Raw genomic sequence first — 115482 nt, forward strand, 5'->3', positions numbered from 1 at the left:
TTAATCGCGATTAATCACGATTAATTTAAAAAAATTGTACGATTAATCAGTTAATTTTTTTTAATCGATTGACAGCACTAAAATATATATTAATCTAATTATATATATATATATATATATATATATATATATATATATATATATATATAATCTAGCTTTATGCAAGATTTTACATTTGTTTAGTAGAATTATCCTAGAATGAAGGAGAACAAGGAAAAAAAAAATTCTATTTTGTGCATTGAAGTGCATTGTTGTCCACGTTTTTCATTTTTGAAAACTGAAGATAAAACTTACTTTCTCTGTGTTCCAAAAACTGTCAACCAAGCTTAGTTTTTATTTAACTGGTGTGTTGTGTGTGTGAATTTGTTAGGCTGCAATCATTAAGTTGCCATCTAGGAATATATTCAATAGAAAACATAGGAATAAATTTAGTCTGTAGCTTTGTATAAAACAATAGAAGTCTATGACAAGTCCCCATTTGGATAGCCAAGTGATGTACCCGAATATAAATCAATGTTCCATGGAAGGGTAAAGAAGGAACTAAAAATAGTGACTTTTTAATTACATTTATGCACGATTAACAGAGTAAAGAAACGTGATATATTTTTAGGTCTGTTAAACCATTTTAATTTTAAAATTGTACAATATAACACACAGATCAATTATATTGAAGTAGAATCCAGTGTGTAAAGGGAGGAAAACGCAGAGCCTGAGTACCTGAAGTAATACACACCTTTAACAGGTGCTGTGAAGACTCCTGCAAAAGAGAAAATCAAGGATCTCAATTAAATCATGAAAAATTACGATTATTATTTTTATTTTTTGATATATAAAGAATAGGACTTTATCAAAGATGAGCTTGGTCTCTGTACTAAAAGGCCCTCGGTTTGTGCTCTCTATAGCTGACATGGATGCAGTAAATGCCACTTTAGGACTCTCTGCAAAAAATAAAAAAAATAAATAAATAAATAAATTTAATTTTATATCTTTAATCTGTTTCTGCAACTCCTGAATCAAACTTTTCTGCTCTGCAAGTTCATTGTTAGCGGTATTCAGATCTGTTGTCAGTTTATTAATTGAAGCTTTAAGCTCCATCAACTCAGAGGAGATGTTTACCACAGGAGTCATAATATCCTCATCCTGTGCCATGCAGGAACTTAATATTAAGACAAGCTGAAATAAAGCCATGACGACTGTATGGTGCTAAAGAGAAGAACAAATGATCTTCGGTCTCTGTGCATCTTATTTGTACAGAGTTGCTTTTGGTTAATGATTAAGTGTGTGGTGTTTTCTGGAATTGCACACCGATTCAGTCATTATGTTGTTGGCTAGGGTGACCAAACGTGCCACTTTCCCAGGACAAGTCCAGACCAGGATTTCTATATTGGCTAAAATATCAAAGTTTTGACTTTGTTTGTGCTGCACTGACCAATTGTTGTATGACAAAGTACAGTGAAAGCTCTAGAGAGCAGACGGCTTGTTGTGCTTTTGAATTGCTCTCACGGTACTCTGATGTGATACCCCGATTGGTATGCCCCGTGCTACTTCAAGTCCAACACTAATGTGTACACATATGTGCATCGCTTTGACCATACTCTCTAGATCCCACCTTCTCAAGCACCACAATTGGTCAAGGTCTGCATGTTATTGGTCAAACTATTATTACCTTCAGTAAGAAAACAGATATTTTAGGCAATGTAGAAATACTGGCCGATATGTGTCCTGGGGAAATGGCATGTTTGGTGACCTCTTTGTTGGTTAACTGCTCAAGTCATATTACACGTTCAATGATCAAGTCCTATAAAAGCAGATTCATTGTTTTCTCTTTATTTTGATGTTAAATGTGTATGTGCTCTAAGTGGTAATATTCTGTGATAAAAGATTCAATGAAATCTTTAGACATGTTTAGACATGACAAGAAGAAAACCATCGTTCTTAGAACCAAACCATGTATTTTGGAAATATATTTAACTGGATGAATCTTAAACCAACATTTTTATTTCATCAGAATAGACTGCTACGTTTGAGAATCAATCAATGGAGAAACATTATTTTTGTCCACATTATAGGTTAGTTCAAGTCTTTACCCAGTTAAATGTGGAAACCTACCAGCCAACAAACCCAGACTAAAGCCTGGCCACCCCACTTGCAAATGTTATTTCATTTTCTTACATTTTAATATTTCCAACTCTTTGGTTTAATCCCATGATTCACACGATAGAGGGACATCATTGGATATACATGACTTGCTACAAACTAAACTTGCTTCCAACAAATTAAATTATATTCTAATTCATATTCTTATGTATATGAACATTAAACTACAGTATAAGCAACACATTTTGAACCTACAATGCTCAAACAAATTCAAAACATTACATACTAAAATACAAGTGTCATTGTAGATTTTTACTTTTGAGACAAAGTTACATTGTGGATACTTTTGAAACCTAATACATAGACAACATGCAAACTAAAACCAACATGCTTAAATCAACAAAGCCATATCATGCTATTGATTTATAAATACACATAATCATTAACAAAAGTAAACAATGTTATAATACTGGCAGGGCCATCAAGTAAAACAGTGCACACTTATTTTGTAAGGAAATGCTGTAGGCCTCTTAAAAACACTCAAATCGTATTCAATCTTGGTGACTTTGAATGCAAAATTTTTACATATTGGGTTACAAATCACCAGTAAAACTTTTTACTTGGCACAAAAATAGACAAATATATCAAGTGTTGTGGATGTACCATGGTACAGTCAGGAGGTAATACACTACTACGATCATGATTGCAAAATATCAAAGTATTCATAATACATATATGTAAGGGAACATTTGATACGTTTACCTGTGTTCGTGTACTGTTAGTGTTTTGATACTGTTGGAAAATCTCTACCTGCACTCCAGAGTTGTTTACAAGCATCAGATGAAGCTGAAAGTGATGTGACATGTGGCCAAGTACGGTAACAAATACTTGAAATTTGTGCTTTGCATTTATCCCATTCATGTGCACACAAGCAGTAAAAAAAGAAAGAATGGATGACACACCTTCTTCTTCTTCTGGATTTATGGCAGGTTGTGAACTAAATTCATAGGTGCATAACGCCACCTACTGTGATGGAGTGTGAAGAGAATGATATGGTTCTCAAATAATCCTCTATTCTGTCCATTAATCATGATGCATCTTCACATTCTTGCTTTGTAGAAAAGTGAAGCTACCAGTGTCTCAATATGTCACTGACATCTTTCACTGTTTCGGGAATAGAGTCTGCACAGTAGTAAGCAAAGAGGAGTCACAGTATCAAGGCTCCGTCCACACTCGAACACAACCACACACCCCTGAACCACCTTTCAAGTAGCTGTAATGCTCCAATCTTGGCTTCACTTTTCAGGATTCGCATGCCAGACTTGACATAACTAGAGGTTCCTGCCAGTTCTGAAATTCAAACACACCTGATTCAACTCATCAGCTCATAAGTGAAGACTCCAAGGCCTCAAATGTGTGTGTCAGATAAGAGAGACACCAAAAACGTGCAGTGTTGGGGGTTCTCCTGGACTAGGATTGGGAAACACTGCTCTAATTATTAGGCCACAACTGATAGATTGTGACTGTGTAGACTGTGTTGATCAACAGCAAAGATGTGTTCTTCATCAGTGACATTTAATTGATAAATTTAATGGATAACGGGTATGAGTATTGAGGGTATGAATTTAATGGATTGTAAGTACATACAAACTTCATCTGTTTACGTTATCTGTGTTCGGTATCGTGTAACAACCCATCCAAACAATACTGTGTTTGAATTGCCATTATCATACCAGATAGTCAACAAAAGAAATGTCACTTATAAATATATTTACAAACCAAAATGTAGCAATCAAATAGTTATTATTAAAAATGGACTATCAAAGAGTGTTAAGACACTAAGACATGCTGCATGTACATTCCAAAACGCAAAACAATCACTTCTGAGTTAACGTTTCAGATACTCAGCTCCTATGCAGAAAGCAAGGCATCTCACTAGATTTTCAAGATACACACATAAAGCTAACAAACATTTGCTCATCTTATTCTCATTTTCTGATGTGATCAGGCAGAGAGAGGAGGCATGCACGTACATCTGTGACGGCACCAGGCATCTTTCCCATGCCCTCCCATCTCTGCATCACTGGATCATAGCGATGGGTGAGTCTGGCTTCGCTATAGTCCTCCTGGCAATAACCACCTAGAATATACAGCCTCTCCTCCAGGATGGCAGAGGCAGCGCCGACGTGGGGATTTGGGAGAGGAGTTAACATTGTCCAGGTGTCACTTACAGGACTGTACATCTCACAGACCAGTTGGTCGGTGTAGTACTTTCGGAGGTTGCACACCCCGCCAGCTACATAGAAACGGTTATTCAGACTCTCCATGCAGTGCTGGGCCCGGTCGTGGGTCATCTCAGCGAGGTACGTGGTTCCTCTCTCTGGGTGGTAGAGGAACATGGACACCAGGCATTCGTACTTGCAGTTGAAGCCTCCTGAGATGAAGATCTCGCCTCCCCAGACAGTGGCAGCATGACCGCTCAAGGCTTGGTCCAAAGGATGGCAGAAGCTGATCCATAGGACAGAAAAGTCAATATTTAATAGCTCTATTTAATGACTTATTTGTGTCAGAAAGAGACCAAACTGATTATGCTCCTAAGAGCATCATTCATTTAAAGGCATGTTGTCATGCTCCTAGGAGCCACTAGGTGTCAGTCGGTTCATTCAGTCTCTGCATTGCTTTTACATTTTCATAATAAACGGGCAGAATAAAGTTAACGATTATAAAGGTATCTTTTAGAAATGTACTTGTCATTATATCTTATTGTACGTTTTCCTCTTACCTCCATGTATCTGTTTCTGGTGAGTATTTTTCCACACTGTCAAGATTTGTGTTGATGTCTTTGTCTCCTCCAATAGCATACAGACTGTCTCCACTCACCACCAGCATAAAGTTACTCCTAAGTTCATGAAGGTCTGCCAGTCTTTTCCAGTGGTCTTGCTCAGGGTCGTACCTGTTTATGCAGATGTGTTGTTAGAGAAAGAGAAACACTGAGAACAGGTGAATAGAAAATGTTACAATTACAGACTGGCACTCAGAAAATATATTTATGTTTTTTAGCTAAATGAATAGAACATGACTTAAATACCCCATTAAATAATTTATTGGACTTAAATAGACATTAATTTACCTGTAAACAGATTTCATGGTGTCAGACTTTGCATAGAAATGGCAGCCTCCAGCTACATATAGTTGACCGTCAAGAACCCCAACACCGTGCCTGAATCTGGCCTGATCTGGCATTTCACCCAGCAGTCTCCACTCAATCTCCTTCACGAGGCCTGTTCCGCTTCTCAGAGAGTTAGCAAACCAGAGCTGCTTGCTGGGAAGCCGTTTACCCATGTCTGGATTCAGCTCATCACCTCCGACCAAAACCAGGGCGTCTTTGGGGTGACGTACACGTTGGTGTGCCACACGATCAGAGATGCCAAATCCAAACTCTTTTAGTGCTGACTTGTAGAGTTCAACCTCGACTTCTCCACTGCATTCCATGCTCAGGTTCACAGCACGAACCTCTCGAAATTCCCGGAAGGTCATGAATGGAAAACGCACTGCTCGCATGAGCTCTTCGGCCTGTGGGAGACGTTCGTTGGGATCCGCATCCACCCAAGTGACGACTGCTCGGAAAACAGCCAGTTCCGATGGAGCAGACAGCGCGTCGCATCGGAGGAACTGCAGAAGCTTCTCAGCTGGGAGGTCCTTAAACTTTGGGGTGGCAGATATCTCTTGGAAGTGTCTAAGGACAAAATCCTCAGCCAACTCTAGCAAGTCAGCCATCCCGTAGGCCTCTGCAAAGGACACCACGTCCAGACAGTTATGGATGTCCATCTCTTGCTCCAGGAACTTGAGGCAGAGTGAGATGGCGGGCTGAAATTGGAACTGGAGTGATGTACAGGCAAGTTCGAACACACAGCCCCATCCGAGCACCAGAGCGCCGCTGTAGGCACAGCGCAGGAGGGTCTCGAGCTCAGCGGCTCCGACTAACATTAGAGGCACAGACTCCTGCTGACTCTCCTTCATACCGCTGGTGAACATGCCTCTGAAGAAGTCGCTGCTGGCTGCCAGGAGCACCCTGTGAGCTTCATGGGCCAAAGAATTGATTTAGCACTGTTTAAGGACAATACTGAAATGTATTTATTTAAACTATCATTGTCAAGTTTTGGTGTCTTTTTTTCTAGAGCTCCATAAACCCGACAAAATGGAGGGAAACATTTAAAATGTTCAGAACATATATTCAAATGTAAATAATGGATGGAATGGAAATAAAAGATATGTGTCACTGACGTAACATTGTTCTCTACCTCTGTTTCCACTCTTAAACTTTTTTTTTTTCTACAGCTTGGTAAAAGTCAAGCACAGACGCTAAAAAATGAAAGAAATAAGTGTAATTTTCTCTTCCCGTTTAAATTACAACTTTCAAAAGCCACTGACACAACTGTATTTTTTGTTCTCTACCTGTTGTTCAATTTTAAACTGATGTCTTTTTCTACAGCTTTATCCAAGTTAAATAAATAAAAGCATGCCATTTCCTTATAGAAATTCAGATTTAAAAAAATTCCAATTTGAATAATGGATGGAATGAAATCAAGAGCAACCAATCAGAAATATTTTTCATGGGAAAATATCACACTTTCTTGTGCAAATTGAACATTTTATGTAGGTTCGTTACAGTGTCTTGTGATTACCACAGAAAACAGATCCTTCTGCAACCAGTTCTACATCACATCCCACTCTTCTCTCCCATAAGTCCTTCATGGACTGCAGGTTGACCTTCATTTGCTCTTCTGCTGAGACCTTTTCCTGTTTTACTTCCTTGTTACCTCCATCTTCCTCCAATTCGACGAGCTTCAGGACTCTCTGAGCTCCCAGACTAACAGCTGCAGTCTGGATCTGTGTCATGTTGTCTTTGTTTAGACTGGTGATGGCTCCAGTGTAAGCGAGCTCCACCACTGCAGCCAAACCAAAACCATTAACCTCAGGACCCAATCTCAGTGAGATCTCCTTCTCATCTCCATCCCTCTCCAGGAGCTTTTGCTGGATGACGGAGCTCACCGCAGCCATGACAAGCGAGTGAACGTGGAGGCTGAGCCCATCCTCAGTGCTCATGATCAGGTCCGTGAGGACATTCTCCTTCTTCATCTCCTCCAGAGTCTGGAAGATCTCACTTGGGTAACTTTTTCTATGGTACCTTTGCATTGGTGCATCTTCCTCCATATTACCATCCTCCGTTTCTTTCACCGCCCCTTCTTTCATTCCTATCCTCCTGTCATTGTAGGACATGATCCATTTTAGCTTCCTGCTCTCCTCCTCAAACTTCTCTCCACCTTCTTCTATTATCTTTTTCCTGCTCTCTTTCTCTTTTCTCCAGCGTTCCTCCCATTCCATGGGGAGATATTTTCTTGTAAATTCCATGAAAACCAGCTGTCAAGTGCTCTGCTGTTCTCGTCTGGGTTTTATTCTTGTTTTAGAAATACTTCTTCTTCTTGTCGTTCTCTGTTTACAGCTCTAACTCTTGTCGGCGCTCCTGCTCTCTGTATTTCCCTGAAGTCAACAACATGCTAATTATAGGTTCTGGGCCAGTAGATCTCATTTCGATAGACCTGGAGTCTTTACAGAGAGGTCACAGTCTGCTGCTCAAGGTTCAGATCAGTAGTCACAACTATTCCAAAGCTACTGTTCATTTTTAGATCAGATTAGATTAGATTCACAATTATTACAAAGCCAATGAAACGAGGCTTGCAAAAATGAGATATATTTAGTGAGTATGACAGATGTATTTGTTTAGGGAGTTTATTTTGCCACGCGAGATGTACATTTATTTAGTTTTTAGGCTTAGTGTATCAATGAGTGACACGATAAGCAAATTAATGTAAAGCAAGATTAAAATTAACCATTTTGCTTGGGTTTAAGAATAAAAGTTGGCTGAAATGTTGTAATTTTGTTAAAATAGTATGTTTGTATAGGAGTTTAAAAAAATATGTTTTTTTTTTTCTTTGTCTTTTTGAATTTTTGGATCCATATGGGATTTTCCTGCATATGATTTATTGCATTATATTTAATTGTGTGAATTCAATTTATTTTGCTGATTCATTAATCACTCGTTTTTTATTGTTGTAAGGTATTTAAAAGGTAAATGGCCTGGAATTAAAATTGTTGTGACCTATTATTTTATTTATTTATGTGTGTGTGTGTGTGTGTGTTGAATATGAAGTATTGTGTTGACATGTGTAATATGATTGGAATTGAGCTTTAATATAAATATTTTTAAATCAGCTCTTGTTGTTCCTTATCCTATGTGTTTCCTATAATAGAACTGAAGTGTTATTCGTGTCTTCAGTGATGAATTTGTTCATAATTGTTGTGGTTTTTACTCCTGGCACCCAAACCCAACATTTTAAGCCTAAATGCTATCACAATTATTTGGCAAGTCAAATAACATCAAATAATATGTGATTATTACTGTTTTTTTTATTTATTTATTGTTTCATATTTAGGATTGATTTAAAGTTTTTTTTTTTTAGTTTTTCCATGTAATCATATATATTGTTTTAGAAATTATGTTTTTAATTACATGCAATGATTATGAAACATGCTTTCATCAGGGATTTCTTTTCCAGAAGCTTCAATGCTACATGATACCAGTAACCCAGCAGGCTGATTACATCTGATAACATTTTTCCTCTGTTTCTCACAAAGTAGACATGCACATTTTCAGAATGGTTCAGATGATTCAGTCCAGTCACGCTGTTTCTGAACTCAATGTATTTATTCATGAAACATTAAAATTAATCATAAATTAAGGAAAATCATCATGTATCCACCTGATAGTTATAATCTATTTGCACTATTTAGATGGGAAAGAAGATAAGCATTAACTGTGTGTTTACACAGCCGTCTGAATGCTTGTTAATATTAGCCAACAAATGAGCCATTAAACACCAGCATTTTATAAAGAACTTTTTTCCTCCTCCATTTTTTAAGTTTAAGACTCATTTATGAAAATGTTCTGTACATGCAGCACATCATTTCTTGTTTTGTACTTTTCTTTGCATTTGAACATGCTTTGAAAACCAAGGTCAATTACACAAGAGTCCTGAGTACATAACGTGGACAAGCCCACCCAAATGGGTTATGTGTTCCAATAAATGACAAAAAGTTTACTGTTCATAAAAATAACCTTTTATGAACTTTTTATGGCGCACGGTTCCTCGAAACTTGTATAAACTGTGGAAAAGATTTATTGTGTTCTTTCGGCCCGTTGTGATTGTTGACTCAAGTGCTCTTTGAAATCTAAATTCTAGGAATGGAACTGATTGGCCGATATCCACACTATAAATTACATATCCTTTGGCCATCTCATGAAAAGCATGATGGTTCCATTAAACACCACCTGCATGCCAAGATCTGATTGGTTGGATGAGGATGTGGGTGTGTTTACTAAACACGGCTGTATAGATAGTTGGAAAGATCGTGATGAAGCAGGTTCACGTTCACAAAAAAACCCACGTCAACAAAGCATTTCATGTCACTACTTACAACAAAAAGATGGGAGCACTAAACAAAAGTAGCAGATTTCAGATGATGCACAAATGCTGGTACTGCCAGGTCAAATCATCACCTTTCACTTCAAAACAACAAGGTTTGTTTACAGTAATTCCATATGAGAAAAATCAAATCATCATGGAAATGTTCTCAAGTACATTTTCATGACATTCATTATCTTGCTATGAAGTTTTATGTGCTGTCATAACGAACCCTTTTATCACTGATACAGAGGTCAGTTCAGTTAAATTGTTTTATATAGTGTTTTTATAGGGGGAAGTATTAGTAAGCATGGTAAAAACGCCCATCAGTGTTTTAGGAGGAAGAAACCTTGGAAAGATCCAGACTCAGTTTACAACACATTTAATACTGGGCCAAATTAAAATAAACAGATTGTTATTGAATCATCAATTGTAAGGATTGGTGTCCATCTGAAGCAATTTGGAAACATTAATTGTTTCTCCTTAGACAGCAGCAAATGCCAAATTGAGACATATTACAAGTTTTCAGATTTTTCTTCTTTAAAAGACCCCGGAAATCACAGGTGTCTCCTCTAGAGGTTCAGAAGAAAACTCAATGTCTCTGATTGTAATCAGGTTTGCCCAGAAAAGTCATCAAGGGTCTCAATATGAGCTGAAATATTTCTCATCAAATTACCATATGTTTGCTCCCAAACATTAGAAGAAACTTGACCTCCTCTGTCAGGTATGAGATGTGCACTAATGGCAGTTTGGGAGGCTGGTGGCAAAGGGAAGTCTTTATAGCTATGTGGTGTTTATTCAAATCACAATCGAGAAATACATTTTGATTTTCCTTCTTTGATAAATTCTACCCCATCTGATATCACACTCTCAGTTTGTTGCTCGAACGTTTTGAGGACAGAAAACTTGACAGTGGAGGCAGCAGCATCAGATCTATTTGATTCTTTTACTTTCTCAATTTTACCCACTTGATCCTTGAATCTTAACAGTAGAGCTTTAGAATGACACAAAGCAATACTTATTAATTTTGGAATAAATATCTGTAGCCTACTTTAAATGTTTAGTTTTGCTCCACGTTTTGGTTAGATTTCTTTTTTGGTGTTTGGAAATGGATGCAAACAAAGATCCTCAAAAGAGAAAAAGAAGCCCTGTAAGAGCAAAAAAATAAATAATAATAATAATAAAAAAATTATAAAAATAAATTCAGTCTTTTCCCCAAAATTACAAACACAAATCTTTTCCTTCATCTTGTTTTTTTCAAACCTCCAAACCCTCCTCTCAACACAAAGTCCTGCTATACAGTCACACTATTTTGTTTCACCTTTGAAGCATTTCTTTCACTGGAGTTTTTGGCTTGCAGTAACCAATCTGACCTGTCTTCACTAATTAACACAAACCCTCATCAATCAGCTCATTGGTAGGTTTTGAATACTACAGAACAAAACATTATTTTGGTCAACATAAATTGTACTGAATTAATGAATTCATAAAACTTACAAGATACACGAGACTTGCCATGATTTGACATTCATGAACACAACTCTTGTCCTGAGAATACAGTTCAGCCCTGTTGTTAATGTACTGTGTGTATTTATGGTAAACTGTTCAAATTGTTTCTAAAGTTTCCTGCTTCTCAGATGAAAGCAATAATCTCATATGTGCTTCCTCTTTCAGTAGAGACGTCAACAATGTCTCAGGTTTGCCGAGAGACCAAAGTCTGTCATCAAAGGTCAACTGAACTGAACTTAAACATTTTATTTGAGACGAAAATCTCATTTGTGTCTCTGGTTTTCCTGCATGTTTTGAGGTGTGTGAGCGGGTTTGAGATGTTGGATGCTGCTCTGACAGCAGCTGGACAAACTTTAATCTTTAAAGCATGAATAACCCCAGCTATATGACAAGTTTCCAGGCCTATATCCAACACTATGTATTCATGAAAAACACTCAGACCAGTAAACTCACCATCCGTCAGCTCATCAGTATAATCTGTAATCATTTAATTTATGATGGTGACTTTGGGTGAAGGATATCTGATCTTCGGAGGGCCAAATTACATGCTTGAAATGTTGACTAGTTTTATATTAATCAGTTTTTTTCTACATGACTGAGTATAAGAGTTTTGCTTTTGGCAGACAAAGTCTCTGTTTGACAGATTTATGTGAAGCCAGTTTAATATTTCCAAACAAGATTTCAAAGATAGCATGAGAACACAATACAAATAACCTTCAGTCATGGCTCAGCAGCAATATCTATGTATGATAATGTATTTGTGGGTGTATGTGAGAAGGCTCAGTCAAGGTATAAAAGAAAACGCAACTCATTTCCTGACAGCCGAGGAAGGTCAGGCCATGTCCACACGACTGGCTGGAGCACGCTGTGGTTGCCTGATGTGATTTCTCTGGATCTGAGGAATCATTCTGTGATCTCCACAAGGATTGAAGCAGGAAGGGAAGGAAATTCACAGGCAAAGCTCCCACCGAATCAACCATGACCCGATATATTGCTCGAATCGGAAAATTCAATTCAGGAGACAGCAACATCCCGCCTCAAGGTGTTAGCGTGGATATGGGGGAGGTTGATTACGAGAAAGAGAAGGACAAGGGCAAAATGTCATTCTACAATCCGATGGACCCCGTGCCAAAATTTGAATTTTATGCCAAAGACACATGGTCGGGACGTATAAAAAGCACCAGACCGTCACTGGATCTTCTGCGCAAACCAGTAAGTAAAACCTCAGAAGTGGTCATCTCAATAGACGCACTAATTAAGTTCATAAGCACATACAAGTGAGTCTAAATGAATACTGTACACTAAAATACTGCTTATATGGCAACACTTTTGATTTTGATGTTGATTCTCTGTATATTTCTGTCAACAGCCGGACACAGATGATCTTCCTCCACCACCAGAGGACGACGGACGGCCCAAAGTCAAGCTTGTTCGCTTTGGATGGGTTCTGGGAGTCATGGTGAGAAAGAAGCATTGAAATGTTGTTATTTAGCATTATCTATAAGCAATTTACTTGACAATACTTCAGAATTAAAAATTTAATAATAGAATAAAATGTATACAGGTGATGGATTCTTTAATCAAAGTCAGTTTTGTGTTTTCACCTCAGATCCGCTGTATGTTGAACATCTGGGGAGTCATCATGTATCTGCGGCTGCCGTGGATCACGTCTCAAGCTGGAATCAGTGAGTCCATCCTCCATCTGCTTTATTTAAGACAGTTATTGTCCTAAATTCAGTTAAAGTCACTTGTAAGACTTTTAAACTGTCAATTGAAGCCTACCTCACTTAATTATTTTAGGCTGTGTTTAGAGACATAGTACATATTCATAATTTTTGCTTACAGTTCTGACCTGCGTCATTATCCTCATGTCTGTCACCATCACAACGATTACAGCAACCTCAGTGTCTGCCATCTCCACTAACGGGAAGGTCTACTCCGGTGAGAGAAATCAACTGTTCACCACAAGAGCAGCCATGGGTTTTATTAGATTTCATGTTGGTTTTAATCAGAATCATGTCTTGTTTTGCATGTAAAAAATGATAAACGTATTCAAAATGTGTTTACCTGAGAAGTAAAACTGTGGAAGAAATGCATTGCTTTTATTTGTTTTAAACAGTTGTAGTCTGTGCTGTATTTGTTTTTTAAAGTGATCTTTCCTCCAGGTGGCACATACTTCATGATCTCTCGGAGTCTGGGTCCGGAGCTCGGAGCGCCCATCGGTTTGCTCTTTGCATTTGCTAATGCTCTCGCCTGTTCTCTCAACACAGTGGGGTTCGCCGAGACCGTCAGAGATGTGCTTAAAGTGAGACACACTCACAAATAAATGTATTAATTGTCAGGTTGTGGGAATTTCAGAGAGCGGCTTGAAAAATGTATTCCACACAAGCACTTTCAATATGTGACTTGACTCTGTTTTAAATATCTCACTCACAATCGTTTTCTCTCTTTTCAGGACAATAACGCTCAGATGGTGGACGATGTCAATGACGTGAGGATCATTGGGACGATTACTGTCGTCCTCCTGCTCTGCATCACATTTGGTGGCATGGCTTGGGAGGCAAAGGTAAGGGCCCTGCTTTGGTTTTTGCTAATTTCCCAGTACTGTATCGTTTGACATGCATACTTGCTATTATTATTCTTGGTTTTCGCCCCACAACAGGCTCAGATCCTGTTCTTCATCGCACTCTTGCTCTCCTTAGTTAATTATTTTGTAGGGACGTTCATTCCCCCTGGCATAGAGAAGCAGGCTATGGGAGTTTTTGGCTACCGTGGTGAGTACACGAGATCCGGATCTAATACAGCATCAAGCACCCGATAAACTTGAGAAATCATTATTAGGACATGAATAGTGAATATTATGACATTAAATCAGAATTCTGAAATAAAAATGCATAATTATTTCATAAAAAATGTTAATGTAAATATGTCATGATTCAGACTTTTTCCTCACAATCATGACATTTTTGTAAATTTTTACTTCTCGTAATTGACTTTTCATATATGACTTAGTGTCACAATGTTTAACTTAACTCATAATTAACTTAGTATATGTTCATTTTTTACTTTTTTTCCACATAATTATAATTTTGCCATAATTGTGAATTATGGTGACTTTTAACATCCCAATTATCCCTTAAATTATCTTTACCTCAATTTTGACTATGTTGTAATTTATCTCTTAACTGTGACTTTTTATCCCATAATTATGACTTCATCAAGTGATGGTGGTCCACCAGCCAGAGCACTTGGTGAAGCAACATCCAAACCTAACCAGCTGTTTTTCCTCAAAGCTGAGATTTTCGTGGAGAATCTGCTGCCTTCCTTCCGAGGCAAAGATGGATCTTTCTTCAGGATGTTTTCCATCTTCTTCCCTTCTGCCACAGGAATTCTGTCTGGAGTCAACATCTGTGGAGATCTCAAGGTTATCTTGGTGTTTTGTGCTTAAGTTGATGTGCCTTTCAAATGCTACATAAATTATGTTTATGTCTGTGTTATTCCAGGATCCATCGGGTGGGATTCCTAAAGGGACCCTTCTGGCCATATTCTGGACCACCTTGAGCTATTTATTGATCTTAATCACTGTTGGTGAGATCAGACATTAGATGTCAACCATCAATGATTGATCGATTTTAATTAATTAATTAATTAATTAATTAATTAATGTATTTATTTATTTTTTAATGGCCAATGCTGATATCTTAGAGTGCGACTGATATGCTATCACACTATTAAAATAAATAAATAAATAAATAAATACATAAATAAAGTGAAAAATTTAATTGGAGCTTAATAAAAATGAATTGTTTTAGAAATTTTGGCACCTAGAACATTTTGGGTTCAATATTAGTTATATTTTATTTTTTATTTTAAAGAAAGAATGTTTCTGCAAAAAAAAAAAAAAGCTGAACTCAAAGATCTAAGCCTTTTTCTATGTACACAAAAGGCCCATTTCTCTCAAATATTGTTCACAGATCTGTCTAAATCTGTGTTAGTGAGCACTTCTCCTTTGCCGAGATAATACATCCACCTCACAGGTGTGGCATATCAAGATGATGATTAGACAGCATGATTATTGCACAAGTGTGCCTTAGGCTGACCACAATAAAAGGCCACTCTAAAATCTGCAGTTTTATCATGCAGCACACTGCCACAGATGTCGCAAGTTTTGAGGGAGCGTGCAGTTGGCATGCTGACTGCAGGAATGTCCACCTGAGCTGTTGCCAGTGAATTGAATGTTAATTTCGGTTACACTTTATTTATAACTTTGTAACTACGTCAACTACATATCAACTAAATCTCAGAAATTTTAAACTACATGTCTACTAACTCTCAGAGTAGACTGTTAAGGTAGGTTTAGGGTTAGTGTTAGGGGTAGGTTTAGGCTTAGTATAAGCTGACAATAAGTTGACAATGAAAGTGTTAGAAGATATTAAGCAGACAGTTTACTTATACTCTACTAACTGCTAGTTGAGATGTAGTTGCAAAGTTACTTACTGCTAGTAGAATGTCTAAAGTGGACTATCAAAATAAAGTTTTACCATCACCACACCAGCCCAGGACCTCCACATCCAGCATCTTCACCTCCTGAGACCAGCCACCCGGACAGCTGCTGCAACAATCGGTTTGCATAAGCAAATAATTTTTTCACAAACTGTCAGAAACCATCTGAGGGAAGATCATCTGCATGCTCATCATCCTCATCGATGTCTCGACCTGACTGCAGTTCGTCATCGTAACTGACTTCAGTTGGCAAATGCTCACATTCGATGGCATCTGGCACTTTAGAGAGGTGTTCTCTTTGCGTACGAATCCCGGTATTGTGTGGATGAGCAGTTTGCTGATGTCAATGTTATGGATCGAGTGGCCCATGGTGGCAGTGGGGTTATGGTATGGGCAGGCGTATGTTATGGACAGTGAACACACAGGTGCATTTAACTGATGACATTTTGAATACACAGAGATACTGTGATGAGATCCTGAGGCCCATTGTTGTGCCATTCATCCATGACCATCACCTCATGTTACAGAATGACAATGAATTGCCCCATGTTGCAAGAAGATGTGTTGCACTGCATGAGGCAACTTGTGGTCACACCAGATATTGACTGCTTTTAGACAGAATTGTGAACAGTATTTGAGAGACATAGACCTTTTGTGTACATAGAAAAAGACTTAGATCACCAAGGTCAGCTCATGAAAAATGGAGGCAAAAACAAAAGTGTTGGGTTTATAATTTTGTTCAGTGTATATAAGAATGGGAATGTTATATTGGAATGTTAGCTTCCAATTATTGGCAACTTTTCCGAAACCATCAGCTATAAAATGTAATGTAGAGGCCATTGCCAATTATTAAAATATACAAAACAACTACTATTATTAGGCATATGTCTTGCATTGCTAACCCTAACCCTAACTCTAACCCTAACCCTCTAACCTAACCCTAACCCTAACCCTCTGATGACATGAAATGTGTGTCTTATTAATAAAATGCTCGTTAAGGCACTTTCCTCTCTTCTCCCTCAGCTGCAACTGTTGTTAGAGATGCTTCTGGAAGTTTGAACGATAGCTTAGCGCTCAATTCTTCGATCCACTGCAGTGGTTTGGGCTGTAAATTTGGCTGGAATTTTGACGAGTGTGAGCAGAACCACACATGTAACTTTGGACTGGCAAACCATTTCCAGGTAAGAACATCGGCCTTGTAAAAAAAAAACAGTTTTCACATTTTGTGAATTCTGACAGCTGGAGTAGATTTAACTTTCATATAATTCCATCAGACCCATCAAACCCATGACCATGGCATTGCTAACAATGTACTTTTCTAACTTAGTACTTAAAGCTACACAAATGTGGCTCAAAATAGTATATTTTAGCTTTGGGATACTATTTTTCTCCAGATTCTTGCCACAGTTTCAGGTTCTGGCCATTTGATCACCATCGGGATCTTTGCCGCCACCTTGTCATCAGCGCTGGGTTTCTTGGTTTCTGCTCCTAAAATTTTCCAGGTAGATGGTGTGGCTGTTCTGAGGGTAATGCTATTTATTCAACACACATTTCATTCTAATGTTTTGTGTGTTATTGTCACAGTGTTTGTGTAATGATAACATCTACCCCTACATCGGCTTCTTTGGGAAAGGCTATGGTAAAAACAACGAGCCTCTGCGAGGCTACATGCTCATGTTCATCATCGCATTAGCTTTCATCCTCATCGGTGAGTCCTGGATCTCCTCCAGCACAGTTTCTCTCTCTAGACACGTCAACATTTGGTGTCATTGTGATCTTTTCAGGTGACCTGAACACTATCGCTCCTCTGATCTCCAACTTCTTCCTCTGCTCTTATGGACTCATCAACTTCAGCTGCTTCCACGCAACGGTCACCAAATCACCTGGTGAGAACGAGATTATCATTCTGTAATTCAGTCCATCATCTTTGTTTAACAGTCCTGTTTATTGTCTCTCACAGGTTGGCGGCCGCAGTATCGTTACTTCAATCCATGGACATCTCTGTTTGCTGCGTTCTTGTCTTTCGTCCTCATGTTTTTGTTCACGTGGTGGGCCGCTCTTGTCACTTTCGCTATTGTTCTCTGTCTCTTAGGCTACGTCACCTATAAAAAACCTCGTGAGTAAATGGTGCAGATTATAACCAAATTAAAAAATGTAATGTATGGACTGTTGTCTTATCTGATCATGTGTCCAGATGTGAACTGGGGAACGTCTTATCAGGCGAGTTTCTACAACATGGCTTTGTCCTTCTCAATGTCTCTCTCTGGTGTTGAAGACCATGTCAAAAACTTCAGGTAAGACTTTTTACCAAAACTGACTGCTTCAGTTTACAATACACTAGCCACTTATGTATAAACTCTCTGTTAGGCCTCAGTGTCTCGTTCTGACTGGCCCTCCGAACTTTCGCCCCGCTCTGGTGGACTTTGTGGGAACTTTCACCAAAAACATCAGCCTGATGATCTGCGGGAATATTATCATGGTACGAGATGTTCATATTATTTAGATAAACTGGCAACTAAATGCTTTCTTGCTAAATGACATAACTTGTTTCTTTAGAAACCTGTGATATGAAAGCAGTTATTGCTCTCTTATGCTTTCAGGAGGATGAGAAGTCCAGTTTTCCACAGCACAGCACTGATTTGCTGGTGGACTGGCTGAATCAGAGGAAAGTTCGCTCTTTCTATACATCCTTCACAGCTGAAAGTCTGAAAGAGGGCGCACATCATCTCATGCAGGTACGACCCTCAATAGCTTTACATCCGTTTCTTCTCATTTCATACGTTTCACATTGATGATTGACACTCTTCTCGTCAATCATCCTTCTAGGCTTCAGGTCTAGGTAAGCTGAAACCCAACACTCTGGTTTTGGGATACAAGATGAACTGGCAGGAAAGTAAACCAGAGAGCTTACAGGACTATGTTGACACCATCAGGTGGGCTGCTGTTTTTGTTCACAAATGTCAGTGAATCGGTTGCTTAAAACGTTGTTTAATGTTTCCTGTTCAGCGACGCATTCGACTCTAGCTACGGCATCGCGATTCTGAGAATGATGGACGGACTGGATGTAATGGATGATTTGCACAGTGCAGGTGTGTGTTTTATACCATATGACGATTTCAAAATGGGTCAACACTGCAGTTGGAGACATAAAATTAAGTCCGATGTGTGATTGTTGTGTCTGAAGGCAGATCATCTGCAATTGATAACCCGGCATTTGACGCAGACGAAGTCCCACAGTCTGAAAAGGATGAGACTGATAGGAATTCAGGTGAGACACGCATCCAAATGTATTTTTTGTGCTCATTAATGCAATTTGACAAACACTGTGAAATCGTACAATTATAATCAACAATTTATGTTCTGATCCCACTCAGTAGACCAGTGGGAATGCTGCCATTATAATAACAGAGCTGTTCAGGTTCAATTAAGCTTCATTTGATGTGACCATCTGACCATATAAAGTTACTTTTTTGTCTCCCCATCCAGATGCTTCTGACGATGGCTCAAATGAGCAGGTCAGATCGGTGTTTCAGATGAAACAGGGCAGGAAGAGCATCGACATCTACTGGATCTCTGATGATGGAGGTAAGACACAGCTGCCTTGAAACCAATCTCCATATTTGTTTTCTCACTGTGAAATGCCATTGTTCCCTCTCAGGTCTGACTCTTCTAGTTCCATATTTGTTGACAAGAAGAAACCGTTGGAAAAAGAGCAAACTCAGAGTGTTCATCTTAGGAGGCCGAGAAACCATGGAGGACGACCGTAAAGAGTCAGCTGAACATCATTTTTGTTACCAAATTTCTAGTTTTGAAGTGCAAGAATGTTGGTTCTTTAAACATGTTTGTCTTTGCAGCATGAAGATGCTGCTAAAGAGGTTCCGACTGGAGATCGAGGACATCATTGTGATAACAGACGTGGATAAACCTCCTCTAGCTAAAAAGTAAGAAACACAATCATAAACATGCATTTAAAACATGCAGAGTCATAGTAACTTGCATGGTTTTCTTCCTCTCTGTTCCTGTAGTTTGCAGCGGTACGAGGAATACATCGCCCCCTTCAGGCTGAGTGAAGAACAGTCTGGAGGAGATGTACAGGAGCTCAAGAGACTGAGTCCATGGAAAGTGTCCGACAAAGACCTGGAGGCCATAAAACCAAAGGTATGTGTGTGCGCTAGTGTGTGGCATTTTGAACCTGAGTAAAGCTGCTCAGTAAAGCAATGATGCATTATAGACAACAGTTAGTTTCTGTGAAGCTGCTTTGAAATAATGTGTAATCATCAGTCTTTTATTTTCAGGTACAGAGGACAGTGAGACTAAATGAGATAATCAAGAAGAACTCAATTAATGCTGCTCTGGTTGTAATGTGAGTATAGAATAATGCTATTAATTTTAACTAGATCCATAATAAAACCATGACTTAATAAACATTATTTAAGTTAGTTGAAGTAATAAAATGGCAAAGAAAAAAATAAATATTCAGCCAATACACAAATGAAAATGAATGATATCACACACAATTTGTCATAATTTTGGCATAGCAGCTCTCTTAATATGCATACTTTAGTCAAAATTGACAAAACCTAAAGAAATAAAACTTTAAAGATAAGATCAAATTAAATTGTTTTGTAATGAAATTCACATTTCAGCACAATTTACAGTTACACTTAGAATACTGTTCTGTCATTAAAATGAATAACTACACAGGATAAATACCTAATGCACTAATAACATTTTAGTAACTATTATTAACTAACAATAAACTCTGATTAACGACTAAGTATGTAGCACTTATTTGAAAGTGGTAGTTGACTATTAGCTAATCAGTAACTACTTTTATTTATTTATTTATTTACAAATAACTACTCTGAGCTACTCTTGGGTTCATAATTAATGTGAATTATGTATATATATAATTTATTCTAAAATGGAGATCACGGTAACCCACCAGTAATGATTCAGGTATTACCAGATCCTTCTAAAGGAACTACTAATTATCTGGATCCGTATTCTAAAGAGACAAGCATGATAACTCCCTGATAATGACTGACATCATTGTAAGCTTTTGAGATGCAGATATATGCAAGGTCTTTGATAGTAATGACTCACGTGTTACAACATCCTTCAAAAATAATTAATTATTTGCATCACTATTCTAAAGTGTAGATTTCAGTAACTCACTAATAATGAATCAAATAATACAAATAAGGAATTACTATCCAGAATCTTACAAAAACCTCAATCTCTAGTAATTACTAGAGAGTTATTGTGTTATTCACTTAAGAATACGTATCCAAATAATAGTAATTCTTTTTGAAGAATTTGGTAATACTTGACTCACTAGAGGGCATGACCTTCACTTTAGAACTAATTATACTCTATGCATCATTCTTATTAATTATTAATTTGTATGTGGTTCTTGGGGAGGTTTGGGAAAATATTAGTTCCTGATTAACTAAAATTGAACTAACACATTAAATTAAGCACTGTTGTTTTACTATTTCATTAATCAGTTTCTTGTTGGTTACCAGAGAGCTAATATTGTCTTACACAAGTGTTCTTCTGTAAATATTTATTAATGATGGAGCAGTATTCTAAAGTGTTGCACAATTTATATTTGTCTTTAAAGCTGATTTCAACCATTTAAGTGAATATGTAACTGGTAGTGTGTGTATATAATCTGTGCGTGTGTGTCAGTTCCCTCCCAGTCCCTGATGTCACCTGTCCCAGCTCTCTCTATATGTCCTGGCTGGACGTGCTCAGCTACGGCATCCACTGTCCCGTCCTGCTCATACGAGGGAACCAGGAGAACGTCATGACCTTCTACTGCCAGTGAATGTGACTGTTCATCATTAAACACTTCTCTTACTGCATGTAAATCTGCTGTCAGTTTCAGTGATGTCAAGATGCAGAACTGAAATCAGCCGCATAATCCTATTTTACAATGACTGTGGAATATATTGCACATTATTGATGATACATGTTAATGATTTGACTAGAAAGAATAGAAGAGAAATGGGGAAGCACTCTGTCTCTGATCTCTGGATCTTTGATTAATGCTTGAGGTTTCATGAAATTTAAACAAGACACAATTATAATATGATAAAATAAGTTTATTCGTTCTTGCTTTGTAAAATTACATTTAAACATTATAATGAATAATATAGAAGGTTACATTTTGACTGCAAATAAACAGTAGATTACCGTATTATGAATTACAAGTGTTCTGATCTGCTTTTCAATGTGAAAAATACAATTAAGCACAGTGACGAACATCTCAACCATCATTGATTTTCTCATTACACCAAGTATAAAAACACCATAAAACCTATTCAATCACATGAAAAGAAAGAATTAAACATCACATTGTATGACAGCAGAAATAAACAGATTTCATGGAGCGTCTGTATGTTTCTGTATACAGCTGCCCCTTCTCAAGGCTCGAAATAATGATAGTAAAATTAAGGGGAAAAGAATTTAATAATTAACATGATACACTAATTTAAAAGTTTGTTTTTCCCTATTATAAAATTATTTTCAGCAACTTCCCTTTCACCATACAAGACCATAACACAAACATGAATTCACAACAAAAATAAAAATGAGAAACAACACAGGGTGAGCTAAACGTGCCAAAAGAATAAGACAAAACATTCAACTGAAGAAGTAATATATTATGCAGCTAAATTTACAGTGGCCTCAAATATAGTTAAAATGTCTGAAACAAGTGTGTCAGGTGTCCAGTTATGGTTTGGGGTACTGTACTTTATTTTAGATATTTTTAATGCAAAACAAACAAAATCCATCAGCTGCAAATATACGTTTTCTTCATCTTAAGTAATGATGAGGGGGTTAAGCTTGGAGGGGGATTTTGGATTTCTCTTTCTATCACTCTGTAATGAAAATACCACTCATAAAACTGACAATTTCAACATGTTTTTAAAGATTAAAATGTTGTGTATATTGAATGATATCTTAACAAATGCCCCCATAAAAACCTTCAGAACATAAACAAGAATAAAACTGTAAAATATGATGTGCTGAAGAGGAGATAGGAGAATATAGCCTTTAAAGATATGCACTGCAATTACAGACACAAACAGTTAAAGTGCAATAATAAAATCCTTTAAAATATAGACAGGCATAAACATGTGTTATTGAATCTAAGTGCTGCTAAAATGTAGATAGATACTGATTAGGAGAAAATGGCCTTTAAATATATGGACTGCAAATCAAATCTACAGGCATGGCATAAACTGCAATAATGTGATATGAACAAATCTTCAGAACGAAGTGCTGACATAGAAACTCATTTTGAGAAACAGGCCTTTAAAGACATGGGTTGAAACCGAAACCTACAGACACAAATAAAGAAAGTGCAAATAAGCACTGAAGTGTATTTTGAATGCTTTCCGTTCACTATTCTGAAACATGAAGCAATAGTTTTCCTTTAGTGTCTTGCCTTAAAGAGCCAAATAAGTGAGTAACCCGCGTGGCTGTTTCACTGGCAGTAGAAGGTCATGACGTTCTGCTGGTTTCCTCGTATGAGAAGGACGGGACAGTGCAGACCGCAGCTCAGCGTGTCCAGCCAGGACATATAGAGAGAACGGGGACAGTCTGCCTGTGGCACGGGGAGACACCTAACACACACACACACACACACACACGTTTATTAATAATTAACAGGTGTGTTTGCCCTCAAATTATGATTCTTACATTTAAAACGTAAATGATTCATGAGGCTTCGAATATTATCAGATTGTGCTTTGTGTATGAATTACATATTGACCAGCAGCCAGTAATGGTTTATGGTATTACAGTCAATACTCACACTAGAACCAGCGCGGCGTACTTCGAATTCCTCCGTATGATTTCATTCAGCCGCACTTTCTTCTCCGTCTGTCAAAGGAAGAAAGAAGCATTGAGCTGGCGAGTATTGGAGCTGGACGTTGAGGACAAACAGACTTTACACACACACCTTAAGTCTCAGTGCGTCCATCTCTTTGTCCGTGACTTTCCACGGAAACTGTGACCTCTGCTGCTGTGCCGTCCTCTCGTCCAGCTGTCCATCATTCAGCCTGAAGGGGGCGAGCGTTTCCTCAAAGCGCCTCATGCTGACGACAAAGACGGTGTGTTACTGTATTTAGATCTTATTCCTAGAGCGCATCAGTTTCTTTGCTTCAGATTAATTGCACATTAATTATCCATTTGGGCTAAACCTACTTCTTGGCAAGTGGTGGCCTTTCGCTGTCCGTCATCACAATGACATCGTGAACATCCAGTCGGAAACGCTGGAGCAAAGTCATCATTCTGAAGAAGATTTTATTAATAAAATAATAAATATATATTCAAGAACAGTGCAGTAACTAACAGCTTTTATGTGAATTTTCAAAATACAAGCAGACTTAAACAGAGCCCCAAACATGGCATGCAGGAAAAACTAGTAGGCTAAATCACATGCACTATTTATTATTTTGCTCCCTCGATTAATAAATTATGCGCACAATTTACTATTTCAGTTCGTCGATTTGCTAAATTATGTGCACAATTTACTATTTCAGTCCATCGATTTGCTAAATTATCCGCACAATTTACTATTTCAGCCCGTCGATTTGCTAAATTATGTGCACAATTTACTATTTCAGTCCATCGATTTGCTAAATTATCCGCACAATTTACTATTTCAGCCCGTCGATTTGCTAAATTATGTGCACAATTTACTATTTCAGTCCATCGATTTGCTAAATTATCCGCACAATTTACTATTTCAGCCCGTCGATTTGCTAAATTATGTGCACAATTTACTATTTCAGTCCATCGATTTGCTAAATTATCCGCACAATTTACTATTTCAGCCCGTCGATTTGCTAAATTATGTGCACAATTTACTATTTCAGTCCGTCGATTTGCTAAATTATCCGCACAATTTACTATTTCAGACCGTTGATTTGCTAAATTATGTGCACAATTTACTATTTCAGCCCGTCGATTTGCTAAATTATGTGCACAATTTACTATTTCAGTCCATCGATTTGCTAAATTATCCGCACAATTTACTATTTCAGCCCGTCGATTTGCTAAATTATGTGCACAATTTACTATTTCAGTCCATCGATTTGCTAAATTATCCGCACAATTTACTATTTCAGCCCGTCGATTTGCTAAATTATCTGCACAATTTACTATTTCAGCCCGTCGATTTGCTAAATTATGTGCACAATTTACTATTTCAGCCCGTCGATTTGCTAAATTATGTGCACAATTTACTATTTCAGTCCATCGATTTGCTAAATTATCTGCACAATTTACTATTTCAGCCCGTCGATTTGCTAAATTATCTGCACAATTTACTATTTCAGCCCGTCGATTTGCTAAATTGTGCGCACAATTTATAAATCGAGAGAACGAATTTGAGGGGCTCTGTAGACTTGCGATACAAAATGCTCATCGCTTTTTAAAATTATGCTTTGAATTTTAAAGGAACTTGAATTTATGGGATAGTTGACTGATTCTAATTCTCTTGATGATTCAGATAATTCCCTTTTGATTCAGACGATTAGAATGATTCTTTTGATGATTCTGTTGATTCTAATTATTCGGATAACTCTTTCTAATAACTGATGTTTGAAGATTCAAATGAGTCTCAATTTTGATGACTCTATTCAATTGAATAGTTACGATTTTCGGTCAAATATATCATTAATGATTCGAATGATCCTCCTGATTTGAAATAATTAGATCTAACGTTCTTGAATCTGATTATTCCAATTATTAAACAGCAAAAGATAATTAGAAATTTGGGGAATTTGACAGAAATGCTTTATAGAGTTCATATAGAGAACTGATTTTATCTAGGCAAATCCAAGCTCATTTTGAGACATTTTTATCGAAGGACAAACATCAGAACATTTCTCAGCTTGTAATGATTCATGAGTCTCACTCCTTGCGGTCGTTCTCCATGGTTTGCTGTTCTCCAATGATGAACACTCTGACTTTGCTCCGTCTCCAGCGTTTTCTTCTGGTCAACAAGTATGGCACTAACAGAGTCAAACCTGAGACAAAGAGAGGGAGACTTTAAGAGCTTTACCCACATTACTCAACTGTTCGGTGTTAACTGAAGGGTTATCAGACACAAATTATGACGATTGAAGCCTTGTAATGATTACAGTCCATATCTGACCTCCATCGTCAGAGATCCAGTACACGTCAATGGTCTTCTTCCCTTGTTTGCTCTGGAACACAGTTTTGATCTGATCTTTCGCCATGTTCTTTGTGTTGTCAACATCTAAAAGGACAAACTTAGATGAAAGGAGAAGCGAGATAAGGTTGAAGAACAAAGAGAAGACGCATCGATCGGTTTATTCACCTGAGTCAGCGTCTGAAATCTGATCGTCAGACTCTATGGCCTCATCCACCTCAAAAGCCTGGTTGACTGTCAAACACACAGGAAAGCATTACTGAAATTGTTCAAAGATTGTACGAGACACACACACACAGACGAACACAACATACCCTCCGTCTCTAACTCGTCTCGGATGTCCAGTCCATCCATCAAGCGGAGAACACACACACCGTGGTTGGAGTCAAAAGCATCACTGAGACCAAACAAATATACTTTATTTTAGTCTCAAGTCGAGTGAATCTCACAAACATGTCTAGGTCACATTTCAAGGCCAATTTCAGGTCACACTAATTATGCATGCTTTCCCTCCAAATCTTTACATTTTCCCTCCAAAATTGTAGTATTTTCCATTAAAATGTAAAATTTTCCCTCCGAATTCAAAATTCTGAATCTCAGTGGAGATTTTCTTTAGAAAAATGTTACTTTACCATGTTGTTTTATAAAATTTGAATAAATGTTAACTAATGCTTGTTTCTGCATTACTCTCAATTGAATGAGATTACGCTTCCCTCTCTTTCTCTACACATCTCAGGGTTAACAGGCTCTTTTCACTCACTATATAGTGTTGATATAGTCCTCTATGCCTTTACTGCTGCTTTCCTGCCAGTTCATTTTGAATCCCATCACCAGAATATTCGGCTTCAACTTCCCCAAACCAGAAGCCTTGAGAGGGGGAAAAACGTCATATTTTGTACTTTAAACAAAGTAAACCAATAAACATATAGAGATTAAAAATCACTAAAGCTTTCATTCTGTGCAGTGTACAATACTATTTCAAAGTACAGTAATTGTCCTATTGAGTTAAATGTAATAATTCATGCAAAAAGTGATTTGCACAGTGATCTGTTCTACTCATGTTTCATCACTGAAGAATTGTGGTGTCGTTAACCTGCAGAAGATGCCGGGCTCCTTCTCTCAGATCGGGTGCCTTGAAAGACGTGTAGAAGGAACGAACCTTCCTCTGATTGAGCCACTTTATCATCTCATTAGAACTGCGCTGAGACACAGACTTCTCCTCGTCCTAAAAACAAACAGAACCATTTTTATTTTCTTTTGTAGCCAATTATTATTATTATATATATTTTTTTTTCTTCTTTTTAAATGGCAGACATCGAGCTGGGTCTTACCATGAGAATGTCGCCACAAATCATCAAACTGACATTTTTAGTGAAAGAGCCCACAAAGTCCACCAGCGCTGGACGCAGAGTCGGTGGACCCGTCAGAACCAGACACTGAGGCCTGATGAGACGAAACCAGTGAGTGAATATATGGACCTATATCATGGTTTTAATTAAAGTGAATAAAAATGAGGCTTTCCGATGGGTTGAACTGCTGTTGACTATTTAACAGATAAAACAGGACAGTTTGTATAAATACAAATCAAGTTTGTATAATTATCATCATCAGATGGTGAAAAGCCCATTTCCACCACATTGAAAACACATCATGCTTTGGTAAATCATAATTATGAGATAATTATGAAAAAATCACACATTTTCATTTTCAACTCATAATTTTGTCTTTTACTTTTCAATTTTGACTTCACAACTATGACCTACTCGAAGTCATCCTTTTGAAATTAATCTCATAGTTATGGCTATAGAAAGCATTGTGCATAAAATGCACTGATGAACCATTCACAACAAACCCAGGAACATGAATTAAAGACGGATTGTGCTTTATAAACAGATCTGACCTGTAGTTCTTGACGTGATCTTCGATTCCTGCTAGAGACACGGAGTAGGACAAAGCCATGTTGTAGGTACTGGCCTGGATAGACGAGCCCCAATTCACCTCTTGAACGACACAAGAACATTCAGATATCCTGGTCTTGTTATGTGAAAGCATACCATTAAGAGCAGTCATTATTTTGAGAATCATTATATTATCAGAATCTCACCGGGTTTCTTATAGATGACGTAGCCGAATAAGAAGATGATTAAACCGAAAGCAATGAGCGCAGCCCACCAGGTGAGCAGGAACATCAGGACCACAGAAATAACGGCACCAAACAAACCCGTCCAGGGGCTGAAATACCGAAACGATGGCCTCCATCCTGAAAACGAGCAGAAGAAATGTTCAGGAAACAGAAAAGAGTGTGTTAATATAGATCTGGACTCAACTGGCTTTCAAAAAGCAGCTCAAATGTAAGCATTACTTGTTATTTGTTTTTTTTTTGTTTTTTTATAACAGTTTTCAACAGCAAATTTTATCAAACACTTTTTTTTAATTGCATGTGTTTATAACATATTCATTCCTCAAAATATGCATAAAACAGGTCATCAGATGCATTTATATTTACTCACCAGGTGAATTAGTGATAGAAGCGTGAAAACAACTGAAGTTGATGAGAGCGTAAGAACAGAGGAAGAAGTTGGAGATCAGAGGAGCGATTACATTCAGCTCAGCTGTGGAGATATGGAAAATGATTTGTACAATAAACATACAGAAAGCACACAGTATAAAATGTTAGCTGACAACATCATGATTACATGGTAGGAAATGGCATACTGATACTAGTCACCTTTTTTGCAGTTAACCACTTTTTTTTTTGGCTTGACTAGTTTATTTGAAAATTTTCTACAAATATTTAATCTCTGAATTACAATGAGTTTATAAAAGTTGCATGTTAAAGAAGTGGCAAAATTATGCTTAAAATGGTTTTAGATGGAGTTTTTTTTTATTCCAGTTACCCATAAACACATGTGCATGTAATATATCAGTGTACATCATCTTTGAATAATACAAGTTGTGTTAAATATTACGTCACTTTTTGACTCACCAATCAGAATGAAGCACATGGCAATGATGTAACACAGCAGATACGCTCGCAGTGGCTCGTTGTTTTTCCCATAACCCTTTGCAAAGAAGCCGATGTACGGGTAGATGTTGTCTTTGCAGAGACACTGTCCCAAGAGGAGGTGGGGAAAAAGTGTTTTTGTTTGAATTTTACAGTCTAGGTTCACTTTGATGAACTTATAACGTTGCACATTATCTGGTTTAGAGTATGCCATTTTACCTGGAAGACTTTGGGTGCGGAGACGAGGAACGCAAGGGCAGATGACAGGGTGGCCGCAAATATGCCTGCATAGATCAACGGACCAAAGCCAGAGACCTGGATCAGGACCTGGGGATTTGAGCGGGAAACCACATTAATGAAAAAATGATTTCATCTGTCAAACCAGTGGAGCGTCTGAAAGAGCGATACAGAAGAGTAGAGGACAGTCTGACTATAAGTGACCGACAGTTATATATTCATGGACAGGACAGCTTCAACTGAAGCGCCTCACCTGGAAGTTATTCGAGAGACCGAAGGTGCAGGTGCCGCTCTGCTGACACTCGGTGAAGTTCCAGCCCAGACCGCAGCTCAGACCCTCACACGCCTCGGTGAAGTTCAGCGGCAGACTGTCGTTCATGTTCCCCGAGGCGTCGCGCAGCACACACGCTCCTGCGGGACAGACACAGGCCTTTAAACCTCTGCTCTATGACCAACTCATTACAAAATATATAAAATGGCGTATAAATTTGGTAATAAACTACTGACCTACAGTTGAGGAAATGGCTAAATAGCTAACAGTGGTCCAGAATATGGCCATCAGTGTCCCTCTTGGGATGGCAATCTCAGGCTCCTGAAACATTCCCAAACACAGCATCTGATCAACACCTTAGAGCCGTAATCACACGTCTCCAATCCAAATCACTGTCACAGCAACTTAATGAACTGTGAAATACTCTAAAGAGCTCTAAAGGTTAGTAGCGTTTGTTTTTGGCGTGTTTGCAGATGCCCAGTACCTTCAGATCTCCTGAGATGTTTGCTCCAGCAAGGATCCCAATGGCAGATGGGAAGAAGATGGCAAACATTCGGAAGAAGTCGCCCTCCGGCCCTCTCCAGTCTGGGAAGAGGTTATCCAAGAAGATCTCGCCTGGAAAAACAATGTTGAAATACTTTAGTTATTTTGCAAGACCATTTCTCATAGTAAATATGTCTATCAAACTACAAAAAGGCAAAAAAGACACCCCAAAATAAGTTTGAAAAGACCAAAACTAAAGTCATAAAGCAAAAGAATCTGTGATTGTTTTGTATATCATTCCAAACCCATAAACTATGTGAGTAAATAATGAATGTTGAAACAAATGTTGCCTAAATATTTACAGTTATTTTTATGGTACTAAGTAATCTTGTCTGGTTTTATAGAAGTTAAATATTTCTAAACTAATGAAACTTCTAGGAACTGACTAAAAGCTATTTGGTTCTTGACCGACAGTTTGTTACGAAAGATTTCTGGGATGCGGCACGTTTCACACTCACTGCGGTAACCGAAGACCCCTATGGACTGTTTCTGGGGGGTCGCTGGAATCAAAGTGCCAACAAAATAGTTGGTGAAAGAAATCATAAGGACCAAGAAGAACAGGATCTGGGTCTATGAGAGAACAAAAAGAAAAGGAAAACACTACATTATAAGACACAAACACATGCATGCATTCATTCAGTTACTCAAAAGCAGAATGAAGATATTTCCCAATACATTAACAAACATATCCACCAGTGACTACTGTAAAATGCATGTTTATTTCCAGGACTGTACCTTCGATTCCCACTCCATCCCAGCCATTGAGATGAGAAGCAGCACAGTGACTGTGATGGATCCTATGATCCGTACGTCATTGATTGAGTCCACAATTTGTGAGTCATACTCCTGTTGCATCATAAACATATATCATATTATAATTGGCATAACATGCACATGTAATGAAGTCATGCAACAAAAGTGCTGTGTTCATCCGAGTCGCTCTTACAATGAGAAGATCTCTGACAGTCTCTGAAAATCCCACCGTGTTGAGCGCACAAGCGAGAGCATTGGCGAAAGAAAACACCACGCCAATGGGACCCCCCAACTCAGGACCCAGAGTACGGGAGATCATGAAGTACGCACCCCCTGGTGGAAGAGGAGGAGATATCAAAGAGAAATGAGAAGAAATATGATGCTGCTGGTTGCCAAAAGAGGCTACTGTGACATTTTGGGCCCAGTTTTTCAAAAGTAATTTGGATTTCAGTGATCAGATAGGATCAGATCTTAAAAATGGGTTGGTTTATTGACCAAACCTAACAAATCCAGACAGTTCTGATCCACATTAAACATTGTCAATCAATATCTATTGGAGTTTTTGCTTAAACATGCACCAGCACACTTCTCTCCAGTAAGTCATCATTATATGTCCATAGCACAAACAGTGGAGGACAAGTTACGCAGCAAAGCATCACTGATGATCACAATCTGATCAGCTTGACGAGTGACTCACCAGAAGAGACTCTTCCATTGGTGGAAATGGCAGATACAGACAGAGCCGTTATGGAGGTCACAAGGACGGACATCAGTATGATTAACCATGTAAGAACTAAAGCAGAGGAAATAAAAAGGAAAAGGACAAAATGTCTGAACAGAGCTCAGAGTAGACAAAACAGATCAGAGATAAGTGGCCATCTGAGATTACACACAGTTCTGGTGAGTCTCAGACATGGACATTTCTTGAGCAATATCATCTTTACCAAAGCAAATAGCCTGTGGTTTTTATTGTAAGTCAAGTGGAATGGCCAGGTGAAAAAGTAACCACTTTACGGGACTGTTTAATATATTAATAGAAACGCAGGCTTACGGATTCCTGCTTGAGATGTGATCCAGGACAATCGCAGGAACAGAATGACTCCCCAGATATTCAGCATACAGCGGATCTGAAGCACAGAAGCAGATCATGTATACACATGTGTGGATTGACCTTCTGTACGCATGCATATTTAGGTTTGACGGATTCTCACCATAACCCCGGTGACCCATCCGAAGCGCACCGGCTGGGCCGTCTTTGCCTCGGGCCCGTTTTCCTCGGACTCATTTCCAGTCTCCTGTAGCACCGAAACGCTCCCCCTGCCAGAGTCCCCCGTGTTACTGCCAGATTCTGCATCCTAGATCAATACATGCACATTTCCAATTTAAATCATACACAGTCACATTACAAAAGAGTGGCATGACTCTGAGGTACTGGAGACTGTAGTTTCAAGATCGCAATTTGGATATTAGTTTTTTTTTATTATTATTATATTTTTTTATAATATATATTATTTTATAGCAATTATTTTACATTTGAATCGATTAGAATAATTTAAAACTGACTTGATATATTCTCCTAACCAGTCCCTAACGCTAACTGTTATCCCTCTGGATTTGCTTTATTAGGCTATATTAGTATTTTGGTAAGAAATTATTTTTTCCTGGAAGAAACACCCCGTTTATCAACGCAGAGGTAGGCCTAAATTGTATTCTGTTCAGATATATAAATAACTAAACATAACATAAACGATAAACCATTAACACGGTGAATGGTTTGCGCCAAACTAATGCGTTTATGAATGCAATAATCTAAAGCAATGTTTAAAAAAAAATAACCTTCAAGTTTGCATTAAGAAGCATAATTAACGTATTTTGCACAACTAAAAAATCTGGAAGAATATAATAGTTTTTTTTTTAAGTTTTTTTTTATTTTTATAGTTAATATAATTATTATTATTTTAACAAAATTATAAGTTACAAATGTAATCGCTTTCCGCACGTGTGTCTTGTATTTGCGTCTGTTAGCTTTAGTTAGAGTCAGGCCTCCTCAGATGGAGGGTGAATTGGATGGCGCTGTCACAGGGGTCTTAATGCGGTCCTGAATCTGCGGCCTCCGGTACATCAGGGCTACTGTATTTTTACAGCACGTGACCCACATCAGCAGCCTTGCGCAGCGTCTCCAGCGACGGCCTGCTGCGGCGGATGCGGCCCGTGGCGGTGGCGTTGGCGTAAAACTCGAGATGCGGCATGGCGTCCATGGTGCTGTAGATGGAAGGTCGTCTATTGTCCTGCCTGGAGTTCACAACTTCTGACGACCTCCGTGTCGGAGTCTCCATGCTGACAGCCGTGTCACTGCCGGTTCTGTAAGAGGAGTAATGCGGGGGAGCCTCTTCACTGACCGAGAAGCGACCCGGAGACAAGCCCTCCGTCCCCTCCAGCCTGCGCCTGGAGAAGCGCTGCCCCATCTCAACACAGAGAGTTCAAAATATCAGCTTCTCCTGGAAACAAATGATAATGCAATTAAACAATATAGCTTGTCTAGAACTAATTTTATTTTTGTTTTAGTTCATTTTTAAGTATGGTTAACTATTAACATTTTTAATAAATTAACACTCATACAATTAATATATATTTTTTATGTTTATAAAATAGTTTATTTAAATAGTATACTAAATAATTATAATTATTTTATACATTTTATTTTCCAAAGTTAAATAAATAGTATTTTATACCAAATTGTAGACTACTTCTAATCTAATACTTTAATCAAAGTTGTGTTGAAATATGATCTCCTTCTACAGACAGGTTTGGCTTTGGTCAAAATAGTAGATTCAGGAAGAAACTGCACCAAAATAGTTAATATCTTACTGTAATTATGTTCCTCTGTTGGTTGACAGCTGTCTCTTCTTCCTTTGAACCTGAATGTATGAAGAAAACGCAAACAAATACAGCAGAAAACCAATTGAATCAGGTGTTCATCTCCTTTTCCTTTTCTGAAAATTGTCTTCTGTTATTATCTTGGCTTTCTAAATTTATAGCAAAAGTTAGACCTCCTCTCATCCCACGTGAACGCGCACTAGCTCCGAGACGCATTTCTGCGTAATTGATGACATAAAAGATGCCAAGCGCGCGCCGTTTCCTCCTCGGATCATCCTGATAACGGTATCTGTGTCAACTGGTTCCCGTCAATCATTAACCCAAATAATTACATCTAATATGAGGCTGATATTCCATTACACAGAATGCACCAGTAAAAGAAAAGGGTGGTAAAAAGAGCGCAAAAATGTACTTATGATTTCATGATATGATTGAACTGAGTAATCGAAGGAAGAAAAGCGTTTAGTTGCACTGGAAGTATACACAAAAGACACAAAAGTAATGTGCTTTGTCACTGATTTTATGATCTTTTGGAGAAACTCCTTTTACAAACTTTTTAGACTTTTTATGGCCTCGAGGTCTCAAGTTCACTTGTGTAAAGAAACAAGTGATCTTAATAGGAAACTTTTAACATTGTGTTCAGTGCCTTACACAACCTTGAAATATGCCATAATCTGTCTATGCGCGCGCACACACACTCACATGTTTGTATAAAAACCTTATCTTGAACAATTTGTTGGCTCATTACTGACTGACTGAGGTAATCATGGCTTTAGTTGGGAGAACTTTCTATTAAAAAGAGGGAGCAGGACTCATATAGGCCTGTAAACGGGTGCCAGAACGGTTCAGATCATTCCTGGAATTAAACACAGCACTGAATATACGGCCCAGGATTAATATTTTGCAGACATTTCATGAGAACTTAATCTTATCGAGACATATTAAGAGCTTTATTAAGAACATTTTATTAAAACTGATATGTTGCCATTCATTCGCAAAACCGTAAGAAACAAATTACTATATATTACACTTTCAAATGAATTCTAAATATAATAAAACTTACATTTACATATAACCGACCAAGTATTGAATCATTGGACAATATGAAACACAAGAATCATCCGAAATGAGAATGAAATGAAACAAACTAAAGAGTAAAACATCCGAAGACTTACACTAATGCCTGTGATCCAAAAATACAGGGAAACATGGCTGGTTGTAACATTTTTGACATTTCTTTCTGTATTTTGTAGTTATTTTAAGCCAGTGTGTTCAAAATGTGATTGACACAAATGAAGTGTCTGCTATTAAATGGCGTGGCTGTCATCTTTATAACAGAAATGGAAAATGCATGATTTAGTATCAAACTCAAGGAGTGAAATGTTGCAATTCACCCCAAAGTCCGGGTTAGTTGTAATTTAGGCATACCCCGATATAACAACATGAAATGAGGATTATGACCAAAAATCAACACTGACTTGTCAACACTGGTATGTGTTTGTGTGCATGATAATAAAACTGAATAACATGCATGTGTGTGTGTGTGTGTGTTGTTTGTGTGTGTGTGTTTAAGTATGTTTGTTAATGTCAGATATAACTGGCCGGTATATGATTAACTTGAACATTTGAGACACCCCTCAGTTTTTTTTCTCTTCCACAATGTGAAAATTCAACATTAAAAACAAAACAAAAATAAAAAATAAATTAAACAAATGTTATCTTACTCTATTTAATTGTTGTTACAATTAAAGCAGAGTATTGGAGCTATGGACTAGCTAAAAACCTTAACACTTACAACTTTCATGAAAAATACACAGACACACAATAAACATAATTTCAATTTGATGAGTTTAACTACAAGGCATGGATTACTATCACAAAAAAACAACAAAAAAAAAACAAAAAAAAAACAAAAAAAAACAAATGAAGAATAAAATATGACTTTATATACACTTTTCCAAATCAAAATGAGTTTTCACATTAGCCGAGTGAATCAGGTGATTTTTAACTTGTTCCTTATATGAGAAATCGGATCTAGCCCATCTTACAACCATCTTCCCTACAATTACTTTATTAAAATTTTAGTAGGCTATTAATTTTTTCTTTCCTCCTGAGTTTAAGATGAAAATGACTCACACATGACGTCTTTTCATGTGATTAAACATGTGTTATCTTATATCGTTCTTCTCTTTATTTCTCTCAGGTCACATGCAAAGCGATATCTATTATTAGTCCATCAGTCACAAACACATCTGGGCACAAATAAAAACATACAGGCGGTCATCTAACGTGACTGTATCTCGGGTCAAGAGAGGAACCACAAACACACTTAAAACATCATTTTTGTACAATAACATGTGAATTTTCTTTTCTTTCCACAGGCGCTGCTTCCAGGACAAGCGCGTAAAGCTTGGATATTTACGACAGGAGTAACGGTGAGCTGGAGCAGGTTAAACTGCAGTCAGGGGAGCATTGCACAGTCATTATTGCTGTTCAAGAGCAGTGCAAACATGCCCGTGTCTCCAGAGACTGTGTTTCAGAGAGGTCACCTCCGATATAATGAGCACGATAAAGACTGACTGCTCACAGAACAATGACAGTGAATAAAACCTCCTCGTTTATTCTTTTCTTTTACAAATTACTGCCAATGGAAATTACTTATTAACTCTGTAAAAGATAAAGTATGTTGGACCACGTGTGTGCTACTGTAAATATATAAAGTGACTTTCAGAAAAAGACATTATAAGTCCCTTGACAAATTTATTTGACTCAACTAATAAATTACACTGACATTTGTTTGCATTTCAAAGCATGGAAACAAAAATAATTATAAGAAATTATTGTAACACACATAATGCAATATATGTTATATAATAGGAAAAATAATGCAGCAAAAAATGCAATGGGTGGCAATTTTTTATTTATTTAATTTTGTCTGTTTTTTCATCTTCAGAGCCAAAGTCTCTTTGCTACAGTACTTCTTTACCAGAAATACTGGGGTCAGTAATGAAATTGGTTTGAAATTGTTTCATTTGTGTGTTGTTCTATTTATTTGTTTTTGCTATTTACACAATGTTGACTTTTTTTTCCATGTTTCTACGTGTCCAGTTACAGAAACCGATATAACGGCATAGTCTTTAATGTAAAATTAAATATAGTCAAGCTAAAATGTATTCAGACACCTTTTCTCACATTATCACAGTTTATTTGCTGTAGTTTAGGAAATGGTAATAAAATATGACAAGAACTCACAAGGTAAACTGTGTATGAACAAATTAATCTTGATAATGTCATATACCTTTAATTGTTGAATAATTGTTGTTTTGACTGAGGATTAATTCTTGTCAAACTACAAAGTAATTCATTCAAGAGCAGTGAGTGATTTTCTTTCTTTCATTTTCTTGGATTAACATTAAGGACACCGACAGCAGCTAGCAAATTAGCGCAGTCACTTTTGGAGACATTGCATCCAGTGTTCAAGTGCTTTGAGACACATCTTTCTGCATACACCCTATGTGCACACAACACCGCGTGTGGGTGCTGAATTGGGCTCTTTCACATCTTTTTCTTTGTGCATGTTTAAAATCCAGTTTGTATTTGTTCATTGAGGTGCTGGAGATGCGATGGAGAGCTCAGTTCGGTGTTGCTGTCTGTGAGATGCAGCTCTCTGCATGTGCACCGGACACAGCGTTGAAGTACTCAGTTGAGTTTTTCTGTATCATGTTTGAATGCCTTAAACTCTTTTGAATGTTTAAATTGGTAAGGCTTAAAAACACGTGCACATGATAAGCTTTCATGACGATGTGCAGCAGTGCCCCGTCAACTGTCCTAAGTGTCTTTTTAGGCTGTCCTCAGCCAGTTGGTTGAGATCCCCGGGGGCCGGCCCTCAGCCGTGGGCCCCTATAATCTTCACCACCTTTCACCCCACTAGCGACGGCCCTGGTTCAGATAACTGTTTATTTACAGAATTATTTCACACTTTTAATAGGTTTCTAATGTCTTAGTACAAAACCAGAGGGAAATAAAAATAAATAAATACAAAAAGCCAGCTGATACGTTTCATACATTTTTCATTTAGCAGAAATGTCTGTTCATCTCCAGTCTTCTCATCAAGCCTAAAGAGAGATGTTTGAGAAAACTCTAACTCCTCCCACATCAACCAATTCCCCTCCCACTTTCAGAAAACCTCCTCCTATAGAACCTCTCTTTGACCTGGAGCTCCGCCCCTTTGTGCTTTCCTCAGACTGTGACGCCCTCTTTACCTCACTGAGATGACTCAGGGAGGAGGGGCTTCTGGAATGCAGTTTAAAACTCCTAGGCAACTCCCACAAGGCTCACCGACTGGTGCTCACCGCTGTCAGTCAAAAGGCAGAGGCAAGGATGTTATCCGGAGAGGCGGGGCTTAAGGAAATGGAGCTGGATGGAGGACGGGTGACTCCTGCAGGACTGAAGGCTGCAGTGGAGAGGTGGATAGAGGAGAAACAGATGAGGTGCTGGAAGCCTGTAGCAGGAGTGAAGAGAGGGAAAGAAGCCAGAGGGACATACGGACACTGTGGGAGAGAAACTTTGGCTTGTCATCATACAGACAGAAAGTGGAGATCCTTCCTCTGCTAACTATGAGATCTAAAAAATTTAAATAGATTGTAAAATTAAAATTTTACAGTATTTTTACATTTTCAAACTTATAATAATAATAATAATAATAATAATAATAATAATAATAATTATTATTATTATTATTATTATTATTTTGTCTTGATGGAATAGTTCACTTTCAGAATAAAAATTATGTAATCATTTACTCACCCTGTGTTGCTCCAAAACTGTAAGAGTTTTTTCACTCTGTTGAACACAAAATAAGATATTCTGAAAAACGTTAGTATCCGAACTGTTGATGGGCATCATTGACTTCCATAGTATTTTTTATTTATTTTTTCCACTGTGGAAGTCAATGATATCCATCAACTGTAACTTGCTACAGAACGTGGAGAGTTACCTCCATCATCATGTCAGAGATTGATTAGTCTGACACCAAAAGCTCATAAGAACACTACCCTTATAGACAATAGAGACCTACTACATTACTCAATAATGATGTTAAAGTGTTTGCCATTAATTTTTGCAGAAAGATAAAAATAATGCTTAGAACTAATTATAGATGATTGCCAATTATGAAGGGCAGACATATTAGTAATAATATTCATTTGGTTCTAGATTTAATTGATTATAATGAATATATTGATGGTGAAAGTTTTATAATTTCTGTGGATTTTTATAAAGCATTTGACATTGTTAACCACAAATTTATGTTTGAGACTTTGGATTTGTGTGGCTTTGGTGATTTCTTTAAAAGGGCCATTTATACTTCTTATAAGTGGTGTAATAGTTCGGTAAGACTTGTAAATGGCACTAAAGTATACCCCCAGATTTCTCTTAGAATGAGGCAAAAGGCAGGGATGCCCAATATCTCCTTTTTTTTAAATCTCATTTGTAACCCAGACAATGACTCTTTACATGAACAAATATTGTTTAAATATAACATATATTTTTTTTTTATTTGTTTGTTTTTTACCCCAAAATTGGAAGACAATAGTATTTTATTGGTTAAACAGTTTTTTAATGAACATGAGCACATGTATATCACATAGAATTTTTTCAAAGGTACAATATTCCAGTAATCTCTAAAGAATATTGTATAGTGTTTAATGCTTTACCATCCAGATTAAAATGTCTAATTAAAGCGAATGTGAATGAGGAGACATGAAGTTGCAAATTATTTAGTTATTATTAATGATAGAAAATTGAATAATTACTTTATTAGGAAGTTACTAACAGAATACATCCTACTATCATCTAAATCATTCTGAATTTGAGTGCATTAACTGGAAATCTTCATGGTTGCTGCCTAAAAAGATGCATGACATGACAAATAAAGTTTTTATTTTAATAGACAAACATTGACACCAAATGTGGCCTTTATTGTTCAACTTAAAAATGTTAAAATGTTAAAAATGTTTGGAGTCAGTGGAGTGTTACACACCTGAGGAAAACACCTGGAGGTCCAGCCTGTAAATCATGGATTTGCTCATATAAATTATTATTATTATTATTATTATTATTATTATTATTATTATTATTATTATTATTATTATTATTATTAAATAATAGAATATCTCCTTTCTACTTTAGAAGAGGACCAAAGCAAGTTTTGACCAAGATAATGGACTGTTTTATTTAAAGGAAATAAATAAACAGAGACAAATCTGAAGACTAGACAACTAAAATGCATTGTAAATTAACGCATTTGATCTATTTGCAAATAATATTTTGAATATAATCCTAATTAGGCTATATTTTAAAATAGCCTAAACACTCTCTCTTTAATCATACAGAATCTGTTGAAAACGACCAGCATTTATTCTCTCACACATTCAATTAAAAATCACGCCTATAGGCCTATTTTTCATAAAAAAAATAGTGTAATTCAACAGCATTATATTGAATATTTACAGATCACACCGGGGCTGTGTTGAACAGACAGATGTTTGTGTCAGGCGGCTGAGACTCTCACCTGAGCTGTTGTCTGAGTCTGTGTGGCTCTACGACTCGCTGCACGACTGCTCAAAACACGCTGAGGGCGGGACGGGCAGGTCACGTGATGCTGGTTTCATGACAGCGATTGGTGGTGTCTGGGGATTGCAGCCAATGTGGACAGGATTTGGAGACCAGCTGGAGTGTGAGTCGTACGATCCCGTTCTGCCCCGACCGCAGCTCTCACCCTTGACAGACAGCTAGCTGTGTGTTTTGAGAGGCTCTTCGGCTGATTCAGCCCGTGATACGCCATGGGTGCACCGTTCACCGTTACGATCCACAGAAAAAGTGCTGGGACAAATTGGGAGAAATGCTGCGACCTTACACTGCCGGTCAGACTAAAGAGCAAAAGAGTGCAAACTAAGACAAAAGAAATGTTATTTTTTCTTAACATTTATTAGTTTATTCAAATATGACTTTCTGGGACTGTTCTCTCACTTACACAAACATTTGTCAGAGGGAACAATATAATACCAGAATGTGCTAACTTACCAACAACTGCCTGCTGAATGAACCTCATTTAAGTCAAGTCAATTCACCTTTATTTATATAGCACTTTAAACAAAATACATTGTGTGAAAGCAACTGAACAACATTCATTAGGAAAACAGTGTGTCAATAATGCAAAATGATAGTTAAAGGCAATTCATCATTGAATTCAGTGATGTCATCTCTATTCAGTTAAATAGTGTCTGTGCATTTATTTGCAATCAAGTCAATGATATCACTGTAGATGAAGTGACCCCAGCTAAGCAAGCCAGAGGCGACAGCGGCAAGGAACCGAAACTCCATCGGTGACAGAATGGAGAAAAAAAACCTTGAGAGAAACCAGGCTCAGTTGGGGGTCAGTTCTCCTCTGACTAGACGAAACCAGTAGTTCAATTCCAGGCTGCAGCAAAGTCAGATTGTGCAGAAGAATCATCTGTTTCCTGTGGTCTTGTCTTGGTGCTCCTCTGAGACAAGGTCTTTACAGGGGATTTGTATCTGGGGCTCTAGTTGTCCTGGTCTCCGTTGTCTTTCAGGGATGTAGAGGTCCTTTCTAGGTGCTGATCCACCATCTGGTCTGTATACGTACTGGATCCGGGTGACTGCAGTGACCCTCTGATCTGGACACAGACTGGATCTGGTGGCTACGGTGACCTCGGAACAAGAGAGAAACAGACTAATATTAGCGTAGATGCAATTCTTTGTAATGATGTAGCAAGTACATAGAGTGTTATGGGAAGTGTTTCCGGTTCCGGTTTACCTAATTAATGCAGCCTAAAAATCCTTACGGATTTGGATATTAAAAGCATATTAGTATGTTATGTGTAAGCCAGGTTAAAGATATGGGTCTTTAATCTAGATTTCAACTGCAAGAATGTATCTGCCTCCCGAACAATGTTAGGTAGGTTATTCCAGAGTTTAGGCGCCAAATAGGAAAAGGATTTGCCGCCCGCAGTTGATTTTGATATTCTAGGTATTATCAAATTGCCTGAGTTTTGAGAACGTAGCGTACGTAGAGGATTATAATGTAAAAGGAGCTAATTCAAATACTGAGGTGCAAAACCATTCAGGGCTTTATAAGTAATAAGCAATATTTTAAAATCTATACGATGTTTGATAGGGAGCCAGTGCAGTACTTCCTGGTTCTAGTAAGAACTCTTGCTGCTGCATTTTGGACTAGCTGTAGTTTGTTCACTAAGCGTGCAGAACAACCACCCAATAAAGCATTACAATAATCTAACATTTAGGTCATAAATGCATGGATTAACATTTCTGCATTTGACATTGAGAGCATAGGCCGAAATTTAGAGATATTTTTTTTATGGAAAAATGCAGTTTTACAAATGCTAGAAACGTGGCTTTCTAAGGAAATATTGCGATCAAATAGCACACCTAGGTTCCTAACTGATGACAAAGAATTGACAGAGCAACCATCAAGTCTTAGACAGTGTTCTAGGTTCTTACAAGCAGAGTTTTTAGGTCCTATAATTAACACCTCAGTTTTTTCTGAATTTAGCAGTAAGAAATTACTCGTCATCCAATTTTTTATATCGACTGTGCATTCCATTAGTTTTTCAAATTGGTGTGTTTCACTGGGCCGCGAAGAAATATAGAGCTGAGTATCATCAGCATAACAGTGAAAGCTAACACCATGATTCCTGATGATATCTCCCAAGGGTAACATATAAAGCGTGAAGAGTAGCGGCCCTAGTACTGAGCCTTGAGGTACTCCATACTGTACTTGTGATCGATATGATACATCTTCATTCAATGCTACGAACTGATGGCGGTCATACGTATAAGTACGATTTAAACCATGTAAATGCACTTCCATTGATGCCAACAAAGTGTTCAAGTCTATGCAAAAGAATGTTGTGGTCATTCTTAAGAGCAGATCATTTGTAACTCTAAGGAGAGCAGTCTCAGTACTATGATACGTTCTAAATCCTGACTGGAAATCCTCACATATACCATTTTTCTCTAAGAAGGAATATAATTGTGAGGATTCCACATTTTCTAGTATCTTGGACAGAAAAGGGAGATTTGAGATTGGTCTATAATTAACTAGTTCTTCAGGGTCAAGTTGTGGTTTTTTGATGAGAGGCTTGAAGGTTTTGGGGACATATCCTAATGACAATGAGGAATTAATAATAGTCAGAAGAGGATCTGTGACTTCTGTAAGCAACCTTTTAAGAGCTTAGATGGTATAGGGTCTAACATACATGTTGTTGGTTTAGATTATTTAACAAGTTTATACAATTCGTCCTCTCCTATAGTAGAGAATGAGTGGAACTGTTCCTCAGGGGGTCTATAGTGCACTGTCTGATGTGATACTGTAGCTGACGGCTGAATGGTTGCAATTTTATCTCTAATAGTATCAATTTTAGAAGTAAAGTAGTTCAGAAAGTCATTACTGCTGTGGTGTTGGGAAATGTCAACACTTGTTGAGGCTTTATCTTTCATTAATTTAGCCACTGTATTGAATAAATCCTTTGGGTTATGTTTGTTTTCTTCTAAAAGAGAATAAAAATAATCAGTTCTAGCAGTTTTTAATGCTTTTCTGTAGGATACGTTACTTTCCTGCCAAGCAATACGAAATACCTCTAGTTTTGTTTTCCTCCAGCTGCGCCCCATATTTCGGGCTGCTCTTTTTAGTGTGCGAGTATACTTATTATACCAGGGTGTCAAACTGTTTTCCTTAACCTTCCTTAAGCGTAAAGGAATAACTTTAACTTTAAGTGCTAGAAGAGAGAGAGTCCATAGTTTCTGTTACATCATCAAGTTGTTCTGAAGTTTTGGATATGCTAAGGAATTTGGATACATCAGGAAGATAACTTAAAAAGCAGTCTTTTGTGGTAGAAGTGATGGTTCTTCCATACTTGTTACAAGAAGTACAATTTACAATTTTGGCTATATGAAGTTTGCACAGAACTAAATAATGATCTGAGACTTGGCTGAATAATTTCAACACTATCAACATCAATTCCATGTGACAGTATTAAATCTAGAGTATGATTTCGACAATGAGTAGGTCCTGAAACGTGTTGTCTAACACCAATAGTTCAGAATGTCTATAAACGCTGATCCCAATGCATCTTTTTCATTATCGACATGGATTTTAAAATCACCAACTATTAAAACTTTATCTGCAGCTAGAACTAACTCGGATGTAAAATCACCAAACTCTTTAATAAAGTCTGTATGGTGCCCTGGTGGCCTGTATACAGTAGCCAGTACAAACATAACAGGGGATTTATCATTAACATTTGTTTCTCTGGATAATGTTATATGAAGCACCATTACTTCAAATGAGTTATACTTGAAGCCTGCCCTCTGAGAAAACCTGAAAACGTTGTTATAAATTGAAGCAAGTCCTCCCCCTTTGCCTTTTAGACGCGGCTCGTGTTTATAACAGTAACCTTCGGGGGTGGACTCATTTAAAAGAATTTAATCATCAGGTTTTAGCCAGGTTTCTGTCAAACAGAGCACATCTATATTATGATCAGTTATCATATTATTTACAAAAAGTGTTTTCGTAGAAAGGGATCTGATATTCAATAAGCCAAGCTTTATCATTTGTTTATCCATATTGCATCTGTTTTTTATTTGTTGAACCTCAATTAAATTGTTAATCTTAACTTGGTTTGGACATTTTTTTGTATTTTCTAGTTTGGGGAACAGACACAGTCTCTATTTAGGCTTACTATTAAAGGTTCTGTTCTTCATGATCCCATGTTTTAAACTTTAGTTAGTGTGTAATGTTGTTGTTAGAGTATAAATAATATCTTTAAATTGTAAAGCTCAAAGTTCAATGGCAAGTGAGATATTTTATTGTAAAGAATTCGCCTACATCGAACGACCCGTTTGGACTACATCCCTCTAGTTCCTGCAGTAATGACGTCACTAAAACAGTTTTTTGACTAACCTACGCCCACATGAATACACAAACAGGGGGCGTGGTCTTGTTGCGCTCGCACAGAGAAGAGGAAGAGCTGCGTTTGTGTTTGTCGCCATGCCATCGAAACACTGTTATTTTCATCCAAGAGTCCAATCATCTTTGTTTGGCCTTCCCAGGGATGTTGTACTTGAAGATTAATGGTTATAATTTATGTTTAACTCGGTTCCCGAAAATTATAATCCACATGTAAAACTATTTACAGCACATTTTGCTGAGGACAGCGAGCTTCTTCAATCTCAATCAGTTTAAATCCAGATTTGCACAAAGATTATTCTTGAAAGATGCAGCAGTTCCCTCTTTGTCTGGAGAATGTGTTGTTTATGGATCACAACCGGTAAGTGTATTTTATTATTTAAGTTGGTGTGTTACATTCCAGTTACATTCCACATTTACAGTTTCTGTAACTTATTACACAAAGGGCAACGGTGTTTAGCTTTGTTAACTAGATGTTAACAAATAAGCTGGTGTCGAATCACAACACAGGAACCGCTGGCACAATCACAGCTCGTTACGTATTTCTGAAGGAGGGACTTCATAGAACAAGGAAGTCATCAGGCCATTTTTATGACAGTGAAAACAGAGGTATAAAGATAGGTGAATTGTGTGAAAAAGTGTGTGTTTTTTTACACGCGAAACATGAACACATGTTATATTTCACACTTTAAACACAATCAAAGCTTCAAAAAACACGAAAAACGTGACCTTTAATATTCATGAGGCAAGTAGAGCTGGACAAGACACTGAATAGAGCTGCAGGAAAATGGCATCATGTCAACACTGATTGACTGATGAAAATACAACTGCATCAGAATACAATGTTTCATACATTTTCAATTTTTAGTTTAGTTTCCTGCTCTTGTACCTCGTATGTAAATACATTTACGCTGTATGCAGATTTTTTGTGCTATATTATGTAGCTTCTGCTGCTGTTCCAGAGTAAAAATGGTGAATGTGAACATGAACTTTAGAATTAAAAAATGAACCTTTTCGCCTCATGTCTAGTAATATGCATGTAGATCAGTGAAAAAAAAAAAAAGATATATATATATATATATGAGAAAAACATTAAAGAGAATAAGGTAAATGCGAGAAAGAGGTTAAAGTAGCATTTAAATCAAATGCAAGCATGATATGTAACTCCACTGAATGAAATTTACTGTTATATAAGTTGACATTATATGAAGAGAGCAACAGTGCGTAATGAAATTATGTGGATGTTCTCTGAGGCTATGATCTCCATAATTAAAGAGTTGAGTGTGTTGTTGCTGTTGTCTTATTTGCATGTTTTCATTTCTCTGTGTGATAGTGTTCATGAAACAACAGATACAGAACATGTTCACATTTTGTGAAAGTATTGTTTAGTTTGGGAAGCAGAAACATGTTGTTGTCTCTGACATTATCAAAACTGAAAGAAAATGGAAAACAGAAATGTAAATGTTGAGGTTGTTCCTGTGAAGCTGCTGGAAATACACTTCATTCCAGAACACACAGATTCTCCGTCTCCACCACATTCAAATGAACACACTTCCACAGAATTACAGTAACAAAGTCCAACACAAACATCAACAGTGACAGAAGGAAATACATGTGAATGAGGAAGAATAATGAAAAGGGCTTTTGTTTTAGAGTAATAAACACATGAAGCAGATATAATCATCAAAGAGTGTGAAGCTGCAGACAGAAACATCAGACTCAGAACAGATACACACGACCTCTAAAGTAAGAACAACTCACATCTTCATTCTTTACATCAGACTTTGAGATGTTAATATTGTCTTAACGATTGTGTATGATGCATTTATGTTCCTGTTATGATGGATTTTTAATTATAACTGAAATAATGATTAAAACTAAAAGGAATTAGTGAGTTGTTCATTTATCTGTATTTCTTCGCCCTCAGAAATGGAGCAAACTCTATATTTCATTCTTCTTCTCGTTGGTGAGTGTTTGTGGTTTTATTTATGGTTTCTAGTTTCATCAGGTTTGATGCTGTTCTGAAAAGCATTAAAGCAGCGTCTCTCTTTCACAGCTCTCTGCTCCGTATCTGAATGTGTTCAGCGTCAGTATCACTTTATAAATGAGAAGAAGACCTGGACTGAAGCTCAGAGATACTGCAGAGAGAATTACACAGATCTGGCCACCGCTGACAACATGAACGACATGAACGAGCTGATGAAGAGTGTGATTGATGTACGTTTCTGGATTGGACTGGAGAGAAAATGGCATTGGTCTTCAGGTGAACCTGCGCTCTATCTGAACTGGGGATATAAACAACCTGATGGCAGAGATGAGTGCGCTGTGATGAGAAATGGACAATGGAATGATTTGGGATGTAGTAATAACTACCAATTCATCTGCAGCAACAGTGAGTGCAGCTATTTAAAATTAATTTATGGCAATTCAACAACCATTTTTTTATAGATGTGCAAATATCACATTTTTATGCAATACTAACCACTATTTTAATTTGATTATGAATATAGAGGTGACTGTATATTATTCACTTTCATTGTTAAAACAATTTCTGTACAGACACAATATTTTCCAGAAATGAAAAGATTTCACACTATGGGGTAATTTGTCACAATGATAACCTGCAGTTAAAGAGATTAGAGCTAAATAAATCTGAGAAAGAGATAATGATATGGGTCTAATTATTAATAATCATAACAATAATCGGTAACACTTTAGAATAAGGTTCCATTAGTTTATGTTAATGTATTAATAAACATGAACAAATTAAAAATAAAAAAACCTACATTTTTTACTGTATTTATTCATCTTTGTTATGAAAATACAGTTATTTATTGTTAGTTCATGTTAATTCACAGTGCATTAACTCATGTTAACAAACACAACTTTTGATTTGAATAATGCATTAGTAAATGTTGAAATTAATATTAACTAAGATTAATAAATTCTGTAGAAGGATTGTTCTTGCTTAGTTCATGTTAACTAAAGTAGTTAACTAACATTAACTAATGGAAACTTATTCTAAAGTGTCACCCAATAATCTTCTGACAATAATCATAATGTTTATAAGAAATATATACAGCAGTGACTAGAGTTGATAAAGTTTGTTATTTCAGTCTTCAGTTTCTCAGTACAAACCTGTAACATCTTTATTTTACTTGTACATGAACTCAAGTCCAGTTCATGACACTTCATTAAAACAATTAATTTATTAGCTATTAATCTATAAATTACTAATCTACAGTCCAAATGAATGTTAACGAGCATATTTAGCTGCAGTGTAACATCTTCCTCTGTTTGATGTTTCTCTCATCGGCTCTTTGTGTCTGAGTCAAGTGTTCATAATGGATCAGTAGAGAGAGATTTAAAATCATCACAATGTTCCTCAGTGTTACTTCATGTTAGATCTTTAATATAATCCTGAAAATATAGTTCATATTCAGTAAATCACCAGCTGAAGAAGCAGCTCAAGTCTTTGAGTGACGTGTTTCTGATGTTTCCACTGATGCTCCTGTTCACATCCAAACCAGAAAGCAGCGAAAGAATAATGAACAAACTGATTCATGAATCTTTTTCCATTTGTCTTTATTAAAGAGAACACAGGACTCATCTTTGTCAATCAGAAGATGAATTGGAGAAACGCTCAGAGTTACTGCAGACAGAATCACACTGATCTGGTCAGTGTGAGAAACCAGGATGAGAATGAGAAGATTAAGAAGATCATTAGTGATAATAACTCATCTGGATCAGATGTCTGGATCGGTCTGTTCAGAGACTCATGGCAGTGGTCAGATCAGAGTAACTACTCTTTCAGTTACTGGAACACTGGTGAACCTAATAATGCTGGAGGTGATGAAAACTGTACACATGTTGAAAAGAGCGCTCAGGGACGATGGAATGATGAGTATTGTAACAATCGATATCCTTTTGTGTGTCATGAAGGTGAGTAGATCCTCACAAAACACACTCAACCCATCATCTCCTCCAGATCTCTTAAAGTTCCCGCTACATGTCTGACATGACAAATTCATCCACAGTGTTTGTTCTGATGTTGTTTTTGATCAGTCTCTCTCTAGTTTCTGCTTGTGCTCTGTTTGGTTTCCAGATAAACTGATTGTGATCAGAGAGAATCTGACGTGGTCTGAAGCTCTGAGATACTGCAGACAGAATCATGTGGATCTGGTCTCGGTTCATTCACAAGAGATTCAGCGTCGTGTGATGAACGTGGTACACCTGGCGTCTACTGCGGAGCTGTGGTTGGGTTTACACAACTACTGCATCATGAACATCTGGTACTGGGTGAGCGGAGAGACCGTGTGCTATCAGAACTGGGCTCCAGGGAACGGAACCGAACCAGAAAACTGTAAACTTGAGAAGAGAAAAGGAGCAGTTCAGTCTGGAGGAGATCAGCGCTGGATCAGCCGTCCTGAAACTGACAAACTCAACTTCATCTGCAGCAGATATTAAGAGTGAAAGGATACACAGACCTTCATGTGAGGAAACAAGTGCTTGTGTGTTCACTTCCTTTAACTTCATTTTCAGTCATCACTTTATAAAGTAATCATTTTACATGTATTAATTTCAGTTCCGCAGACAGTCACACTTGAGGGTTAAAAAGGCAGAAATGTTTCCTTCAGATGTTTATGTAGTTCATATATAATCTTCAATAAACTGTTAATGTATGTTATACATTTCCAAATGTTTCAGCATCTTTGTGTTTGTTACCATATTTTGGGGAAAATAAAAATGTATACCCAAAAATTAGCTAGACTTGACAAAATCCAAAACCCTCCCTTTGTAAAACTGGTACTGTGACTATACGGGTCCTTCTAAAATAATTAGCATATTGTGATAAAGTTCATTATTTTCCATAATGTAATGATAAAAATTTAAATTTCATATTTTAGATTCATTGCACACCAACTGAAATATTTCAGGTCTTTTATTGTTTTAATACTGATGATTTTGGCATACAGCTCATGAAAACCCAAAATTCTAAAAAAAATAGCATATTTCATCCAAACAAGAAAAGAAAAGTGTTTTTAGTGTGTTCAAATAATTATGTTCAGTTATGAACTCAATACTTGGTCGGGAATCCTTTTGCAGAAATGACTGCTTCAGTGCGGCGTGGCATGGAGGCAATCAGCCTGTGGCACTACTGAGGTGTTATGGAGGCCCAGGATGCTTCGATAGCGGCCTTAAGCTCATCCAGAGTGTTGGGTCTTGCGTCTCTCAACTTTCTCTTTACAATATCCCACAGATTCTCCATGGGGTTCAGGTCAGGAGAGTTGGCAGGCCAATTGAGCACAGTAATACCATGGTCAGTAAACCATTTACCAGTGGTTTTGGCACTGTGAGCAGGTGCCAGGTCATGCTGAAAAACGAAATCTTCATCTCCATAAAGCTTTTCAGCAGATGGAAGCATGAAGTGCTCCAAAATCTCCTGATAGCTAGCTGCATTGACCCTGCCCTTGATAAAACACAGTGGACCAACACCAGCAGCTGACATGGCACCCCAGACCATCACTGACTGTGGGTACTTGACACTGGACTTCAGGCATTTTGGTATTTCCTTCTCCCCAGTCTTCCTCCAGACTCTGGCACCTTGATTTCCGTATGACATGCAAAATTTGCTTTCATCCGAAAAAAGTACTTTGGACCACTGAGCAACAGTCCAGTGCTGCTTCTCTGTAGCCCTTTTCTTGCACACGCCTGTGTACGGTGGCTCTGGATGTTTCTACTCCAGACTCAGTCCACTGCTTCCGCAGTTCCCCCAAGATCTGGAATAGGTCCTTCTCCACAATCTTCCTCACGGTCCGGTCACCTCTTCTCGTTGTGCAGCGTTTTTTTGCCACACTTTTTCCTTCCCACAGACTTCCCACTGAGGTGCCTTGATACAGCACTCTGGGAACAGCCTATTCGTTCAGAAATTTCTTTCTGTGTCTTACCCTCTCGCTTGAGGGTGTCAGTGATGGCCTTCTGGACAGCAGTCAGGGCGGCAGTCTTACCCATGATTGCGGTTTTAAGTAATGAACCAGGCTGGGAGTTTTTAAAAGCCTCAGTAATCTTCTGCAGGTGTTTAGAGTTAATTAGTTGATTCAGATGATTAGGTTAATAGCTCGTTTAGAGAACCTTTTCATTATATGCTAATTTTTTTTGATTTATAGTCCTATCATACAATTTATCTCCAATCTTGATGATTCATGGCTTGATTTATGTACGTACAGTCAGCGTTGACTGACAGGTAGTCCTATGTCAAAAGTGTAAATGGTCAGTTTGGATTGATTTATGACTATATGGCCTGTCTGTCAAAGCGGTTGCCATGTCATTGGGTGCTGTCCCACTTGACTGACATGGCAGAGGTGTGTGTAAATCAAAAGATCAAACATGTCTCAGATTTGACTTGTGTTGTGTTTATTACTGGATATATGATGGTTGTATCTGTTACCAGAGCTGTGGGGGTTTCTTTGGAGTTCCTTTCTGGCCTGTACCTTCCAGTCAGGAGGTGTTTGGGTTCTTCCTGGAAAAAAAAATGGCTGAGTAAAAGTGACTGTATTGACACCTTGACATGATCAATGTTTGTTTGATCTACATGGTATATGTTGAGACCTAGACACCAACAGTTATTTAACTCCGCATCTAACCAAGCCAATGAAGAGATAAATAATTTAATGTTATCTGAAACTAATAAAATCAAACAGGCATTCATTAATGTTAAGAATTAAGAGTTACTATCCATAATATGTGATGTGTAAAAGGAGTTGAAATCTCACGTTAATTTTAAAACCAACTTTAAACACACACACACATTGGTTTTCCATGTTCTATGGGACATCCCGTAGACGTAATGGTTTTTTTATACTGTACAAATTGTATTTTGCATCACCATACACTTAAATCTACCCCTTACAGAAAATTTCATTCATTTTAAGATTTTCAAAAACACTTCATTCTGTATAATTTATAAACTTGTTTCCTCACAAGGACAAAAACAATCCCCAAGGATTTTGGATACTGTCATCATTGTTCCCCATAACATGGGGTATACCTGAACCACACACACACACAGTAATACTGAGTAAACTAAATTTTAATTATGATCAAAATCGTATTTGTTGTTTTTACTTTGTGTTATGTTGTGTTAATTTTATCTGACTAAAGAAATATGCAGATGTTCTCTCCAAACATCCAAATTTCAAACCAGCAAAGGCAATTTAAACCATTGTTCTCACCTTTGATGTCTTCTCTGTGGCAATGGAGAATTCTGCACTTCTTCCCACCAGAACCAGATCAGCTCAGTTGAGTCTTTGCCTCTGCAGAGCTTGGCAATACAGAATCAGGAACAAACTAGAATAATAACTTTACTCGTAATAAATTACTCAGAGACTTGTTTAAAGGTTTTTACGCATCACCATTGTACATGGCTTCGCTTTATTTTAAACACTAACTCATAAGCAAAATATTAACAAGTAAAAAACAAAAGTAAAAGCGTAAGTCTTCACCCCGAGATGCGGCAGGGGATGTGTCCAAACCATAACATTATATAGTCCCAACAACAATACATCATTTCTTCCGGATGCCTCCTTTTGGTAAAACACATTAACACATCCGCTTGCACGCACACACTAACAGTCAGGTTGCTATGGATACAGGAAGTTAACATTTCCTTTTTTGGCAACCCCTCTTCTGCACACATACATTAAGTAATTGCTGCTCTATCTTCTTTCCATTAAAGCAAATTAATCTTTTCTTTAAGCTGTTACAAAATCTTAAGGCGTAGGCTAAGTAAGTGACTATTGCTAAACTGCACAGCATCCTCCTTCCTGTGTTAATCAGATTAAACACATTACAATACAATTTTTAGAAAGAAAGTCCATCCTGCAATCCAGATTGCAAGATGCATTTCCTTGCACACTCATTGTTATCTTAGCAAAAAGCAAGCATACGTGACAGTCTCAACTGGCGTACGTGACAGTCTCAACTGTTGAGCAAATGTTAACATCATACATTTCTTATTACTGCCCTTTAGAGTTGATGTCTAACAAATCATACATCTCATTGTTACCTTTTAAGGGTTTTCTGGTCTTGCAACAGAGGTTTGCAATCTCAAGGCCTCGATTCCATTTGCCAGAGACTGTAACTCCAAATCAACATTAACCAACTCAATACAGTTAATGATTTCTCTCATCATTTTTATTATCTTCTTATTCATGCCTTCGCACCAGTCGAATTATTCTTCTTATCTTAGAAACGATTTTCTGCTGGTCCGTCGGTTGATCTCCTCTTCTGTTTCTCTCGACGCTTGTCTTTCTTCTTTTGTCGTTTAACTTTCTTGCTCCAGTCTTTCTGGAGGCCTTCAACAAGTAAATCATCCAAATCAATCTTTAATTTACCTGATTCATTATCACAGTTACCCAGTGAGACACGATTGGAAATATTGTGACTAGGTGACCCCATCTCAAAATTGGGAATCTCCAAAACAGTTACGTAAGAAATGTTTTTTTCATTTAATAATCTAACCTGTAGATAGTATGTGTACTTTCAATGAACAAATATACATTTGACTTAAACTCAGTAAAATAATTACACCTACCATTTTAAACATGTTTAAAAGATTACACATTGTGTGTCACTAAAGCAAGGCACACTGTCTATTGTCTTAAAAAAAAATTAAATAACGTAATGACAGCAATGTTTCTTTAGATAATTTATGCACACAAGTGCTTTTTTTTTACACGAGTAGAAAACTCTTTGGATGTGTTTGACAAACACATAATTTCTACATTGTTACGTTCCCAGTTAATCTAGGGCTATAGGACCACATAACAGAATAAGAAAAGGTGATGTGTGTGTCATATCAAAAACAAATTCTTTATTTTACAGGTATGGGAGGATGTCAAGACTTCGAGAGGGGGCAAGGCCAACATAACAAACAAAAATCCCTCTAACTATTAGGGAGAAACTAACCAGACTAACAAAGACAAGAAACAAAAATACAATAAGAATAAGCCAACTCCCTTACTAGCATAAACAGGAAAAACATAAACAAAATGGCACCCACCTCTCTACTAACCTTCCCACTTAAATTAACAATACAAGTTTAACAGATAACAAATACAGACAAACAAGATAAGTCTCAAAACAAACCAGATTCCTTGTCACAGGCTCCAGTTAGCACAAAGGTGTTAACACAATAACACTATAGAGGAATCAACCAAAATAACTCCAGCAAACACCAAAGCTGTCTGGGTTGAGAACAGAATCCTCACGATGCAGCCTCCACACACACACAGCTTGTGCTGCTTCTTCTTCTTCTAGTGTTTAATGGCGGTTTGGCAGACCAACATAAATGGGGCACAGAGCCGGCCAAGCCACTAAGCGACCCTTGCAATTGCAAAGGGCCCCGTGGCCAGCAGAGGACCCCCTTGAGTCACTGCTATATAGTGGGTGAAAAAAATCATACAACAAAAGTAACATAAAATAAATAAATAAAAAGAAATGGGCCTACCGGGCTCTTTATCAGGCATCATGATAAGCACAATTGTTTTTTATTTAGTTCTTTATTTAGACAAGAAACGAAAATATCTTTCTGGCCATGAAAAACGACAAAAGAAAAGGCTGGAAGAAGAGAAGAAGCAAGAAGATAAAGGTATGTAAAACTGTAGGCTTAATTTTCCGATACCTGTATTAGAGCTGAAGACCTTTGCCCGAACCCGACGGGACCCGTCGGGATCCGACGGGTTCGGTCGGGTTCGGGCTTAATTTCTATCATCTTACGCGGGCTCGGGCCGGGCTCTTGCTTGCGCTCCGGTTTGCGAGGTAAACGAGCGGTCATGTGATGTGTTTCGATTAGCGCGAGAAAGATGCGAAAATGAATGCTGAGCAGGTGTAACGGAGGCTTGCCTCTGGTGATTACGTTTTGGTTGCACCAGCAACTAAAGCAAACTCTGAGGTGTGGAAAAGTTTTGACCATGCTTATAATGAGAAAAATGAGTGAATAATGACGCGCCATCAGTGAGCGCAGGAGCGCGCTGAAGACATCTACAGTGGATTCAATCATTTTCCTCCACAAAAACATGTAGACCTAGCCTAATCTCTGTGAGTAAAGGTTTTTCAAATGATAACTAAATATTCATTGAGTCTTAAATACATAATGTTGACAGAGTGTTTACGCTAATGTTGGCATTATTCTTTTATTAAATAAAGCAAATCCGGCGGAGTCTTTATCTTAATTTCGTTATTGCCAAATACCCATCTTAATTTAAAATGTATTTAATTGTTTTTTTAAATGACTCGTTTTTATTGGTGCGTTGGTCTATTTATAGGTTAAATGAGCCTATGTCTAGAATGCTGAGATGTTACGATGTGACACAGGACTTATTTTATTTCTTTATTCCAACTTCCAAGTGGTCTAGTCTACGTTAGTTATGAGTAAATTATGTTAAAACATGAATAAATTACTCATTGTTGGCAAAAGGCAAAAGAGCTGTGTGTGTGCGCACATTTGAATAATGTCGGGCTGTAAACGGGTTCGGGCTTTAAAAAAGCTGTCAATCAAAATGTACCTGTCGGGCTCGGGCCGAAACCTGTCGGGCTCGGGTCCTGTCGGGCCTAATTTTTAAGGCCCGATTACAGCTCTAACCTGTATAGATAATCTGCAGTCTAAAAGTCTTATATTGGGATGCAAACACTTACAGCGCGCTTTTCGGCGCCTCCCGCTTTTTTTTCGTCATTTTGGGTGACTTGGATCTGAGAGGGTCCGTCTGATTATAATTTCACGAAGTCATCTGAAGCCATTCCATAGCTTAATGTGAGGGACAGAAGACTATTTACATAATTAAAGTTTACGGAAACTCGTTTTTCCTCGTCAATCATTCTCCATTCAGTAACGTTAAGGTTATTCAAACAGCGCGCGCGCCTCGTGCATGGTAAAACTCTCTTCAATATATGATATATTCACATTATAATGCTTGATCTGTAGATAAAAGGCTGTGGATTTGCATAAGATGACTTTATTTTGTGTATTTGTATTTTATGTTTGTTGCTGTTTTTAAACGACTCGCTACCGTGTGTAGTGATAGATGACGGACATCACCACAAGGACTATGAAAAGGCATCAAACACACAATAACTGGAATTTAAAACTGTGAAGAAACAAATGATCAATAAACTGTTGGACAGATATACATTAGGATTTGTGCGCTCGACATTTCTTCGCTTTGTGCCATGAACTTTTAAATGCGCATTTGAGCAGCGCAGCGCTACACACTGTGACTCCATGTTAAAGAAAACAGTCCGCTCCGCGTCCATAGCAACGCTCTGTTTATGGCAATGGTGTGTTCTACTTCGCAGCGGTCTGTTATTAAGAAATAACAAACCGCATTCTACATTGGGATTCAACCAAGCCATAATAAATGCCAATAACATAATACTTTTCCTGGTTCACAACACAGTATTCAGTTCTATTTGCTCTATTTCATTTAAATTCTATATAAAGGCTGTTGTTTGTGCCTCTTAAACTCTGGTGTCAATTAAAAATGTTTATTTTATGGTCAGTGAAAATCACTTTATCAGTCTTTTTATTCAGCAAGTTCATCAGTGTGTGTTCGTTGCAGCTCAGTGGTATCATCATTTTCCTGTTAGACATCAAACATGGAACTCAGCTCAAGAACTCAAGGTCTTTTATTGTCATTCTGTACATGTTGCCACATAAGAACGAAATACTTACTCAGGGCCAGCAGCGTAAAAAAGATAATTAACATACAGCATACATAGAATAATTAAAACATAATTTAATAGACAAAAAAAATAGATATAATATGTACAGTATAGTTACAAGGTAGTCATTAATTTCTGTAGGCCTTACTTAAAACGGTCAAAGGGGCCTCCAACCAATTTTTCTTAGGGCCCCCAAAGGTCTAGGGCCGGCTCTGATGGGGCATTTCCACCACCTACTGATCTGGAGTGTGGAGTGTACTTGGCTTTGGAAGAAATTTAAAAAAAAATAAATAAAACAAACAAAAATTAAATTCTATTTACTATTGAAGTGGAGCTGGATGGAGGATGGGTGACTCCTGCAGGACTGAAGGCTGTGCTGGACTTCAGCTACAGTGGAGAGGTGGATAGAGGAGAAACAGATGAGGTGCTGGAAGCCTGTAGCAGGAGTGAAGAGAGGGAAAGAAGCCAGAGGGACATACGGACACTGTGGGAGAGAAACTTTGGCTTGATGTCATCATACAGACAGAAAGTGGAGACCCATTCTCTGGTAACTATGAGATCTAAAATCTCAAGCTAAAATAATAGAAAACAATTTATATATATATATATATATATATACACACACACACATACACGTAAACATTTACTCTCCCTCCTCTTGTACCAAAACTGTAAGAGTTTCTTTCCTCTGTTGGTGGGCATCATTGACTTCAATAGCATTTATTTTATTTTTTTCCACTATGGAAGTGTCACAGGCCGGAGCGGACCACCAATTCAACGGGTCTCGCTCCTCCCTCTAACTTCCACCTCGAGGAGGTCCCACAACACCCCAATGAATGGACGGACAACCAAGATTAAAATGTAACAATTTTATTTGTTTAAAAGTTTGGGGAAAGGGGTAAGGAAACTTTAAAACTAATGATGACTCGAACTATTCTTTATCCACAAATACGGATTCCAGTCTCAAGAACACTCCTCTTCAGCCCTTCCTCGACAACACTCCACTTCAGCCCTTAATTTCCCGCCGACTCCACTCCAGGTAAGTTTAAAGCAAGAGCTAGGCAGTTGACGTGCAGGGATTCTAGCTATCAGGTAAATACAGAGTTCAATACACAGGTGAATATTCACAGGGCTAAGCTGTTAGCGTGCAGGGGTTCTAGCTCTCAGGTAAGTACAGTGTTCAATACACAGGTAAGTATTCACAGGGCTGGGCTGTTAATGTGCAGAGGTTCTAGCTCTCAGGTAAATACAGTGTTCGATACACAGGTGGGTATTCACAGGGCTGGGCTGTTAGCGTGCAGGGGTTCTAGCTCTCAGGTAAATACAGTGTTCGATACACAGGTGGGTATTCACAGGGCTGGGCTGTTAGCGTGCAGGGGTTCTAGCTCTCAGGTAAGTACAGTGTTCGATACACAGGTAAGTATTCACAGGGCTGAGCTGTTAGCGTGCAGGGGTTCTAGCTCCCAATGTAAGTACAGTGTTCCATACACAGGTAAGTATTCACAGGGCTGAGCTGTTAGTGTGCAGGGGTTCTAGCTCTCAATGTAAGTACAGTGTTCCATACACAGGTGGGTATTCACAGGGCTGGGCTGTTAGCGTGCAGGGGTTCTAGCTCTCAATGTAAGTACAGTGTTCGATACACAGGTAAGTATTCACAGGGCTGAGCTGTTAGCGTGCAGGGGTTCTAGCTCTCAATGTAAGTACAGTGTTCCATACACAGGTGGGTATTCACAGGGCTGGGCTGTTAGCGTGCAGGGGTTCTAGCTCTCAGGTAAGTACAGTGTTCAATACACAGGTAAGTATTCACAGGGCTGAGCTGTTAGCGTGCAGGGGTTCTAGCTCTCAATGTAAGTACAGTGTTCCATACACAGGTGGGTATTCACAGGGCTGAGCTGTTAGCGTGCAGGGGTTCTAGCTCTCAGGGAAGTACAGTGTTCGATACACAGGTGGATATTCACAGGGCTGGGCTGTTAATGCGCTACTCACCACTGAAGATATTCAGAGGTCTGTATTCCAAGCAGATACGGGTTTAGTCGATGACTGACGGCTGGTGGGCCTTACAGGTGAAACTGCAAACAATACTGGGCTTCCCGCCCAGCTTGACAAGGGGGCACACGGGGGAGGATCGGCTGTTGTCCTTCGCTTCCCTCGTCAAATAAACAGCACAGACGACACGCACAAGGCCGGTGGTTGCCGACAGGGCCAAGGACACAACGTCACATGGATAAAAAAAGGATAAGGCTTTGATTTAAAAGCTTACAGGGATTGCTGCGTGGGCAACGACATCCAACCTCCTCCAGAGGCGCCTCCAACACGTCCGAGCTCCAGCTTACTTAAGGTAAAGACTGTGGTTGCCACCAATACACTACTCCTCTCCGTCAGGCCTCTTCCTACGACCAGGGACACAACCACGGACAAACACCACACACCACAAAGGCACTACAATTCTTCTCGTGTGTACACTTCAATATAGCAGCACTCACCACACTCCACACACTCAGTGAAAGAAGATCGGTGGTGTATTCCCGTTTCGGGCTCAGAGTCCTGACAGGGCGGGTCGGATGGACAAAGGCAGGAGGGCAGACCACAGCAGGCAGATATATCGTACACCGGAGTCTCTCCGTCTTTCCCAGCGATCTCCCACGCAAGGCACTACTATCAACACTGAGTAAACACACAAGCACTGAGGATTATCAGATCAACACAAGAGGGGGGGGGGGGGATTTTCCACTGCTACGGAGAGATATGCAGTCGGAATCCTTTCTTAAAGGCGGTTAGTCTCCCTCCACATCCGTCATTCACTCTCCACAATATACAAGAAATGTTCGTAAAGTCTTCACCCACCAGTGCACAGTGTTGTCCTCTCCCAACACGAATTCAATGATCTCCTTCACTCAGGGGCCTTCCAAACGTAGGATCGCTCCTTCAACTCAATCCACAATAAGAGGTAAACACAACATACAAAAGGTCGATCACTTAACTTCCTCCGCACTTCCAATATCCATTTTCCTTGGATTCTCCGTTGCAGCCCGTAAATCACAACATCCACGCCACACCAGCCACTTCCGTATCCCGTGAAACAACAGCAGAACAAAAACCTCCTCCTGTTCATAAACCAGCCCCTTTTATATCACTGCATCCTTCCCGATCCTCCAATTGGTATCCAACACGTCCTCTTCCCACACCTGACATGTATTTTGGATAATTTCCCCGCCTTGGGCCAACCGGAAAAGAACTTATGTTTCACTTAAATTGGTCCGGGCGGAAATATTTCCCACACTACAGTTCCGCCCGGATTAGTCACCCAGTGACAGAAGTCAATGATTCCCATCAAAAGTTCGATTCATCATTTATCATTATAATTTTTCATTCATTCTTTTCATTATCAAATCATTCCTTTTTATTCTTATTTGTAAACCAGACAATGACTCTTTACATGAACAAATATACTTTTCACAGAATCAGTATTTTAGAAAGAGAAATAGAATGCTGTCAATTAGCAGATGATAGAAGAATATTTGTAAGAGATTCATTAGAAATTTAAAATGTGATTGCTTGAATGACTTTTCATTGGTTTCAGGGTTAACATTTACAATTATAATTTAAACAAATGTGAGTTGTTCCCTCTGAAAAGTCACAAACTTCTTGATATTAATGGCATCCCTGCAAAGAATAATGTTACCTATTTAGGAATCAAAATATGTAATGATGAAAAGAAAAGGGGACATCTTAATTTTAACCTGTGATTCAAGAATTTAAAATAGATTTAATTTGTGGTTAATAACAGACCTGTTAATGAACGGTATAATTATTTTATCACAAACTGAATGTTTATCTCTTTCCTGCTATTTTCACATTAAAGTAGGAGTCTTTAAAATTTCATTCGGAGAAATGTCTCATTACATTAAAAAAGGTACCTTAACTATTTCGGTTGGTGATGGATGCTTGACTTCAGAACATCAAATGCAATTTTAAAGATTGGATGGATCAAGAATTACTTTCAATGCAAAATAAAATTTGGTATTTAATTCCTAATCTAATCTTTGGTGGTGTTGCTTTTCTGTTTCAATGCAACTTTGTAATAAGTAAGAGTCCAGTTAGATGAAGTCATTTTCACAAGCAGGTGCTACTCTCATCGACGCTTATATAAGAACAATTTCTCTCCAAATAAATACATACTTTTTTTTTATGGGTAGACAATAGTATTATATTTGTTAAACAGTTATTTAATGAAAATGGGCACCTGTATATCACATAATTTTTTCAGAGGTACAATATTCCAATAATCCCTAAAGAATATTGTATAGTGTTTGACGCTTTACCATCTAAATTGAAATGTCTGTTTAAAGAAAATGTGAATGAGGAGACATGATGTTGCAAGTACTAATAGAAAATTGAATAATTACTTTATCAGGAATTTACTAACAGAATAGGGGAGGGGACAAAATTAATTTTTGTATTATTTAAAGGAAATAAAGAAAGAAAGAAAAATCAGAAGACTAGAACAATAAAAATGTAAATAATTTGACCTATTTGTGAATAATATTTTTATATATAATAATAATAATAATAATAATAATAATAATAATAATAATAATAATAATTAGGCTTTATTTTAAAATAGCCTAAACACACTCTCTTTAATCATACAAAATATGCCGAAAACAACTTTGGTATTTATTCTCTCACATATTTACTTATAAATCAAGCCTATATTTTTCCATTCAAAATAATGCAATTCAGCAGCATCATATTAAATATACTGTATATGGTCATTCAGGACAGGCTCTTCCAGGTTCTTGTGGTGAATGGAAAGATTCAGTTTATTTTCACCCACTAAATATAAAACTAAAATAACGGATTGATTGAATGAGGTTTGTCTCAGTGCTTTAGATATGTATTACTTTATGTGAAAGTTTGTGTTTATGTGACTTGTAATTAAACTGCTTGCATAAGCGATGAAGCCTACAGTTTGTGGCCAGTTATTCGCCCCCTCTGATTTGGTGGGTTACATTTGGAAGAAGAGAAAGGACGGCCCTTTGACAACATTTTGGCAATTCCTTCAGTTTATAGATTTTGTAACGGTGGCTGCCCCAAAAATAATTTTATTTAATAAATGTAAATTTAATTTAAATTGTTCGGGCGCCAGACAAGCAAAACTTGTCAAGAAAATAAAATATTTATTTTCTTTATTTATAATGCGTGACTAATTTCGGTTTCCCCGTAAATAGCTCAAGCCACTGTTACACAACAACAACAACAAAAAATATATTTTAAGGAAAAAGTGTTTCCAAAAAAAAAAAAAAAAAAAAACGACATGAAGTTAAATTTTCACACCATTTGTATTTTTTTTTCGTTACTTCACATAACAAATGACAGAAGAAAGTAGAATCTAACCGTGCTGCACTGATCCTATTTTCTGTCACTTTAATCCATGTATATTGTTTTATTGTTTTATTTTTCTCTCTCCAAATATCAATAAGTCCAAATTGTGTGGTAATCTCTCTCAAAGATACTGCTGATAAAAAATGAGGTTCTTCTCCATTTCTATCACAAGTAAAATCTAAAGTACAATTCCAATCTCCTCCAATTACTAAAAAATCTTCATTTATAAAAGAGGAAACTACATCTTTAAGTTTAAGAAAAAAAGCTATTCTCTCTCTACCCGTTGTGGGAGCATAAACATTTATTAACACAAAAACTATTTTTTTATTTCTACTCTTAGAGCAAGTATGCGCCCTTTCACTACTTCATTCTTAGACAAAATTTTAACAATAATATTGCCACCCCTGCACTAAGGTTGGTGCCATGACTCAAAACATGATCTCCCTCCCACCACATCCCAAAATCAGTTTCATTTTCTTCATTACTATGTGTGTCTACTTGAGTTTCTTTCAAATTTAAACACACTTTTAATAAAGGCCATTTACTTCTGTCCCTTGCCCCGTTTATAATTTAAGGATCCTATTTTATGAACATCCATAAATAGGGGGAAGAAAAAAGAAAAAGAAAGAAAGAAAAAACATAATAAAGGCCAGATCCCCATCTGCATTTATTTAAGGCTAGTTCTAGTAGACTTACGTTTACCCTTCATTTTTTGTCTGACTGCTGTCAAATATTTCTTTAGTCTAAACCTTTTTTGCTGCGACAAAATCTCAACGTTACATTCTTTACGAGCTTTCATTACAGATGCAATACATTTCTCTAGGTCAGGAAAAACTCTTCAACATCAACACTCCTCCGCTTAATTTATCCTGGAAAGAGTTTATCTGTTCAACAGTATACAAATTTCCATATCTGCCAACGTCTACATCAATGCATGAATCATCATCTCTAATACTTTCGTCTTCGGACTCATTTTCCGCTTCATCATTTGAACCCGTAATGTCTTCTTGTCTTCAGTTGCCTCTGCCTGCTGCTGTTTATGAGGGAAAGACAATTTCTTGTGGCCAAAAACTCTGCACTCAAAACAACGTATCAAAATATCAGTGCTCGCGTAAACCATATAAGAACTCTCTCCACATGTCACTCGAAACGAAACATCCAGTGTTTTAGTAGGCGCTGTCAGAAACATAAATGCTTGTCGTCTAAAAGACAATACGTGCTTAATTTCGGTATATGTACAACCCAAGGGAATCGTTTTCACAGCACTAGCCATCTTTCCGAACCATGTCAATTCTCGCACGATCGCGTCATCTTTAATGAAAGAGGTACATAGGAAATTGTCACTTTTGTAGCTGGAGCAAAAAGAGGTGTAACGGGTACAAAAGTTTCTTTAACCCAAATGCAGCTTTCAATTATCCTGATTACTAGTTGTTCTCTCTTTTTTTAAATACGACAACTGCCTTGTTCATACGAGATGCAGAAACAATGTTTTCATGGCCTACCTGTTCTCCTGTTGCTAACAGCACCTCCTCAATCACTGTACCTACCTCAGGAACACACCTGAAACCATTCCGAAGCGAAAGAGATGGCTCTTCCCCCGCAGGAAGAGAGGCCATCCCGTTTGACTAGAAAACGCCTCACAAACTTGAATACAATAATCGGTGACCCAAAGAAGTGAAGTGAAGAGACACACTCTCTCTGTTTAAATCTAGATTAAAAACACATCTCTTTCGCCAAGCATTCGAATAATGTATCTCTTAAATTGTGAGTGTAGGTGCATCTGATCAAATGTGCATTTTTATTCATTAGCTTGGGTTAAACTAATTGTAGTTTGTTGGATCAGCAGCTATGCTAATGATGTCTCTATTTGTTTCTATGTTTTGCCACAGGATTTACACAAGCTCCAGTCTGGATCCAGAACACCTGAGAAGAGATGATGCTGACCCTCAGAGGACCTCAGATGATGCTAACCCTGAATCAACAAACAGAACTAACAATTATTGCTACATGTGTGACTGCATCATATAATAATTATTAATTAATAATATTAATAGTGTTCATCGTCTGGCTGACTATGTCTTGTATTAATTTTTTCTAAAAATCCTGTCAAACGTGCACAAACTGACAGTCACCACCATAAGCTACTACAAAATATTGTAGAAACATAATTCTCTGTAAAGATGCTTTGTAATGATTCGTATTGTAAAAAGCGCTATACAAATAAACTTGAATTGAAAAAAAAAAAGAAAAAGAAAACAATAAAAGATGATAGGTAAAACCTATGGAAAAAAAAATTTAACTATAAGAAAAAACTTAAGAACCTTCACGCTCTTGCACGTGCCTCTCACACCCCACGCCACTCTCTCGCTTCCCAGCATGCAACACACCCTAGAGAGAGAGAGAGAGAGAGAGAGGGCTTCATAAAGAGCTGCTGGACACTGAATGTTGTTGTAGGAGCTGGAGAGAAACTGCAAAACAGAAAAGAAAAAAAACACTGAATTACAATTACATTACAAAAAGGTATTAAAGGCATGACAATGTAGTTAATGTGTTTTAACTATAAATACCACAGTAAAACAGTTATCATGATAAAATAGTTTACACACCTGGACAACGACACTTGGTAAAATGTTGGGTCCCTCCTACTTTTTGTGAGTGGTAACGATGGTAACGACAGTCAAAGGTCACTTGATGATGACAACCAACGAGACTATCATAATAAGGCCGCTAGAGGGCGTTTGATTTTAAACCGTAATTATAGGTCGTAATCTGTCTATGGTCGTAATATGCTGCTTGCACAAACAAACTATGTGTTTGTTTTAGGAGGAGGACAGTCTCGAATCAGGCCTATAGGTCTATTTTTCATTAAAAATCATGTAATTCAGCAGCATTATATTGAATATTTAGTTATATTTCCTAATTGGAGCCCCTGCTTCTCTGAAAAGTCTGTGTTCTTTGACTAGACATGGGGTCAGGGCAGATGAAAAGGTTATATGCACTTGTTCACATTCACCATTTTTACTCTGGAACAAAAAAAAAAAAAAAACAATACTGAGAGAGAAATATTTAAGAGAATCAGGTAAATGCGAGAAAGAGGTTAAAGTAGCATTTAAATCAAATGCAAGCATGATATGTGACTCCAGTGAATGAAATTTACTGTTATATAAGTTTACATTATATGAAGAGAGCAACAGTGCGTAATGAAATATTGTGGATGTTCTCTGAGGCTGTGATTTTCGCATTTAAAGAGTTGAGTGTGTTGTTGCTGTTGTCTTTTATTTGCATGTTTTCATTTCTCTGTGTGATAGCACTCAAGACACAACAGATACAGAACATGTTCACATTTTGTGAAAGTATTGTTTAGTTTGGGAAGCAGAAACATGTTGTTGTCTCTGACATTATCAAAACTGAAAGAAAATGGAAAACAGAAATGTAAATGTTGAGGTTGTTCCTGTGAAGCTGCTGGAAATACACTTCATTCCAGAACACACAGATTCTCCGTCTCCACCACATTCAAATGAACACACTTCCACAGAATTACAGCAACAAAGTCCAAGACAGACCGCAAAAGAAGTAGATACACGTGAATGAGGAAGAAGAATGAAAAGGGCTTTTGTTTTAGAGTAATAAACACATGAAGCAGATAAAATCATCACAGAGTGTGAAGCTGAAGACAGAAACATCAGACTCAGAACAGAAACACACATCCTCTAAAGTAAGAACATCTCACATCTTCATTCTTTAAATCAGACTTTGAGATGTTAATATTGTCTTAATGAATGTGTGTGATGCATTTATGTTCCTGTTATGATGGATTTTTTAATTATCACTGAAATCATGTTTTAAATTAAAATGAATCAGTGAATACTTCAAACTGTTTATCTATATTATGTCTTCCTCAGAAATGGAGCAAACTCTATATTTCATTCTTCTTCTCGTTGGTGAGTGTTTGTGGTTTTATTTATGGTTTCTAGTTTCATTAGGTTTGATGCTGTTCTGAAAAGCATTAAAGCAGCGTCTCTCTTTCACAGCTCTCTGCTCCGTATCTGAATGTGTTCAGCGTCAGTATCACTTTATAAATGAGAAGAAGACCTGGACTGAAGCTCAGAGATACTGCAGAGAGAATTACACAGATCTGGCCACCGCTGACAACATGAACGACATGAACGAGCTGATGAAGAGTGTGATTAATGAACGTTTCTGGATTGGCCTGCAGAGAAAATGGCATTGGTCTTCAGGTGAACCTGCGCTCTATCTGAACTGGGCTCCTGCACAACCTGATGGCAGAGATGAGTGCGCTGTGATGAGAAATGGGCAATGGAATGATTTGGGATGTAGTAATAACTACCAATTCATCTGCAACAACAGTGAGTGCAGCTATTTAAAATACATTTATAGAAATTCAACAACAAGTCATTCATAAATTTGCAAATAAATTTTTTTTTATGCAATACTAACCATTATTTTAATTGATTATGAATATAGAGGTGACTGTATATTTTTCACTTCCATTGTTAAAACAATTTCTGTACAGACACAATATTTTCCAGAAATAAAAAGACACACTATGGGGTAATTTGTCACAATGATGTGATGTGAAGTGATGAAGTTTGTTATTTCAGTCTTCTGTATCTCAGTACAAACCTGTAACATCTTTATTTTACTTGTACATGAACTCAAGTCCAGTTCATGATTCTTCATTAAAACAATTTACTAACTATTATTTTATAAATTAGTGATCTACAGTCCAAATGAATGTTAACGAGCATATTTATCTGCAGTGTAACATCTTCCTCTGTTTGATGTTTCTCTCATCGGCTCTTTGTGTCTGAGTCAAGTGTTCATAATGGATCAGTAGAGAGAGCTTTAAAATCATCACAATGTTCCTCAGTGTTACTTCATGATATATCTTTAATATAATCATGAAAATATAGTTAAATATTCAATAAATCACCAGCAGGAGAAGCAGCTCAAGTCTTTGAGTGACGTGTTTCTGATGTTTCCACTGCTGCTCCTGTTCACATCCAAACCATAAAACAGCGAAAGAATAATGAACAAACTGATTCATGAATCTTTGTCCATTTGTCTTTCTTAAAGTGAGCACAAGACTCGTCTTTATCAATCAGAAGAAAAACTGGAGAAACGCTCAGAGATACTGCAAACAGAATCACACTGATCTGGTCAGTGTGAGAAACCAGGATGAGAATGAGAAGATTAAGAAGATCATTAGTGATAATCACTCATCTGGATCATATGTCTGGATCGGTCTGTTCAGAGACTCATGGCAGTGGTCAGATCAGAGTAACTACTCTTTCAGTTACTGGGACACTGGTGAACCTAATAATGCTGGAGGTGATGAAAACTGTACACATGTTGAAAAGAGCGCTCAGGGACGATGGAATGATGAGTATTGTAACAATCGATATCCTTTTGTGTGTCATGAAGGTGAGTAGATCCTCACAAAACACACACAATCCATCATCTCCTCCAGATCTCGTAAAGTTCCCGCTACATGTCTGACATGACAAATTCATCCACAGTGTTTGTTCTGATGTTGTTTTTGGTCAGTCTCTCTCTAGTTTCTGCTTGTGCTCTGTTTGGTTTCCAGATAAACTGATTGTGATCAGAGAGAATCTGACGTGGTCTGAAGCTCTGAGATACTGCAGACAGAATCATGTGGATCTGGTCTCGGTTCATTCACAAGAGATTCAGCGTCGTGTGATGAACGTGGTACACCTGGCGTCTACTGCGGAGCTGTGGTTGGGTTTACGTCACTCCTGCACTGTGGGCATCTGGTTCTGGGTGAGTGGAGAGACCGTGTGCTATCAGAACTGGGCTCCAGGGAACGGCACATCAGAGGAGGACTGTGAACACACAGTGAGATCTGGAGCAGTTCAGTCTGGAGGAGATCAGCGCTGGATCAGCCGTCCTGAAACTGACAAACTCAACTTCATCTGCAGCAGATATTAAGAGTGAAAGGATACACAGACCTTCATGTGAGGAAACAAGTGATTGTGTGTTCACTTCCTTTAACTTCATTTTCATTCATCACTTTATAAAGTAATCATTTTACATGTATTAATTTCAGTTTCAGCAGACAGTCACACTTGAGGGTTAAAAAGGCAGAAATGTTTCCTTCAGATGTTTGTTCATGTAGTTCACATATATTCTTCAATAAACTGTTAATGTATGTTATGCATTTCCAAATATTTCAGCATCTTTTTGTGTGTTACCATATTTTGGGGAAAAGAAAAAATTGTACCCAAACATTAGCTAGACTTGACAAAATAGAAAACCCTCCCTTTGTAAAACTGTTACTGTGAATATACAATATATATATTAAAGTCAAATGTCGAAAGTCGAAAGCCTCCCATTGATCTCCATGACACACAAACACACACACACACACACACACACACACACACACACACACATATATATATATATATATATATATATATATATATATATATATATATATACAACAAAAGAAAAATTGCTAGAGGCAGCAAAATCATCATAAGCAAAATGTAATTGAACATGTTAATTAAATGTATTAATAGTGGCGAAATGACTACTACTATGAAACAAGGTATAATTTCATTAATTGCTAAACCGGATAAAGATCCAAATATGATAGAAAATTGGAGACCAATCTCTCTTCTAACAACTGATTATAAATCATTTACTTTAGTATTTACAAGAAGTTTACAAGAAGGTTTAAATAAAATTATTAGTGAATGCCAATCAGGTTTTTTAAAAGGACGACACATAACTAACAATATTAGACTTGTGCTTGACCTTTTGGATTATGCTGAGAATGTTGATGAAGGAGCCGTAATTTTCTTTTTAGACTTTTATAAAGCGTTCGATACAATTGAACAATATATATATATATATATATATATATATATATATATATATATATATATATATATATATATATATATATATATATATATATATATATATATTAAACTATAACACTTTTTGGATTCGGAAATACATTTTTGAATGTAGTTAAAATGTTTTACAATGATTTTAATAGTTCTGTAATACTTAACACTTCCACCTCTAAAAGATTTAACATTAACCAAGGAGTACGTCAAGGTTGTCCAATTTCCCCCTTTTTATTTTTGTTGGTTGTCGAGTTATTATCCATTGGTATTGCTAATAATGAACAAATTCAAGGTCTCCAAATTTTTGGTAAAGAAATTTAAATTTCAGAAGGCTTATCTCGATTTGTCTATCCCGCCTTATCTTTATATGTTAAAGACTCTTATTCTAAAGATATCAATAATCTGTTTTATTCTTTTATTTGGAAAAACAAATCCCAAAGACTGAAGAAAGGGGTTCTTACTAACAAGAAAGCTGAAGGGGGTCTGGAAATACTCTATTTTGAAGATGTTAATAGAACTTTTAAAATCAGTTGGATTAAAAACAAAATGTTTGATTAATCGTTACTCCCTTTGGAACCACATACCACACAGTCTCTTTGACCAAATAGGTGGCTTACAATTTCTGTTAACTTGTGACTTTAATATTTCTAAACTCCCTCTTAAATTGTCAAAATTCCACCAGCAAATGCTTTTAGCATGGAAAATTTGCTACTCACACAATTTCTCTCCTCACACTGCCTTCATATGGAATAATATCAATATAACTATTGCCAATAGATCTTTATTTTTAAGGAATTGGTTTAACAGAGATATTAATCATCTTCTGAATATGTTTGATAATTTTGGAAAGCTTTTAACTTATTTTAAGGAATTTAATTTGGTCATTAAAGCTTTTCCTCCTACTCTTGTACATCTGGTTACAAGTCATATTCACTACAACTCTATAGTAAGGACAAAACCAAATTTAACTTGAACTGATCGGTAAAAAATGCAATAACAAGCATATTTACACTATTTTCCAAAACCAAAATAAAATAACACCTCAAGGAAAATGTTTTTGGAACTCTATTATTGATAATATAAATTGTAAGACTGATTGGTTAATCCCATTTAAATATTGTATTAATAACAAAACTAAAGAAATACATTTTAACATTTTGCAAACCATCTAGCCTGTTAAATCAATAAGTTCAAGATACTCTGATATTGATGATTTATGTTCTTTTTTGTAAAAATGAGAAAGAGGTGTTAACACGTTTTTTGATTGTAAAATTTCTCAAAAGTTTTGGAAGGAATTGGCAGATAAAATTTTTTTCTCTTGTGAAGGATAAATACTATTTTTCTTTAAAGGATATTATTGTGTACTATGAAAATAAGGCAAGGCAAGTTTATTTATATAGCACATTTCATACACAATGGTAATTCAAAGTGCTTTACACAAAAGAAAGTAAAATAATCGTGAAGAAAAATAATAACAAAAATAAAACAAGTAATTTTAAAACTTTTAAAATGATTAAAACATTTAAAAACAGTTAGAAAATGATTTTACATAAAAATAATAATAATAAAACAATAATAAAACATAAAACAGTGAAAATATAGTGCAATCGGTTCGGACATTGCACAGTGCTCATTCAACAAATGCACAGCTAAAAAGATGCGTTTTGAGTCTAGATTTAAATGTGACTAGTGTTTTAGCACATCTGATCTCTTCTGGAAGCTGATTCCAACTGCGGGCAGCATAGTAACTAAAGGCAGACTCCCCTTGATTTGTGTGAACCCTTGGTATTTCTAACTGACTTGATCCTAATGATCTGAGTGCTCTGTTAGGTTTATATTCAGTGAACATATCTGCAATATATTTCGGTCCTAGGTCATTTAGTGACTTATATACGAGTAAAAGTACTTTAAAATCAATCCTAAAAGTAACTGGAAGCCAGTGTAAGGACCTGAGGACTGGTGTGAAATGCTCAGATGTTCTGGTTGTAGTCAGAATCCTGGCAGCAGCGTTCTGGATGAGCTGCAGTTGTCTAATGGTCTTTTTGGGAAGGCCAGTGAGGAGTCCATTACAATAGTCCACCCTGCTGGTGATGAAGGCATGAACAAGTTTCTCCAAGTCTTGACTGGAAACAAAACATCTAATTCTTGCAATGTTTTTTAAATGATAGTATGCTAATTTAGTTACTGCTTTGACATGACTACTGAAACTAAGGTCTGTCTCCAGAATCACACCAAGATTCCTGACTTGATTTTTAGTTGTTTGACCCCTAGAGTCAAGGTATGCATTCACCTTGAACACTTCATCTTTGTTTCCAAATGCAATGACTTCAGTTTTTTCCTTGTTTAACTGAAGAAAGTTCTGGCACATCCAATTATTAATTTCATCAATGCATTGGCAGAGGGAGTCAATGGGGCTATAGTCATTTGGAGATAAGACTAGGTAAATCTGGGTATCATCAGCATAGCTGTGATAGGCAATTTGGTTCTTTCTCATTATTTGACTTAGTGGAAGCATATACAGGCTAAACAAGAGCGGTGCAAGAATTGACCCTTGTGGGACTCCGCATGTCATGGACGTCCACTTAGACTTATGCTCTCCTAGACTCACATAATAGCCTCTCCCTTCTAAGTATGATCTGAACCATTTGAGTACCATCCCAGAAAGCCAGACCCAGTTTTCCAGTCTCTCTAGTAGTATGTTATGATTGACAGTGTCAAACGCAGCACTGAGATCTAGCAATACCAGCACCGATATTTTGCCAGAATCACAATTTAAGCGAATATCATTTATTATCTTAATGAGTGCTGTCTCTGTGCTGTGATGTGGTCGGAAACCAGATTGAAAATTGTCCAGGTATCCATTTGAGTTTAAGTATTTGTTCAGCTGATTAAAAACTACCTTTTCTATAATTTTGCCTATAAAAGGAAGATTAGATATTGGTCTAAAATTGCTCAAAATTGTGTTATCAAGATTGGTCTTTTTCAGGAGGGGCTTTACAACTGCAGTTTTTAGGGAGTTTGGAAATGTCCCAGAAAGAAGTGAGGCATTCACCACTTCTAAGAGATCTGCTTTTAAGCAGTCAAACACACTTTTGAAAAAAAAAGATGTGGGAAGTGTGTCAAGACAACAGGTTGATGATTTTAGTTGCTGCACTATGTCTTCCAGAATTTTGCTATCAATTTTTTCAAAAATAGACATAGTATCTTTTTGATATTTTGGCTGAATCTGTCTGACCTCTGCATTACTTGAGGATGTGCTAATCGCCTTCCTGATATTTATGATCTTCTCAGAAAAGAAAGAAGCAAACTCATTGCATTTGCTGTCTGATAGCATATCAGTGGGAATTTGACTTGGGGGGTTTGTCAGTCTCTCAACAGTGGCAAAAAGAGTACGAGTGTTATTTAAGTTACTGTTTATAAAGTTTGTGAAGAAGTTCTGTCTAGCTGTGGCTAGTTTCACATTAAAAGCATGAAGGATGTCTTTATAGGTGCTATAGTGAATATCAAGTTTTGTCTTCCTCCACATCCGCTCGGCTTTTCTGCATTGTCTTTTCATAGTCTGAACTCCTGTTGATCTTCTCCAAACTGATTTCTGTCTGTTTGTTTTCTTACTGACTATTATTGGTGCAATATCATCAATAACATTCTTAACTTTTGAGTTGAAGGAATCAAGGAGAATTTCAACAGAGTCTGCAGAAATGCTTGGTGTTAAAGATATAGCCTCCATAAATAGTACACTTGTGTTCTCATTTATGCATCAGATTCTAGACAGATCTAGATTCAGTGGTAGCAGAGATCAGTATATCAAAGAAAATACAGAAGTGATCAGATAGTACTATGTCCTTAATAACAATGGATGAAATGTTTAGACCCCTACTGATGATTAGATCCAGAGTGTGTCCACCTTTGTGTGTGGGTCCATGCACATGCTGAATCAGGTCAAAGGTGTTTAAAACAGTTATCATTTCTTTTGTAGTTTTGTTTTCTGCATTATCTATGTGAATATTAAAATCCCCTGCAATTGCAAAACAGTCAAACTCTGAGGAAATTATTGATAACATTTCTGTGACCTCTTCAATAAAGGCTGGCGAGTATTTTGGAGGCCTGTAAATAATAATAAACAGAATGCGTTGAATTGTGCACCTTTCAGCACAATCCCTAGATATTCGAAAGACAAGTACTGACCAAATGACACTTGCTTGCATTGATAGACATCTTTAAATAGAGCAGCTACACCCCCACCTCTCCTAACAGTCCTGCAAACACTCATGTAAGTTAAGTTAGGAGGGGCTGCTTCATTAAGGACTGTTGCATTGCAGCTGTCTTCTAGCCATGTTTCATTTATAAACATGAAATCCAGAATGTTTGTGGTTATAAAGTCATTGATTCGAAATTATTTATTTTTTAGTGAGCGAATGTTTAAAAGTGCTAGCTTGATGGCAGTGCTTTGTGTCTTTACATCAATCTTAGTTTGATGCATAATAGGCTGCAGATTAGATGAGTTTGCCCTTCGGCTTGAGAAGGCCTTAGACTTTTTCTATCACGTGATAAAACTGAAATAGAGAAAGCTACAGGCACACTGGGTTCCTGCTTGTTCAGTAGGCATTTGTCAATGTTGCTGCTATTATAGCGGGGACCCGACACATATCACTGAGAGCTGCTATCAGTTGTTTTTGGTTCACCTTCAGCAGATAGAGGGTTTGGGCCCAGGCGTTGTGGCAGCGGTCGGAGAGCTCTCATAGGAACAGGGCCCACAGGCTTTGGTGGTTGGGGGGCCCGCCGTTTTTTTAGTTGATATCTGCGGGCTAGCAGCGAATGAGTGGGAGAGTTTAGTCCCAACATACACCAATTCCTCCATTTTCTGTGAGAAGCACAGAAGTGGAGATGCTGGAGAGAGGGATAATGTGTCTGGTGAGATGGGCTGTGTCTCTGGTGTTTCCGGTGGCTGTGATGTGTGTCTATCAGTGTCCTTGTGGGATATGTCAACCACATGATGACTCGGACCCGGTGTGTGTGTGCTGAATGGATTGACACACTCTGCTGAAGGATGACGAAGGGAGAAGAAGATATTGTCCTTAAACACTCTTGCACCAAGTTTGTTTGGGTGGAGGCCATCCGGTTTAAACAATTGTCTATGGCCCCAGAAAAGATTGAAGTTGTCGATGAAATTTACTCCTTTTATATTACAAGATCTTTGTAGCCATGTGTTCAGCCCAAGCAACCGTGAAAACATATTTGTTCCCCTTGCTGGGAGTGGTCCACTGATGAACAACTGAACTTTGAGTCTTTGAAGTGTTTCAAAGAGTTCAATGAAGTCCTTCTTAAGGAGTTCTGACTGCTCTTTCCAAATATCATTCTTCCCCACATGGATGATGATTTGATTTGCAGTCTTGTGCTTCATCAGAATGTTCTGAAGTTCATTGTTCACATCAGAGACCGTTGCTTGAGGAAGGCAGCATGTTGTTGTAGTCCTGCTACGGATTTTTCTGATAACAGAGTCACCAACTATCAGAGTCCTTGGCTCGGCTGCGCTCTAAGCTGAAAGCCGCTGTCTGCTCGTCCTTGAGCGCCTGTTAGTAGCGGTGTTTGCTGCTGGCTGATCAGATCCATGTTTAAATACATTTGGGGATTCCTCACCCACATTTATTAATGCTTGAAATCTGTTCTCCAGATGTATAGGGGGTGGTAGAATACCAGTATTTACAAGCCTTGTCATAGTCGAATCTGGGGTAGAGGAAGCTATGGAAGCAATATGAGAAACTCGTGACAATCTGATGTCTTGTGTTCCTTTGGGTCTTGCTCCCTGTTTGTGCCAATGATTAGTGTGGTGATCAGATACGGCTTGTTCCTCTACACTTGGTATAAACTGTTGAGATTCAGAAGATTCATGGGACTCACCGGCTGTTTGCTGAGGGGGTCCATGATGACGGTCTGCTAAGTGTTCAGTCTGTTTTGGAAGTCCAGAAAGTAACTTTGTTTCAAGAATCACAATCCTTTGTAGAAGTTTGCAGCAGTTAATGCAACAAGTAGATCCAACAGGAGGCATTTTCTCTCTCTTCTGTTTGGTAGGCAGTTGTTTTCCCGTCTCCGGAATGTAAGCTGTTTGCAGTGGGAGACAAAGTCTTCTTTTTGTAGTATTATTCCAGTCCCAGTGTTTTTAGTTTTAGCGTTTGTGCCAAAAATCTGTTGTTTGAGCACCGTGCTGATCTGCTGAAGTAAAAATCTTAGAAAAATCTGAGAAAAGTACAGACATAAGAAGCAAAGCGCAGAGCAGTAAGCTAGAACATCCGAACGGTAGCAAAGCCGGAAGCAATCCATGTTAATGTAAACAAAGGTCTTGAATACATTGTTAATTTATTCATATTGCTGGTGAAATTTTATAAACCTTAAACAACCAATTTTAAACTCATCCCCAATATTTAAAGTATTTTTAGTTGAATTTGATTGTTTTATATCTTCATTGAAATTGATAAAAAAACTAAAATTAATTAACGTTTAAAATATTATGAAATTTTCTTTAGATCCCCTGTAACTAATTAATGTCATTTTATATTACACTGACTGTCCTATGCTGTGCTCTGTACAATGTATGTTATTTGTTCTTTGTTCAATAATAAAAAAAGTAGCTAGCGGTGCTGCCATGGAAACCAAAAAAAACAGACCGGAGATCTCCAAAATGGGGCAGAACCTCCAAAATGGGGCTGGGTCTCCTTTCGCAAAGACCTTCTCCTGACTTACATTTCTTTATAAATTAAACATTTTTTCAAGTTCTTTTAAAATAAAATATGCTATAGTCCTTTTTCATGGAACGCAAAATTACCCATTATGCTTTGCGCGTACGCGTATGTAGGATGCTTTGAACTTCCGGTTCGCAACAAGATTACAGAGCCGTTACAGAGTTATTTGGACCGCTCTGAAACCACAGTTGTAATCTGTTTTACTGACTTTTAACTTCTATAATGTCAACAAGCAAAGGCAACATTAGTTCGCTGTGGCAGCATGGTCAAGGCTACTTTGTCTGCTCAACATCCTACGTAGTTGACCAGCGCCCCCCCCCCCATTGTTTTATGATATGAAACAAAGGCCATCAATCACATTTGTTGACATATTCAATTATATTTTTTGTCTAAGTGTGTGGATGGAGGGACTTAGAAATTATAAAAGTACCAAAGCATACAGTTATCTACACAGTAACAATGTTTGGATAAATTATTTGTCATAAACATCAGCAGTTCACATTACTGAAAGCGGAGGTAGAGCCGAGTCAGGCTATTAATAAACTAAATCACATCACGTGGGTTATGTTACAAAATAACGGAGAAGTGGAAAGTGGGTATTTATAAATATAGCAACACTTCCAATGTAGCTAAATGCAAACCTAACAATACTAGGGGGTAATAATATGGCAAAACACCTACCCACTTCAAAGCTATGACACACATCAATACTTGATGTGAGAGAGTCAGTTCTTCAGACACAAAACCACTTTTTGAATTAAAAAAACTTTTGGAAAACTGCTAAACTGCCAATGTATCAGTGCAAGGAGATGACACTGAGAGCTTAGAAGTTCACCAGCCACATGGAGAGACTTTGACTTGCTGTAAATGTAAAGCATTTTACAGCAAATACATAGAACTGAACTTTTACCAGGCAGCTGAATTGGAGATTCAAACACAAAATCAGAGTTTGTCAGAGGTTTGGCATAGTGCAAGACAGCCCAGGATCACTGCTAGTTCAGCTAAAGGTGTACCAGTGCGAGCAACAACAAATCCTGATAAATTCATGAGAGAGTATCTCTTTCCTCCCTTTCGGGGTAATGTGGCTACAAAGTATGGAGATGAGAAAGAGGCAATAGCTTGTAGCTTTCTTGTAGAAAAAGGTCTACAGGTCTCCCACTCAGGTATGAGGGTCAGCCTGGAAGAACCATGGCTGTCTGCAAACCCTGATGGCATAATAAATGGAATGGAACTACTGGAAATAAAGTGTCCCATTCCCAAGAACAACAACACCTCTCTAGCAGATCATTTCACCATAAAAAATAGTTTTGTACAGGGCTAAGAATGGCAAAACTGTTTGTCTGGTCTCCATGTCACGGTTCATGAATGCACTGTTTCCTGCTCATCTCATGTTACGTCATGTTGTTTGTTTCATGTGGGTGTTACTGCTGATCATCTTGATCAGTGGCAGCTGCAGCTCATTACACCAGCCTACTTAATGCCCTGTCTTTCATCTCTTGTTTGTCCGATCGTTGTTTGAGGTCCTCCGTGATTCTTGTCTGTGTCCAATCTGCTCAGCATACTCCTTGTGTCTTGTTCCTGTTCGATCGTTGTGGATATACCATCATGGAACGGATCCCTCATCATCACCCACCTGCGCACTCAATCACCTTCTCACCAGTCTGTGCTGCCATCGAGGTCCCTGCGTCACCCACCACCAAGCCAGCCTGACCTTACATCTCAAATAAAGATTATTACTTGCAACTTGCTTCCTGTCCTTTATACGATCGTGACAGAACGATCTGACCACCCATGGAAGCAGCGAGTAACGTTAGAAGAGCTCCTCAGTGCCAGTGCTCGAAGAATGGACTCACAGGAATGGAATCTTTATGACACTGGTAGCGCTGTCCAGGCTTAGGTGGCGCAGGTGTCCGAGCTCACCCAGCAATTACAACTTCTGCGAGCCCCCACTGCACCGCTCACACTGTCCGTTCCCCCCACACCACTGGAGACCCCCTCCCAGCCGGAACCACGCCTTCCAGTTCTGGAAACACACTTCTTGAGGAATCCATCCAAATTTCTGTAGAGCTTTCCTAACACGATGCTCAATGCACTTCTCTCTTCAACCCAGGAGCTTCTCCAACTAACAAGCCAAGGTGGCGTTCGTTTTGACACTGCTCACTGGTAGGAGGGCATTATGGGGAACGGCGGTGTGGGAGAATCAAGATCCATGCTGTGCCTCGTTCCAGACACTCACCGCGGAGATGGGCGAGTGTTCGATTGGGCAGTCGCTGGGAGAGAGGGGATGGCAAGGAGAGGTATCAGTATCGGATATCTCTATCGAGTTCCGTACCCTGGCAGTGGAGTGTCAATGGAACGAGGAGGTGGACATGTACCTGTATGGGCTGGCTGAACACGTCCAGAAGGAGATCTACGCCCTGGACCTTCCGACCTCACTCAATGGACTCGACAAGGATGTAAGGACGAATTACGTCAAGGAGAGGGATCAGTGGTGGGGACGCGGCCAGCCCCGTCTACGATCATGAGCCCATGCAGGTAGGGAGAGCTCGGCTTTCCCGAGAGGAGAAGGAGAGGCGGAGATCCCTGGGCCTGTGCCTCTACAGCAATGGGATGCCTACATCTGTCTGGTAAAAGGCCAAGCCTAGTAGTAAGTATGAGGCTACTATCGGGTGGGATCTCCGCTGAGAAGACCTCATCATCATCTACGCTCCTCCAGGTAAGACTGAGATGGTCATCACGATTTCACGAATGTCAAGCACTTCTGGACTCTGGGGCTGAAGGTAATTTCATGGACCATGCACTTGCAAGCAAACTTCAAATTCCCCTCAGACCCCTCAGTCACCAGATCACGGTTCACGCCCTCAATGGACAAAGAATGCCGGTCATCTCACTCACCACTGGAAACATTACCCTCATCACATCAGGCAACCACTCAGAAATCATCTCATTCTACATACTAGACTCTCCCCTTGCACCCATAGTTCTTGGTCACCCCTGGCTCCTCTGTCACAACCCCAAAGTGGACTGGCAACTTCATTCCATCCTGGCCTGGAGTAATAAATCTCATGAGTCTTGTCTAGTGTCTGCTTGTCCATCTGTTTCTATGTCTATGTTTCAGGAGGAAGCAGTGGATTTGTCTAACGTGACGGGGAGTATCTCCACCTGAAGGAAGTGTTCAGTAAGTCTTGTGCTGCTTCTCTCCCTCCGCATCGTCCCTATGACTGTGCCATAGATTTACTGTCAGGTAAGTCTCCGCCTAAAGGCAAATTATATTCACTTTCTGTCCCAGAAAGGGAGGCTATGGAGAAATAGATTTCTGATTCTTTAGCTTCGGGGTTCATCCGCCCTTCCTCTTCTCCACCTGGGGCAGGTTTCTTTTTTGGAAGACGGGTCTCTGCGACATTGTATTGATTACCGGGGACTGAACAACATCACAATAAAGAATACATACCCTTTGGCGTTGATGTCTTCAGCCTTCTAAATGGTTGCAGCAACAAGTGTCAATCTTCATGAAATTGGACTTACGCAATGCTTATCATTTGGTCCGTATTAGGGAGGGGGATGAATGGAAGACCGCTTTTTATTTTCTATAGTGCCTTTAAATGTACATCTCAAAGCGCTGTACAGAAAAAATTAAAACAACAAAGAAGAAAGAAAATACAGCACACAAAAAGACGTAATACACTGTAAAATAAACATAAAGACAATAGATCAATTAAAAGCAAACCTAAGAAAATGAGTTTTAAGCTGTGATTTGAAAATACCAAAAGATTTAGCTTGCCTAATCTCAATCGGTAGAGAATTCCAAAGTTTTGGAGCTAATGAAGAAAAAGCCCTGTCTCCCATTGATTATAAACGAGTTTAAAAGATCACATTTTGGAGTATATGGAGTTAAAAGCTCGGTCAAGTATTGAGGTGCTAAACCATGCAGTGCCTTGTAAGTAAGCATCAGAATTTTGAAGTCCACCCTAAACCTAATGGGAAGCCAGTGCAAAGACTCCAAAACGGGAGTAATATGATCATGTATATTAGTTCTAGTAAGGATTCTGGCAGCTGAATTTTGTAAGACCTGCATTCTGTTTAAGGTAGCTTTTGACACGCCAGCTAACAAGGCATTACAGTAATCAATACGGGAAAACACAAAAGTGTTTATCAATCTCTCAGCAACAGTAAACGATAGCATTGGAAGCAATCTGGCAATATTTCTAAGATGGAAGAATGAAATTTTAACAGTATTCAGAACATGTGGCTCAAACGTTAGGTTGAAATACACTCAGAAAGAAAATTAACAGGCACAATTTCATTAGGTCTAAAATGAATATAGATCTGGGTATCATCTGCATAGAAGTGGAATTTTAGACCAAGAGATCTCAAAAGCTGGCCAAGAGGATAAACATAAATATTAAAAAGAAGAGGGCCCAAAATTGACCCCTGTGGGACACCAGCCTGCACAACATTAACCTCAGATCTAAATCCACCCATGGCAACGTACTGCTTCCGATCAAAAAGGTAGGACTTAAACCAATTAAGAACAGTATTTGAAACCCCAAAAACAGTTTCAAGACGAGTAATTAAAATTGAGTGATCAGCAGTGTCAAAAGCGGCACTGAGATCAAGTAGGATCAAAACTGAAAGACAGCCAAAATCTGAGGCGATTAGCAGGTCATTGGTGACCCTAACCAGAGCTGTTTCTATACTATGTAATTTACGAAAGCCTGATTACAGAGGCTCAAAGAGATTGTTCTGAGTTAAATGAGAAATCAACTGAGAAGCAACCACTCGTTCCAAAAATTTAGCAAAAAAAGGGAGATTAGATATGGGACGGAAATTAGTGAAGATCTCATAGTCAATATTTGACTTTTTAGGCACTGGGGTAATTGCAGCGGTTTTAAACGTTGTTGGTACAACCCCAGTACACAGAGAGTCATTTATAATGCTCAAAACAAAGAGACACAAAGAAGCAAAACATGATTTAAACAGACCAAATGGTATGGGATCTAGTAAAGAAGTGGCTGCTTTCATTTTTGAAACCTCTGCTAAAAGAGAATATCTATTGTACAGAATTTAGACAACTTAGTACCAGAATACGAAGGAATATGAACAGCAGTAGAAGACAGTAAAGTAGAAGTACAAAAATCTCTACGAACATTTTCAACTTTGGTGACAAAAAAATCCAGAAACTTATTACAGAGATGATCAGAAGCAGTAACATGAGAAACAGTTTTATGATTCAACAATTTGTTAATTGAATTAAAAAGTTGTCTAAAATTACCCTGATTGTCATCAATCATTTTAGAAAAATAGTCAGATCTGGCAGACACAATTCCAGCCTTAGTTGCTTGTAAGCAATCTTTCCACATTTGATAATGGACGGAGAAAACCTGAGATACGCCACCTACGCTCCACTCTGCGACAAGATGTTTTCATCATACGCAAGTCCTCATTATACCAAGGAGCGGGACGTACGAATGAAACAGAGCGTGACTTCTGAGGAGCAAATAAATCCAGGCCAGATAGAAGAGCTGAATTTAACATAGAAACCCTTTTCTCCAGAGGGTCAGATGGAGTAAAACAACTTAATGAAGAGTCAATAAAAACAGAGAAATCAGAAGGATCAACTGATCTCCACTTCCGATAAGTCAAAATACGAGAGGAGGCAGTGTTAGCAACAGGTATATGCATATCAAAAAAGATTGCCAGATGATCAGACAATCCTAAATCAGTAACAGACATCCCAGACACAAAAGACCCATTTGATATCACTAGATCCTTTGTTATGTGTAATACAGTCAACAAATTGATTTAAATCAAAGCACTCCAGCAAGGACAAGAAGTCCTTTGTTAATGCAGAGTCTTTTTTGTCCATCTGGATATTAAAATCCCCCAAAAAAAGAGTTCTCTCAAATTTAAGGCACAGATGTGACAACAGATCCGCAAACTCAGATAGAAAGTCTTTGCTTTAGGAGGCCGGTAGACTGTAGTTATGGCAGTTGAATAACACTCAGAAACAGTTAAAACAAGACATTCAAATGAAGAGAACAGTGGAACAGCAACGGGTCTTAAATTGAATTTCTGATTGTACAGAACAATAATGCCACCACCTCTGCCAGTAGATCGCGGGAGAGCTAATAAACCATAACCAGCAGGATTGAGTTCATTAAAAAGAAGACCGTCCGAATGTTTGTGCCATGTTTCGACTATACTTAAAAAGTCAAGATTTTCTTCCAGAATGATGTCAGATAAAGCCACCGCTTTATTCTTGACAGAGCGAGCATTAAAAATAGCAGATTTCAACAGGCACGGGGACTCCGAAACCTCCCGTGAATGCTCTTTGTATGTTAGCACAGTCAAGTCGTTATTGTTAATCCCAACAGGTTTATACACCGACCTTTGATGTTTACGAAGAAATGTAGGATAGGAAACAGCATCAGATGAGGAACATATAACACTGCGCCTTGAAGAGCGATGTAAGTAGCGCTTACGCCGAAGTATTCCAACATCATCACAGTTAGCATAGATATCGTGTGCTAAATAAAAGTTCCTTTTCAATTTCAACAGTTGGCAAACAGTGTACCTTAGCGCCATGCGGGAGGAATCCACACCAAGGTTGCTACACCAATAGCAACCTCGCAGAAGTGTAGATCCAGAGGAGGGCACCAGGAAAGTTTGTTCCAGCAACAGACGTTTAAAATTAGGAACAATAGGCCAACAGGTGAAACTAAAACGCACATCGTGGTTCAGCAGTTCAAAAGGTTATACAGTCTTCATACAATCTTCAAACTTCTTCAAACTTCAAGTGCTCAAAAGCTCCAAAACCGTTGTCTAATATTTAGAAACAGACAAACAAAACGGGAGAGAGAGGAGCGGCAGCCAAAACGCGCCAGCGTTCCCTCAGTCCCTCCCAACAGCAAACAGCCAAAATCTGCGGAATGCACTTTTCATGCACAGTCTGTTCCGTTTCTGGGATATATCGTGTCGACTTGGAGCCCGCGAGACTCTACTTCAATTGGGGGCACACACCAAGGCTAAAGCCGACCGCCACCATCTGGTTACCAACATTCTTGGCATAAGGGTGATAGGCAAGGTTTGTGATAACACCTTGTATACTTTCAGTCTCCTAATTGCACGTTCAACATGTATCCTTACATTTGCAATCCTGCGGCTACATGTGACTTTTTCTTCTGTTAGCTGCATTTTGTTGGCAAAGTGAAGAATTATCATATTGACTTTTCTTTCAAACAACAATTCTCTAATCAAAAAACCCCTGTCAACCATTACTTTATCTCCTGGAAGGAGGTATTCGAGAATGCCAGAATCACATGTGATGAATTTGTCACTACAGCGTCCCCCATATGCTAGAGATATAAACATTACTAGACCACATGGTGCAATAGCCACTAAATACTTGATGGTGTTGCAAGCATAGTAGTGGCTGTATGATTCAGACTATGAGTCTAGGTTCCCTGGTCTTTGGACTTCACTTTCACTGCAGTCTAAGATACAGGTAACATTGGGGTAATGTTGCTTGTATGCCTCTGGTGTTGTGGCCCTGATTGTTTCTTTGGGGAGCCATGGTATCAGTTCCTTCAAGACTGCAGCCATGGTGTCAATCCAAAAAGAAATTACCTGCTCACTAGATTCACTGATATACGGAATTGAATGGCAAGATCTTCTATCAACAGGTTTAATTTCAACTTCATTAGTGTGAGCAAGATTTGCTGTTCAATTTCAGTCTGGTAAGCCAGATTCTCATGGGGACGTAGAACAGCTACAAGGGTATGAAATGTGTGGAGAGGGAGCCCAGTGTAGAGATTTGAGTCATAGTCATTCATCAGAGTTAGAGGCTTGAATGTACCGCACTGCGTTGACTGGTTTACATAAGTTATACTGTGTTGTCTCTTAATATAACAATGCTTCTCGAAGATGTGGTCTTCCCACTGTGTTCCAACAGAGGTAAAGGTTTTACATGTACAGCTGCTGTCATCTACATCTGTTTGCTTGGGACTGGGGACCGATGCAAGACTCTCTTCTACAGGTCTCATCTCATCCATTCCATGCTGCTCTGGGTTAACACCAGCTCCTGTAAATACAGAAAAGGAATTATACAGTGAAGCATCTGAAATCATATTTGTTATTATATGGTAAAGGCTGAGTTTCTATTTTCAATTTTTTTTTTTTTTTGAAAATTGTTAATTACAAAAAAATTATTAACTAATTAATTTTAGGATATAAAATGCAGAATTTTGGTTTAGCACTAACACACTTTTAATTGGCATTGTATGAAAGACAAAATGCTGACTTTCCAAATTTTGTAAACCAAAATGAGTTAATGAGCAGCTAGTTTTAGGTATTATTTTGTTAAATGTTGTGATTTGAGCTGCAATATGGTGAACTCTCCACTGAAAGAAACTGACACTGACTGACTGATATCAGTGCCTTTGTTTTGTCCCAAGATGCTCACCAGTAATGTAATTTCTAAGGCGCATTTATATATATATATATATATATATATATATATATATATATATATATATATATATATATATACTTTAATGTCCTGATTGAACTATGGCCCAATTCTGGATTAGTTTAAGCCCTGTCTGTAAAACCAGGTCTTGTCCTATACATTTACAGCTGGTAAAATAATCAGACAAACCACAGTCAGCTGCCAAAATATATACAGTACTGACCAAAAGTTTGGACTCACCTTCTCATTCAAAGAGTTTTCTTTATTTTCATGACTATGAAAATTGTAGACTCACACTGAAGGCATCAAAACTATGAATTGACACATGTGGAATTATATATGGAATTATATACATAACAAAAAAGTGTGAAACAACTGAAAATATGTCATATTCTAGGTTCTAAAAAGTATCCGCCTTTTGCTTTGATTACTGCTTTGCATACATTCTCTTGATGAGCTTCAAGAGGTAGTCACCTGAAATGGTCTTCCAACTGTCTTGAAAAATTGTGCATGCGTGTCATGCTCCTGTCTCTCAATGGGAGGAAACCACGCCCTATTTTGGAGCTCCCACCCCATTTTGGAGTTCCCGCCCCCTATTTGGAGATCTCCAGGCTGCAGTTCCCTTCTCCCGCGATCTGCTGGACGTGATTTACTCCGGGCTTCTGGACCTGAGCTGCAGGAACCTCCAGGTGTGGGATCTGACAGAAACAGCTTCACAGTCTCAGCTTCAGGGGCGCTGGAGCTGTGCTTTAACTTCCTGCTGGATAATATGAGTTCAGTGCTCGGCCCTGCGTCCAGCTGCAGCATCTGCCGGAGAGAGATGCGCTTAATGCCAGCTCTGAACTACAATAGAGCAATTCATTCATTGATTTATAATAAATTATTTCTAAAGGTCAAGGCAAAAATAAATAAATTTCAAACAAAATTAATGGTGCTTGAAAAAGTAATGAGTGAAATAAAGAAAAAGAAAGATTTATTTTTCAAACGTGATTTTTTTAAATATAAATATATAAAAGTTGACCTTGTGCATTGTTACTTTCTAATGCAGTGAATGACTATTAAAAATAAATAAAAATGCTTTTCGCTCCATCAGCATGAAAAGCAGCTCATTTATTCTCTGAGTTTTTACTATGTGTGTTTACTGAAGTTACAGAAATTGAAGAGTTACCTCCACCATCATGTCAGGGATTGATTAGTCTGATACCAAAAGCTAATAAGAACACTAAGCTTATAGACAATAGAGACCTACTACATTACTCCATAATTATGTTAAGGTGTTTGCCATTATTTTTGCAGAAATTTATATGTGTGATTTTTATAAAGCATTTGACATCGTTAACCACAAATTTATGTTTGAGTCTTTGGATTTGTTTGGCTTTGGTGATTTCTTTAAAAGGGCCATTTATACTTCTTATAATGGGTGTAATCTTTCAGTAAAACTTGCAAATGGCACTAAAGTATACCCCCAGATACCTCTTAGAAAGAGGTATAAGTCAGGGATGCCCGATATCTCCTTTTTTATTCTTATTTGTAACCCAGGCAATAAATTTTTACATGAACAAATATAATTTACAAGGAATCACGATTTTAGAAAGATAAATGAAATGTTGTCAATTAGCAGAAGATACAACAATATTTGTTATAGATTCATTAGAAATTAAGAATGTGATTGATTGTTTGAATGACTTTTTTTATTGGTTTCAGGGTTAAAATTTAATTTAACCCTCCTATTAACTTTGGGGTAAATTTGACCCCATTCACTATTTAACGTCTGTAAATACATTATTAAAAAAAATAAAAAATTCTTCAGATTTTTATGAATTTTCCTAATTTAATGGGGACAACTCTGTAAACATAATATTAACCTGATGGTATTTTTTTCAATGTCCTGTACACATTTTGTAGCATCTGTGTTCCTTGGGGTCAATTTGACCCCAGGCTCTTAAGCTGTATAAAACATAAGAAATATAAAAATGTCACACACATTTGTTTTATTGAGGTCACTATAACATGTTATAATTATAAAATGTTCATTGTAATTTTAAATATTCAATATTATATTAAAAAAACTTCCCTCTGTTTTAGGGCTTTAACCTAACATAACCGTATCTGAAGTAGTTCACATGACATGGTACATAATTCTCATGAGAACTTTGATGTTTCTCGTGCCATAGGGGATGGGGAAACATCATTTTTGTGAGAACTTTGATATTTCCTGTGCCGTGGGGAGAGGAAAACCTAATTCTCATGGTTTACCAAACAAAGGGGAGGAGCAAACATTATAAAAGCATGAACAGAAGTAATCTAAACCATTTCTCTTTGTGCTCTGTGTGCTCTATATGTTCTCCATCTCTCTCATTTGAAAATTACATCTAAGAAAAGATTTTCTGTAAATGAGATTTTCAGATTTTCAGATTTTGACAGTGAAAGTGACAGAGGAGAATGTGTCTGAGACCGATTATAATATTGAGGACCCTGATTATGAGGCATCCTACTCAGATGAGAATGAAACTCCTAATGTTGACCCTCCTGTTGTCTCTCAACCACCCACAAACCCATTACCTTCCAAAAATGGAAAGTTATCATGGTCCCACTAATCACCTGAACAACAGGGTAGACTTAGTGCTGCTAATGTCATTAAAATGGTTCCAGGGCCCACTAGATATACTGTCAGCCATGTCCAAGATATTAAATCAGCATTTCATCTTTTCATCACACCACACCACATCACACCACAATTGAAAATAATGTACTTGAAATGACAAACTTAGAGGGTAGGCGTGTGTATGGGGATGGTTGGAAAGACTTTGATGTGACTGACTTGAAAGCCTACATTGGGTTGCTCATTTTGGCAGGAGTCTACAAGGCAAAAGGAGACGCAACAGCAAGCCTTTGGAATGCTGACACTGGAAGGGCAAAACGCAATATGCCCCTGAGGGGGCATACATTGTAGCTTTTGGTCTCTCAACCGAGGTTGCTGAGATCATCCTTCAATCCAGAACTCCCTCCATGAGGAAACTGTATACCTTGAGGTGGAAACCTTTCACCTCCTGGTGCGAAGATTGCCAGCACGACCCAGTTATTTGCCTAGTTGGGAGAGTTCTGTAGTCCCTGCAGGCCCTTCTCTCTGCAGGTTTGACCCACCCAACCTGAGGGTCTATGTGGTGGCCATTACAGTCTACCGTGCCCCTCTTGGTGGCCATTCAGTGGGCAGACACCCTCTGGTTACATGTTTCCTCTGCGGTGCATGGAGGCTGAGGCCTCCTGTCACATTGTATAAAGGACAGGAAGCAAGTTACAAGTAAACATTCTTTATTAAAGACGTAATGTCAGGCTGGGTTGGTGGTTGGTGGCGCAGGAACCTCGATGGCAGCACAGAGAAGGTGATAAAGTGCGTAGGTGAGTGATGAGTAGGGATCCAGAGAGGCATCCAGCTGCAGCCCCGCAGACTCACTTCTTGCTAGACACCGGTGGCTGGACACCAGTGGATGGACAGCAGACGTCATTTCCGTATCATCATTCACTTTTCAAATTGACGTCATTTCCGAATCGTCGTTCACTTTTCAATTTTTATGCACCATGCAGATGTCAGCGGTAAGAAAAAATAATAAACTGATTTATAGATCATGTCAGAATTCAAATGTGCAAACCTTGTTTTCAAGGTACTGTGTCGTGTTTTTAAAAGGTATTAGTGAACTCTGGTGTGCTTCAATTCTAGAGCTAACGTTAGGTTGCTACAATAGATTTTCCAATTAAACAGTTCTTTGAGTGGTATGATTTAATATTGTAAATACTTCTTTTTTTTCACTTGGATGTGTGAAGATTGTACCCAGTTAACGAGATCTCATAGAACAGTCTTGCTAGAGAATAGTCTAAAATGCTAGGTTGTCTATGCACACGAGAGTTTGCTAGCTAGCTATGTTTTTTTTTTTTTTGTTAAAGTAGTACTTTTCCCTATGCACGTGTAAATGCCTGATGTTTAATATGTTTATGATGATGTTAAAGCGCTGTGGTGGCCATGGGTCTGTTGAAAGCGCTATATAGCCTAAATGCAGTCCATTTACCATTTAACATATTTTGTATAGGAGAATGTTAACATTTATATACGTTTTTTTGTTTAGTTTTGTTACCACACTATTTTTTACAGTCCATCTACCACACACAACTTTTCACCTACATTGTTCAATTCATTTTTTTTGAGGGGGGGGGGGGGGGTTATTAATTGGATTTTTGTAAGCTCTTATGAATTATATTGGTACTACCGGTATTTCATTTGTGTCAGTATACTTATTACGTAAACAATCTATTAATACTACCCTCTTCTTTTAGGCAAATCACATTAGTGTGCATAAAGGGACGGAGCTACCACCAATACAGAAATGCACAGAGTGCTGCAGTCGGTATCACTGCCCGCTGTGCAATTCAAACATTTTTAAACCCACAGACTGATACCGTGTGTTACGAATGGCTCGAGCGGTTGGAGGCTCCAATTGACAGAGGAAACAGTTGGTCATGGTTAACAGTGCTTTTTATTACGGTGCACAGCAACAGTCACTCAATAGTGGTGAGAAGAAAACAAAACAACAACAACAACAAAAAAAAACCTTAGATACAACAGAATATAAACTACACCAAACATAAGGTCAAAGCAATCTATATCAATAAACACAACCTGACCTGTATGTGCAACTGCCCTACATAAGCAGCACTTCCCCCAGAGACTCTCTCCTCGCCTCCTATCTCTGCACTATCCTGCTTCTTCTTCTTCTTCTTCTTCTTCTTCTTTGTTTTTAACGGCGGTTGGCAACCAGCTTTTGGTGCATTACCGCCACCTTCTGCTTCGGAGTGTGAATCAGACAATAGGCTTACTATCTAGTTTCCACCGCACTATCCTGCTAACATTCTGGAGCCATTTTATAGGCCCGAATCCTCCTACTCCAGAACATACCATATGAAAGGTAACACGTTTCACCTACATCATACGAATACATACTGAAAATAACAAAAACCATCACAAAAATAATAAAATACAAATAAACACACATACAAGAAGTCATATACAAGTATACATATTCAAAGGAAACAAATAACTTGAGAAACCTTCCTCCCTTACAGCTATGAGAATGGACTCTCCGGTGACATCACTCACAGGAACAAGATGGCGGACACAAAGACCTATAAATAGACTGGATGTCTAACTGAACAGGTTTGGCAAATGACTGGAAATAACATGGACAAATGAACTGTGGTAAGAATAATCTGCATCTCTCTTACACTGTATTCAATAAACTATGTGAATCAAATACTTGTAGTGGTGATTTATTTCTATATATGTGAAAAGACAATTCTATTATGCTATCATCATAGGCACTCATGTTATGGTTGCTAGTTCTCACATAACTCAGGTAAAACTACATACAGGACATCATACAGCCAATTTACAACACACAGTTACATCGAATGTTACACAAGTCCATGCCTACATGAATCTATGTGGGCTAACAGACTACAATACATGACACCGGTGTATGTGTGTGTAGTCCATGAATAGTCACAGGCTCACCCTGTGACACCGTGTAATCATTCATTTGATTACATTTGAAAATCCAGAAATTTCAGATGTTTTTTCAAATACTGGGTGAAGTACTTTGGAAACAGAAGACGTGGAGACCTGCGTGGGTTTTATACAGACCCTCAATTTCCTGAGCATTGCCCAGAATGCCAGTTTTAGGGGGCAGGAATGAGGTGTGGTGTGCAATAGTTTATTTGGAACTGTTCATGTTTTATTTTCTCTTGAAATAGGGACTTCCCCCACAGCCTTACGGGCCTGACTGTGGTATCTTCATTCTGATGGTCAGATTTGACAAATTTTACTAATTAGATTGTGTAATTTCAAACAAATATTGCAAAACCATGAAGTGTTAATTTGATCTGGATTGTTTGGTAAATTGTCCGATCATGTGAATCTACGTATATTTTAAAAACAGGAGTGGTTACATTTACAAAAAAAATAAAATATATAAATAAGAAATGAATATCCAAATGGACAAGGCAAAAAACTGTGGTCAATTAACATGTACAAACCTGTTGTATTGACAAAACGTTATAGTCCATTGATCTAGGCTGAATTTAGGTCACAGAAAATAGTGATATGATCTTAATAATATATATTTTCAAGGTGGTTCTTGTGAATGCAGTTTTCATGAATTATTGATATTATATTAAGTATATTATTGAGAATTGTTTTATGTAAAGAGATATGATAAAGGTCATATTTCAATTTGCACACAGCTTTTATATTATATATTTTAAGTCGTAAAAGTAAAATGACAATACGGAAAAGACGTGTGCAATTAAGCCTGCAAAGAATGCTGTCTATCCACTGGTGAAATCAGAAAATAAATATGCTGTCTATCCATAGGTGAAAATATAAAATAAATAAATGTCAATCCAGAGTTGAAAATATAAAATAAATATACTGTCCATCCAGAGGTGAGAACTAAATATGCTGTCTATGCAGAGTTGAAAATATAAAATAAATATACTGTCCATCCAGAGGTGAGAACTAAATATGCTGTCTATGCAGAGGTGAAAATATAAAATAAATATACTGTCCATCCAGAGGTGAGAACTAAATATGCTGTCTAACCAGAGGTGAAAATATAAAATAAATATGCTGTCTATCCAGAGGTGAAAATATAAAATAAATATATGTCTATCCAGAGGTGAAAATATAAAATAAATATACTGTCCATCCAGAGGTGAGAACTAAATATGCTGTCTATCCAGAGGTGAAATTATAAAATAAATATTCTGTCCATCTAGAGGTCAGAACTAAATATGCTGTCTATCCAGAGGTGAAAATATAAAATAAATATTCTGTCCATCCAGAGGTGAGAACTAAATATGCTGTGTATCCAGAGGTGAGTATATAAAATAAATATATCTCAATCCAGAGGTGAAAATAGAAAACAAAATTGCTGTCCATCCAGCGGTGAAAACGGAAATTAGCGGCGAAACGGAAATGATAGAGAAAATGGGGAAATGACCCACGACATATACAGGAGGCCTAGACCGGTGGAGGTCAGCTTTAGCCTTGGTGTGTGCCCCCTCTTGGAGTAGAGTCTCGCAGGCTCTAGTCCAAGTGCGGTGACACCTCTGGACAAAGGCGTGAATGGAGGCGACCGCGACTTCGGATTCCAGACTGGGAAAAATAGGTGGCTGGTATCCTTAACTACACTCGAAGGGAGATTGGCCTGTAGCTGATATAGGTAATGTATTGTGTGCGTACTCCACCATCGACAGTTGGCTCCAGAAGGAAGGATTCTTGGAGACCAGACATCGCAACACAATTCCCAAATCTTGGTTGGCTCTCTTGGTTTGACCATTGCTCTGGGGATGAAACCCTGAGGACAGACTCACAGTCACTCCCAGTAATCTGCAAAACTCATGCCAACATTTGGAAACAAACTGGGATTCCTGTCGGAAACCACGTCTGTCGGGAGGCCATGTAAACATAAGACGTGATCTAAGAGGGTAAACGCTATCTACTTGGCTTAGGGTAATTTGGGCAAGGGAATAAAGTGGGCCGCCGGTTGAAAACTGGTCCACCACGGTTAAAATGACCATGTTGCCCAGAGAGGGTGGGAGGGCGGTAATAATATATAGTGCGATATTGGACCAGGGTCTCGAAGGGACTGGCAGTGGTTGAAGTAACCCATCAGGGGGTTGATTGGAAGTCTTACCAGTGGCACAAACCGAGCAAGCCGAAACAAAACTGTGAATTTCGCGAGCCATAAGTGGCCACCAGAATCATTGCTAGACCAAAAATTTAGTACGGTTAATGCCTGGATGACAAGCCACATTAGAACAATGCCCCCACTGAATAACGTTGGACCGTAATCCCTCCGGAACAAATAATTGATTCGCTCGGCACCCGGGTGGAGGCATTATCCCTTCTGAGGCCGTCTTGACCTTCGATTCGACCTCCCATGTGAGTGTAGAGACCACTAATGTCTCATGTAAAATTCACTCAGGAGTAGATGGGTGTTCGGAACGGTCATAAATGCGCGACAGTGAATTGGGTTTGATGTTCTTGGAACCCGGGTGGTACGAGAGAGTAAAGTCAAAATGTCCGAAAAAAAAGTGCCCACCGAGCCTGCCTGGAGTTCAACCTTTTGGCAGTTCTAATGTATTCTAAATTCTTGTGGTCGGTCCATACTATAAAAGGAACCCCTGAGCCTTCTAACCAGTGGCGCCATTCTTCCAATGCCATCTTGACTGCCAACAATTCTCGGTTACCAAAATCATAATTACGTTCGGCAGGGGATAATCGGTATGAAAAAAACGCGCACGGGTGCATCTTGTCATCTGAGGGAGAACTTTGGGATAACACCACACCTACCCCCACCTCTGATGCGTCGATCTCCACCACAAACTGAGGTGATGGATCAGGGTTGATCAAGATAGGGGCCGAAACGAAGCAGCCCTTCAGTTTGGTAAACACTGCCTCGGCTGTGTCTAACCACCTGAACGTAGTTCTGGGGGAGGTCAAGGTGGTCAGAGGTACGGCTAGTTGGCTGAAGTTGTGAATAAAACACCGGTAGAAGTTGGCGAACCCCAGAAACCTCTGTAGGGCCTAACGGGAATCTGGACTTGGCCACTCTACCACAGCCTTAACTTTCTCGGGATCCATGCGTATTCCCTCAGTCGACACGATATATCCAAAAAACGGAACAGACTGTGCATGAAAAGTGCATTTCTCTGCCTTGACAAAAAGCCAGTTCTCTAGTAACATCTGAAGCACTCGTTGAAAGTGCTGCATGTGTTCCTGGAGAGAAGAGGGAAAAATCTATATGTCGTCCAGGTAGACATATATGAATTGATCGACCATATCTCGCAGCATGTCGTTGACGAATGCCTGGAAGACCGCTGGGGAGTTGGACAGCCCGAAGGGCATGACCAAGTATTCAAAGTGCCCCCTGGGGGTGTTAAAAGCGGTCTTCCATTCATCCCCCTCCCTAATACGGACCAAATGATAAGCATTACGTAAGTCCAATTTCGTGAGGATCGACGCTCCCAGCAAGCTTTTGAAGGCTGAGGACATCAACGGCAAAGGGTATTTATTCTTTATCGTGATGTTGTTCAGCCCCCGGTAACCAATACAAGGTCACAGAGACCCGTCTTTCTTCCCCACAAAAAATAACCCCGTCCCCACTGGAGAAGAGGAAGGGTGGATGAACCCCGAAGCTAGAGAATCAGAAATATATTTCTCCATAGCCTCCCTCTCTGGAACAGAAAGTGAATATAATTTGCCTTTAGGCGGAGACTTACCTGACAGTAAATCTATGGCACAGTCATAGGGACGATGCGGAGGGAGAGAAGCAGCACGAGACTTACTGAATACTTTCTTCAGGTTGAGATACTCTGCGGGCACTTTAGACAAATCCACTGCTTCCTCCTGAAACATAGACATAGAAACAGATGGACAAGCAGACACTAGACAAGACTCCAGGATGGAATGAAGTTGCCAGTCCACTTTGGGGTTGTGACGGAGGAGCCAGGGTTGACCAAGAACTATGGGTGCAAGGGGAGAGTCTAGTATATATAATGAGATGATTTCTGAGTGGTTGCCTGATGTGATGAGGGTAATGTTTTCAGTGGTGAGTAAGATGACCGGCAGTCTTTGTCCATTGTGATCTGGTGAGTGAGTGGTCTGAGGGGAATTTGAAGCTTGCATGCAAGTGCATAGTCCAGGAAATTACCTTCAGCCCCGGAGTCCAGAAGTGCTTGACAGTCGTGAGATCGTGCTGACCATCTCAGTCTTCAACACCCGCCTCATCACGTGACGAGTGTCTAGAATGAGGCGCAGCATGGATCTTGATTCTCCCACACTGCAGTTCCCCATAATGCCACCCTCCCAGTGAGCAGCGTTAAGATGAACGCCACCTTGGCTTGTTCGTTGGAGAAGGTAGAAGGGAGAAGTACATTGAGCATCGTGTTAGGAAAGCTCTACAGAAATTTGGCTCACCAGAGTAGATTTTCCGTCACGATTGTATAAAGGACAGCAAGCAAGTTGCAAGTAAACAGTCTTTATAAAAGACGTAACGTCAGGCTGGGTTGGTGGTGGGTGGTGCAGGAACCTCGATGGCAGCACAGACCGGTGAGAAGGCGATAGAGTGAATAGGTGAATGATGATGAGGGATCCCTGAGATGATGGTAATCCACAACGACCGAACAGGAACAAGACACAAGGAGTAAGCTGAGCAGATGGGACACAGAAAAGAATCACGGAGGACCTCAAACAACAATCTGACAAACAAGAGACACAAGACAGGACATTATATAGGCTGATGTAATGAGCTGCAGCTGTAACACCCACATGAAACAATCAACATGACGTAACATGAGACGAGCAGGAAACAGTGCATTCATGAACCGTGACACCTCTGGCCAGAAGAAGTGGTTGATCAGGATGCTATCCTAAAACCTTGAGTCCTCTGATCCCCCCACACCATTGGGAGTCAAGGCTCACTTGAACCGATGTATGGCAGTCTCCAAGGCCTTCTTGTCAGGTGTGTCTATACAGGACATCTCCAACGCAGCTGGACGGTCCACACCCCTCACATTCATCAGATTTTTTGATTTAGATCAGCGAGCCACTCTCGGCTCTTCTTTCTCTTGACTTAATTGTGCTCCTTGTATACACACTAGGCAGGGACTTGCAAGTCTGGCAGCGTGGGCATTCTCACTCCCATAGCGTTTTGGATCCAGCTCAAGTTCCTGAAGGGGAACGTCCCAGGTTACGTATGTAGGAGCCTGTCCTCCAACAAAAAATGACCATATAGGTAGTTTGTGCAAGCATCGTTCTAGACTCTTCCCACACGGTGGTTCTCCAGCTTGCCGCTCGTCCAGTGAGTAGAGTTATAATGAGTGCTACCTTAGACTCCTCGGTGGGAAACGATGAAGTTCCGAAACCTGGGCGACCAGGGCTTGGACAGCATGACTCATGGCCATCATCTGATCCTCCTGGCGTTCCATGCAAGAATTCCTACTGGATAAAAAGTCTCGTAATTCTGCCAAGCTTGCTGGATCCATTCTGGTTGGTTCGTTCTGTCACAATGATTGAGTCCCGAGATCCAAGTGCGAGGTAAAAATTGTTTATTTGTAGCTCTGACAGTCAGCAATAAGAACGTAGGAAGACGATGGCATAACCCCAGATGAATCACGTCCAGACCACTCAGGCAGCATTAACTCCTAGTAAATCCTAGGTGGGCGAGGGATAAAGTCCAGAGAATACCAACTGGAGGGACAGGAGCACAACTAAACAAGAAAGACAGACGAGAAATCAACTAACCAACAAAACGAACAGGAATGCCAGCCAAACTTAAAGGCAGCGCAAATGAGTTGCAGCTGGTACTCATTAACGCAGCTGCTGCTAGTTAACAAATGCACACAATCAGACAGAGATGCAAGATGAGCACACTGACCCATGAACCGTGACAATTTATACTTCATTCAAGGGGTGTAATATTTCAGTAAAATTTGCGAATGCCAGTAAAGTATACCACCAGATTTCTCTTGGAAAGAGGCATAAGGCAGGGATGCCCAATAACTGCTTTATTCTTATTTGTAAACCAGACAATGACTTTTTACATGAACAAATACAATTTTCATGGAATCAGTATTTTAGAAAGAGAATTAAAATGCTGTCAATTAGCAGATGATACAACAATATTTGTTAGAGATTCATTAGACATGAAAAATTTGATTGACTGTTTAAATGACTTTTCATTGGTTTCAGGGTTAAAATTTAATTTAAACAAATGTCAGATGTTCGCTCTGAAAAATCATGAACTTCTTGATATTAATGGCATCCCTGTAAAGAATTGTATTACCTATTTAGTAATCGAAATATGTAATGTTGAAAAGGAAAGGGGAAAGCTTAATTTTGCTTGACTTAAGCACATCAAATGCAGTTTAAAATTGGGTTCGATCAATAATTACTTTCAATGCAAAAATAACATTTGGTATTTAATTCCTAATCTAATCTTTGAAAAGATGGTTGGTGTTTCTTTTCTGTTTCAAAGCAACTTGGAAATAAGTAAGGCTTCTGTTAGGTTAAGTTATTCTCACAAGCAGGTGCTTCTCTCACGGACGCTTATATAGAAGCATAATTTCTCTCCAAATAAATATATATTTTGTTATGACAGGTATATAATTACTTTATTTTAAAAAATGGTAGACAAAGGTACAATATTTCAATAATCACTTAATAATATTGTGTTGGATGCTTTACCATCTGGATTAAAATGTCTGTTTAAAGAAAATGTAAATGAGGAGACATGATGTTGGATGAGGAGAACTTTAGTTACTATTACGGATATAAAAGGGAATAATTAATTTATCAGGAAGTTACTAACAGAATACAGCCCAATATCTTCTAAATCATTCTGAATATGAGTGCATTAACTGGAAATCTTCATGGTTGCTGCCTAAAAGATAATGCATGACAAATAAGGTTTTTATTTTAATAGACAAACATTGCCACAAAATGTGGCCTTGTTTGATTATGGGAAAATACCATATACATAAACAGAAGTGGGCTAAAGGAAACCCCAATTTGTTGTTATTTCAGATAGATATAAAAAATATATACTGAGTTACAACACTGATAAAAAATGTTTTGTGGTGAATACTACATTAAAAGAAAATGTCATTGGAGTCAGTGGAGTGTTACACACCTGAGGAAAACACCTGGAGGTCCAGCCTGAAAATCATGGTTTGCGAATATAAATTAGTGGGATTTTTTTCTCTAGCACACTTTAAATATCTCCTTTCTACTTTAGAATGGGAAAATCTAAAGAATAGACAACTAAAATGCATTGTGAATTAACTCATTTGATCTATTTGCAAATAATATTTTGTATATAATCCTAATTTGGCTATATTTTAAAATAGCCTAAACACACTCTCTTTAATCATACAGAATCTGTTGAAAACAACTTCGATATTTATTCTCTCACACATTCAATTATGAATCACGCCTATAGGCCTATTTTTTTATTCAAAATTGTGTAATTCAACAGCATCATATCGAATATTTAGCGGTCACACCGAGGCCGTGTTGAACAGACAGATGTTTGACGGCTGTGACTCTCACCTAAGCTGCTGTCTGAGTCTGTGTGGCTCTACGACTCGCTGCACGACTGCTCAAAACACGCTGGGGGCGGGACGGGCAGGTCACGTGATGCTGGTTTCAGGACAGCGATTGGTGGTGTCTGGGGATTGCAGCCAATGTGGACAGGATTTGGAGACCAGCTGGAGTGTGAGTCGTACGATCCCGTTCTGCCCCAACCGCAGCTCTCACCCTTGACAGACAGCTAGCTGTGTGTTTTGAGAGGCTCTTCGGCTGATTCAGCCCGTGATACGCCATGGGTGCACCGTTCACCGTTACGATCCACAGAAAAAGTGCTGGGACAAACTGGGAGCAATTCTGGGACCTTACACAGATCTCGCCACATGTGCTTTACAGCTGCCTGTCAGCCTGACGAGTAAAAGAGTGCAAACAAGGACAAAATAAATGACATTTTTTCTTAACATTTATTAGTTTATTCAAATATGACTTTCTGGGACTGTTCTCTCATTTATACAAACATTTGTCAGAGGGAACAATATAATACCAGAATGTGTTCACTTACCAGCAACTGCCTGCTGAATGAACCTCACTTATTATAACTAATATCCATGAGGCAAGTAGAGCTGGACAAAAAACTGAGAGCTGCAGGAAAATGATATCATCATGTCAACACTGATTGACTGATGAAAATACAACTGCATCAGAATTCAAAGTTTCATGCATTTTCTATTTTTAGTTTAGTTTCCTGCTCTTGTACCTCGTATGTAAATAAATTTACGCTGTATGCAGATTTTGGTGCTATATTATGTAGCTTCTGCTGCTGATTCAGAGTAAAAATGGTGAATGTGAACAAGAATTTTCAAATGAAAAATAAACTTTTATCTGGCTTGATCCCATATCTAGTCATATGCATGAAGATCAGTGAATTAAAAAAATATATATATATGAGACAATGATTAAAGAGAATCAAGTAAATGCGAGAGAGGGGTTATGCAAGCATGATTTGTAACTCCAGTGAATTAAATTTACTGTTAAATAAGTTGACATTATATGAAGAGAGCAACAGTGCGTAGGGAAATAATGTAGATGTTCTCTGAGGCTATAGTTTTCGCATTTAAAGAGTTGAGTGTGTTGTTGATGTTGTCTTTTATTTGCATGTTTGTATTACTCTGTGTGATAGCACTCATGACACAACAGATACAAAACAAGTTCACATTTTGTGAGAATATTTCATCAGTTCGGGAATGGGAAGCAGAAACATGTTGTTGGTCTCTGACAATATCAAAACTGAAAGAAAATGGAAAACAGAAATGTAAATGTTGAGGTTGTTCGTGTGAAGCTGCTGGAAATACACTTCATTCCAGAACACACAGATTCTCCGTCTCCACCACATTCAAATGAACACACTTCCACAGAATTACAGCAACAAAGTCCAACACAAACATCAACATCAACAGAAGGACATACATGTGAACGAGGAAGGAGAATGAAAAGGGCTTTTGTTTTAGAGTAATAAACACATGAAGTGACGAATGAGTGCAGATATAATCATCACAGAGTTTGAAGCTGCAGACAGAAACATCAGACTCAGAACAGAAACACACAACCTCTAAAGTAAGAACAACTCACATCTTCATTCTTTATATTAGACTTTTAGTTATTAATATTGTCTTAATGATTGTGTGTGGTGCATTCATGTTCCTGTTATGATGAATTTTAAATTATCACTGAAATAATGTTTAACACTACAATTAATAAGTGAATATTTTAAATGTTATCTTTATTTTAATCTATATTATGTCTTCCTCAGAAATGGAGCAAACTCTATATTTCATTCTTCTTCTCGTTGGTGAGTGTTTGTGGTTTTATTTATGGTTTCTAGTTTCATTAGGTTTGATGCTGTTCTGAAAAGCATTAAAGCAGCGTCTCTCTTTCACAGCTCTCTGCTCCGTATCTGAATGTGTTCAGCGTCAGTATCACTTTATAAATGAGAAGAAGACCTGGACTGAAGCTCAGAGATACTGCAGAGAGAAATACACAGATCTGGCCACCGCTGACAACATGAACGACATGAACGAGCTGATGAAGAGTGTGATTAATGAACGTTTCTGGATTGGACTGGAGAGAAAATGGCATTGGTCTTCAGGTGAACCTGCGCTCTATCTGAACTGGGCTCCTGCCCAACCTGATGGCAGAGATGAGTGCGCTGTGATGAGAAATGGACAATGGGAAGATTTGAGATGTAGTAATAACTACCAATTCATCTGCAGCAACAGTGAGTGCAGCTATTTAAAATGAATTTATAGAAATTCAACAACCATTCATTTATAGATGTGCAAATACCATTTCTTTATGCAATACTAACCACTATTTTAATTTGATTATGAGTATAGAGGTGACTGTATATTTTTCACTTTCATTGCTAATATTCTGTATAGACACAATATTTTCCAGAAATGAAAAGATTTCACATTATGGGGTAATTTGTCACAATGATGACCTGCAGTTAAAGAGACTATAGAGAAATAAATCACAGAGAGAGATATTGATAGGGGTCTAATTATTAATAATCATAACAATAATCGGTAACACATTAGAATAAGGTTCCATTAGTTTATGTTAATGAATGTATTAATAAACATGAACAAGCAATGCACAATACATTTATTACTGTATTACAATTTTACTGTATTTAATCATCTTTGTTATGAAAATACAGTTATTTATTGTTGGTTCATGTTAAGGTGAGACACTGCAGGCAAAAACACTGTTTTTTCAAGCACCTGTCAATTTTGAGATTTTGGGCTTTTTGGTTTTTCATAAAGTGCTTTTTTCAAACTAGTGGAAGGAAAACATCCAAAAGACACTGTTAAGTGTTTATTTTATAGCACTTTATCTGTTTGTGTCAATAGATTTCAATTACAATACATATTTTTAAAGGCCATTTTCTCAAAATGAGTTTTTTCTTCAACACTGACCCATAAATCTCCACTTCAGTAGCACTTACGCACACCAAACTTGACATTTTTATTCCTGTCTATATTCTGAAGGTTTGTACAGAGGGATTTGTTCATATATATTTTCCTTGATTATATTCAACATTTTATTCCCCCCAAAATTGTGAAAATATATTGTTTTCTGGCTGTTCAAAGTATTTTCTGAATTATGGAGTGACAAAAAAAGATAACCAGAATACCCTCTGTAAAAACATTTGACTCTAATATGTAAAAAAAAAAAAAAAAACTAAACAAAAATTTTGAAACTGACTTCATCTAATGTTTAGATTTTTGTACTAGACATTTATGCAAATTAGCACATATTTCATGAAATAATGCCTAATTTGCATATTTAAACATACATTTTTTTAAAACTTGTAATACAAAAAATGTTTGCAATAATCAATGTAATCAATCAACTGGGTAAGTAAGGTGATAACTATTAGTTTTTTTTTTTTTGCCCTATTCACCTGCAGTGTCTCGCCTTAATTCAGAGTGCATTAACTCATGTTAACAAGCACAACTTTTGATTTGAATAATGCATTAATAAATGTTGAAATTAACATTAACTAAGATTAATAAATGTTGTAGAAGGATTGTTCTTGCTTAGTTCATGTTAAATAATGAAGTTAACTAACATTAACTAATGAACACTTATTCTAAAGTGTCACCCAATAATCATCTGACAATAATCATAATGTTTATAAGAAATATATACAGCAGTGACTAGAGTTGATAAAGTTTGTTATTTCAGTCTTCAGTATCTCAATACAAACCTGTAACATCTTTATTTCACTTCTACATGAACTCAAGTCCAGTTCATGATACGCCATTAAAACAATTAATTTATTATTTATTAATTTATAAATTAGTGATCTACAGTCTAAATGAATGTTAACGAGCATATTTAGCTGCAGTGTAACATCTTCCTCTGTTTGATGTTTCTCTCATCGGCTCTTTGTGTCTGAGTCAAGTGTTCATAATGGATCAGTAGAGAGAGCTTTAAAATCATCACAATGTTCCTCCGTGTTACTTCATATTAGATCTTAAATATAATCCTGAAAATATAGTTCATATTCAGTAAATCACCAGCTGAAGAAGCAGCTCAAGTCTTTGAGAGACGTGTTTCTGATGTTTCCACTGATGCTCCTGTTCACATCCAAACCATAAAGCAGCGAAAGAATAATGAACAAACTGATTCATGAATCTTTGTCCATTTGTCTTTCTTAAAGTGAGCACAAGACTCGTCTTTATCAATCAGAAGATGAACTGGAGAGACGCTCAGAGTTACTGCAGACAGAATCACATTGATCTGGTCAGTGTGAGAAACCAGGATGAGAATGAGAAGGTTAAGAAGATCATTAGTGATAATAACTCATCTGGATCAGATGTCTGGATCGGTCTGTTCAGAGACTCATGGCAGTGGTCAGATCAGAGTAACTACTCTTTCAGTTACTGGAAGTCTGGTCAACCTAATAATGATGGAGGTTATGAAAACTGTACAGGTGTTGAAAAGAGCGCTCAGGGACGATGGAATGACATCCCTTGTTACTTACAATATCCTTTTGTGTGTCATGAAGGTGAGTAGATCCTCACAAAACACACATAATCCATCATCTCCTCCAGATCTCTTAAAGTTCCCGCTACATGTCTGACATGACAAATTCATCCACAGTGTTTGTTCTGATGTTGTTTTTGATCAGTCTCTCTCTAGTTTCTGCTTGTGCTCTGTTTGGTTTCCAGATAAACTGATTGTGATCAGAGAGAATCTGATGTGGTCTGAAGCTCTGAGATACTGCAGACAGAATCATGTGGATCTGGTCTCGGTTCATTCAGAAGAGATTCAGCGTCGTGTGATGAACGTGGTTAAACGAGCGTCTACTGCGGAGCTGTGGTTGGGTTTACGTCACTCTCATATTTTAGGCGTCTGGTTCTGGGTGAGTGGAGAGACGGTGTGCTATCAGAACTGGGCTCCAGGGAACGGCACATCAGAGGAGGACTGTGAACACACAGTGAGATCTGGAGCAGTTCAGTCTGGAGGAGATCAGCGCTGGATCAGCCGTCCTGAAACTGACAAACTCAACTTCATCTGCAGCAGATATTAAGAGTGAAAGAGTACACAGACCTTCATGTGAGGAAACAAGTGCTTGTGTGTTTATTTCCTTTAACTTAATTTTTATTCATCACTTGGTAATGTAATAATTTTACACTTAATAATTTCAGTAGACTCTTTTTAGTTTTAAAAACGTAGAAATCTTTTGTTCAGATATTTGTATATTAAGTTCAAATATATTCTACAGTAAACTGTTATTAAGCTGTAAATGGTCTGATTTTGTTCTGTCGAGGAACAGATTAGAACATTGACAATCGCTTGTGTGAGCAGGTTTTGAGAGAACCTCAACTTTACATTGAAAGACTAAAGACACATTTCTATCAGTCATAACTTCTGGAGAAAAAATACATCAGAGGCTGGACAAAGATGAAGTGTTCAAGAGTGCATGAATCGACCGCCTGTGTTCACACACTCTATCAAGTCCAGTATATTTTGAAAGACAATGCGTTTAACTGTGTGCATGAGCTAGCATATGTGTATAAAAAAAGTACAATTTAGATGCTCATTTCATTCGAAGGCTGAATGAATAGCAGCCTTTCTGTAATATCTCCATTTAACTATCTTGCCCATACAGTTTTGTGTTTAAATGTCTGTCAGAAACATCTCTGCTATGTCCTAATGACAGCTGTCATGCAGTTGCTAGGCAACAGGAATGGTGGGTGGGAACAGGAAATCTTCGGCTGCTTTGACCTTGATAGACTTCACAGGATGCAGTCTCTGAATTGGGACACAGTTATAGTATAACTTTCCTGTTGTTGCAATAAAACAGGGACCATATTCACAAAACATTTTATCTGACCATTAAGAAAACTCCAAAACCAAAGGTGATACCTTTTTAAAATATCATTATCATAAAATGTTTCTTAAATGTTTACATTAAGAGGCAGATTGCCAGCAAACAGCCATTTTAGGATGGTTTGAATGAATATGTTTTGTGAATATGGACCCTGATAAATAAGACTGAAATACAATAACACTCACTGTTTATCCTCCTGTTTTACATCAAATATGTAAATATAGTTGAAATATAGTCTATCACCTGAAGGTCTAAACGTGGTAAGGACAAATTCATGAGAATGTGTTTACATTCAAACGTGTTTGTGCTTTCTTAAAAAAATATAAAATAAACGGCAGGAGCATGAAACAAACAAAATTAGAAATTTTAGTGGGGAATTTTCTTCATTTTATATTTTTTCTTACAAATCCTCCTCTCAATTTATACTCTCTGTAATAGTCAAAATCATTGGTGTAGTGCAGGGTGTGTGCAGGTAGACCTATAGCCACTTCTTTATCAATCAGCATTGTGTATACTCACTTCTAAACCCCTCTGATATGCATCATTTAGTAGGGTCCTGCATTAGCCAAATCATAGCAGTCCAGCACATGAGTAACTAATACAATGGCATATGAATAAATGCAAATATTCCCTAAAAACACCCAGCAAAGACAGTAATGCGGTCAGGAACAAGATTTAAACACTCTCATGTAGTGTCTGTTTCATTCAAACTCAAAGCCAGAGGATACTCTTACAAAGAAAGTCCAGAACAGCATCATAGAAGTAAAGCACTGGTCATTCACTCCCAACAAACAATCCATGCCAGACCTGAGACTCAAACCCACAACAGTAGTCCTATCATACACTTTATCTCAAGTCTTGATGATTTATTACCCTGATTTATGGCCTGATTTATGGCCGTACAGTCCGTGTAGATTGACAGGTAGTCAGAAGTGTGCATGGTCAGTTTGGATTGATTTATGACTATAAGGCCTGTCAGTCAAAGCGGTTGCCATGCCACTGGGTCCTGTGACCCTTGATTGACATGGCAGAGGTGTGTAAATCAAAAGATCAAAGAGATCTCAGATTTGACTTGTGTTGTGTTTATTACTGGATATATGATGGTTGTATCTGTTACCAGAGCAGTGGGGGGGTTTCTTATGATGGTTGTATCTGTAACCAGAGCTGTGGGGGGGGGGGGTTTCTGTGAAGTCCTGTTGTTCACACCTAAAGACAGTGGGAGGTGTTTGGGTTCTTCCTGGGGAAAAAAAAATGGCGGTGCAAAAGTGAGGGTTTTGACGTCTTGGCAGGATCAATGTTTGTTTAATCTTTATGGTGTTGATACCTAGGCACCAACAGGCCACATGCTCCCCGTCTACAAACACATTTGAAAAGGAGGACGATGTCTGGTGTCTTTCCAGGTGAGAATTTCAAAGAGTGAGAGAGACAATTATCTAAATCATCAACTAACCAAGCCGCTGAAGAGATAAATAATTGAATGTTATCTGGAATTAATAAAATCAAACAGGCATTTCTTAATGTTAAGAAAATACTATCCATAATATGTGGTGTTTAAAAGGAGTTGAAATCTCACGTTAATTTTAAAACCGACTCTAAACACACACACACACACACACACACACACACACACACAGACACACGTTGGTTTTCCATGTTCTATGGGACATCCCGTAGACGTAATGTTTTTTAGACTGTACAAATTGTATTTTGCATCACCATACATCAACCTTACACTTAAACCTACCCCTTACAGAAAATTTCTTTCATTTTAAGATTTTCAAAAACACTTCATTCTGTATGATTTATAAACTTGTTTCCTCACGGGGACAAAAACAATCCCCAAGGATTTTGGATATTGCCATCATTGTTCCCCATAACATGGGGTATACCTGAACCACACAAACACACACACACACACACACACAGACACACACAGTAAATCTGAGTAAACTAAATGAGCGTTTTATTTATGAGCAAATTCGTATTTGCTCATAAAAAGCAAATACGAAAAAAATTCGTATTTGTTGTTTTTACTTTGTGTTATGTAAGAAATGTTTTAATTTAATAAACTAACCTGTAGTATGTGTACTGTAAATGAACAAATATACATTTAGCTTAAACTCAGTAAAATAATTACACCTACCATTTTAAACATGTCTAAAAGATTACACATTGTGTGTCACTAAAGCAAGGCACACTGTCTATTGTCTTAAAAAATGTTTAAATAACCTGATGACCAGCATTGTTTCTTTAGATCATTTATGCACACAAATGCTTTTTTCGCACGAGTAGAAAACTCTTTGGATGTGTTTGGCAAAAACATCATTTCTACATCTTAAATGCATGACTGAACTTTTCTCATTCGACAGAAATACTATTTTCTAATTATTTACCCGGCCTATAACACTTGGTGTAAATGTTCTTACCTAGAACAGAAAACATACACTTTGACTATTTGACTATTTTGTAGGCATCATGTAATGTTAAATGGTTTACAAAAAAAATTTAGCACCAGCAGCTGTGATTTTCAAAATGAAAGAAATGTACAAGCTAAGGATGTTTCAACTATTATCATCATTTCCTTTTGACTCTGATAAACTGGTAATGAATTTTCTATGCAAGTGACACGATATACAGTTCTCATACTATTTGTGTAGATAGCTGTGCTAAAACATTTATGACTATTTTTGCATGCCAGCAGATTATGTCAAGGGTGTTTCACATCTAAGAATCACAATGTTTTTTAAATGACATTTTTCTTACAACTCAAGATTTAGCCATATCAAGATTTTGGACGGCCGTTCACAATTTGTTTGTTGGACTGTACGTTTTTAGGTGATCTCTGTGTGGTGTCATCATAATAGGAATAAATGAAAATTAAGAACTTAAGTTACAGTTTTTCTCTACGAGATATTTCTTTTAGTGCAACTTTGTGTCTGTCCAAAAAGTGTGATCACATGAAGCATCGACACAACAAAAAATTAAGTCTAGCTGTTTTACACTTAAAACTATTACAACCTAAACAAATGAAACGGTTCCACTGAAAGATGCCCACTCGTTTAAGTTTGAGCATGTTAAAGTTTCCACACTCCTGTGTAGAGATAAATTTTATCCATAACCTTTTGTGTATTCACGTGACCAAATCACTAAGAAAGAGAGTATAGCAAGAAAGCAAATGTTTACAATGCATATAAAATTCAGAATACAATTGTTAAAAAAAAATTATGTTGATTTGTAAATGGTATTTTTTATTAATCCACTAGATTAAGTCATCTTGTTCAGATAGCAGATGAAACTATTCACATTTTGTTTGTTTGGCCGTTTTTGTTTTAAGACTCCTGTAAGTTCATGCTAACTCTCGCGTGGGAAAGAGAGCAGGGTGAGCACATCCTATTCATTTAAGAAAAAGTATTAAACATTTGACCAAACTTTTTTATTATTTTGACAAAACACAACAACATTAAAGAATGTTATCCGTTCCTATGGCCATCTTCTTTGACTCAAATAAAGCAACATCTCTGGTGTACGCAAGCATCTACAATGTGTGTATGTGCTAAACATCTGTTTCTCCCACTTCTGCCAGATTTGTTAGATGGGCTTTTGTTGTAATACAGACACATTTGAGAACTACGATGTTCTCACTTTTGTAATGGTTATAGAAAAATTCAAAAATAACTCTTGCATACGTAGCAAAACTGACTAAAAAAATCACTGAATTATGAAATGCAAAAGTGTGTACGGCATTTGACAAAACAGGATTTTAGCTGTAATGAGCACATAAGACAAAAATTGTCAAAGTGTGACTTGTAAATATATTCTATTTTATTTTGTTTTATTTATTTATTTTTACCAGAGATAGTCGACTGATCTGTTTACATGTTGTTTTGCAGTTTTCTGATGAAGAGTTTTCTCTGACTGTGGTCAAACATACAGTGCCTGTTCATAGGAATTTTTACAGCATAACTACAGCATAAAAATATCGCCCCTACATCTAGAGCTCTTGTTCATATAGCTGATGATGATGTTCACATTTTTATTTGTCGTACTCATTAGTTTCAACATTTCTACTGGACATTAAAGAGTAGGCCTATGTGTACTCCCTTTATGTCAGAAGCATTAACATCTACTGTGTGCTAAGAATTTTCTGCTTTCTCCACTTTTGGTGGATTTACTAGAGGGACTATGTGACCTTGTTGTAATGTGATTACGTTTAAGATCCATATGATTGCACTAAACCCCCTTGAATAGGTTATAGACATACTCTTTTATACAGGAAATGTTTCCACAACAGCAATATGTATCAGAATAACAAATACCTAATTTGAAAATATGAAATCCTCTCTTCTAAACTATTGTGAAAACTTTTAATGTTGATCCGGCCCACCAGCCGTGTATCTTTTTCATTGTTTTTTAGATAAAGACTATTCTCAGAGTTTGGTAAACAGGCAAAAACATGAACAAAATGTAGTACAAGATGATTAAATGATTGTCAAGAGACTGTTTAAACTGAGATTGTGATGCACTTTAGAGCTTTTTCTGGTCTACCAGTGTCACAAAGACACAAAATTTTCAATCAACTTGAAAATGAGTTCTGCCATTTTCTGTTCTGACTGTTACACTTAATACAAACCCATCTATTACACTTAAAATTAGACATTAAAAGTCATGGATGTCACAGGAACTATTTCCTTTCTCTGTTTCTCTAAACATCACACTAAATAAACCAGAGATCACATGTAGAAAGAATTCTTTGAAAGGGGCATGTCTTAGTCCATTTTAGATGGTCTGCACCAACACATGTTTTAGATGTTTTAGGTATTCATCAGACTAACAGGTTTGATTCGGGAAACACACACAACTGGAACTAAGTTTTGTCATGTCTTTATAATTGATCTACTTTTACTTTTAAAACAACACAGTGTGAAATTATGGTCTTCGACAGCATGGGCCCCTGAAATGTTGTAGTATATCTTTGTTTTCACAAAATATCTAAACATTTATCTATCTTAAAATATTAGTTATTACGTGTTTACAAAGTTGTCATGTCTGACGTTTACATTTTTAAGAACATCTGATATAGTTTATCATCTTTAAAATTGTATAACGTATATTTCACCAAACCTTGACGCCTGAAAAACGGGTTTAGCATCAGTCCACATTTCAGTTGTTAGCCAGAAAATGCAAGTGAGCCGATATTTCATAACCCAGATAATCTACATGATGTGAAACTAGCTCACAGTTACATTAGAGTTTTGGGGTTCTAGTTTATGTTGAATAGTGTTTGTTACTGTTCCACATGTTTAACACCACATTACTCCATTGTGAAGATATGTACTGTATAAAAGGTTTTTCACTGTAGTAGTCCAACTCTGAAACCAAACCAAACAAAAATGAGCTTGAGCCTTAGTTGAAGCAGAATTAAAATGTTTTCTTTTTATCTTTCCATGATTTGTGCGTGTTGTTCTGAACCACGGTTTCATTTTAAACATCACAATCGTATTGTATTGTCCTGTATGATTGTAAAGAGTTTTGTGTGTGTCAGTCTCTGGATTTTTTTTTTTTTTTTTTTTTTTTTTTTTTTTTTTTTTTTTTTTTGCAAACAGAACTGCTGTAATGTTAGCGAGCTCTTTGTGTTGTCTGCTTTACTGTGTTTATATACGTTAGATTTCCTTAAATTTGCTCGATTAAAGTATTTAACACAGTTTTAGGTAATGTGAATGTGTGTGAATATAGAGGATCTTTACAAATATGTTTTCTTGAAATATCCATCTAACACTCTGAACCAAGACTGCTTCTTTTAAATATAACATTAACACATTCATAATAATTATAGTTCTCGGCCGATTTGTACATTATTAAATTATATTAGTGGTCATCACAAACTTAAGGTGTAAACAAAACCACCATGCAACAGTGTACTTTAGATTTACTAGAAAGATAATTTTGATGCTTTGTTCGCAAGGAAAATATACATTGTTTAAGATGAAAATAATCTCACTGAATGTGCTAAAGCATCCAATGTTTTATGACTACTGAAGGTGTCACATCCTTGTTTGTTTCACACTTGTGGGGTCCTACCTACTTTCCAAGTGTGATACTTAAAAAAGCTTTAGTGGCATATAGTTAACCACAGAAGACTTTCTGCATGCTCCTGTTACAATGGCGGCCGCTGCTCCAAACAGTCCATGTTGAGAACAATTTTTTCAATGATAAACAAGCTGTTTCAGTCAATTTAAATTTATTTTAAAACCGAATGATCAGTCAGATAATAGTGTATTCGGTATAACAAACCTGAACAATGATGTTGTAATGTTTCTTTTTCAGTGTTTACTCACCCTTTTATGTGTTCCTTGCTCTATGTTTAATAAATGGCTGATGGATTAAGTTTTCCCAAGCCACAATACATTACTGTTACTTGAAACAAGTGTCTTAACAAAAATCATAATAAACCTCATAATCTATAATCAAAATATCTTCCAGTGAAAATGACAGAATTCTCTTTGGTGACATAAGCTAGGCTTCGCCGGTCAAAACACATCCCTAATTAGGCCCCTTCACCCTCCTCCACTTTTAGAGTGCAACACCCCCATCTCAACAACCAACCAAGCAACATTTGAAACGTAGAAACAAGACCACCCTTTTTTTTGTTTAAATGTACAGAAGATCCACCACTACTTCCTCGTGACTATGGCTAGTCTTCTTCCCCTGTGAGCGGCTGACCTCATAAACTCTGCAGTTATCACAGGTTTTCCTAGATCTGCGAACAAGGGGTTTTACAGCACGGTCAACAGAGCTACTGCAACATCTTGTTGATCAAAACATTATCTACATGGACTGACAGAATCAGCTTCAACAATCAAATTTGTCTGAAACCGACGCACTCTCTAATTTTTCAAATAATAAGGCTTCGACGGATCTGAACCATAAACCAGAAATTGAAACTGAAATTGCACAAGGCCTGGATCGTCATGGATTAATACAGTCAGTCCAGATTCTGGGAAATGGTGACAAAATTCTATATTGATTAGGGTACAAAGTTTATCTCTTGAATTAAATTCTGAAAAGGATGTCTGACGCTGGGCAAAAGCAGATGGATTGCAACTGGAGTTCTGGTGCCACTACGGATGATCAGCTGAAGTGCGACTGCACCCCGGGGGAAGCGTGTCATGTAACAGACAACATAGACACTATGTTTAAACAGCGTTACCGAGAACAAATGATCAAACTGATGCATGCGGTCATAGAGAATCCAAATCATGATTGTACCGGAGATACCAAGTGTGTAAAAAATCTTAAGAATGAAATGAATGTTGTAAGAAGCCTGAAAAATAACCCATGGCCTGATTTGACTAGTATGTTTATTACCAGTAAAGAATCAGTCTGTGTAACGACTAGAAAAATTCTGGATGTGATGTCTGAATGTGACGATGAGATGGACATTAACGAGGTTCTCTGTCTGTGTACATGTGTAACAGATTTATGTACATTGTTGGTTTCAAAAAATTATGGTTCCATGACATGTGAAATTGTTCAAACTTACGTCAACTACATAATAGAACAAAACATGCTGGCCTGTAGAGATTTTCTTTTCTGGCTAGACCACCTGTAATGTCATTATTACTTGTTTGTTAGTAATGCCAATTTGACCATTTTCTTCACTATTTCAATGTATGAATGTATATTCAAAAATCTATTGTTGAAATAAAAAGTTGAATCACATTTTAATCTTTTGTGGTTTATGAAACAATGGGTCTGAGCTCATGAAAAATGTGTTAATGTTATATTTAAAAGAAGCAGTCTTGGTTCAGAGTGTTAGATGGATATTTCAAGAAAACATATTTGTAAAGATCCTCTATATTCACACACATTCACATTACCTAAAACTGTGTTAAATACTTTAATCGAGCAAATTTAAGGAAATCTAACGTATATAAACACAGTAAAGCAGACAACACAAAGAGCTCGCTAACATTACAGCAGTTCTGTTTGCAAAAAAAAAAAAAAAAAAAAAAATCCAGAGACTGACACACACAAAACTCTTTACAATCATACAGGACAATACAATACGATTGTGATGTTTAAAATGAAACCGTGGTTCAGAACAACACGCACAAATCATGGAAAGATAAAAAGAAAACATTTTAATTCTGCTTCAACTAAGGCTCAAGCTCATTTTTGTTTGGTTTGGTTTCAGAGTTGGACTACTACAGTGAAAAACCTTTTATACAGTACATATCTTCACAATGGAGTAATGTGGTGTTAAACATGTGGAACAGTAACAAACACTATTCAACATAAACTAGAACCCCAAAACTCTAATGTAACTGTGAGCTAGTTTCACATCATGTAGATTATCTGGGTTATGAAATATCGGCTCACTTGCATTTTCTGGCTAACAACTGAAATGTGGACTGATGCTAAACCCGTTTTTCAGGCGTCAAGGTTTGGTGAAATATACGTTATACAATTTTAAAGATGATAAACTATATCAGATGTTCTTAAAAATGTAAACGTCAGACATGACAACTTTGTAAACACGTAATAACTAATATTTTAAGATAGATAAATGTTTAGATATTTTGTGAAAACAAAGATATACTACAACATTTCAGGGGCCCATGCTGTCGAAGACCATAATTTCACACTGTGTTGTTTTAAAAGTAAAAGTAGATCAATTATAAAGACATGACAAAACTTAGTTCCAGTTGTGTGTGTTTCCCGAATCAAACCTGTTAGTCTGATGAATACCTAAAACATCTAAAACATGTGTTGGTGCAGACCATCTAAAATGGACTAAGACATGCCCCTTTCAAAGAATTCTTTCTACATGTGATCTCTGGTTTATTTAGTGTGATGTTTAGAGAAACAGAGAAAGGAAATAGTTCCTGTGACATCCATGACTTTTAATGTCTAACTTTAAGTGTAATAGATGGGTTTGTATTAAGTGTAACAGTCAGAACAGAAAATGGCAGAACTCATTTTCAAGTTGATTGAAAATTTTGTGTCTTTGTGACACTGGTAGACCAGAAAAAGCTCTAAAGTGCATCACAATCTCAGTTTAAACAGTCTCTTGACAATCATTTAATCATCTTGTACTACATTTTGTTCATGTTTTTGCCTGTTTACCAAACTCTGAGAATAGTCTTTATCTAAAAAACAATGAAAAAGATACACGGCTGGTGGGCCGGATCAACATTAAAAGTTTTCACAATAGTTTAGAAGAGAGGATTTCATATTTTCAAATTAGGTATTTGTTATTCTGATACATATTGCTGTTGTGGAAACATTTCCTGTATAAAAGAGTATGTCTATAACCTATTCAAGGGGGTTTAGTGCAATCATATGGATCTTAAACGTAATCACATTACAACAAGGTCACATAGTCCCTCTAGTAAATCCACCAAAAGTGGAGAAAGCAGAAAATTCTTAGCACACAGTAGATGTTAATGCTTCTGACATAAAGGGAGTACACATAGGCCTACTCTTTAATGTCCAGTAGAAATGTTGAAACTAATGAGTACGACAAATAAAAATGTGAACATCATCATCAGCTATATGAACAAGAGCTCTAGATGTAGGGGCGATATTTTTATGCTGTAGTTATGCTGTAAAAATTCCTATGAACAGGCACTGTATGTTTGACCACAGTCAGAGAAAACTCTTCATCAGAAAACTGCAAAACAACATGTAAACAGATCAGTCGACTATCTCTGGTAAAAATAAATAAATAAAACAAAATAAAATAGAATATATTTACAAGTCACACTTTGACAATTTTTGTCTTATGTGCTCATTACAGCTAAAATCCTGTTTTGTCAAATGCCGTACACACTTTTGCATTTCATAATTCAGTGATTTTTTTAGTCAGTTTTGCTACGTATGCAAGAGTTATTTTTGAATTTTTCTATAACCATTACAAAAGTGAGAACATCGTAGTTCTCAAATGTGTCTGTATTACAACAAAAGCCCATCTAACAAATCTGGCAGAAGTGGGAGAAACAGATGTTTAGCACATACACACATTGTAGATGCTTGCGTACACCAGAGATGTTGCTTTATTTGAGTCAAAGAAGATGGCCATAGGAACGGATAACATTCTTTAATGTTGTTGTGTTTTGTCAAAATAATAAAAAGTTTGGTCAAATGTTTAATACTTTTTCTTAAATGAATAGGATGTGCTCACCCTGCTCTCTTTCCCACGCGAGAGTTAGCATGAACTTACAGGAGTATTCAAAACAAAAACGGCCAAACAAACAAAATGTGAATAGTTTCATCTGCTATCTGAACAAGATGACTTAATCTAGTGGATTAATAAAAAATACCATTTACAAATCAACATAATTTTTTTTTAACAATTGTATTCTGAATTTTATATGCATTGTAAACATTTGCTTTCTTGCTATACTCTCTTTCTTAGTGATTTGGTCACGTGAATACACAAAAGGTTATGGATAAAATTTATCTCTACACAGGAGTGTGGAAACTTTAACATGCTCAAACTTAAACGAGTGGGCATCTTTCAGTGGAACCGTTTCATTTGTTTAGGTTGTAATAGTTTTAAGTGTAAAACAGCTAGACTTAATTTTTTGTTGTGTCGATGCTTCATGTGATCACACTTTTTGGACAGACACAAAGTTGCACTAAAAGAAATATCTCGTAGAGAAAAACTGTAACTTAAGTTCTTAATTTTCATTTATTCCTATTATGATGACACCACACAGAGATCACCTAAAAACGTACAGTCCAACAAACAAATTGTGAACGGCCGTCCAAAATCTTGATATGGCTAAATCTTGAGTTGTAAGAAAAATGTCATTTAAAAAACATTGTGATTCTTAGATGTGAAACACCCTTGACATAATCTGCTGGCATGCAAAAATAGTCATAAATGTTTTAGCACAGCTATCTACACAAATAGTATGAGAACTGTATATCGTGTCACTTGCATAGAAAATTCATTACCAGTTTATCAGAGTCAAAAGGAAATGATGATAATAGTTGAAACATCCTTAGCTTGTACATTTCTTTCATTTTGAAAATCACAGCTGCTGGTGCTAAATTTTTTTTGTAAACCATTTAACATTACATGATGCCTACAAAATAGTCAAATAGTCAAAGTGTATGTTTTCTGTTCTAGGTAAGAACATTTACACCAAGTGTTATAGGCGGGTAAATAATTAGAAAATAGTATTTCTGTCGAATGAGAAAAGTTCAGTCATGCATTTAAGATGTAGAAATGATGTTTTGCCAAACACATCCAAAGAGTTTTCTACTCGTGCGAAAAAAGCATTTGTGTGCATAAATGATCTAAAGAAACAATGCTGGTCATCAGGTTATTTAAACATTTTTTAAGACAATAGACAGTGTGCCTTGCTTTAGTGACACACAATGTGTAATCTTTTAGACATGTTTAAAATGGTAGGTGTAATTATTTACTGAGTTTAAGCTAAATGTATATTTGTTCATTTACAGTACACATACTACAGGTTAGTTTATTAAATTAAAACATTTCTTACATAACACAAAGTAAAAACAACAAATACGAATTTGCTCATAAATAAAATTTAGTTTACTCAGATTTACTGTGTGTGTCTGTGTGTGTGTGTGTGTGTGTGTGTGTGTGTGTGTGTGTGTGTGTGTGTGTGTGTGTGTGTGTGTGTGTTTGTGTGGTTCAGGTATACCCCATGTTATGGGGAACAATGATGGCAATATCCAAAATCCTTGGGGATTGTTTTTGTCCCCGTGAGGAAACAAGTTTATAAATCATACAGAATGAAGTGTTTTTGAAAATCTTAAAATTAACAAAATTTTCTGTAAGGGGTAGGTTTAAGTGTAAGGTTGGTGTAATGGTGATGCAAAATACAATTTGTACAGTCTAAAAAACATTACGTCTACGGGATGTCCCATAGAACATGGAAAACCAATGTGTGTCTGTGTGTGTGTGTGTGTTTAAGTCGGTTTTAAAATTAGCGTGAGATTTCAACTCCTTTTAAACACCACATATTATGGATAGTATTTTCTTAACATTAAGGAATGCCTGTTTGATTTTATTAATTCCAGATAACATTCAATGATTTATCTCTTCAGCGGCTTGGTTAGTTGATGATTTAGATAATTGTCTCTCTCACTCTTTGAAATTCTCACCTGGAAAAGACACCAGACATCGTCCTCGTTTTCAAATGTGTTTGTAGACGGGGAGCATGTGGCCTGTCGGTGCCTAGGTATCAACACCATAAAGATTAAACAAACATTGATCCTGCCAAGACGTCAAAACCCTCACTTTTGCACCGCCATTTTTTTTCCCCCAGGAAGAACCCAAACACCTCCCACTGTCTTTAGGTGTGAACAACAGGACTTCACAGAAACCCCCCCACAGCTCTGGTTACAGATACAACCATCATAAGAACCCCCCCCACTGCTCTGGTAACAGATACAAACATCATATATCCAGTAATAAACACAACACAAGTCAAATCTGAGATCTCTTTGATCTTTTGATTTACACACCTCTGCCATGTCAATCAAGGGTCACAGGACCCAGTGGCATGGCAACCGCTTTGACTGACAGGCCTTATAGTCATAAATCAATCCAAACTGACCATGCACACTTCTGACTACCTGTCAATCTACACGGACTGTACGGCCATAAATCAGGCCATAAATCAGGGTCATAAATCATCAAGACTTGAGATAAAGTGTATGATAGGACTACT

At 37.7% G+C, this 115482-nt stretch overlaps 6 protein-coding genes and 2 long non-coding RNA genes across 9 annotated transcripts; 5 read left to right on the plus strand and 3 right to left on the minus strand.

Moving 5' to 3' along the window:
- Positions 1-2394: 2394 nt before the first annotated feature.
- si:ch211-63p21.8 (kelch-like protein 33) lies at positions 2395-8029 on the minus strand. Its single transcript, XM_026200311.1, has 4 exons — positions 6783-8029; positions 5228-6176; positions 4880-5050; positions 2395-4605 (listed from the first exon to the last, which is right to left on the minus strand). The coding sequence occupies exons 1-4, from the start codon at positions 7507-7509 to the stop codon at positions 4086-4088; spliced, it is 2367 nt and encodes a 788-aa protein (XP_026056096.1). The 5' UTR covers positions 7510-8029; the 3' UTR covers positions 2395-4085.
- A 3867-nt stretch (positions 8030-11896) lies between these two features.
- On the plus strand, positions 11897-21838 carry LOC113041658 (solute carrier family 12 member 3-like). The gene is made up of 26 exons (XM_026200309.1): positions 11897-12341; positions 12499-12588; positions 12739-12814; positions 12975-13070; positions 13295-13434; positions 13585-13695; positions 13792-13903; positions 14423-14553; positions 14633-14717; positions 16656-16813; positions 17027-17134; positions 17217-17340; positions 17417-17518; positions 17593-17748; positions 17827-17926; positions 18000-18111; positions 18233-18367; positions 18459-18565; positions 18639-18721; positions 18817-18900; positions 19119-19217; positions 19291-19402; positions 19487-19573; positions 19658-19790; positions 19928-19995; positions 21327-21838. Exons 1-26 carry the CDS (start codon positions 12108-12110, stop codon positions 21463-21465), a joined length of 2982 nt encoding a protein of 993 aa, XP_026056094.1. The 5' UTR covers positions 11897-12107; the 3' UTR covers positions 21466-21838.
- slc12a10.1 (solute carrier family 12 member 10, tandem duplicate 1) lies at positions 21725-34358 on the minus strand. Its single transcript, XM_026200305.1, has 27 exons — positions 33504-34358; positions 32792-33133; positions 31847-31990; positions 31687-31762; positions 31333-31428; positions 30829-30968; positions 30618-30728; positions 30341-30452; positions 29824-29954; positions 29576-29660; positions 29322-29479; positions 29051-29158; positions 28814-28937; positions 28338-28439; positions 27932-28087; positions 27728-27827; positions 27159-27270; positions 26921-27052; positions 26588-26694; positions 26142-26224; positions 25996-26061; positions 25810-25914; positions 25570-25681; positions 23853-23939; positions 23608-23743; positions 23461-23528; positions 21725-23269 (listed from the first exon to the last, which is right to left on the minus strand). The coding sequence occupies exons 2-27, from the start codon at positions 33098-33100 to the stop codon at positions 23131-23133; spliced, it is 3099 nt and encodes a 1032-aa protein (XP_026056090.1). The 5' UTR covers positions 33101-33133; positions 33504-34358; the 3' UTR covers positions 21725-23130.
- Positions 28047-29131, plus strand: LOC113041706 (uncharacterized). The gene is made up of 4 exons (XR_003275437.1): positions 28047-28178; positions 28341-28526; positions 28821-28952; positions 29036-29131. It is a non-coding gene; the product is annotated as an uncharacterized LOC113041706 (long non-coding RNA).
- An 11799-nt stretch (positions 34359-46157) lies between the features above and the next one.
- On the plus strand, positions 46158-49252 carry LOC113041697 (macrophage mannose receptor 1-like). Its single transcript, XM_026200366.1, has 4 exons — positions 46158-46486; positions 46577-46912; positions 48115-48466; positions 48597-49252. Exons 1-4 carry the CDS (start codon positions 46450-46452, stop codon positions 48985-48987), a joined length of 1116 nt encoding a protein of 371 aa, XP_026056151.1. The 5' UTR covers positions 46158-46449; the 3' UTR covers positions 48988-49252.
- LOC113041700 (uncharacterized) lies at positions 47912-55318 on the minus strand. Of its 2 annotated transcripts, XR_003275430.1 has the most exons (4): positions 55163-55318; positions 51753-54202; positions 50969-51040; positions 47912-48888 (listed from the first exon to the last, which is right to left on the minus strand). It is a non-coding gene; the product is annotated as an uncharacterized LOC113041700 (long non-coding RNA). The 2 variants fall into 2 exon arrangements; XR_003275429.1 differs by lacking the exon at positions 47912-48888 and having other exon boundaries at positions 50583-51040.
- Positions 55319-65222: 9904 nt separating this feature from the next.
- LOC113041677 (C-type mannose receptor 2-like) lies at positions 65223-67657 on the plus strand. The gene is made up of 5 exons (XM_026200335.1): positions 65223-65338; positions 65526-65564; positions 65655-65990; positions 66721-67068; positions 67232-67657. The coding sequence occupies exons 2-5, from the start codon at positions 65528-65530 to the stop codon at positions 67591-67593; spliced, it is 1083 nt and encodes a 360-aa protein (XP_026056120.1). The 5' UTR covers positions 65223-65338; positions 65526-65527; the 3' UTR covers positions 67594-67657.
- Positions 67658-98446: 30789 nt separating this feature from the next.
- Positions 98447-102029, plus strand: LOC113041698 (macrophage mannose receptor 1-like). Its single transcript, XM_026200367.1, has 5 exons — positions 98447-98478; positions 98675-98713; positions 98804-99139; positions 101093-101444; positions 101575-102029. Exons 2-5 carry the CDS (start codon positions 98677-98679, stop codon positions 101963-101965), a joined length of 1116 nt encoding a protein of 371 aa, XP_026056152.1. The 5' UTR covers positions 98447-98478; positions 98675-98676; the 3' UTR covers positions 101966-102029.
- The last annotated feature ends 13453 nt before the right edge of the window (positions 102030-115482 follow it).

Source organism: Carassius auratus, chromosome 23 (genome assembly GCF_003368295.1).
Source record: "Carassius auratus strain Wakin chromosome 23, ASM336829v1, whole genome shotgun sequence".
Taxonomy (NCBI): domain Eukaryota; kingdom Metazoa; phylum Chordata; class Actinopteri; order Cypriniformes; family Cyprinidae; genus Carassius; species Carassius auratus.

Coding starts and splice junctions, on each gene's coding strand:
- si:ch211-63p21.8 (XM_026200311.1), bottom strand. CDS start 7,509: ATGGAATTTACAAGAAAATATCTCCCCATGGAATGGGAGGAACGCTGG. Junction 6,177..6,782: donor AGAAGGATCTGTTTTCTGTG/GTAATCACAAGA, acceptor TGGCCCATGAAG/CTCACAGGGTGCTCCTGGCA. Junction 4,606..4,879: donor CCAGAAACAGATACATGGAG/GTAAGAGGAAAA, acceptor CCTATGGATCAG/CTTCTGCCATCCTTTGGACC.
- LOC113041658 (XM_026200309.1), top strand. CDS start 12,108: ATGACCCGATATATTGCTCGAATCGGAAAATTCAATTCAGGAGACAGC. Junction 12,589..12,738: donor GATGGGTTCTGGGAGTCATG/GTGAGAAAGAAG, acceptor TTTTCACCTCAG/ATCCGCTGTATGTTGAACAT. Junction 19,574..19,657: donor AAACCTCCTCTAGCTAAAAA/GTAAGAAACACA, acceptor CTGTTCCTGTAG/TTTGCAGCGGTACGAGGAAT.
- slc12a10.1 (XM_026200305.1), bottom strand. CDS start 33,100: ATGGGGCAGCGCTTCTCCAGGCGCAGGCTGGAGGGGACGGAGGGCTTG. Junction 29,661..29,823: donor ACATCTCAGGAGATCTGAAG/GTACTGGGCATC, acceptor GGAATGTTTCAG/GAGCCTGAGATTGCCATCCC. Junction 26,695..26,920: donor GAGCCCGGCATCTTCTGCAG/GTTAACGACACC, acceptor CCCCCTCTCAAG/GCTTCTGGTTTGGGGAAGTT.
- LOC113041697 (XM_026200366.1), top strand. CDS start 46,450: ATGGAGCAAACTCTATATTTCATTCTTCTTCTCGTTG. Junction 46,913..48,114: donor CCAATTCATCTGCAGCAACA/GTGAGTGCAGCT, acceptor TCTTTATTAAAG/AGAACACAGGACTCATCTTT. Junction 48,467..48,596: donor TTTGTGTGTCATGAAGGTGA/GTAGATCCTCAC, acceptor GTCTCTCTCTAG/TTTCTGCTTGTGCTCTGTTT.
- LOC113041677 (XM_026200335.1), top strand. CDS start 65,528: ATGGAGCAAACTCTATATTTCATTCTTCTTCTCGTTG. Junction 65,991..66,720: donor CCAATTCATCTGCAACAACA/GTGAGTGCAGCT, acceptor TCTTTCTTAAAG/TGAGCACAAGACTCGTCTTT. Junction 67,069..67,231: donor TCCTTTTGTGTGTCATGAAG/GTGAGTAGATCC, acceptor TTTGGTTTCCAG/ATAAACTGATTGTGATCAGA.
- LOC113041698 (XM_026200367.1), top strand. CDS start 98,677: ATGGAGCAAACTCTATATTTCATTCTTCTTCTCGTTG. Junction 98,714..98,803: donor TTTCATTCTTCTTCTCGTTG/GTGAGTGTTTGT, acceptor TCTCTTTCACAG/CTCTCTGCTCCGTATCTGAA. Junction 99,140..101,092: donor CCAATTCATCTGCAGCAACA/GTGAGTGCAGCT, acceptor TCTTTCTTAAAG/TGAGCACAAGACTCGTCTTT.